A 115,545-nucleotide genomic window follows, 5' to 3' on the forward strand; every position below is an offset into this window, starting at 1 on the left:
GAGTGTCTGTGGATGTGTGCGCTGGGGCAGGGCTAAAGCTGGGCCATGAGTCCAGGCCCCAGCTGACAGATGAGTGACAGAGTATGTCTGGAGAGCCCCAGTAACTGAATTTCTGGGCTGCATGTATGTCCGTCTCCTTCTTGTCAACCCTGCACTTTTGCTCAAGCCTTACCTGCACCTCATAGCAGCATCTCTCTCTCTCGGGCTGAGGAGGAAAGGGTTTTACACCCCTGCTTTTGTCCAGGCACAGTGATGGTCAGGCCACGGCCAAGACATTCTAGGTCCAGGGCATAGAATGAGCACATGGTACAGTTGCTCTGCAATCCCTCTGCTGCTCTGCCTGGAGGAGCTGATTTGTAAATGGAGGCACCTTCTCCTCACAGACACCAAGAGGCAAGACTAAGGGAAGGCTCCAGCTGTCAGGAGAAACTGGAAACCTGAAGACACCTGGGTTGGGCCTCTATTTATGGACTACAGGTAGACTTGGGACATCTGATGCTGGGGGAGACTAAGGGATGGCCGGCAGGCTGCCCGAATCCTCTGGCCTGAATGAGAAGTGGGAGGGGTGAAAGGATGGGGGTCTCCTTGAGGCAGAGGTGAGGCTGTGATGCTTTTGCAAGCTGCCTTCCTGAGGCCCCAGTTGCACAAGGCTCCATCACATGGGCCTCGCTGCCACCACAAACAGCCTGTTCTGTCACTTCCCTGCTGGGGCTGGGCTGAGCCACCTCTGGCTCTCCCACCTGTCAGCTGCCTTCCCCCTCCCACCCCCCCCACCCCCCCCCCCCCCCGCACCGTGTGAGATGCCACTCCTCCCAACACCTTTCTACACCCAGGCCTCAGGGCCAGGGCCTCTCTGGGCCCAGCTAGGTAAACCTGTCCCCGCCCTGCTGCCTGGCAACCCCTTTGTTGGGTCCCAGAGCAGACTGGTTTTCTCTGTGAAAACAGAGAAAGAGCAGGTCTGACAGGGGTGCTGATGGGGACTGCAGGTCCAGCTGAGACACATCTGTCCCTGGGGCAAGGCACATGGCACAAAAGCACCAATACAGGGTCTAAAACCCCAGATCTACCACTTGAAACTGTGTGAGCGTGTGGTGGTCACACACCTCCCCCAGGCTCAGTTTCCTGAAGAGAGTTGGTTCTGCTCTTGTGTCCGCCCTGGAATCTGGCTCAGGGCCAGTAACTGGGTCCCAGTTGGCAGAGTCAGCTTTGCCCCTGTTTGGATCCTCAGAGACTGACCCCCTCTGGAGCCTCCAGCATCTCAGCCCCTAGAGAGGTGTGGCAGCTTGGAGAATCCCCACCACACTCCAAGGTTAGTTGACCAGGTCTGGGCTGGACATAGAGCAGGCACTCAATAAGTGTTTGTTGAGGGATTGAATGGCACAAAACTAGAGCTGGGAAACGCCCTTTGCCACAGGCACGCCCTCCCCTGTGTGTTCTGCTGAACCAACCACAGCTCCAGGACCAGTTTTGTTGCCTCCTGACTGAGTCCTGTCCTTCCAGGATATGCTGGGCATCAGCCCCCAGCCCACCTCACAGGCTGTACTGTCTCAGACCCTCCTTTTGGATGTTGCCTGGTGCCCATGCCTGTGGCTGCCTCTACCCCTTGCAGAGCCCTTGACCCCTGCCTACGGTGGGCCTGCCTTAACTCCCTGTCACTCTAAGGCGCAGTTCTAGCCCTGCAGGAGACCCACGCTGCCCCCTCTATCCAGCTGTGCCCACCACAGACTGCTTCCTCTCCACCATTCGAGTTCCTGGCCTTGACCAGCAGGCTTCTAAGAGAGCAGACATCTGGGTGGAGCTGGGCCAGACAGGTCACACTGAAATGAAGGCATCTAAAGTTCTCTCTGGCTGTTTGCTGAGGCCCTGGAGTGGTCAGTACTGTGGACTGGGCATTCCAGGAAGATGGAACTCCCCAGCAAGGCTTTAGATCCCCTTGGAATCCAGGCTCTTGGCTGGGGAGAGGGGGCTGGGCCTTGAAGGAGAGATGTCTTGGCCTCCAGGAGCTGAGCCGGAATGGAGCAGACTCTACCTAGAGACCTGAGGCCACTAGGCCAGGGAGGAGCGGGTCAGCAGCTGAGCTCTCTGGCTAGCCCCCAGGGCCTCACGGGAAGGTATCCTCAAATATGGGCTGCCTCATCAGCTCCACCGCACCTCCCCACTCAGGGCTACATCAATTCTGGGCACTCTCCTGGATTGTCCTCCAGGTTGACCTCACCCTTAGCCTGAGGTTGTTCTTGTCCCAATCCTTCCCTCTTATTCTAGGCTCAGGCCCAACAGCATTCCCAAGGGTGTCTGCTCCTGCTGGAGCCTGCCAGCCCTGCCTGCCCATTGAGGAAAGAGCACCGTGACTTCTCCTGACCTTGGACAGACCTGGCTGCATACAGAAGGCCTAGGCATCGTGCCCTGAGCCACTGGGTGTGGCCTCGAAGGCAACAGAAGCAGAATTCTTCACCTTCCTAAGCCCCCTCATGCCCTCCCTGCGTCCCTCTGGGTCATGTCCAAAGCGTAAGCTAAGATAATAATTCCTGTAACTGTGGTGTTGTTAATAGCAAATGTATTTTAATGCCTTGTGTGTGCCAAGTTCTCTGTGGGGTGCTGGACAGACACAAATAAATAAGACAGACACAGCCTCTGCCCTTATGGATGATGCCTGGACCCATCCCTGAGTACTCAATACGTACTTATGCAGAGAAGAAGAATGCATGAAATAAGCAGTCTGATTATTCCCAGCAGCACAGACACCTGATGGGTGTGCAGTAAATATGTGAAGGCCACTAGGGCAGGGGTGATGTGTGACCTGGCCACCACACATCCCCACCCTGAAGAGGGCTTCCAGACCCTGTGACTGCCTTATGACTTGGTATTCCAGCATGATAGGGTCTCAGCAATACAGCAATCTCCCAGGACCAAGGCCATTACAGGGGAAAAGGAAATCTGAGGGCTTCCTTAAAGAACTTTCGGGAGAGTTGGAGAAGCCATAGAATCTGCAGCTTGTCTGACCTGCTGCCTAGAACTCAGGGTACCTTATGAGTGGGTTTATAGCATGGCCCCTAAGAAGGGCCACCCCCAAACTCCAGGTACAGAACCTGACCTGGCATCTCCCCTGTGGGAAGGCACAGTCAGAAGTAAGCCTCTGATGTTCTCTTAAGTCAGGGATGTCAACATGAGCTCATGTGAGGGAATGACTGGCCTGGACCCGGATCCTGCATCATTCCAATCTGTCCAGATGCTGCCCAGTGAAATGGGGAAGTTTATGGACCAGATTCTAAAAAATTCATCCAGAGTCCCCACCCCACCTCCACCTCCAACCTTGTGATAGAAGCCTTTGGAGATGGATTACACTACCCAGAGACTCAGGGGCCAGGAAGGTCATATTCAGGAGGACCACTTCACATTCCCCTGGACAGAAGTAAACGGGTAATGAGGGAATTTCAGGATGGAGGCAAGGAGTGTAGGCAGTCTTTGGGATGTGAAATCGGGGGAAACAAGCAATGTATGAAGAGGAGTTTCAGGAATTCACTTTGGGATACATTGGGTGGAAGCTTCCACAGACCCTTGAGGATCCCTTCCCCCCAGAAAAGGTCTGCACTGTTTACATTCACTAGGACTCTTGGAGCCCAGCTGACAGGCCTCTGACCACAAGCCATGCTGTACACCAAACCCTCAGGACAGCCAGTGATAAGTGATGGCTGCCCCTTACTCTCTACCCCATTTAGTAGGGTCTAAGTCCTGGGGAGCTTCTGGCCTACAGACCTCAGAGAGACAATGCAGTGACCAGCCCTCCTGCTGGCCCTTCCACCTTTCTTCACTTGGGATCCAAGTCTGCATGGGGCTGAGCAGAAACCTCCTCCACCACAAAGTGATGGAGAACAGCCCAATGGCTGGTGCTCTAATGGATTCAGACACCGCACCCCCCCCCCCACACACACACCCCAAATACACGACCATATAAACACCACTACCACACACCACTTGTTTCTCTCCCAGCTGAACAGATAGCAGCATCTTGCCTCCCACAGAGGCACCCACATTCTACTCTGAAGGGCCCCTCGCTTCCTTGGACTGCCCTAGGTTTGCGCTTCTCAAGCAGTTCTCCTCTTTGCGGGTTGTCAGAGACCCAGTGGACACATTTCATCCCACCACCTGTGAGGAGCCCAAGAGCAGGGTCCTTATCACAGCTTGACTAAAAGGACACATAAGGTTAAGGATTTGGGCTAAATGAGAGACCTCCACAGAGTCTGGAGAAGTAAACGGTGTCTCCCTAATGTAGCCAGAGAGAAGTGCCGAGAGAACCAGAGGGAGGTCGGTGGTGCGATGGCATCTGCATTGGCTGTTCAAGTACATCCCCGGAGGATAATGGTTGGGAATGGAGAGAAGACCTTGGAGAGAGAAGGGCCCAAAGTGAAGCGCTGCATATATTTCTTTTTTTTTTTTTTTTTTTTTTTTTTTTTGAGACGGAGTCTCGCTCTGTCGCCTAGGCTGGAGTGCAGTGGTGCAATCTCGGCTCACTGCAAGCTCCGCCTCCCGGGTTCACGCCATTCTCCTGCCTCAGCCTCCCGAGTAGCTGGGACTACAGGCGCCCGCCACTGCGCCCGGCTAATTTTTTTTTTTGTATTTTTAGTAGAGATGGGGTTTCACCGTGGTCTCGATCTCCTGACCTCGTGATCCGCCCACCTCGGCCTCCCAAAGTGCTGGGATTACAGGCGTGAGCCACCGCGCCCGGCCACGCTGCATATATTTCTTCCCTTCACACTGCACAGCCACGACCCCAGCCGCTCCAGCTGCTACTTTCTCAGGAGACCTGGGGAAACAAAGCTCCTGGCAAAGGACGAGGGGAGGGGGCTGTGCAGGCAGAGAGGTGGCCTGCGAGGAGCCTGCAAGCAGCAAGAGAAGGCCTGAATGTTCTGGGGAAGCAGGGACACCTTGCTTCCAGATACAAGTCAGGGACCACCTCTTCCAGGAAGCCTTACTGGCCTCCACAAACTAGTCTGAGGACCTTTCTGTGTCCACTCCCATGCTCGGCGCTGCCTGCTGTCGTCTTGGGTCTGCGTCCCCGGCCCAGTGCTGCGCAAGCCCCTGGTTCGTAGGGTTCTTGGTTCAGAGGGCTCCTCACACAGCAGGATGGGCCGCAGGTGTGCCAGTCGGGCCCATGAGGAGGTATCTGAGCTGGGGCAGCCCCATCCCCCAAGTGGGCCCTCCATCCCTCCTCGGGCTGGAGCACCGCCCCTAAAAGCGACTTCAAAGGGCCGGTGTCGACAGCCGGGTTTGGGTCCGCGGCCTGCAGATCCAAGGCCCGAGCAGGATCCAGGCCGTCGGGGCCGTCCGAACGCGGGGATCTCTGAGAGCTGGGTGGGGGTGCCGGGTTGCCAGCAGCCGGGGCTGAGGGCGGGTCCTCAGAGCCCCCCGAAGTGGGAGGGTCGGGCCGGCCGCGGGGCCAATCCAGGCGCACAGGGAGCGGGGGCGGGGGCTGGGCCGAGTGGGGACAGGGGCGGGCGGGCCGGGGGCGGGGCGCGGCGTCCAGGCGGCGGCGGCGGCTGCGGCGGCGGCGGCTCCTCAGAGTCCGGCTCAGGCTCCGGCTGCGGCTCCAGCCCGCGATGCCCCATTCCGTGACCCTGCGCGGGCCTTCGCCCTGGGGCTTCCGCCTGGTGGGCGGCCGGGACTTCAGCGCGCCGCTCACCATCTCGCGGGTGAGTCTGGCGGCTGCGTGGCGGCAGGGCGGTCCCGGGTCTGAGACCCGGTTCTCGCGGTCCGCCCGGGACCCAGATCCCCTATGTATCCGAGGCTTGAAGGCGGAGGGTTGGTCTGGGCGCCCCCCATGCTGTAGAGGCGGCTTCCAGGCAGAGCAGGCAGCCCCAGCCGCCCTCCTCCCACGCTGGGCCTGTCTGCCCGATCCCGCGAAGAATCTCCCAAGAGTTCACGCACCCGCCTCCCCGCTGGCCTCATCTGGAGGAGCCACTGTGGACCCGGGAAGGACCCGCGGAGATGGGCCAGGGGTCTAGACAGCTCTACAGAGGCCCAGAAACTCTTCAGACTCACCCCCTGCCTGAAGATCTGGGGCAAAATGATTTAGAGCCCCCCTTCCCCTATCAGGGGTCCCTGCCGGCAAAGCTTGGTGACCCAGGGAGGTCTGGGGTCCTCGCTGAATCTGAGAAGACAAAGGTCCATCCACTTCCCACTTTGGGCGTGAGTCAGTCTCTCATTCATGACCTCAGTCACCCTAAGGGGAAGTGACCAGGAGGAATTTTGGCTTCCAGGGGAAAGGGAGACTTAACTGTGAGGTTGTGAGACCCCTCCCCACAAGACGACACAAAGCCAGGGGCCAGGACAGCCTCAGGCCCGTTCCTCAAGTTTCCCAGGGCCCTGCCTTGCCCACAGAGAAGGAAAAGGAGCCGGCACAGCCCTGGAGCGTGGCTAGTCTGAGGATAGAGGAGTGGAGGAGGTGACTCAGGCCCTGTTCGAGGGGGTGCCTGTCTAGGGGAGACAGGATCCTGGCCCAGCCTCGACGTCCTCGTGTCTGGAGGGCCAAAAGAGAGGACTCAGACCCTGCCCTTGGGGGTCCCCAGCCTAAGGGACAGAAGAGGAGAGAACCCAGGCCCTGCCCTTGGCGGCTCTCAGTCTGGAAGGAGCAGAGAAGATGACCTGAAACCATCTGACGGCCATCCCTTGCTCCCACACAGGCTGATCTTGTCTTTGGGGGCCTGTGTCAGAGGCACAGAGAAGCACCTTCCCCCACCCTACTACTGCCACCTCTTGCCATGGGGGCTGGGCCAAGCCGGCTGGGCTTTAAGAGACTTCTCTCCAGTTCTTGGGAGGGGGTGGGCACCAGGTGGAGCGTGGAATCATGGAATCCCGTTTCTGGGGGCCAGGGTGACAGGCAGGCCCAGCTGTCCTAGGAGGCTTCCCACATCTGCCCTGACTGCCAGGTCCCTGGGGCCGAGTGAGGTGGGCCTTCAACACATCCCGGAGCCTTTCATCTCCTCTTTCCTATAGGATTCCTGCTGTGTGTGTGTGTGTGTGTGTGTGTGTGTGTGTGTACGCAAGCCTGTGTCTGCTTGTGTGTGTCATGCTGTGTGTCCGCTGAGGGGGCTGGTGGGGACACTAAGCGGGCTGGCCAGGCACCCTGGGCGTGAGGCCGCTGACAGGCTCAGTGGCGGCGGCTGACGGCTGCAGGCGGCAGGGAGCTGAGACATCTGTTGCCCACGCGGCTGCCTGCCCTCCGAGGAAAGGCCTCCACACGTCACAGCTGCGGCTGCGGCAGCAGCAGCAGCAACAGCCTTGTTTGGAGCTGACTGGGGATGCAGGCCCCAGGCAGGCAGTCTGGGAGAAGGTTTGCCAGGAAGAGCCTCCTTTGTCCCCCAAAGTCACGTGGCAGCAGCTCAGGCCCAAGGAGCCAGGATGGCTGAGGTTGGGTTTGGGTGGGATCTGGGGAGATTTACAGCGCTGGGGAGGCACAGGCCACAGCTTGCCTAGCAGGTACCTCTGGGGCAGGTCTACAGGGACTGAAGATATGTGGGAGTGTCTTCACCAGTGGGGCTCAAGATCCAGCCCCTCCCTTGCTTCCAGGACCTCCCCTACACGGGACCTGGTAGGGAGGGACAGCCTCACACAGACCCGGAGGAGGCTATCGGCCCGGCAGGGCTGGGGGCTTGCAATCTCAGCCCATGAAGCCTCCAGGAGTCCCAAGAACATCATCCGGGGCTCCTTCCCCACAAGCTATAATGATGGCTGGCCTTGGCCAAGCATCCAGGGTGTGCCAGGCCCTACCCTAATGGGTGTTGGTAACAGCTCCCTCCAGTCCCTGGAGTGAGCACCACCTTATGCCCAGCCTCCTGTGGGGGCTTTACATGCCCTGTTTTTCTCAAGTGGTCCTTACAACAGCCTTTAGAAGTAAGGACTCCCTCTGGCCTTACATAGATGGAGACCCAGGCACAGAGAGGCTAATGTAATCAATCCAGAGAAGCAGAGTGGAGACAGGAGGAATCCAGGCAGTCTGCAGTTTGCTGTGACTGTAGGACAATGTGGCACCTGGTTCTGACTTGGACTCCCAGCCCACCACAACATCTAGGCTGGGTGGAGCAGGGGCTGGGAATGCAGCCACTACCGGTGAGGGGCTGATTCATGCCCTCACCGCCCACCTGACTTCACTGTTCCTGTCTCTGTTCCTTCTTTCTGTTTATCCTGTGCTTAGGAGCTAGACGGATCGGCCTGAATTCCACTCTGTCCTGTGACTTCCCTGCTTAGAGCCCTCCATGGTTCCCAGCTACCCAGGAGAAATGCCAGCTTCCCACCCAGGTTTACAAGACTCTGCAATATCTGGTCCCTGCCTCTTCTCTGACTTCATCTCTTCCACTCTCCCCTCACTCATGATGCTCCGGCCATACAACCTTCCTCCTTCTTTCTCTCCAGATATGCCATTATACATGCTGGTCCTTCTGCCTGGAACACTATCTCTCCCTCAGATACTCTCTTTTCCCTTACCCCTTTTGGAAGAAAAATACAGGTGTTAAGAGCATAGTTTTAAATTTGGAACCAGGTGGCCTGGATTGAAATCTTGATTCAGTCTTTTATCAATTAACTATCCTTCTGTACTTCTCTGGACCTCCGTTTCCTGATCTAGGAAATGGGCTTGCCTTCAGGATTAATGAGATAATGCATGTAAAGGTGACTGGGAGAGTCACAATTTCTTGGCCTCACGCCCTCTCTGACCAGAACTCCCCTAGCTCAATAGAGCTGGCAGCATCCCAGCCACCACTGCTTTCAAGAAACTTCCTCCGCCCACAGAAGCCTGAATGCACCCCTTGTGCTGGTTGAGTCATCCTGCCGCAGTTAGCCGCCCCCTGAAGAAAGACTCCTCTCCAGTGTGGGGACTGGGGCATGGCATCCCTCCCCCAAGCTTCTTTCTCTTCATCTGTAAAATAGGGATGAGAACAGCCTCTGCCTCACCAGGTGGTTGAGGGGTTGCTGTGAGCTAGTTATGGGTAAAGCATAGAGCCCAGGCCCTGGCACAAGGCAGGTATCCATGAAGGGGAGGAGGCAGAGGATGGCCTTGAGGGGAGGGTGGGATGGTGCCAAGTGGGTGTCTCCCCCAGGACGACAGGCTTGCACAGGTGCCTAGGCCCTACAAGTGAACATTAATGATGGTATGGTTGGCTGAGGGTGTCATGCTTCAGAAGAACGTTTCCTTGAGGCAGCCTACTTCAGGGCAGGTCAGCTTGGGCAGTGCCAACACCAGGCCTCCAGCCAAGGAGCTGCCAGCACCTCAGCTTTGTCCACTCACTACTGAGACCTGGCTGAACTGAGCCTAGCTGGGCTTCCAGGAGTTCCCACCAGTAGGAGCTCCCACCCAAAAGAATGGGGTCACTGGCAGCTTTTGAACCAGCTGGGCACTGGCTGGAGAGGCTGGGTAAGAAATCTATTTCTAAAGGCTATGTTGGGGTCAAGGCAGGGTGAGGGGTGCTCCATGGCCTGGATTCCCCTGAGCTGCTTACTTAGATATCTCTGTGAGTCTAACTCCACCCCCCATTCTAGCCTTCTTCAGTTGACCAGCATTGTAAGAGCTTCCGGGTGTGAACACTGCTTGACCCCGAGGGGTCAATAGTGGCACTGAGGTAGCCTGAGTTCCTGTCCTGCAGGGGAAGTAGAGGTAGAATTCTGACCCCCAAATGCAGGCTGTCAGCTGGAACTGGATGGCCCTGGACTTGCTCAGGGAGGTGATGTTCAGACCTTCCCATTTTAATTATAATGAAGTATTAACATGAACAGTGTAGGGGGAAAAGGTGGTCATGGGAGCACACTGGGTAGTGAGATCCCAGAGAGGCTCCCAGAGGAAGTGGCCTCTATGCTGAGATCTGAAGGATGAGGATGTGGGAGTCAAAGGAATGTTCCAGGTGGAGGGAGCAGCTTTTGCAGAAGTGTAGAGGTGAGTGATATATGGTGCCTGTGAGCACCCCATAGACATTCACATGGTCTGGACAGAGTGTGGGTGTGGAGGTGGGGATGAGAGTTGAAATCAAGCAAGTAGGAAGGCAAGGTCACTAAGGGTTTGAATATTAGCTCAAGGTGTGTAGTCTGTCTGGTTGGGGCCTGGTCTGTGTAGGGTATCTGTGATATATCCATGCTGTGTATGTATCTGTGAGCACCTATGTCTCCATGTGTCTCTGTGTCCCCTGCATGTCCTTGGGCACATACGCAGGCTGCAAGAACAACATCCATTTGTCCCAGCCCAGAGGAAGCCCTTCTCGTATATCCTCATGCCCTGCCAGGCCTCCAGGTGCTGGAGTTGGAGGTGTTTCCAGCAAGGCTGCAGCCAGACTACATGGGGACCTCAACCAGCCACTCGGCTTGCCCATCCACAGGCCATGCTGGTAGCAGGCCACACTGGCTAGGTTCTGAGGTTGGAGGAGGCCTAGGGCACAGCTTGCAGCAAGGCCACATCATGACTGTGCCCAGCCATCTGGCTTGTCTGCTCGCAGGTCCATGCTGGCAGCAAGGCTGCATTGGCTGCCCTGTGCCCAGGAGACCTGATCCAGGCCATCAATGGTGAGAGCACAGAGCTCATGACACACCTGGAGGCACAGAACCGCATCAAGGGCTGCCATGATCACCTCACACTGTCTGTGAGCAGGTATGCACAGGTGGGCTGGGCTGGGAGGATGGAAGGACGAGGTGGGCAGTTATGGGCAGCTGGCATTTTGGGTGAGCCCAGCTTCACACAGCCTCTCTGCCTCAGCTCCTGGGTGCCCCATCCAGGAACAGTCCCAAGGAGTAGCACTTTCATGGGGGCCTGGCAGATACTGTTTAGAGTTATAGCTTAAGAAGGGAAGAAATCCCCTTTTAACTTAGACTAGAAGTGTGTTGGGGCACTTATGGCAAGTGTTGCAGGCAACTGAAATAAGACCTTGAATAGCCTCTGGGGCATTTGTTTCAGTCCTTTCCCCTCCCCTGAGTGACCAGCTTGATGACCATTTCAAAGTAGTTTCTTGTGCAACACCTCATTTAACCCTCATTTACCAACTTAAAAAAGGGCTACTATAGTCCCCACTTCACAGTGAGACAAGTGAGGCTCAGAAAGGTTAGATGGTGCTTAAAGTCACACAGAGAGGGAGTGGGGTAGCAAAATTTGATTTTGGGCCTCTCTCCTAAGACTACAGACCCTTTACTTGGCTGCTGACTACTCCTACCAGCCCCTCAGCTGCCCTGCCACAGCTGTTGCCACTGTGGCCCACACCTCTGCCCTGGTTAAATCTGGATTTGGGAAAAGTTCCCACTAAGGACTGTGTAATGCTTTGCAGCCAATCAAGAAGGGGAGGACAGGGGGTTACCAAGCCCATCTGTGCCCCATAAATGATCCTGGGATAGAAGGTCCACTGGGGGTGGGGGTGGGGGGACCCAGCCTTGCTCAGGTCCTGGGTCTTTACTCAGCTCTGAGAAGCAGTTGGCCTAAGCCTGGCTGAGTGGGATCTCCCCACTCCCTTGCCCACCTCGATCCACAGAAGTCGGGCATAACTTATCAGCTCTGCCATGTTCACTGCTGAGGGGACTTCCATGACCCCCTGTGGAAGTACGTGGGCAGAGCCTCCCCAAACCACAACACAGCTAACCATGCCTCTGAGCTGGCAGGGTGGGAGGTAAGCCATTGGCTTGGAGCCATTAAACATAGTGGAAAGGTCTGTGAGGTCAGCCCTGCTTGTGCTTGGCCCTGGCACACGGTGAGGATGCTCCATCTTTGGAGTTCAGCAAAGCTGGTCCTCATCCAGCCTCTGGAGCCTTAGGTGCCCAGACGACCTCTATGAGCCCGGGTTTCCTTTCCCATTAATGGATCACATTCATCACCCTCCTCCAGACTGAGATACAGGCTGGATGGGGGAAATGTCAGCATTGCTCTGCCCATGAGTGACCTCTGAAGCCTCCGCACTTGGCTGGGATCCTGGCCCCTGACTCACCTCCAGCCTTGACTCTGTGTGGCTGAACAAGGGCAGCCCTAGTGGTAGTGGAGTAGTGGGGAGGAGTGCCTCAGAGGGGGCCTGAGTCAGGAGCTTCTCAGAGTGTATGATGTCAGCAGAGGGTGGTGGGGTGGAGGTCCCCCTCCTTCTTTCCTTCCTTCCTTCATTCCTTCCTTCCCCGGTCCTTTGTTCCAAACCAGGCATGGATGGAGCCAGAGGTCCACTGACCTGTTCCACTCTGAGCATTTCAGCCCCAAAATGTCACTGGCCATGGAGCAGATGAGAGCACATTCTCTACTATTACAGAGCTGGGTTGAGAATTATGCTCATAATTTTACCCATAAAAGAGAGAGAGGGAGACAACTATGCTGTGCTCCAGAAAGTGATTTAATCTCTTGAGCCCATAACTTCCTCAACCAAAAATATGGACCATCTTGCGCTCTGGACATTGAGTGATGATGTACCAGGCCTGCTCAGTCAGAGTGAAAACCTGAGTCCTGCCCTGCAGCCCCCATCTCCAGCCCTCACACATGCAGACTCTGGGGGATCAAGACATAAGGGCCACCTTGACCTTCTGAGCCAACATTTATTCTCCTGGACACTTGCCCACCTGCAAGCTTTCTGACTCTGCTCCCTATCTTGCCTGCTATGCCAGGACCTATGCCTGGCGCCCAATGACAGTCCTCCCCGCCCCCACAACACACACCCACACAGCAAGGGCTCTGCAGTAAATCAGCCTGTTGAGCTGGCTGGAGTGAGCTACCCTGTGCTCTCACTCCCGGGGTTCTACCCCAGACCAGCTTCCCTATCTGCCCTCTTGTGTACAGAGAGCTCTAATCCCCCCACCAACTCCCCCACAGAATGAAAAGTGTATCAAAGGCCCAGCTTCCCCACTGGGCTTCTTTTGCTTTGAGCCCAAAGCCAGGCATCCAACAATCCAAGCAAAATCACACTTCCTGGGCATGTTCTATAGGTCCAGGACCTTTCTGACATCAACTCCAACACTGAGACCACTGATAGACTCCCTGTTGTCCATCACATGTGGCCCAAGGTACCTTTGCACAGCCTACCCTTTGCCTGTCATTTTGTTTAAAGAGCCCAGCCTGGGATGGGGTTGACACATGATTAAGCCCTTCATTCTGATCTGATGCACTGGGCCACATTAATGGCTCTGGGTACTTTGTGCCCTTTGACCTTAGACGTCAGGCTTGTACTTCTCTTCTGGGCAGAACTTCAGGGAAGTTGAAGGCCAAATAGCCACACAAGATGTCCCAGCTTTATCCCAGAGGAGTTCTGAGTAGATAGAGGCCACAGTTAGAGCTGTGAGTTAGGGTACCCACTTGGGAGCCTGGTTGAGGGGGCTAGAGACAGGGACTATGGGGCTGGTGTTCCCCTGGGGCAGCAGAGCTCTAATACCAAAGGCCTGGAGTAGAGAGGTAGCCTCCAAGGGACTAAGGAATGGGCAGAGGCGAGGAAGTGCAGAGTGAGTATGGACCATAGGCATAGATAGATTATTAAAACCCTCAACTGAAGGGGGCAGAAGAGGCAAGGGCAAGCTGCTAGGTCAGTAGTGAGACCTTGAGAAGTCTCAGGAGGCTTCGTGGGGTGAGTTGGAGGACATTATTCTCCTTTGGTCTAACCAGCCTCACCTCATACCCCCCTGCCAGTCCAGGGTCCATGCCCCTTCCTGGCCTGCCTTCTCACACGGCTACTGAGTGACAGGGCTGGGCCTTAGGCACGTAGCCTCTCGGCCTGCCTGCCCTGCTTATGGCAGGTTTATGATGTTTTTCTCCCTCCTGAGTGGTGTTTGGCTTTTGGTTTCTATGGCGAAGCAGGAATTTCCTAATGGCCTGTTTCCCATCTGGGCTGGGCAGACTCAGTGATGACTCTGCCGGCAGCAGCAGCAGGAGGAAAGACACACCCCTCAGAGCCTCCATTCCACCTACCCCAGAGCCGACGGATGCCTGACCCCACACCCCACCAGAGGCTGTAGATGCCCAGAGGATGCGTGGATAGGCTCCTAGCTGGTCAATGTGTGAGGCCTGGCTTGCAGTGCTATAAGCTGGGCCTCTTTGAGCTGAGCTTCTGTAGGCCACGAAGAGGGTGGAAGATTAGGGAAGACACAGGGCTTCTCCTGCAGCCTCTCCAGGAACCAGACCAGAGAGGGATTGGGCAGCCGATGGGGACAGAAGCATATAGCCCTACCCCAGGAGGATGGCAGCTAGAGTTGTGGCTCATTGCCACAACAGTCACCATTGTGGTACAGGGGAAAGCACTAGAGTGGTGTTCTTCTACCTGCAGGGCACAGCCCAGAGCCCAGCCCCTCTTGATTCTGGCTCCCAGGCATGGTGGGCATGGTAGGAGACATATCTGACCATCACAATTTCTGCCACAGGCCTGAGGGCAGGAGCTGGCCCAGTGCCCCTGATGACAGCAAGGCTCAGGCACACAGGATCCACATCGACCCTGAGATCCAGGTATGTAAAGACACTGCCTGGCCTGGCCTGGCTCAGAGTGAGCCCAGGGCAGAGGGGCCAGCATGCAGGTTCACCTGCACTGAGTGTCCTCACTGGGGCTCTCAGATACCCAAGACAGAGACTGAAGCAGAAGTTTTCTCTGGACCACATCCATACCCCATCCCATGTTCCTCAGATGATGAGCACCTGGTGTGGGCTCTGTCTCTACTCCGGGCAATCCTGGATTCTGGACCAAGGTGCCTATGATGTCCAGGATCTGGGCTAGGCCTTGGTTTGCGGCTATCACACAGCCAGCTGGAGTTCACTCTGGTGCTCAGTGATGCCAGACCAGGAAGAAGTCACTGTGCTTGCAGCGGGGGAGATTGGTGGCAGTCTCAGGCTGTGGAGTGACCTCAGGCTATGGGACACTCCTCTGAGTGCCCTATCCAAGCCTGAAGTTCTCTCCTGGCCATCCTGTGGTGCTTCTAGCAGAACTTAGGGTGCAGGCCTGTCTGCCCAGTAACCTTTCTGTGTGTGATAGAAGTCATATCTCTGGTCCTGTCCTCAAGAAGAGTGAGGGGGTCAGGCTGTTCTAGGGCCTTGTTTTGCCATGGCATAAGGAGTAGCCAAGTGGGGATGACTGAGGTATCCAGAGCCATCTCTGGGCCACAGAGTTTGGGCAAGGAGACCGGGATGGTCTGTGATGGAGCCAGAACCATGGGACCCAGCATGTGGGACCATTGCCTCCTGGGCCTGCCTTTGTCCACCCTCTCAACATGAAAGAAAAGGGGCCAAGGCAGGGAGAGGTGTCACTGAACCAGAGGGAAGGATGTGCCCCAGCTTCTCCCTCACTATCTACCCCAATCCCATCTTGCTCTATTCCCTACCCTGCCTGGCTGGCATCCCTGGAGCCAGATGCTTACCACCTTCCAGGCAGTGCCCATTCTGGCAGGGGAAAGGCACTTAGAAGTTCTGGGCTAGGGGAAGCCAGGGGCCAAAGGAGCCCAGAGTAGTCACATGACTCAGACAAGGAGTCAAGGAGGGCTTCTTGGAGGAAGGGGTATTGAAGCCAAGACCTGAAGGGCTAGGAATGGTAAGGCAGGCAAAGGGGTATAGGGAGAGGAAGTGTGGCCCAGAGGTGAGGTCTTGCACCACAAGTTCAGAGAAAAGAAAGGTCCAGGGGAAGGGAGGACAAGATGGAAGGAGTGAGAGGACAGAGGTGAGAGATGAGGTGGTGGAGCAGGGCCACAGAAAGGCTCTTGGGCTTCTCTATCCTGGACCTCAGCTGTTCTTACAGGGATTCATGGCCACATCTGTGTCTCAGAAACTTGCTCTGATGGCCCCATGGACCCCAGACCTTAGGGGTAGGGGTACATGTTGCCATAGACAAATGAGCCAGGTTTGCCACAGGCCAGGCAGAGGGGAGCAGCAGGGTGTGGGCCCCAAGCTCATGCATGAGGCCCAGCCTCCCTCAGAGGTAGCAGTGCCAGGATGACATGGTGGGGAGGGGGTTCAGTCTTCCAGGAGAGGCTCAGGGCCGGTGGGCCTGGGAGGCTGGCGACTGTAGAGCAGCTCCCCCTGCCCCCACACTTGTTCTCATTGACTCCCTTGAAGACCAGGCTGCCAGTGGCTCAGACTGGAGAAGGAGGGAGTTTCCACAAGCACCAGGGCAGCCCCTCAGCTGCTGCCCCACTTTTGTACTTAAAAGGTCATGGGCTCCATGGGTGGTGACAAAAACACCCCCACCCCACCCCTGCAGGGCTGAGTCCTTGCTAACACAGACACAGGGCCCATTGTCCCCATGCTGCTCCCACCCTCTGCCTGAGTGGGGGTGTTGGGGAGGGGGTGGAGCTAGCTGGAGCCATCGAGGAGGAGGAAACCACAGTTGGCCCTAGGACCAGCACAAGGTGCCCTGGCACACATCCCCAAGTGGGATGGGACAGGGCCAGCTGGAACTTCAGGCCCACCTTCCCTGTGGGGCGATAGGAGAACCTCCTTCTCTCAGACCTCTTGTGGGAACACAGGAGGCACTTGGCCTAGCCCAGGGTGGAGGAAGGATAGTAATAAGGCAGGGTTTTCTGGAAGGAGTGGCAATTATGCTCAGAACCAGGTGATGGGGAGAAGCAAGTCAGGTGGAGCAGGCAGTCCTTGCACACTCAGCCTGTCCTCCCCAGACCAGCAGAGAACTAGAACTGAGCCTCTAGGAGATGGCACCTGCTCATCTGGACTCAGCGCCTGCCTCCATCCAAGTTGAGTGTCCCAAAGCAGGTAGTTACCCCCATCCTGCTGAAAAATCCACTGAGGCTTCAACAACCAAGTGGGCAGCAGGCTGGTTCTCAGAGCAGAGGAGCATATGGTACAAGGTGTACCACCCACAGAGGGGGAAAATACAGGACTGGGGGCCCAGGAATTCCCCTGACAGCCATTCATCCAACGAGTATGTGCTTTGTGCCAGGCACCATGCAATTGTCTTATTTCATCTCCACAAGGAACCTGATGTGGAAAGCATCACATTCCCCAGCTCATAGATAAAGAAACAGGTTCAGAGAGGTGAAGAGACTTGCCCAGTTAGGGGATAACCCTGGGACTCAAACTAAAACTGAGGTAGCGATGTGTGTCCTAGCCACAGAGTTCAGGCCTAGAGAGGCAGCTGCATGGGTGACCGTGGGAGGGGCAGTGGCAGTGGCTCTGATGGCCCTGCAGTGGACCCCTGCACCCTGCTGGGTAGGGGTGAGTGAGGGCCTCCTTCCTCCCAGTCCCAGTCCCTCCAACTCCTCCCTCCCACCGAAGCCTCTGCCCGGAGGCTGAGCCCCACCCCCACTGGCCACAGCCCATCTGGTCCCCATTAGAGGCCAGCCCTGCCTGCATGCCTGCCCGACAGACACACGTGTGTGAGCGCTCAGGTTTCTCAGGGGCTTTTGTTGGGCCTGATGTGGATAGGGGTTTTCCTGTTGCTGCTGCATTGATGGGGGCCACCTGGGCAGCAAGACCCTCCTGTTTGTCTGTTGGGGTGGGGGAAATGGAGGGGGGCCCACCCAACTGCTGGTTTGCCTGTTCCCCAGGTTCCCACCCTGCAAAAAGCAGGGGACACTCAGGGCAGAACCCCACAGGCTCAACTATGCCTCAGAGCTGCCTAAGTCCAAACCAGGGCTCTTCCCACTACGATAGGCATCCTTTCCTGTCCACACTGGGCTCTCTGTCCACACTGTAGAGCAGAGGAGGTTTACACATCACTCCCAGGCTGAGGCTAAGACCTACCCCATGGCCTGGCCTCAGGCATCATCCTAAAATCAGGCTGCTCTGGCTACTAGCCCAGTCTCAGCTATGGAGGCCACTATGGCCATTCCCAGGGTGACCAGTGCTGGCTCCAAGTCACTGTAACCATGCGCATGTAGTTAGTTGTATGTAGGGAGATTGGTAGGTGCATATGTGTTGTCCTTATGTGTGTGTGTGTGTGTCTTTAAAGCATAATTGCGAGAGTGTACATGCCCCTGTTTACATTGCTGTGGGGTGCTTGTGTGCACTTGCAAGCTGGGAACAGCACAGCTCTGGACTCTGCAGGGACAAAGATCCCCAGTCCCCACTCAGACCCACACACACAGAGATACTGCCCTCTCCTCATGGCTGAGGGGGCAGGTTCAGGACACTCCCACCCAAAATGTTTCAGCCATGGGCACCAGGCTGGCTGTGGGGTAGTGGGGCAGAGAGCCTCGAGCCCTAGCCTGGTCTCTGCCCCTCATCTGCTGTGCCTGCAGAAGGCTACTCATTGTGGCCTGGAAAGCAGGAAATGGGGGACAGGTGTAGGCCCAGAAGGGGCTGACCTCACAATGGCACTCTTGAGCCTCAGCCTGCCCAAAGGGCCTTGGACACATGACAGTCAAGGACCCTTTCTGGCTGTAGGACAGGAGTTACCTTTTTTGAGTTATCAGCCATGGGCCTACCCAGTACCCGCCACAGTTCAGGAAGGTGAGAAGGCTTGGCACCAGGGCCACCTCTGCCAGGAGGCCACATACTCTGCTGTAGCCACACTGACCTTAGGCTTCTTGGGATAGGCCTGCCCCAGTACTGTCCCTTCATGAGTGGTGGTGGGCAGAACCACTGCAGGGCTCACAAGCCCAGGCTGAGTCTCAGCTGCCCAGGTTTTTGTGTCTGCCTTTCCAAGGACGTTTCTCATTTCTGCAGGGGCATAACCAGTCCCCAGGCCCAGCCCTTCCCCAGAAATCCCTTCCCTGGCTGAGCACCACAGGCCAGAGATGCCGAAGCAGAAGAAGCCAACTGACATCCACCACCTGGCACAGCACAGCAGGGTGGGGGTGGGGTGAACAAGGAATGGCTGGAGGCCAGAGGGTCTCCCAGTGCCTTAGGCCTCTCTTTTATAGGACGGCAGCCCAACAACCAGCAGGCGGCCCTCAGGCACCGGGACTGGGCCAGAAGATGGCAAACCAAGCCTGGTATCTCCATATGGACAACCCCCTCGCTTTGCAGTCCCTCACAATGGCAGCAGCGAGGCCACCCTGCCAGCCCAGATGAGCACCCTGCATGTGTCTCCACCCCCCAGGTAGCACAGAGATGCCTTCGGTGCCATGCCCAGAAGCCATCTTAACCCTTGATCCCTCAAATCTCACCCAGTCCCATTCTGACCCCTGACACTTGATCCTTGGGTCTTAGCTGGTTGCATTCTGACTCATAAGCCTTACCAGACCCCGAGTCCACAGGGTGAAGGCTGGAACTGCATCCCTTCCTCCTCTATTTCTTTCTCCCTCCCAGCGCTGACCCAGCCAGAGGCCTCCCGCGGAGCCGGGACTGCAGAGTCGACCTGGGCTCCGAGGTGTACAGGATGCTGCGGGAGCCGGCCGAGCCCGTGGCCGCGGAGCCCAAGCAGTCAGGCTCCTTCCGCTACTTGCAGGGCATGCTAGAGGCCGGCGAGGGAGGTAAGACGCCTGCCACCTGTCCCCATCTGCCTTCCCACTCCCTGCAGTGCCCAGGTTGCCCCCTAGCGACCCCACGTCCCGCCTCGCAGTCACCTGCCCTCTTCGGTCTCTGCGGCCCGGTCCCACGCCCTTGCTACAACCTTGCTACGCCTTGGCTTCCTGATTCCCGCTCCACCCCCTGTCGCTGCCCCTCACCCCACGCCCGCCAAACCCGTTCCCCAGTCTCGGGTGCCGATGGCCCGTCTGGCGCCCAACCAAACACCCCGCAGAAATGGAGTTCTGACCTCCTCACCCCGTTCATACCACCTACGCTCTGGGTTTCAGGGGATTGGCCCGGGCCTGGCGGCCCCCGGAACCTCAAGCCCACGGCCAGCAAGCTGGGCGCTCCGCTGAGCGGCCTGCAGGGGCTGCCCGAGTGCACGCGCTGCGGCCACGGCATCGTGTGAGTACCCGCCCCCGCTGCCCCTCCCGGACCCCAGCCTTCCAGGGCCCTGGATGCGGGCGCAGTCGTGAACCCATCAGTCACTCGACGCTGTCCTGTCTCGTTTCCCCCATCAGGGGCACCATCGTCAAGGCACGGGACAAGCTCTACCATCCCGAGTGCTTCATGTGCAGCGACTGCGGCCTGAACCTCAAGCAGCGTGGTTACTTCTTTCTGGACGAGCGGCTCTACTGTGAGAGCCACGCCAAGGCGCGCGTGAAGCCGCCCGAGGGCTACGACGTGGTGGCGGTGTACCCCAATGCGAAGGTGGAACTCGTCTGAGCTGGGACCCTGCTCCCACCCCTGCTTCTTAAGGTCCCTGCTCGGCTAGTGTAAATATGTTTCACCCTGTCCCTCTAATAAAGCTCCTCTGCTCCACCTTGAACCTGTCACCTGGCCTGCCCCGCCCTGCGCAGGCCATGCATGGCTCCCGAGTACAGTAGCATCTGCTCAGGTGCCAGGCATGTCCTAGGCTCTGGGTGCAGTAGTGAGCAGGACGGGCACCATGCTGCCCTGAAGGGGGCCACAGCCTGGGTGGAAGGCAGACCTGAATCACAACGGGCCAGCTCTAGTAATACGAAGGTGAGGTCTGGGATGCTGTGTGCGGCGCGACGACAGGAGGTATGACCTGGGTGGGGTCAGGGAAGGTGTTAGCTGAGAACTAAGAGATGAGGGAGGCACAAACTCTGCACGGGGGAACTGTGTGTGCAAAGGTGAGCTGGGGGCGAGAAAGGCCTCTGTGGCCGTCATCGGCACTAGCGGGTTGGGGGTGGTGGCGGGGTGCTGGCAGCCTCAGGAGCGATCGCTCCCCTGGAGAGGGTGATTGAGTGTGGAGATCACCGGGGCCGCCGCGGGCCGTCTGCACTTCTGTTCCAGGTTTTTCTGGCATTTTCTGTTCCAGGTTTCTTCCACCCACGAGCACTTTATTCTCCTCCGAGACCCCCTTTTCTTCCTCTTCCTCTCTCCCCCACCAGGGGGCGCGCTTAGATTTCCAGACAGAGACCAGAAGGAAGGTTTAGAAAGAAAAGAACACTTGCCCAGGGCAGCTTTGCCCTCCAGGAGGCTCCCTCCTGTCTCTAAGTCAGTTCCACCCCTCCTCGAAGTCCGGGCTTCCACCCCTCTCCTCAGAGTCCCGGCTGCCACCCCTCTCCTCAGAGTCCCGGCGTTTACCTCGTGGTGAGTTTGCCTTGGGCCTTTCATGCCCCGGCTGCACACATCGTCTGTGAATTGTGGCTGTTCACTCCCGAGGATGTGTCCTAGACTCCGGGTCGCGTGGATCTACCCTCTAGTTTACTTGCTCGGGTCAAGAAACTGACTCGTTTTATTTAGTGCCTATTTAGCGAGCCCAGAGTAACGTACATTTGTGCTGTTTTCAATTTTGTGCTATCGCAAATCACAAAAAAACTGTTATCAATTCACATTCATCATCAGCACGAGACAGTACCCATTTCCTTGTGCTCCTGCCAGCTCAGGATATTATGTTTCTTTTTTCATTTTTGCCAGTCTGTTAAGTAAAATGTCATATGCGTTTGTTTTAATTTGCATTTCTCTGATTACCAGTGATGAACATTCAGTTTTTGAGCATTTATGGTGTGTTTGCTGGGTGCCTAGCACTAAGGGAACAGAGTGGTCCTCACTCTCGAAAGAGCAGTTCTTGTGTAAGTTACCCCAAACCCTTCATGATTTTTTTCCAAGGCTTATTTAACTTCTTCTTAATGATTGGTAGGAACTTTTCCTAATTTTGTACGAATCTTTGTTACTGGATTCTGGTCATCTGATCTATTTCCCTGTTAATGTATAATTACTACTGTATTGGAGTTTAATAGCCAATCTCTCCTCCTTGTTGGTCATTTACAAACCTGTCAAAGCTATTCCTCTACATTTCCAGTTGTCAGAAGTTAAGACTGCATGCTTCAGGCTCTGGAAAAGCAAACCTCTGAACTGTGACCAGGTTGCCCTGAATCTAGAGACTCACTTGGGAAGAACTGGCATTAGTCTTTTCCTCCAGAGAGGACTGTGATCTGCACTTACTGTGCATTTATTCAGATGTTGTGTCTGTCTTCGCTTAAGTTTTTATTTTCCTTTCTTCTCATAGATCTTCTGTTCATGGTTAAATTTGTGCTAGAGATTCCCTCTTAAGGCTCCTTTTGCCTCCTCCCTTCCCTGAAGGAGCACAGTTCAGGGCAATGGGCAGGTGCTGATAGAGCAGTGAGGCAAGGCAGCGTCCTGGTCCTGCTGGTGACCCCAGATCATGTCTGGCCCTTGTCTCCTTTTGCTTCCCAAGGGGTCAGACTGTGTGCGTTGAGGCCCTGAGGGCACCCCACCGTAGTGCTGCGCAGGTGTGCACGCACACACGCTCCCTGCAGCCACACCCAAATAGGGTGGGGTGGTGGAGGAGTCTGCCCTTGCCTCCCTACCCTGCCTCTGCTGACTTGGTCCCAGCCCCACCCAGTCATAGGTGGGAGAGGAGAGGATGACTGGCACCCAGGAAAGCAGGGAAGCATTATTAAGCACAGGAGTGGGTGGAAAAATACTGGGAGCCATGGGTCCTGGCCCCCACGTCTCGCTCCCACTCACCCACAGAAACTCGACTCTCCCACTGGCCACCACAGATCCACTAGCCGCTGGTACTCACCTTAATCCCATGACATGCAATAACCCCTTCCCCCAACAGGAACTACCACCCAAGAGGCTCCCTGCCACCATAGGCTACCCCGAGATCAACAGCTCCACCCCTGCAGGGTTGCAGCAACTACAGCAGCCCCTGCCTGGGCATCCTGGTTGGGGGTGGCTTGGAGGGCAGCTAAGGGGAGTGGCATTCAAAGCTGACAGCCTGATTTGTCCTTTCCCCAGCTTAAAGGCCCAGCCTCTACCCAGTCCCCCAGCCCACCTCGTCTGCCCAGGGGCCCTGAGTGTAGTAGACCATGAAAAGCTTGGGACAGGGTCCTCATAGGACAAGGTTTGTATAGCCCAGGGTCCCAGTACTGAGACAGGGGACATCAGAGTCTCCCTCCAGGAGGGGGAACCAGATCCAGGATCCCCAATTCACAGTGCTCCAGGCTCCAGCCTACCTGGCTAGAACCAACTTTCATTGTTGTCCCCAAACCTGCTACATCCCTCGAACCCCAGGGCCCAGTTCCTTACCTCAGGGGCTTTCAGACCAAAGACATGGATATCATCCTCTACACTCTCATGCCAGCCATAACATCCTACCCAGCACTGTGTCTAGGATTTTGCCTCCCAAGCATTTTTAGACCCATTTCAGGGCAGCTGAAGGAATCTCTCATTCCTTTGCTTCAACTCTTCCAGGGCCCTCAGGATGGAGTCCCTGGTCCTCCTCCTAACATTTAAAGTCTCCCTGACCTCAGGGCCCTCAGGATGGAGTTCCTGGTCCTCTGCCTAGCATTTTAAAGCCTCTCTGACCTCGGGGCCCTCAGGATGGAGTCCCTGGTCCTCCCACTAGCATTTAAAGCCTCTCTGACCTCGGGCTTCTGACTACTTTGTCTCACCTCCTCTGCTACAGCAGACAGTCCAGTCCAGCATCATCTGAGCTAGTCCACCTTTTCATAGCCCTCAGACCTCTGAAGCTCAAAATGCCTTTCTTCTTTTGTCATGGCTCAGCAAACTCCTACTCACTCTTCAAGGCCCAACTCTACTGCCCCCTCCCCTAGAGCAAAGCCTCAGCCCTCCCATCCCCAGGGAGAGTTAATAGTTTCCATCCACATGCCCTCCATCCCATCCCTTCCAGTTTTGCCTGGTGCCTCTGGCATAACCTGTTATCTCCTTGGTCAGACCCTGGCTCAGATTTACCTCTGTCCTGCCCAGACTCCACCCAGGCCAGGAACTGGGAGGTACAGGGGTCCTGGAGAAGCACCCACCCTCACTCAGGCACACAAGCACACACACCCACTCACACATACACTGGGCTTCCCTTCCTCCCACTACCTTTCACCTCACCTCCCACATCAGGTTTCTGCAAGCATCCTGCCTAAGTTCTCAGTGGGAGGTAAGTCTTGGAGCCGGGGTCTTCAATCCCCAGGCCATAGACCATGGCCTGCTAGAAATTGGGCTGCACAGCAGGAGGTGAGTGGCTTGCAAGCGAGTGAAGTTTCATCTGTATTTACAGCCGCTCACTATTGCTTGCATTACCGCCTGAGCTCCATCTCCTGTCAGATCAACAGTGGCATTAGATTCTCTAATTCTAGGATTCTAGGAGTAGGGATTCTAGGATTCTAGGATTCCAGGAGTATGAACCCTATTGTGAGCTGTGCAAGCAAGGGATCTAGGCTGTGCATTCCTTATGAGAATCTAACATCTGATGATCTGTCACTGTCTCCCATCACCCCCAGATGGGACCATCTAGTTGCAGGAAAACAAGCTCAGGGCTTCCTTCACCATACATTATGGTGAGTCGTGTAATTATTTCATTATATATTACAATGTAATAATAATAGGAATAAAGCGCACAGTAAGTGTAATGTGTTTGAATCATCCTGAAACCATCCCTGCCCTCCATCCATGGAAAAGTTGTCTTCCACAAAACCAGTCCCTGGTGCCAAAAAGGTTGAGGACTGCTGTCCTGGAGGGCACCTGCTCCCTCCTGCATCCTCAACCTCAACTCACTCAGTCAACTAAATATTTATTAAAAGGTCATGCACAGTGGCTCATGCCTGTAATCCCAGCACTTTGGGAGGCCAAGGTGGGGGGGATCACTTGAGGCCAGGAGTTCAAGACCAGTCTGGCCAACATGGCAAAACCCCGTCTCTGCTAAAAATACAAAAATTATCCCGGTGTGGTGGCAATCACCTGTAGTCCCAGCTGCTCAGGAGGCTGAGGCAGGAGACTTGCTTGAACCCAGGAGGTGGAGGTTGCAGTGAGCCAAGATCACGCCACTGCACTCCAGCGTGGGTGACAGAGCAAGACTCTGTCTCAAAAAACAAAAATACCTATTAAGAACCTTCTATATGCCAGGCATTGTGTCGCACACTAGGAAAACATTTTGAACAAACATGTAAAATAACTACAGGCTATAAGCAGTGCTATCAAGGAAATAAAGAAGGCATTACAGTAGAGCATAAGGGATTCTCTTCATATATGGAATCTGGAAAGGCCTCACAGATAAGGTAACATTTGGGCAGAGAACTGAGGTGGTAAGATATCATCTGTGCAGGTATCTGGGGGGATTACATTCTAGGCAGAGGGCACAGGAAATCCTAAGGCCCTAGGCAAGCAGTGACTGGAGTGGTATAAGTGAGGTGGCTGGAAGTAGTAGATGAGGTCATCAGAGAGATGTGAGGGAGAGAAGGCTGTGTTGGCCCTTGTGAGCCATTGTTCCATGGATAGCAGGACTATGCAAACCCAAAGGCTGAGGGAGCTGAGAAGCCAAAGAAAGAGGTTGACAAATCCATTTTCTCAGAGAGAAATATATAAGAGGGACTTACGAACAGAAGTGATGTCTCGAGTGGCTGCAGGACTGAATCCTCACACCAACCAGCCTTCCAGAAAGTATCCTTTATATAGCAAGCTCTTAGGGTAAAACATGTGCAGCTGGTCCCGTCTTCAGACTTTCTTGCCAAGACTCGTGACCACTGGAGAGGTTAAATAAGCATCTTTATGAAGAGTTTTCTATTCTACAGGCATTGTTTAAAGACCTTGCTGATGAATATCTTGGCATCTAGGGGTCAAACATTGGTCATTACGGTGGTTTTGGATCAAGTGGCCTGGAACAGTGGCCCACACCTGTAATCCCAGCACTTTGGGAGGCCAAGGCGGGAGGATCTTTCAAGGCCAGGAGTTTGAGACTAGCCTGGGCAACATAGCAAGACCCCCTCTCTACAAAAAATAAAAATGAAAAAAAAAATAGCCAGATGTGGTGGCATGCATCTATAGTCCAAACTACTCAGAAGGCTGAGGTGGGAGGACCCCTTGAGCCCAGGAGTTCGAGGCTGCAGTGAGCTATGATCTTGCCACTGCACTCGAGCCTAGGCAACAGAGTGAGACCCTGTTAAAAAAAAAAAAAAGCATCATTCTTGCCACGCAACAGGCTGTTCTCCTACAGCCATGGTAAGGACTTTGACTTTTACTCTGAGATGGGAAGCCAGAGGAGCAGCATGACCTGGAATTATGTTTTAACTAGGATCACATTGTCTGCTGTATGGAGAATAGGGCCTAAGGGGCAAAGGTAGACGCAGTAAAACCAGTTAGCAAGCATGACTGCGTTCATCCCTAACTAATTCCAAACTAGCCCACTCTCCCCAGTCCAGATGCCACTGTCTCATGCTGAACAGTGTGACGGCCTCTGCCTTGTCTCCCTGTCTCCTGCCTGGCCCCTCCCTCAATCCTTTCTCTACATAACAGCTAAAGGAGGTTTTTCAAGTGCAATTCCCTGTCAATCTTGTCTATTATAGTTTCCATGGCTCCTCACTGCTCTTAGGACAGAGTCTAAATTCCAAATCCCAGCTCACAGGGCCACATGAGGTACACAGCCCCTGCTGGCCTCTGTGGACAACTTGTGCCTCTGTAACTCTCATTGTGCTTATCTGTAAGTTCAGCCCCATCAAACTCTCCTCAAGACTCTTGCAGGCTTCCTTGACCCTCCAAGGAGGTTGAAACACAAATGGAGTCCTTTCTGGTTCTCTGAGTGACAAGCTTTGTTATTTGATACTTTCCTCCTAGAGAACCAAAGAAAGGGGTGAAGGTAGGCGGAGCCCAGATGCAGCTTCAAGCCAGCCCTCCCTTCATGGCCAAGGACTCAGCCCCTCTAGGGGGTGCGCTAGCTTGGCCCTGGGCTCACAGCCCTTGAACTGCTGAGTTGGATGGGTGGGGGCAGTGTTGTGACTTGCACTGCACCATGATGCCCAGAAGCCTGGGCTGTGGGCCCTGAGTCCCTCTGCCCTACCTGGGGAGTGCCCCACCTCCCCTCCACATCTGGGTGCCCCTGTCCAGCTATGTGCACTTCAGTGCTATCCTGGACAACTCATTCTTACCCAACTTCTTGTCTTGCACCCCAGGCCAACCCCTGACTTGCTTTTCATGTAACTTCCTGGTTTATCATTTTCTCACAGAATAATCTGTCTTTCTAACAACATTCCCACAGCACCTCTGAATGGAGGTGGAACCTCTAAAAAGGTTTAAGGGTAGTGAAGAGGTTTCTGTAATAAGCAAGCACTGTCCTCCTGTGTCTCCTCTACCACAAGTGGGAAACTATTTGGGTCCCTACAGAAACCAAACCTCAACTTTGCTAGTGTCTGACATAGATCCATTTGTGGCTGGAATGCAGAGACTAGAAATCCCAGGAGAGGCTGCTAGAGACCTCACTGGGTCCTGCAGGGTCTGGAGTCAGTCTCAGCCATGTGGGCTCAGAAACCCTATTAACCAGCCCTTAAGTGGGTCTGTCAGGCCCGGTGAGCCAAGCTCAGAGGCTGATGCACCACCCCCGACACGCAACGCACGCACACACACACACACACACACACACACACACACACCAGCTTCACTGACAATGGCTGCAGTGCAAGAACCCTCAGCTGCCATCCAGGGTGTTCTTGGTCTGTAATTGAATTTTCATGGGAAGCTGGAGCACACCCACAGTCTCAGAAGAAGGGAAGGGAGTTGGATAATAACTATTATGGGAGCTAATGTGTCCCAGGCCTTCATCTCCAAGCCCTTAGTGAACGATATGATTGTTTTTAATCCTCATACCAACCAGAAAGGAAGTATGGTTATTATCCCCATTTTATGGATGAGCTCAGAAAGGTTAAAAAACTTGCCAAGGTCACACACACCCTAGCAAATCTCCATGGCAAGGGCAACCAAAGCAACGGCACATACCAGTCTTCCATGGAGAGTGTTGCCTGCCTACCAATGGTTTAGTGACTCTGACCAAGCCATTTCTGGAGGGTGCTGATCTGTTTCCACTTGGCAAGGTCCCCAGAACAGCCCAGAGTGCAGGCTCAACCTTACCAACTTTTTGCATGGGGCATGGAATGGTGGAAGCTGGGCAAAGTAAAGGTGACCCCTGAAGCTTTGGATCTGAGTGTGGACAAGGCTGGTGCCACAGCACCTGATCACCAACTCTGATATGCATGAACCTACCACCATGCCTGCTTGACTCACTCCTCTGGTCATGATCCCGGCTAAATGGGTCATCCCCACCACTCGCTGACCCTCCATGGTTCCAGGAGCCTGCTGAGAGACAGCCTGGACTGGCCCCTTCCCAGCCCCCAGGGCTCTCTCTCCAATTGCTGGAGACTGTCTCACCACCCAGAAAGAGATTTCTGGGTGGAAGAAGTCTCTTACTCCTCGGTCCTGTCACCCTGTGCCTTCCCAGCCAGTGTTCCTGTCCACTCTCTTGCCTGCCCCTGAGGCACCACCCCTCAAGGCCCTGTCCTAGCTCCTCCATTCCTCCCCAGATGCTCATTGTCTAGGGTTGTTTGTGCTGTTTGCGCTGTCTAATAACCACATCCCTTCTAAACTGTCCCTACCCTCCTTTTGTGCTCTTACTCCAGCCACACTGGACTTGTTCTGGGAGGACAGTGATCAGAGGCCACCTGGCCCAGTCAAGGAGCCACTCCTCCCCTTCAGGCTCAGTCTGAAGCAGGCTGCCCTGTTAGGGCTCCACTCTGGTCTGTCTACTTCCCAGGCGGGTGCCATCTCCAACAGCTGAGTTCTGCTTATCTCAGCACGACATCAGCTTTCCCATCAATTCTGTGAGCATGCTTGCAACCAGGAACCCTGGCTGGCTCTGCTGTCACAACAAGGGCCTCAGGAACTCTGCAGTTATGACCACTCCCAAATAGGTATCTCCAGCCCAGACCTAAATATTCCCTACTTCCGAACCTTAAAGACGGACATTTCTGAGACCCATACCCAAATTTCTTACATCTGTAAACGACCTGCTGCTGCATTCTTCTTCCTCCTCCTCCTCCTCCTCCTCCTCCTCCTCCTCCTCCTCTTCTTCTTCTTCTTCTTCTTCTTCCTCTTCCTCTTCTTCTTCTTTGGCTTCTAAATATTGATTTTAGTTACTTAAAAACAACACAATTTCGTACCAAATGTTTAACAAGCATCTTTGCTAAAATGTGAAATCAGCATTATTTGCATCCAATCAGCTACACAAAACTCACAAATTTTTCATCTGACAAAAGGTAGTCAAAATCCCAAAGAATAAGGGAAAGACTACTCATTAAAGGTCATGTTCACTAATCTAGCACCGTAATTCCAGTCTTAGAACCTCCCAAACGGCTGAAAGGAAGATGTGGAAAGAGATAAGGATGTCGGAAATATAAGGGTAATGTAACAAGAAAAACCCAAAATTGTATTAAAAAAAAATACCTTCTCCCAAATTGAGAGGGAGCCAAGAGACCAAAGAGTGCCTCAGACAAGTCCAGCTTGGTAAACAAATGAGTTTATGAGGACTTACACACGAGGCATTCCTGGATGGCAGCGGGACAGCTTTAGAGATCTGTGCCACCTCCCATCCCTAAGCTGCTTTTAAGCTAATTTTCTGGCTCTTTGCTTCTTCTGTGTGTGTGATGGGACTCTTTCCCTTGGTAGGTTCTCAGCTATTCTCTGGGATGTTTGGGTCCTCAGGGTCATTCGCTCCTTGGCTGGGTACCATGGCCTTGGGTCATCACCTGATCTTCAGAGTTCAGGCAGCGGACATACACCCTTGAGTCACCTGGCCAGGGAACCTGTCATACTTCAATTTATCCCATTCCCCAGCTCTTATATTCTTTCCACCAACCTTGCTCGAGAGTCCCTGAGCAGGAAACGAGGGGAAGAGCTATAGAGGTCTATAATGTATAGCCACAGTTTGTGGATACAGGCCACTTCCATGGTATACATAAGAGCATAAAAAGCAGAAGCTATCTGTAATTATGATGCCTATTAGCAAAACATAATTCCAGCAAGTAGGTAAGCTGTGTACCTAATTTAAGAATGAGTCAAAGTAACCTAATTGAGCTATATCATGGATCTGAGTTGACAAATGATTTAAAGCATCTGTGACATGATTCTCTTTATCAGAGAAATAACAGGTAGTGCCTATGAGGACATATGTTGTTTGGTCTCTGTCACGTTGGCAATTTGGCCTCCAGGTGGAGGCAGTCCCCAGTGAGCCGGATTGCCTTATTGATGCTGTTGAACCAATCATTCCAGTTCTGTTGGGAGAAAGGCAGAATATTCCAAGGCATACCGTTATCATTTGACAGGGGGAGGTATCCCTATACCCAGTAACAGGGCTGGTTGTTGACTGTTGCTGCAGCTACAGCCCAGTCCAGGAAGACATTACTAGCTACCATGGGTAGCAGAAGCCATGGCCTTTGGGCATAAACACAGGCGTTTAGTAGAAACCCTCATAGGTGTATCTATTCCTTGTAACTTAATTATTGCTAACATAATCATTTTTCCCATTGGCCCTGTTAGGGCAGCTGCCCTGGGCCTCGAGCCTGGCTTACAGTACTATATAGGGTTTCCCTCCACAGGGGTGGGCATAAAGCCAATTGGTAAATTTCTGGCCTTGCCTGTGCTATCCACATTTAACGCATCTAGCAGGTGTTGGTGTTGCTGCATGTTGATAACGTCAGTATCTCGGATCTCCATCAAGGAGCATGGCTGGGACCATTTCCCCTCAGTCAGTCTTCATGGTGTCCTCCAGCGCTATAAAATTGATCTAGTATGGGGGCATTTTCCAGCTCAACTTTGGGTCCATGTAGCCATCACCACTTGGTAGATCCACTGATGTGCTCAGGGGCAAAGTCTGGCCATTTGTTTCAGGATCATGGATCTGAGTCTCAGAGGTAACCTCAAGAGTTTGTGGGGCCTGGTTTACAAACCTTGCCAACCATTCACAGGAAGTGATGCCATGCATGGTAGTGGGTGACATTTAAAATTTGTATTACAGGGAGATTCTTAGTCCAGTCCTAAGACAATGCATGTAAGGCCTGCCCCTGTTGGGTTATATGGTAAGTGGAACTTTCAGTCTATGTTTTGTTCTGATGCCCAGTGTTTGATATTATGGCCTGTGAATTGGGGCCTTGATCATTATCTATCCTTTTTGGTATGCCATACATGACGTTAAGAGCAGTGAGGGCCGGGCATGGTAGCTCACGCTTGTAATCCCAGCACTTTGGGAGGCTGAGGTGGGTGGATCACTTGAGGTCAGGAGTTCGAGACCAACCTGGCCAACATGGTGAAAACCCATCTCTACTAAAAATATAAAAATTAGCCAGGCATTTTTGTATTACAGGTGGGCGCCTGTGATCCCAGCTACTTGAGAGGCGGAGGTTGCAGTGAACCAAGATCGCACCACTGCACCCCAGCCTGGGGGACAGAGCAAGATTCTGTCTCACACACACACACACAAAAGAGCAGTGAGACATTTGATGATCTCCAGTTGAGTGGCACATTTTATTGGGAAGGCCTGTAGCAGCCCCGTTGTGTCCATACAAGTTAAGGCATACCTTTTCTTTCTATTCTGGGGCAGGGGACCAATACAATTGACTTGCCAGGCTCACATAGTTTGTATGGCTCGATGTATGTGACCTGGTGTGGAGGGAATCTTTCTAGGTCACAGTTGTGAGCAGATCTCATGGTTCTGAACAGCTGCCAAAACATTTGCTTATTGGATAGGGATGCCTGCTGCTTTTGCTATGGGCCACTCTGTGATTGCCCCTGGTGGCCGTTTTTATGATGTGCACATACGGCATTTCCTCGGATGGGCTTGGGCAAATTGCCTGCACGTGAATGAGTAAGGCCATTCGCCTTTTGATTTCCAGAAGGTGGTTTGGGCTATGTGCATCCATATGGTACATCACAAGATGGACATCCCTTTCCTGTAACCTGATGTGGATGTCTTGCCACATGGTCATTCCCCAGAGGATCCTGCCCCAAACTTGCCAATTGTCTGTGGCACACTGATTGATCCACATGGTAAGGTCTCTGTATGTAGTCCAATTATCTGTGCAAATGACTAATGGCCAGGGCTTTTGGGTGATGAGTATCCAAACTGCCTGTAGCATGGCCCATTGACTGCTTTGTCCTAATTCACATTCTAACCATATGTTGTCAGTGTCCATATTCACCATGATTGCCAACCATTGGTGTTGGGTGCCTTTGCTAGACCCATCAGTGTATTAGGCCCTAGTGGGTATCAATGGAATCCCTTCATATATGATGGTTGGCCTAGTAGGTAGATTCATTGCCATGTCGGCCCCTTCCACTTGTTCAAAGTGGATGGGTCTGAGCATTTTCTGTGGTGCCTGACTTACAGGACTCATGGACAAGACACCCTCTGTTGTAGATAGGCATGCCACTTCAGCAGTGTGTGATAGTATCATCCCAGAGGTGGGCTTGGCTAGAAGGCCCTCCATCTCCCCTTTTATAGGAGAGGCAGTTTTTATTGTGATGGTTTGCTTTCTGGTGATGGCCTCCATTTGTTGCAATGCCCTATATACAGCCAGAGTTGTTGCTCCAGGACTATATAGTGGGATTCTGCCCCCTTCCATAATTGAGACCAAATCTTACAAGTACCATTACTGTTGGTTGCTTTTGCCACAAACACCATTTCATCCCTGCGGTATCTCTAGTGACTTCTAATGCAAAAGGGTGCTGTGGCTGTGGGGCACCTAATGCTTGGGCTTGTTTTACCAACATTTTTGCTTTGTCAAATGCCTCTTGCTCTTTATGTGTCCAGTCCCATTTTGCATCCCTTTTTACTAGGGTGTGTAAAGGCCAGAGGGTTTGTGTCAAATGAGAGATGAATATTTTCCAGTAGCCTAATAAACCTAGGAAAACGTGAAGTTGCTTTATTGTCTGAGGAATAGGCTACTGTGCTATCTTATCAATAACAGCTCTGGGTATGTTTCGTGTCTTACCCATCCAGGTAATTCCTAGGAATTTGATGGCTACACTGGGACCTTGTATGTTTTGGGGGTTGACTTCCCATTCCCTGTCCTTTTTAGGCTGTCTAAGATGGTGTGCAGGGCAGTCTCCAGATTTGTAAGAGATTCTGAGGTTAACATTATATTATCAGTATGGTAAAACAGGAAGACTGAGGTAGGCAAGAATCTAGATAGGTCCTGTGCAATCATATCATGAAAGACGGTGGGGCTGCGCAGATATTCTTGTGGTAGCACCTGGAAAATCCATTGTTTGCCCTCCCAAATGAACGCAAACTGCTCCTGTGAATCGTCTGCTAAAGAAATACTTTAAAAGGCATTAGCCAAATTAATCACAGCATGGACATTTCCCAGCTTAAGGACCATTTGCTCTAGCAGCTGAGCAATACCGGGTACAGCTGCAGGTACGGGGGGCATCACTCTGTTTAGCTCACGGCAGTTTACTGTCATTTTCTAGGTATCATATGGCTTCTTCGCAGGCCACATAGGGCTGTTATAGGTGCTCTGGACTATTTGTGCCTTATGTAATTCCTGGATTGTTCAGGTGATTTCAAAGCATCCCCCTGGCAGGTGGTATTGTTTCGTGTTAATTGCCTGCCTATACCAGGGCAAGTGTACATTCAGTTGGCCCATCCCCTTTTTGTTCTTTGATTATTTCCTGGACTTCGTCCTCGTTTTCAAACAGAGTCTCACTCTGTCGCCAGGCTGGAGTGCAGTGGCATGATCTCGGCTCACTGCAACCTCTGCCTCCCAAGTTCAAGAGGTTTTCTTGCCTCAGCCTCCTGAGTAGCTGGGACTACAGGCGCGCGCCACCACATCCAGCTAATTTTTGTATTATTAGTAGAGACGGGGGTTCACCATGTTGGCCAGGATGGTCTGGATCTCCTGACCTCGTGATCCGCCTGCCTCGGCCTCCCAAAGTGCTGGGATTACAGGCGTGAGCCACCGCGCCCGGCCCGGTCCTTGTTTTTATCTAGCTCATTAAGGTCCACAAATACCTCACCCATATCATAACCATTTTTAAACTGGAAATGACCTAGACATTCAATGACTACCTAAAATAATTTTAAGATTTTAAACTATACAGAATTTTCACCTACACACATTTATCTCATTTACATGTACTCAGTTTATTCATTTTTAGCAGTTTATCTAGATTACTTGTGAGAACCAAGACAGTCAACAAAGCTAATCATCATTGCAAGTTATTTCCCTGTTAACCATTTTCATAGCTTGTGAATATCAGGTGTTCATCTAAGCAAGAGCCTTAAAGTTAAACACATGGGGATTCTTGCTGATAACTCAGAAAATTCAGTTGTTTTCATTAAACCAACAATATCGAATTAGTCTTGTTTATCAAAAAAATCATACAGACAAAGATCATTTTTTTTTTGGCTGGGTTTACAGTCTTCTAACTTTCATGTAAAACCCTGACCCCTTAAAGTATCTAGCAGAGGCAAATATAAAATGTATTTTATCAGAAGACTCAGACAAAAATGTATGCTGACACTTTTGAAGATATCTTTATTTTTATTTACTAATAATTTAAAAGCCAACTTATTTAGTAAAGATTATTGAATTCCTGTGAACTTGAAAAGCATTTGGACTTTATACCCATTTATTTATAATTTTATTTGGTAGCATGTTAGAACATATAATACATGCACATATATAATATATTTAAACATGTATATACATACATACACAAAGATCTGATAATTTTACTTCAGAACTCTAGCCATGAGACAATATAATAAATTTGTTATTTTTACAAAAGACAGTTGGACCCAAATTACTTTTGACAAAATTGGGACCTGTTATGGCTAAGCTCTATTTTCCCTGATAGGTAATCCAAGGAAAGCTGTGGACCAAAATTTGGGGGAAAGAAGTTTCCATGGCAGTTTGATTTTTAAAAACCTCTTTTTTCCTTTTTGGTTTCAAATGAGTTTTATTGTTTACATTTTAACTAGAACTAGCTTAATTGTATAAGAAAAACAAAATCTCCAAATAACCTTGAATTAGTGTTACCATAAACAGTGAGTTTTATCTCAACGCGGTGGCTTAATAACAGCAGATTCAAAGCATGTGGGAAAAGAAAGAGAGAAACAGAGAGCATATGAAGATACTATTTAACTCTATAGTTGCAGCTTAACCATTTGAGCTCTTTGTTGTTGTTGTTGTTGTTGTTGTTGTTATTTGCCCATCAGTTTTAGAACGTGCACAAGAATAGGCCATCATATGTAACCTGCTGGTGTCCTAGAAAACCTGGCATGCCTTTCACCTTCTGCAGGAGTTTTTATCCTTTCTCCCTTTCCTGCTCTCATGATTTCTCAGTAGCTACCCTTATTGCAACAACAGCACATTTATTATCTTTATCGTATTTTAATATCTTAACTTCTTACAATAGGTGATTCAGTTTCTGCCAGTGTTTTCCCAGAGTCCACGGTGGCCTGTGAAGATTGAGCAGTCGGGCAACTCCATGCCACATGCATGTTGCCAACCACCCTAGGATTCTCCCCGCAGATGCACCTTCCTGATTCATCCATTGGTTTCTCAGATCCTGCTCATGACAGCAACTGTAATGAGAAAAACCTGGAATTGTATTTAAAAAAAACCTTACCCCAAACTGGGAGGGAGCAAAGAGACCAAGCATGTCTGGGACAAGTTCAGCTTGGCTAGTAGATGAGTTTATTAGGACTTATGCATGAGGCACTCCTGAATGGCAGCGGGACAGCTTTAGAGATCTGTGCCACCTCCCATCTCTAAGCTAATTTTCTGTCTCTTTACCTACTATGTGTGTGTGATGGGACTGTTTCCCTTGGTAGGTTCTTAGCTATTCTCCAGGATGTTTGGGTTCCCAGGGACACCTATTCCTCAGCTATACACCATGGCCTTGGCTCATTGCCTGGCCTTCAGGGTTCAGGCAGTGGACATGTACCCTTAAATAACCTGGCAGGGGATCTGTCACACTACATAGGTAGTTCTTAACTTGTGGCCCTATTTTTGTCCTAAGGCAGCACCGGGTCTAGCCAAGACAAAAATCGCTGAGGTTGGAGATGAAAACAAAAGCCTTTGGTTGAGATGATAAAGGAGGCCCTCAAGAGTGGTGGAATCAGTGTATCCAGAAGGCAGTGCTGGAGTCGGCCTCATGAACTAGGGGTTTTTTTCTCGGCGTTGCCCTTTTTCATTTCATCAAGTGTTTTATCCAGGTTTGGCGTGGCATACTTCTGAGCCAGATACATTCCAATCACATTGCCAAAGTAAATTCAAGCAGGAACTGGAGCATGATGTCGGCAGGGAGGATGGGGAAGGCAGGGAGGGCGCAAAAGGCGGCTGCAGCTCTTCGGGCTGGTCTGAGACTCTGCACTTTTTTTTTTTTTTTTTTTTTTTTTGAGACGATGTCTCGCTCTGTTGCCCAGGCTGGAGTGCAGTGGCGCGATCTTGGCTCATTGCAACCTCTGCCTCCCGGGTTTAAGCAATTCTCTGCCTCAGCCTCCCAAGTAGCTGGGATTACAGGTGTGTGCCAGCACGCCTGGCTAATTTTTGTATTTTTAGTAGAGACGGGGTTTCACCATCTTGGCCAGGCTGGTCTTGAACTCCTCATTTCATGATCCACCCACCTCGGCCTCCCAGTGCTAGGATTACAGGTGTGAGCCACCACATCTGGCCTCTGCACTCTTATATTGGCTTCCCTTCTTTCCTGTTTTACTCTCCCCAGTCACTTATTCCTGTTCCTTTGGATCCATTCCCAAATAAATCACCTACACACAAACTCTTGACTCAGGCTTTGCTTTCAGGAGGAAACCTGGGCTAAGACAGTCGACATAAGAGTGGTCCTAGAAGGCAGACCTGCAAGGAAGGGATTCACAGCCGTGATGGCTCTACTTTCTACAATGGAGTCATGGCCCTGATAGGAAACATATGGAACCCTGGAACAAAGAATGGAAACATTTGAATAGATTAATGTGAGAATTTTGAATTCCTGGATTCTCCTAAACCTTCAAGGCCAGCAGAAGCAGCTATCTTTCTCCTGCTATAGGAGACAAGCCTCTCCTTGCCTGGAATCCTGCCAAGACTCCTCCTGAGGCAAGTGGCCCCAACGATGATGCTTATTCTCCTCCATATCCCCTACCTCCCTTCATTGCCTGCAGACCAATAACTAGGGTTAGGTCTCAGCACAGCCTAAGTGGAGAAATACAGTATCTGATTTATAAGCAAATAGCATACACATTGAAAAAATTACGGGACCTATGTTGTGGCAGGAACAGGGATAACAGGGGTGTGAGGAGAGGGTTGTAAGAATGTATCAATCTGGGGGCACTCTCATTATTCAGGGATTAACATCCAATCAAGGATACATAAAACCATTTTCACATGCTTCTGAGATGCTTCTTTGAAACTTGGACACAATTACGACCTTCGGAAATGAAGTAGAGATGCCAGAAACTTCCTTGGCAGAATACCTAAGGAGTCAGAAGGCTCAGAGGGATTAGCATGTTAGATTGTAGTTATTATGCAAGACCAGAGAACCTATTAGAAGACTACATTCCCATGGGAAGTCCAGAGGCCACTCTTTTCACCAAGGCAACACAACATGTAAAGGTGAGGAATTCTTAGTGTCAGTGGGGATGGTAGGACCCTGGAATTGCAGAGACCAGATGGGTAACAATCAACAGAGGCAGGGTAGATATAAAAATTATCACAAAATGGCCAGGCGCGGTGCGGTGGCTCACGCCTGTAATCCCAGCACTTTGGGAGGCCAAGGCGGTTGGATCACGAGGTCAGGAGATCGAGACCATCCTGGCTAACACGGTGAAACCCCATCTCTACTAAAAATACAAAAAATTAGCCGGACGTGGTCGCAGGTGCCTGTAGTCCCAGCTACTCAGGAGGCTGAGGCAGGAGAATGGCGTGAACCTGGGAGGCGGAGCTTGCAGTGAGCTGAGATCGCACCACTGCACTCCAACCTAGGCAACAGAGTGAGACTCCGTCTAAAAATAATAATAATAATAATTACCACGAAACCAAAGTGGCAGCTAAGTGCTTTGACCCATAGGGTCTATCTATGGCAATGGCTAATAGACCATAGTGTCCCTAGAGTTAACTAAATTGGCAGATGACTGGGTATTACTTGACTGTAACAACAGCAATCCCCAAAATCAAGGGCTCATGAGCAGAAGGCAGATGACAGCTGCCATAATGGAAAATAGTATTTCCTCATAAATTTCCTTGATCTAGGCCAGTTCTCAGGCTCAGAGCCTATTGATATAAGGAAAGGCCAAGCCTTTTTATAGAAGAGCCCTCCAATGCTGCCAAAGGTATACAAGATAATTATTTCCCCAATCTTTCCACATGAGAGATCTGTGGCCCTTTATCATAGTAACTCTGGTCAGGGGGAAGAAAAAGAACCAGACTTTCAAAGGCTATTGGGTACAGAGTATGAGCTGGCATCAATGCTGGGGGGAAACACTATCATGGTCCCCCCGTGACAGAGGCTCGTGAAAGCCAGGTAAATGGAGTACTCTTGCAAACAGATCCAGAAGTCTGAAGATCCACACTGTACTAATTTCCTTATCCCTAAGTAAATAACTAGGACAGATGTTCTAGCAACTGGCAGTACACTAACATTTACTCCCTATTTTATTAAGAGCCATTAAGGTAGGAAGGGCCAAATGAAAGCCCCTGACACTTACCCTCACCTTTCTTACTGATTTATTAAATGAGAAGTAAAACCACATCCTGGGTGGTATTGCAGAGATTAATTTCAACATCAAATATTTTCTTCTCAATATCCTTCAGTCAGGAGGATGAAAAACTGTTTGCTTTTATGTAGGAATAATAGCAGTACATATTCACTCTCTTGCCTCTGGGCTATGTTAGTTCTCCTCTCTGCACAACACAGTATCTAGCGACTTTGATTGTCTCAATATTCCATTGAACATCATGGTAGTCCACTGTATTGATGACCTAATGCTAATTTGACCTAGTGAGCAAGAAGAAGCAAGAACTCTAGATGTCCTAGTAAAGACACATGTATGCCAAAGGATAGCAGATAAAAATATGAAGATTCAGGACATTCATATTGTTCAACTTTTTTCTTACCTTTTTGTTCTAGAATAAGTTAAATGGATGTAAAAGTAGACAAACTAGTAAAACGAATCCCTTGAACCACTATTCACAGCCCATATTATTTCATCTATATCCCCACCAACTTCTTCTATCCCATATTATTTTGAAACAAATGGGTAAAGTTATCAGGGATCAGTAGTCATGCCAGGTTATCCCCTGTAAAGACAAGTTATTGAGCTCTGTATCCTCCAACACTAAGGCATAGTGCTTGGTGGAGTATTCCTCTGACCCATCTATTTGGTGCCCCTGAAGGCTTTCAGTTTCGGGTAAAACCCAGAGCAGGAGAGAGCTGTACAGTGTGTCCAACTAGAGTACAAGCTTCTCTACCATTTGGTTCATATTATCCAGCAGATACAATGGGGCTAGAGGCATACATGATGAATAAGGCTACAGGGCAGAGTCTCTGACATGCCCTAATAAAAGAGTTTCAGCACAGATCTCTAAAGTTCTGGAGCAAGGCCATGCAGCAGAGAGATATTCAACTTTTGAAAAGCAGCTGTTTGGCCCCAATAAAAACCAAGAGCCTAGCAATGGGACATCAAGGGTCTATGCAACCAGAGATACCCATTGTAAGCCAGGTATTGTCAGAGTCTACCAAGTCGTAAGATTAGGCAGGTTTAAGCCAGGCATGGTGGCTCACACCTGTAATCCTGGCACTTTGGGAGGAAGCTGAAGCCAGAGAATTACTTGAGCCCAGGAAGCAACATGGCAAAACCCCATCTCTAAAAAATAAAGAAAAAAAATTAGCTGGGTGTGGTGGTGTTTGCCTGTAGTCCCAGCAACCTGGGAGGCTGAAGTAGAAGGATTGCTTGAGCCTAGGGAGGTTGAGGCTGCAGTGAGCTGTGATTGTGCCACTGCACTCCAGCCTGGGTGACAGACTGAGAATCTCTCTCAAAAAAAAAAAAAAAGCAGACTTATCAGCAATCCATCATATAATAATAGAACAGAAATGGTAAATTCAGGATCAAGACTAAGCAGGTCAATAGGGTGCATGTAAGTCAACAAAAGGTGGCTCAGACTCCTATGACACCTACCTCGGCTATCGGCTATACCAACCCTTCTGTCTTAGCTCAGACCTACAGCCTTAGTAGGTAGTTCTCTGTAACCAACTGATGGAGGGGAAAATGGCCCTTACTCACAGATGGATTAGCTTTAGACATTGATACTAGTTAAAAAAGAAAAAAAAAAGATTGTTCCTGTAACATAGCTCCATTTAGGGGGTAGCCCTAAACAACTTTGAAGGGAAATTCCCCCAGTGGGCTAAGCTGTAAGCAGTATACTTGTTCATTCATTTTGTATGGAGGACAAAACAATTCCAGATAGAGGTTTACATACACTTGTGAGCAATGGCAAATAGTCGAGTGGTACCTGTTCAGCCCTCACTTATGTGCAATCTGGAAGTGCAAGCAGTTGACCAATGGAGACAGAACTAGGAAACAAATACCTCCTCATTCTATATGGCTCTTTAGAAGCCCCCAGTGGGATTAAACCTCAGTACCCCATAGCAATGGGGATTGAGACAAGGCTGAGGCAAGGAAAAAGAGCAAGGCACTTGTCTCTGGTGCAAATTTAAGGAGGCACCAAGAAATTCAGTAACCAAGATTAATTATATTTTAATGCAATATTTTTAAAAATAGAAATTAATGCAAATACCCATGATGAACGCAATATCAAAATTTTAAATAAAGACAGGCTCAGTATTGCTAATTTTCCCTTTATTCTTAGGCTCCACTAGGGCTCCACACAACACTGTTACTGATATTGGTCATCACCAATAACCATCTCAATTTCACAGTCTATGTTGGCTTTACCTCCCTCTCTGTTCACTCTCCTCCCTAGTCCCTCACTTCTGTTTTATGGTATCATTACTCAAAATAAACGACCTTATATACGTTCTTGTCTCCAACTTTGCTCTATTATATGGGGTGGAGTAGGGAGATGAAACCCAAGCTAAGTAAGATAATGACCATAATATATCATTCGAAGAAGGATACTTGTGAAAGTAAAGGGAGGCTCTATTAATAATTTCACTGGATTAATAGGCATAAATCAGAGTTGTCCTAGCACATCAGGATGTATAGTCTTATTACAGGTAGGAAACTGAGGTTCCAAGGGGGTGGGAAGTCCTCCTAAGAGGAGGGGTCAGACTGGAAGCTACACAAAAAGAGGCAGAAATGTCCCTCCGCCTCTTAATCGGAGCCTGGGGAAACAAACACACTCGTGCAAAATCTCCAAAGAGGTGAGCTCTTCACCCTGTCAATTTTATCTGCCTCGTGAACCCCAGGGCTCAGGCTCCAGGCCCGGGCTAGCTCACACAACAGCAGAGGGGCCTTAGGTCTGGGCACTGAGCCAAAAAAAGGGAGGCTGTGGTCCCTTCTTTGGTTACCCTGCCGGGTCTGAGCGCCAAATCGGATCTCCTACTTCTCTCTCCCTCCCTCCCTCTGTTCCTGGACTGGGGGCAGGCCCTTCTGCTAACAGAAAGCCTTCCAGTCGGAGAAAGCTCTGGCAGCCTGCCGCGATAAAGGGCCCTGGGGGCGTGAGGAGAGCAAGGGGCTCAAAATCAGAACCCAGCGTGACGACAGTGCCTCCATGACTATGCTCCCGCAATGCGCAGGCTCCATGTCCTGGCGCCCGCCCGCCCATGGACCCGGCGGGGGCTTCCAGGCTGGGCTCAGCCATTACGCCGGCGTGCGGGGGAGCAAACTCGCCTCCCGGGCACTCGGTTGTCTCCTGCCCCCGCCCCTCCCTCCTTTCCGGGCTCATCTCTGACGTAGTGTGATCTTGCTCATCCCTTCCAGGCTGTGGGCCTGTTTTCCCTGTGCACGATGAGGGTCCTGGCTGTCCTGAGGACGCTGTCCGGGCGCCGCCAGGGGTGACCGAATTTAGCTCTGCTAGGACTGGTGGGAAATGAGCTCCCTGTCGGCGTGTGCCAGCCGCCTGCGCGAGGCGCCACAGGAGAGGGCGCGCTTCTGTCGCTCTGCCGCCCCCAGAAGTTTCCCGGGAACCGACTCCACTGACTCGCCCCTCCGCGCCCCACGCGTGGCAGCCTAAGCTCAGCCTCCAGATTGGAGGAGACCGCGGAGGGAACCCTGCTGGGGTCTGGGCCCAGGGCGACGCGGCCCGAGCAGATCGAGGGCCGACCCCTCCAAGACCTTGCTCTCTGGCCTCGGCTCCTCCCTTGCGCCCGCCCTCCCACGTGGGGCCCAGGTCTGGGAATCAGCGCTCGGGGGTGGCTGGGGACAACCGAGAACGAGCTTCTTCCCCGGCACGCGGGCGGAATGGCTGAGCCCAGCCTGGAAGCCCCGGTCAGGTCCTTGGGGGCGGGCGGGCTCGCGAAGCACAGGGCGGAGACAGCCGGGAGCCCAGCCTCCCGGGCTGGGCCGCCCTCCCCTTCCCCGCGCCGGGCCGGGGATGGGGGTGTGGTCCCAAGTGCACAGTGGCATCAAGCTCAGCGCGAGCTCCCGGGAACGCTCCAACGCCTTCAGCCTGTTTCCCAGGACCGGTCCCCGGCTTCGCGCCCCAATTTCCAACAGCCTGCCTGTCCCCCGGGAACGTTCTAACATCCTTGGGGAGCGCCCCATCTACAAGACACTGTCCTGAGAACGCTGTCATCACCCGTAGTTGCAAGTTTCGGAGCGGCAGTGGGAAGCATGCGGGACTACGACGAGGTGATCGCCTTCCTGGGCGAGTGGGGGCCCTTCCAGCGCCTCATCTTCTTCCTGCTCAGCGCCAGCATCATCCCTAATGGCTTCAATGGTATGTCAGTCGTGTTCCTGGCGGGGACCCCGGAGCACCGCTGTCGAGTGCCGGACGCCGCGAACCTGAGCAGCGCCTGGCGCAACAGCAGTGTCCCGCTGCGGCTGCGGGACGGCCGCGAGGTGCCCCACAGCTGCCGCCGCTACCGGCTCGCCACCATCGCCAACTTCTCGGCGCTCGGGCTGGAGCCGGGGCGCGACGTGGACCTGGGGCAGCTGGAGCAGGAGAGCTGCCTGGATGGCTGGGAGTTCAGCCAGGACGTCTACCTGTCCACCGTCGTGACCGAGGTGGGTGCCAGGCCGAGACCGTTGACCCGGGAGTGCCTGACCCTCCCTCTGCGTCAGCCCCCCTTGAGACTCCCTGCGCAGTGCCCGGGTCAGCGCCCCCCTCCCCCTCAAACCTGCTGTTCATACTTCCAGCAGCGGGTGTGCACCCCAAGAAAGAATAGGACTCACGCGAGGCGCATTCCTGGGTCGTTTCTGTCCAATAAGGAGGTGATGGAGAAAGGAGTTTGTCACCAACTGTCTTTTCATTTCCGATTTTCACAACAAATGAAGTTTCCTAAGAACCTAGATGTTGCGTTGGGGGATGCGCAGCCCCAGGCTACCCAGACGCACTGCCTGAGTCACCTTCCTGCCAGGCATGGGAGGAGGGGTGTGAGGGACCTTGTTACTGGGCAGGGCGGGGCCAAATCTTGTCTGTTCCCTGGCCACAGACTTCTGGAGGCATCAGGAGGTGTACTGCTGTACCATATACTTGTGAGGTTTGGGGTCCTTTCCTGAGGCCCCAGTTTCTCTAAGACAGCAGATGGCCTCCTGAGGCTCATTGGGTGCAAGGAAGCACAGAAGGCGAAACCCCAGCTGGAAGCCCTGGCCCTCAGGGACCTCTCTGAGCACAGGGTGAGTTGGCAGGCAGGGGCTGTAGCCCCTCAGCACCCTGCGTGGTTAGTGGCAGGTTTTCTAAGTTCCAGGAATGAGGATGCACACACACTTCTCCCGCTTTTGCTGCTTCACATCTGGTAAGGACCTGGGTCAGGATACACCTTTCTTCTGGGGAGAGCATCCTCATGGAGCCGTTGCCTGCTATTGGTCAGGCAGGTAGGGTTTCCCTGCTGCTAGTCCCTCCTCTGCCTCATGCTCCTCCCAAGAAAAACCTGAGTGGCCTCTGCTAGTCCCTTATCCCTTTCCCTCAGCACCGTATAGCGGTCATCAGACATTGTGTCTGGCCTTGTGCTGAGCACTAAGGTGTGGACATCTGGGGTGTGGAGCCTACTCTCAGATGCCCATGGGGCACACTGGCTGTGTTACTGAGAAGGCTAACATTAACCCTGGTTAGCAATAGGGTTCTGGAACCCAAATTCAAGTCCTGCCTTGCTTGCTATGTGACCTGGGATAAATAAATCACCCTCTCTGTGGGACAATAGGTGGAGGAAATACTCCAAGAAGGGGTGATATGATTTTAGCTGATTCTGAAAATGTGAGCAAGACCTGTCTAGGCAAGAGTATGGGAAATTCAGGTAATGGAATTCTCATATATCGGAGTGGCTGGAACTCAAGGGATGACAGATATGACAAATGAGACTAGAAATGGCCACAAGGGCTAGTTCATAGTGGCCTTCTATGTATACTGAGGAGCTGACTTTATTCGGAGGACAGTGAGAAAATAGTAAGCATTCTAAGGCCAGGTTCGTGCTTTTGGAAAGAGCTCACTCTAGCTGCTATGATAAACAAGAAGACCAGTGAGGAAGTTTTGAAACTCTCCTCTGCAAGAGAATGGTGGCCAGCCAGGCGTGGTGGTTGTCGAATCTGTGGCACCCGTGGGAAGTGGGCTCAGCCCAGGGACTGCCTTTGGATCCCCCAGCATTGGCACCATACCTACCCTGGGCCCTAAGGTGGCCATGCTTCTCTGGCTTTGCTTCCCTAGCAGGGGCTCTAGTGCTTGCCCACTCCCTGCCCACAGCATAGCCTGGGAGCAGCTGAGACTGGGGGCCAGCTCATCCCGCGTCGATTCCTGGAAGTGTTATCAGTGCCTGTTATGGAGGCTGGACCCATGAGTGGCAGCCTTCCCTGGCAGCTGGGCTGACCTGTCTGCTTTTCCATTGCTCACTGGTTTTGTTCACTGTAGGGCGTGAGGGGTGAGTAGCTGCTGGCCTCCAAGTCCATAGCTACTCATGTTGTACGCTGTTCACAGGGACCTCTAAGGATGTACATCATCACACATTCACACACATGCACCAGGATTTGCTTTTTTTGGCAGCTTTTCCCTTCCTGGCTTCCTTTTTGAGTGGTGGAAGTAAAATAAAAAGCAACTAGGGGCTGGGCACAGTGGCTCACGCCTGTAATCCCAGTACTTTGAGAGGCTGAGGCGGGCAGATTACTTGAGGTCAGGAGTTTGAGACCAGCCTGGCCAACATGGTGAAACCCTGTCTCTACTAAAAATACAAAAATTAGCTGGGAGTGGTGGTGCACCCCTGTAGTCCCAGCTACTCGGGAGGCTAAGGCAGGAGAATCACTTCAACCTGGGAGGCGGAGGTTGCAGTGAGCTGAGATTGCACCACAGCATTCCAGCCTGGGTGACAGAGCCAGACTCTGTCTCAAAACAAACAAACAAACAACAACAACAAAAAACTGGGCTCTGGTGGTTGGGAGGAGGAGGGAAGGAAGCAAGTACCAGGGTGAGCAGGATGGATGGATGGCTCTCCCCAGAGGGGTGGCGGCACACAGAGTTCTGGAGTCAGACTCAGTAGAGGGCCAGTTTTGACTCCACTGCCAACCACCTGGCTGACTCCAGGCAGTTACATCACTGATGAAAGCCTCAGTTTCCTTGTCTATAAATCAGGGGTACAAGTGATGAAAAGAGGCTCAACATCACTAATCACTAGGGAAATGCAAATGAAAACCATAAGGAGGTACCACTTTGTACCCTTAAAAATAGCTACTACAAAAAAAAAAAAACACCCAGAAATCCACTTTGGGAGGCTGAGGCAGGAGGATTGCTAGGGGGCAGGAGTTCAAGACAGCACTGGGCAACATAGTAAGACCCCATCTCTACAAAAAAAATAAATAAAAAATTAGCCAGGCATGAGGGTATGTGACTGTAGTTCCAGCTTCTCAGGAGGCTGGGGCAGGAGGATCACTTGAGCCCACGAGTTTGAGGTTGCAGTGAGCTATGACCATATCTCTGCACTCCAGCCTGGGTGACAGGGCAAGACCCCACCTCTAAAAAAGTGTTGTTGTTGTTTTTAAACACAGAAAATAACAAGTGTTAGTGAGGATGTAGAGAAATTGAAACCCTTGTTCATTCCTAGTGGGAGCGTAAAATGGTGCAGCCACTATGGAAAATAATGTGGTGGTCCCTAAAAAAATTAAAAATAGAATCACCATATGATCCAGCAATACTAATTCTGGATATATGTCCAAAATAATTGAAACAGGGTTTCAAAGAGATATTTGTACACCATGTCTATGGTAGCATTATTCACAATAGTCAAAAGGTGAAAGCAACCCAAGTGTCCTTCCACAGACAAATGGATAAACATAATGTGGTATATGCGTACAATGGACGATTATTCAGCTTTAAAAAGGAAGGAAATTCTGACACATGCTACAATGTGGATGAACCTTGAGGAGACTACGCTTAGTGAAATAAGCCAGTCACAAGACAAATTATTGTCTGATTTCACTACAGGAGTAGTCACATTCACAGAAGCAGAAAGTAAATGGTGGTTGCCAGGGACTGGAAGAAGGAAGGAGTAGGGAGTCGTTGTTTCATGGGTATAGAGTTTCAGTTTTGTAAGATGAAAGTAGTGTTGGAGATTGATTGCACAACAGTGTGAATGCTTCTGAACTGTACACTTAAAAATGGCTAAGATGGTAAACTGTATATTATGTGTACTTTATCTCAGTTTTCAAAATGGGGATAATAAGAGAAGCCACCTTATCTGAGTTGTTGGGAGGACTCAGTGAGATAATGCCCCATGCCCCATCCGGTGGTGGCCAGCACAGAGTGTGGCACCAGCAAAGAGTGTGGCACCAGCAAATGGGCTTCCTAGGTGAGTGGTGAGGAGTGGTAAAGGCAGGACCTCAGCACCTTCTTTGCCTTCTCCACTGGCTGGGCACAGTGGGCATGGTGGGAGCTGTTCTAAAGTCCAGGTTGTGGCCTGTGTAATAGGTGATGGGACTTGCTGGAGGCTGAGCCCCTCTCCCCACAGTGGCAGTTCCAAGGCTCAGAGAATAGAACACAAGTCCAAACCCATACTGACTTGGCCAGTGCCAGTGGACAGGGCCAAGCCCAGGGCCCCTGAGAAGGTTCTCTGCATCCCAATTGGCACAACACAGGTAGTGGGACTGTCCTCAGATTGTGTCTTTGCCTTATACTGCCATGCCAGGATCTCCCAATGGGCATATCTTTGGGGACAGACAAGTCTGCCTGAACTGCCCCCCAACACCTCTTCACAGGAGGACAGGGTTAGCCAGGAACCAAGGATGACATGCTGTGCTATAGAAATGCCTTTCATAGTATGCCAGGAGGTAGCAATAAGGTGTCTGAGTTGGGGTTTGCATGAGTGCATTCGTCTGTGTGTGTACATGTGTATAAGGTAGTTTCCTTCTTCAGGGGTTGATTGTGAGGTCCAAGTTTTTCAACCTGTGCAGTTACTAAGAGTCAAATTATTTTTTGTTTTTTTTTTTTTTTGAGATGGAGTTTCTTTCTTCGTTCTTGTTGCCCAGGGTGGAGGAGTGCAATGGTGCCATCTCGGCTCACTGCAACCCCTGCCTCCCTGGTTCAAGCGATTCTCCTGCCTCAGCCTCCCAAGTAGCTGGGATTACAGGGGCCTGCTACCATGCCCGGCTAGTTTTTTGTTTGTTTGTTTGTTTGTTTTTTGTATTTTTAGTAGAGACAGGGTTTCACCATGTTGGCCAGGCTGGTCTCGAACTCCTGACCTAAGGTGATCCACCTGCCTCGGCCTCCCAAAGTGTTGGGATTACAGGCATGAGCCACCGCGCCTGGCCATTATTTTTTAACTTTATTTTGAAATAACTTTTGATTTAGAGAGAAGTTTGAAAATAGTACAGAGATTTCACATATACCCTTCATCTAGCTTTCTCTGATGTTAACAATTTAAATACACGTTATGCATTTATCCAAACCAGGAAATTAACATTGGTTACAATAGTAATAACTGAACTACAGACTTTGTTTGGATTTCACCAGTTTTTCTACTACTGCCCTTTTTCTATCGTAGGATCCCATCCAAAATCCCATGTTGTATTTAGTTGTCATGTCTCAGTCTCCAATCTGTGATTGTTCCTTAGTCTTTCCTTATCTTTCATGATCTTGACATTTTTATGAGTATTTTGATGAATGCTCCTCAGTTTGGCTTGGCATGATTTTTCTCACAATTAGATTGCGTTATGCACTTTTTGGTAATGATACCTTAGAAGTGATGCATTCTCTGGGCATCATACCAGTGGGTACATGATGCTGATGTGTCTTATTACTGGTGATGTTAACCTTGATCATTTGTCAAGTTGGTGTCTGTGGAATTTCTCTGCTGTAAAGGTACTATTTTTTCCTCTGTCACTAATAAATATCTTAAGGGAGGTTCTTCAAGATTATACAAAATCCTGTGTCTCCTCAAATTTTTATTCACTGATTTTAGCATTCATCGCTAGGTCTTGACTGAAACAATTATTACTGCAGTTTGCCTAGTGATGATTTTGCATTTTCTGATTCCTACAACATTTATTAATTGGAATTCTTCTGAGAAGAAGAGCTTCCCCTCCACATCTATTTATTAATGTATGCAATTGTTAACTTATATCAGTACAGGTTCATACATACTTATTTTATTTCATCAGTTATAAACTAATGCTATCCCTCTTTATTTTGTTGCTCCAGTTATTCTAGCTCAAACCAAGTTATTTTTCACTTTAAGGATAGAGAATGTAGATATCCAGGGTAAGGGCCTTTATCTGTCTCTGCAGTCAGGGCTAGAGGAGTCTGTGTTTACCCCTGCGGGAGGAGTGCCAGTCACAGCTCGTTGCTAAGTTTTCCATCAGGCAGCAGTTGAGCAGGAACGCAAGCAGGGACTGGTGGGACCTGGGTTGGGACTGAAGCTTCTGTTGGGGAAGGAAGTGCCCCAAGCAACCCAGAGTGTCTGATGCTGGGGTCCTCATCCTTGAGACCTACTGCAGGGGTCAGATCTCAGTCTCCATGGGCATGGCCCTTCATATATAGCCCTCAGGGCCAAGACCTCAGAGAGAAGAGGCCCTGTGTGTGAGGAAACCCAGCAGCCTCCTGCCCTGAGGCTAAAGGAGCAGGAAGGGCAACAAATGCCCTGCTCTGGAGAGGGCCTAAGTTCATCTGCAGGGCCACAGGGCAAGCAGCAGAGGCAATCCTGGCTCGTGGCCAGAGGCTAAGCATGGGCTGGCCTTTGCCTCAAGCATGTCCTCTTCTCCCATGGAGCATCATTAGGGTCTTGACCTTCCCATCAGTCCATGGGCTGGGAAAACTGAGGCAGTCACCTCTAAGCTAGATACCACTTCTGCCAGGTCTTGTGCTCCAGAGGCCCTGGAGGAACCTTGTGTGTTAAGGACCAGCCTTCTTTGCAGGCCACCAGTGATCTAAGACAGGGCTGCTGCCACACCGTAGATCCTCCTGTCCTCTTCTGCAGCTGGGCTGCCTCCTCTAGGAACCCTAGTGGAGCTGCTGGTAGCCCACTGGTAGTGGAGTTGATGGAGCCTCCAGCAAAGGGCCTGGACCTCTGGTGGCACTAGCCTTGTGCTTTCCTGGGAACTGGGGTCAGGGCCTGAACAGCAGTAGGACTTACTGATTCCCCACCCATAACCCAGAGGCGAGCCAGGTTATGTGGCGAAGGATAGGGCCTCTTCCCCTGCTAACAGGGAACTTCTGGGAGGCATTGAGAGCAGCAAGCAAGGGAATAATGAAACAGACTAACCCTCAAGTGCGGCTGCCACTATGTGGGACTTCACATAGCGGCTCTCAAGGATGCACCTCCCCTGGGGTCTGGGTAGGCCCCGACAAAAGGGGAAAACCTTCCGTGATAGGCAGGTTTGTGGAGTTTCTTTCTATCAGGCCTGCAGGCTGCCCTGGGACATTGCTCACGGGTGTGGAGACTGTCAAGATAGCCTGAATATTAACCAAGTTGATCATCCAAGTCCATACTCAGACCTGCCCTCTGGCAGATTCCAAAGGGGATAAGGTGTGGGGGCCTCTGGCTCCAGCCAGCCCGGCGAGACTTCTATTTCCAGTCAATGCTTCAGAAAGTAGATCTTGCCAGAGAGCACATAGAGGAGACTCAGGGGCTTCCCCTTGCTCTGGCCTGAATGTGCTTCCCTGTTTGTTTATCAGCTGCCTCACCCCAAACTGTTTGCCTCTCTGCTGTGTTCCTCTGACAACAGCCACCAGGATCTCAGAATATGCTTTTGTTCAGAGGCTGCTTCACCTGCACCTCCTGCCAAGTTTCTGGATAAACAGACTTTGTCCATCCCTCTTGGTGGGCAGCAGAACTCTCAGACAGAGTCCAAGGTGGCATTTTGACAAAAACAAGGCTTTGACAGGACTGGTCAGGGGGAGCTGCAGGTACCTTGGGCCTCTAGAAGGACTGTAATTCCTCCCCTATGGCAGGCTGCATTCAATTTAGGTGTAAGGCTAATACAGGTGTGCCTTGTTTTCTAAAGCTGTGTTGTGGTTTTATGCATGTCTCTGGAGTCCCAAAGAAAGGCAAGGATCCCCATTTGGAATGAAGAAGGTGTGGAGAGAATGGACATTCTGGGGAAAGGCTGGAATGACCCACATGCTCTAGCAAGAAGCACAGACAGTCCAAGGCTGGTGGCTCCTGCTCAGCATTTGCAAGACTGGAGGGCAGGTTCAGGTGGCAACTTCCAGAGCTTCCCCTCAGTGCTTGGTGACTGGCACAGACACGATGCCATTTGCTCATGTTCCCCTAATACAGACTGGTAGAGCTGTGGTGGATCCATTGTCAGGATGTAAGGGGCACAGCCAGGTCCCTGAGTGACCCTTCTCCTTCCCACAGCCCCTCCACTCCCATCCCTATCTTCCCACTCACACTCACTGGTTATTCTGCTTTGGTTTAGCCTCCAATGATCACAGAACTCGTCAGTGAGGCTTTTCCATCTGTGGTAGCTTTCCTAATATAAAGAAAGAAAGATACTGAGAACATTTTAAGGTTTAGCAGCCTTCTGGCTTAGTTGTTTGTAAATGAAAATATGAGTAGAAGAATTAAACAGCCAAAAAGATAACCCACAAAATGGGAGAAAATATTGACAAATCATATATCTGATAAAGGATTTGTATCTAGAATATAAAAATAACTCTTATAACTCAGCAATAAAAAGACAACCTGATTTAAAAATGGATAAAATCATTTGCCCCTTTTGGAGAATAGATGTTTTGCCAAAGAAATACAAATCAATTAGCACATGAAAAGATTCTGAGACTTCGAAGATAGCAGTGTGAGGAGCGGCAGCGCCATAGACCAGCTCCTCAGTGAAACAGCCATAACTGGTGAAAATACACACACACACACACACACACACACACACATTTAGAGTCTCTGGAAGTTGTCCTAAGGGCATATATTTATTCAAGAAAGTCGACTATATCTTGGCAAGAACAGTGGAAGTCTATGATATTTGAGTCATAACTCCTTCAGCCCTCCCTTTCCCCTTCCTCCCAGCACAAGAAAAATGGAAGTTCCACTCTAGGTGGGTATGGCCAAGAAAATACTGTTCTCTCCCATCAGCTTCCAAGGAAGGGCTACAGCAGCCCACCAAGAGGGACAACCAATGCCCATCCCCCACCCATCCCTGTATTCTCTTAGCTCCAAACCACAGAAGCTAAAATCCTCGTGAGTGCAACCAGGGGATCATAGGTTCCCATCCTCCACCCACCGCCTATTCATATAGTAGAGACTCTACTCCAGGTGCCACAAGTTGAGACTATTAGAGCCTTGATTGCCCTTATCCCAGCTCATTCATACGGCAGAGATTCCACACCAAGCTCCCACTTCCACTCAGTGTCTGACTCATAAAGTAGGGGTGTCATTCTGAGATAAATGGGCCACTTTCCCTGCCTACCTCTCTACAACAGGAGCTCAGATATTTTGCCCAGGGGGGAGAGATAATCCAAAAGAACAGAGTTCTAAAGCTGTCCCCACAGGAACGAACTTTATTTGAAATAGAGTGTGTGAAAGGACAGCCTAAGATTGCTCTCAAGAACAATGGAGAATTTAGTGGTAAGCAACTAAAAGGATTCTGGTAACTCCATTAGAGCAACAAATGAACCCATAATGCAGCTAGTTTACCAGGAAAAAACAGAAAACAAACAAACAAACAAAACAAGAAAGAGACAGCTAAGAGCAGCCCTTCTGGAGTCAAAACAAACCTTATAGATTTGCCTCAAAAACTACCACTGCAAAGAGGCTTTGACGTCAATTGGATTAGACTGTGGGACAATATATGCCCCCAGGGCATTATTGAAATGAATGAGGCAACTGGCTAGCAATTAGTGAGGCTAACAGCTGGGTGTGATACCAGCAGACACAGACAGCTTAATAGAAAGATCAGACTGACATGGTGGCTCATGCCTGTAATCCTAGCACTTTGGGAGGCCAAGGCGGGTGGATCACCTGAGGCCGGGAGTTTGAGACCAGCCTGGCTAATGTGGGGAAACCCCATCTCTACTAAAAATACAAAAATTAGCTGGGCATGGTGGCAGGTCCCTGTAATCCCAGCTACTCAGGAGGCCGAGGCAGGAGAATTGCTGGAACCCAGGAGGTGGAGGTTGCAGTGAGCCGAGATCATGCCACTGTACTCTAGCTTGGGCAACAGAGTGAGACTTCATCTCAGAAAAGAAGAAGAAGAAAGATCAGGGAAATGGGGGTGGAAGAATGTGACAGTACCTAATTTCTACAATATATTATCTAAAATGTCCAGTTTTTAACCAGAAATTACGAGATATGCAGAGAAACAGAAAAATATGACCTATACATGGGGGGAAAACGTGGGCAACAGTAACTGCCTGAGAGGGTCCACATGTCAGATTTTAACAGACTTTAAGGCATAAGGCAGCCGTTATAAATATGTTCAAAGAATGAAAGGAAGTCATGCTTTTAAAAGTATGATGACAATATTGCATCAAATAGAGAATAGCAATAAAGAGAGAAAAATTACATTTATATTTTTAAAAGCTGAGCCATACATGATGGCATGTGCCTATCGTCCCAGTTACTCAGGAGGCTGAGGTAGGAGGATTGCTTAAGCCCAGGAGTTCAACCCCAGCCTGGGCAACAGAAAGAGACCTTGTCTCTTAAACAAACAAAACAACTGAATAGAAATTCTGGAGTGAAAATATACAATAATTGAAATTTAAAAGTAACTCAAGGGCCTTAACAGAAGATTTGAACAGGCAAAAGAAAGAATCAGCAAACTTGAAGACAGAGGATTGGAAATTATGCAATCCAAAGAACAGAGAGGAAAAAGGGCATAAAGAAAATGTATAGAGTCTCAGAGAAATGGGGAACACCATTAAACATAGCCATATATGCATAATGGAAATACTAGGAGAGGAGAAAGAGAGAAAAGGGCAGAAAAAATGCTCAAAGAAATAATGACTGAAAACTTCCCAAATTTGGTGGAAAACATTAATCTACATATTTCAGGAGCTCAACAAACTCCAAATAGAATAATCACAAAGAGATCCACACCCTGATACATCATGGTAAAACTGCTTAAATAAAAAAAAGACAAAAACGAAGGGAAAATTTTGAAAGCAGCAAATATATGACTAGGTACATACAAGAGAACTCCAATAAGATCAACGTTTGACTTCTCATTAGAAACCATAAAGGACAGAAGGCGGTGGAGTGGCATATTCTAAGTGCTGAAGGAAAAAAGAAACTGTCAACCAAGAATCATGCATCCAACAAAACTGTCTTTCAAAACTGAGATAAAGAAATTCAAAAATACACAAAACTTGAGAGAATTGTTTCTAGCAGTGATGTCTTACAAGAAATATTAAAGGAGGCACTTCAGAAATAAATTTAACCAAAAATTTGCAAAATGTATACTTTAAAAACTATAAAATGTCATTGAAAGAAATTCCAGAAGCCCTTAAAAAGTAGAAAAGCTTCCCATGTTCTGTTCATGGAGCAGAAGACTTATTGTTAGTACGGCAGTGCTCTCCAAATTGATCAATAGATTCAATGCAAAAGATGTTCAACATTAGTTATTAGAGAAATGCAATCAAAACCACAATGAGATACCTCTTTACACCCACTACGATGACTAAAATTAAAGACACACAATAACAAGTACTGGTAGGAATGTGGAGAAATTGAAACCCTCATTCATTGCTGTTGGGATTGTAAAATGGTGTAGCCACTTTGGAAAGCAGATTAGGAGTTCTGCAAAAGGTTGAGTATATACTTACCATATGACCCAACAATTTCACTACTATGTATATACCCCAAAGAAATGAAAACATGTACACACAAAATGTTGTACATGAATGTTCACAGCAGCATTATTCATAGTAGCCAAAAAGTGGAAACAACCCAACTACTTACCAACTGATGAACAGATCATTGAAAATGTGGTAGACCCAAACCGTGAAATATATATATATATATAGTTGTTGTTGTTGTTGTTGAGATGGAGTCTCACTTTGTTGCCCAGGCTGGAGTGCAGTGGTGTGATCTCAGCTCACTGCAACCTCCACCTCCAGGCTCAAGCAACTCTCCTGCCTCAGTCTCCCAAGTAGCTGGGATTACAGGCATGTGCCACCGTGCCCAGCTAATTTTTGCATTTTTAGTAGAGACAGGGTTTCACCATGTTACCCAGGCTGGTCTTGAACTCCTGACCTCAGGTGACCCACCCGCCTCGGCCTCCCAAAGTGCTGGGATTACAGGTGTGACCCACCGCACCCAGCCCAAACCATGGAATATTATTAAACCATAAAAAGTAATGAAGTGCTGATACACTGCACAGTGACATGGATGGACTTAGAAAAGGAGCTAAGTATAAGAAGCCAGTCATAAAAGACTATTTATTGTATGATTCCATTTATATGAAATGTCCAGAATAGGCAAATTCACAGAGACAGAAAGTAGATTAGTGGTTTCCAGGGGCTAGAGGAAGTAGAGAATGAGGAGTGACTGCTAACAGGTATGGGTTTTCTTTCAAGGGTGATGAAAATTCTAAAATCAGATCATTGCTGATGGTTGCTGAAGTCTGTGAATATACTAAAAATGACTGATTTGTATACTTTAAAAGAGTAAATGTTATGGTGTATAAATCATATCTCAATAAAGTTGTTACAAAAAAGTAATTAACTAGCCATGTTTGTTTTTGTTTTTCTTTGTTTTGTTTTTTCATATGGTCAAGGAATTCCCAGCTTTAAGTCACAATCAAGTGACAAAGATAGAACTGGGGTGGATGTATAGTCCATTATTAACTACTACTTCTTACTTTTCTCTAGAATAAAGGATAACTATGAGAGGATACTATAGAAATGAATCTTTTATTCTTAAAAGGACCATTGCTAATTTTTCACTCACAGTCATCTCTGGGATTGAATTCCATTTATCAAATCCCTTTTATAAGAGCTTTTCTAGCTTTTAGTAATGGACTGGAATAATTTTTATTTCTTAGAATTTCTTTCTCTTAGTCAGATTTAAGTGTAACCTGCTTTGCTTATTCGTCCATGTGTTCCAAGTCATGACTTTGCTCAGGACAAATAAAATGCTCTACTAGTATTAGCCTGGTAGAAAGGGAACTACCATTTAATGAGGCCTGTAATGTGTCAGACGCTCCACTGATATTTCCCATACAATGCACACAACAAACCCAGGAGCAGGTATTATTGTCATCTTTTTGAAGGTGAAGAAGCAGGCTAATAGAGGTGAATGGATTGCCCAACATCACACAGTCCAAAGTTGCAGACCCCGGGAAAGCCTGTGTTCTTTGCTGAACACCAGGCTACCTTCCAGCGTTCTCAGTTCCGTGCAGGTCAGACGGGGTTCACTTATCTTTATGGTCCTTTATAGCTCTGGTAAAAACTAAAACTGCCAGACTTTGGCTACTTGGAGAGTTAGTTCAAGGCTGAGGGTGATTTTCCAAGTGCAATGCGTGATACTCCTCAGCCCAAGAACCACATTTTCCAGGCTGATTTTCTATGACTCCTAATTAATTGTTCAATATTCATTCAACAATTTGTTAAGCACCCACTGTGTGCCTAGCACTGTGCAAACACTAGTCATCTAAAATATGATTATACGGATTATTCAGGTTTTAGAACTCTGTCCTTCTGCTGGAGGATGGTGAGGAGGGGGTGCCTCTTTCCTCTCTAGCCAAAGAGCAAGGGTGAAGTGGCCCAGAACAGGGCCCACCCCACCCAGGGCTGCTGGCCTCATGCATGCACATGTGCACATCTGTCCTGTAAAGTATGCTTGACCTTGAGCTTTGTGAGGGCAGGGACCATGTCTTTCTTGTGCCCCACACAGAGCCTGGCCTGGAGCAGGTAGGTGCTCAATGTCAGTTGAATCATTGATTAAGCAATTTTTTTTTTTTTTTTTTTTTTTTTTTTACCAATTCACTAGGAGAACTTGGGCTGGTTGCTTTATTGCTCTGTGCCTTCATTTCCTCATTTGTAAAACAAGGATAAGAGTACCCATCTCACATGGCAACCCTGAGATCCCCTGAGATAATACACGGCACTCAGTGAGCACTCCACACACTGTTACTGTCTTTCCCATTACTCCCTTTACTATAGGAAGCCATGGGAGGCGGCACATCCTTCTATGCCAAGAGTGACCTCCTATCCCCTATTACCTTGTCACCTGGATTTTTGTTTCTTAAATTAGAGCTGAAGGCCATGTGGCCCAGCTAAATGGAGCTCACTCTGCTCTGTTGTGAGAACCTTGGTCTGGGACCCTGCTGATGGGACAGACATAGTAACCCCGGGAGGCCCCATCAGAGGGGCAGGGAGAGGGGAGGTAAGCTATGTTTCAGAAATGTTAGGGTTTGACTTGAAAGCACAGCCCCAAAGCAATGCCAGCCAGCTCCTCACCAGGACATCTGCCATTAGCCTCTGAGCTGGTCATGTGTATGTATGTGTGTGTGCATGTATGTACAAACATGTGCAGGGACCACAGGGACAGGTCTGTCCCATCAAGGAAAACACTGTCTCCCACTGGGCCCGCCATGTCACTGTTAACCACAGGGAGGTTTTGTGGCCCTGGCTAGCGGAGACCCAAGACATATCCCTCAAACCTGAAGGGCCCAGGGGCAGGCAGGGCCGGTTTCCTAAGAAAAGCCCTTTCTAAAGGACCCCTCTTAGGACTGGCAGCTGATTTACTGGACTCTAGCCCTTCGCTCCAGGTAGAACTTCATCTGCCAATCCTGTGTCCTAATACCAGGCCCCTCACAGCTTTCCAAAAAGACACTTTCGGCACCATAACTCCCCAAAGGAGAGCCCAGCCCTAGAGTCAACCATGGGCAGCCATGCAGTCTAGCTGCCTTCCCCTGCTGGTTGTAAGCAGAGTCTCCAAAGGCAGATGGCACCCCTCATGGGCTTGGGGCAAACGGCCACTGCGTGTGCATGGCTCTTCCTGTGCTGCATGATGCTGACAGGGCTTCTTGGGCCCCTCTTCAGGGAGGGAATGGGACCGAAAGCCATCGATGCAGAGCCTACAGGAAGGAGAATGATGGGAGATGGCCCTCACCTCACTCCCCTTCCCAGTGTCCCCATTCAGAACTCCTGCATCTGCTTCATTTCCTGGAGACCAGGTTTGATCCCCTACCAGGGCCAGCTTCATGGGCATGCAACTGTGCAGTCACACAGAGCGCCACACATGGTTTCAATGTTTTGCCATTGCTGTATTGAAATTCTTAATAATTTTTGACCAAGGAGTTCTGCATTTTCAGTTTGCCCTGGACCTTGCAAATTAAGTAGCCAGTTCCCAGTCCTACCCTTTGCTCATGCAATGCCTGGCTCCACATCTAACAGCCTTCCTTTCCTTTCTATCTCTAAATCCTATCTATCCTGCCCTAAGGCAAAGTCCAGACAGAAAAATATTTGACAGACTACAAAGGAGAGCACATTATATTTGAAAGAGCTTTTCTGCTCAACTGCAGATGGAATGATGATGGTTGGCATGTTAATGCCTCTACCAATCTTGAGTTCTTCTTGGCTCAGTCTGAGGCTAAAGGCTGTGATGGAGGCCTTCTACTCCTAGTCCCGGGTAATTGTCTCCTGGTATCACATTCCTTGAAGAAGTGTAGGGCATCATATTTAATAAGCTCATTTTGTCCTGCCTTAAGGAGTATAGGTCCAAAGCAGGACACTGGTACAAGATTGGGTTCTGAGGCCCAAGTAAGTATCTATCATGCTCATTTACTTGCTATGACTTCAGACAAATCCCATTCTCACAGTCTCAGTTTAATCTTCTGCAAAATGGGTCACACCACATCATGAGGCTTTGGGCCTCAATTGCTCATCTCTCTAAGTCAGAAGCAGATCCCAAGCTTTTATCTGAAGCTTTGGACAGTTATTTTTGGAGGGAGGTGGCCATGAATGCAGGCACACATCCTGTTTACCACTTCCGGTCTATGGACTGGCAGAACACATTAATCTGGCCATACAGTTTTAGAAGATTCATTTCCCTTTCTCCTAAAGCCCATGCAGGAGCCCCAGGTGAGGCAATCCTGCTCTGGGTACAGTCTGAGATTTATCCTTGGATTGTGCCTGAGCAGCAGAGCGCTAACTTCCTGGCCCGAGTTGTTTTTCTTCTGCAGAGCTGTGTTGGGCGTTGCCTGTGGCCAGCATTGTGAGCACTGTGACAGGCGGCCTCATGAATCTTGCTATTGTCTCTAGGACAGGGCTATTCTAGAGGACATTATCCTCAGCATCACAGAGTGGCTCCTTTGTGAAGGAGTACATAGGAGACACTTCTTTCAGATCTCAGTATTCAGAACAACTGTGCTTCTGCGAATAAGCGGACTACTTTGGATACTGTAACCCTTCAGAGAGCTGAGCTGCTGGGATACGCAGAGCCAGTTTTGGAGCCCCGTCTGGCAAGCAGGCAGGCCCGTGGACAGGATAGTCTAGGGTCAGTCTTACCCCAGGCTTGGTTTTTGCAACTTCCCTCCTCTTTATTTTCCATTTGCCCCAATTCCCTTAGCTTTTTGTTTTACATTTTTCTCTTGTGTGTGTCTTTATAAACACCTCTGTCTGCTGCAGAATGAGGTGTGATATAAATATGTGAGTTTGTGCTTAAATCCACCACACTTTCAAGGGAGTTGTGAGGATTCAGAAGGAATTGTTTGGCGAATGCAGTAAAAGCAGCCCCATCCAAGATGGAGCTAGGGCTGGGTGGGAGGCAGGGGTCTTTCCTCCAGACTGGATCATCTCGCCACAGACAGCAGCCCCCAAAACCCAAGCCCAAAGTGCTCATTGGCATCTGTTTGTTTATTTGTTTTTAATAAATGAAAGGTCACTAAACACACTTTGAAATTTTTGTCACCTCCCTTGAGATGTTGCTTAATTGACTTAAGTCAAACTGAAACTCTGGCTGAAACTCATTTTGTAGATGCACTGGCAGGGACTTGTTAGGGCAGCAGCATCCCACAGGCCCTAGGGAATGGGAGGGACCACACTTCTGGAAAGACTGGATGGGAAGGAGGGTGTAGGGATGTAGGAGGGGAGCTAGGGAGCCCTGGAGAGGAGTAAGTAGGCCCCAGAACGATGGGGCCCCGAATCAGGCCACAAGCTTGGCCTAGGCATGAGTGGACCAGGGACCACATGATTTCTCAGAGGGGCCTGCTCAGAAAATAAAGTCACAGAGCTCCTGGAACCACTTGCACTTTTCAACAAGGGAAAAGAAATTTTACGCCTGGACCAAGTGGCCATGCCCTCTGCCCTGCCCTTTGGGCTTTTCAAACACCTCCCCTCCACACTAGGCTGGCTTCTGAAGATGCAGTGCCACCTTTACTTTGGACTGCCTCACAGCTGAGGGGTCACCAGTCACAGCCATGGCCTTGGCTGGCTTCTTGCTATGTAATGCGAGCAGAGTACGAGCATCACCCTCCCTTTCCAAAGAGGATCCTGAGTTTCAGGGAGGGCAGTGACCTGCCCCAGGTTACTCTCCCCAGTCCCGGCACAGGCCAGTCAAACCCAGGGCTGCAAGGCCTATGCCCTTTGTACAAAGGCAATATCCTGGCACAGGGGAGGAGAGTCTGCCCGCCAGCCGTGCTAATATTCCCTCAGAGCTGGGCTGGGGTTGAGGTCTGCCTCAGGGTTGGGCTCACACTTCATGCTGTCTTCCTTGGCAGTGGAATCTGGTGTGTGAAGACAACTGGAAGGTGCCCCTCACCACCTCCCTGTTCTTCGTAGGCGTGCTCCTCGGCTCCTTCGTGTCCGGGCAGCTGTCAGACAGGTAAGCACATGGGAGGGGAGGAAGGTGGGATGGTGCCCCTTGTCAATCACTGCCTATCTTGGGGCTGGACTGAATTCAGGGTATTTCTACCCAGAGAAAGGGAGGACCCTCAGGCCACTGATTCAGTGATAGGAGGAGCCCCGATGTCTCCTATTCACCCTGCCCTCAGTCCCCTTCACCTGGACACACTTTTGTTCCATTCTCCCAGCCTCATGCTCCCAGGCCTTTGGCCAGTGGTGGGGAGGGGCCACTGACCCCACCGGAAAGTGGGGTCCTCATACCACAGACTCCTTGACAAAACATGACGCTGCCATCACCACTGCCCTCCCTGCTCCACCACCACCTCAGAGGTAGGGGTGGATGGCACAGGATCTGTCTGCAAACAGCCAGCACCCAGACAGTGAGCCCCAACTGTGCACACACTGCTGCTGTGGCTTGGACCCTGGGCTAGGCACTGGGGCCACAGAGCTGACGCTGGCTCTGAGCCTCATAGAGCTTACAGGCCTGAGGAGGCAGCATCACAGCACCGGGAGACAGTATTCCACAGGCCCCTGTTTGTGCTGGGTGACCAGTGCAGGAAGGTGGGGGTACTAAATGGCAGTGCTGGGGGAAGCCTCCCAGCCCAAGCCAACAGCCAGAGATGTGAGTTTGGAAAATGGGGGGGGAAAGGCTGTTCTGCTCACACCTGTGCTCCATTCTATCCACTGGTCACTACCAGAATGTGAAGGTAATACTTAAACCAACTTCAGTGTCACCAACAGACATTGCTGAAAGCTACACCTTCCCACAGAGCAGTGGTTTGCAATTTTGGTTGCACGCTACTCATCTGGGAAACTTTCCCAAATCCTAATACCCAAACTGTATCCCAAAATCTTGGGAGGTGGGGTGCTGGCATCAGTATTTTTTCCAAGCTCTCCAGGTGATTCCAAGTGCAGCCAAGGTTAAAAACCACTTGCAGAGTGACTCTTAGTTCTGGATTTACAGAATTTTCATGTTGCTGATTCAAGAAATATCTGCAATCTGTGCTGTACCCACTTTCCAGAAATGTGCTGGTAGCATCTATCTGTGGCTCCTTCTAAAGAGCATATTTCCACAAGGTCCTTGCGTACACTGCTCCATGCTTTTGAGACATGGTGTCTCCATAGGAAGCTGAGAATCTCAAAAGCTATCTCCTGAGCAGATGGATGCCTGAGACCTCACGAAGGAGGAAGATGGGAGGATGTCACAGGGAAAAAAGTCTGCCAGAGCCCTGAAAAAACACTAAGTCTGCATTGATGCCTGACTCAGGGCTTGCAACACACCTTGGCAACCTACACATCTCATGTTTTGTGTTATACTGCATTCTCTAGGTTTGGCAGGAAGAACGTTCTCTTCGCAACCATGGCTGTACAGACTGGCTTCAGCTTCCTGCAGATTTTCTCCGTCAGCTGGGAGATGTTCACTGTGTTATTTGTCATCGTGGGCATGGGCCAGATCTCCAACTATGTGGTAGCCTTCATACTAGGTAGGAATGGCTTCTGGGACATGGGGTGCTTCCCTCTAACCCTCTGAAAGGCCCAGAAAGAGGAAATCATCGGGCCATTGGGCTGTGCTTCCAAAGCCTTTGGATATATGTGTGTTGGGAGGGAGCCGTAGCCACAGCTCTTGGAGCAAGTCAGGGGCAGGGCAGGCACTCGCAGGGAGCCACCTCTGTGCTGAGCCCTGAAATATGGTGGAGAAGAAGAGCAGGAGCCATTAAGAACCAGCTGCACAACAGCTGAGACACATTCTTCGGAGCACAGGGCTTAAGAGAGGCACAGAGGAGGACAGTTTAGGGGAAGGGCAGCCTGAGGATGTCTTTGATCTGAGTTGTGTAGGCTTGAGACTTCTTCCTGGTTGCCTGTGAAGAGACTTAGGGTAGTCACTGTGGCCAGTACACAGGTGGGGAGGCTCATGTCAGACAGGGGGAGTTCAGTGCCAGCCCGCCATCACTGGGCCTATCTGGCCTCACCCTGAGTTAGAGCCCACCCCAGAGCCTATCAACTAAGCACAGGACAAGCCTCCCCACACTGATAGCCCCATCTCCTGTCAGGCTGCATGAGGAAGACTCATTAGCTACAAGGTCATGAAGAGGTCCCTGGGGCCCTCAGCAGCTTTTCCTGGGAGGGAGTTAGGTGAGCTCCAGGCAAGTTGATGAGGGTCATCCACAGGAGTGAGAGAGTGTGTTCTCTTGAGCCCAGCGAATGGGCAAATGAGAGAAGCAGAGGTGAGGGGTATCCCTGGGACAGTAGACAGCAGTTCCCATCATCTCTAGGGTGATAATATATTCTAGGTGGCTCAATACCATCCCAATTTGTCCCTGTTGTCACAGTGTCATTATTAATAATACTCCTTTAATAGAAGTCTAACGATTCTTCTTGCCTCAAAAGTCCGAATCTGGTTAGGTGACTCTGATTGCTTTTTAAGAGTCTGAAGGACTCGTTGGCTTTGGAGATGCTGCACTGTCTTAATTGATGGTGTGTACACCTTCTGTCAACTTGCCAGGATGGAAATATTCCAACTCTACTCCTTTAATTATTTGTGAAGAGCCCCGTGCCATGGGCTCAGCCTCAGTGTCTGCAGAGGGGAGAAGGGAGGAGACAAGGTGGGAAGAACATGCTGGAGCCACATGGTCCCAGCAGGTAGCACACTCTTCAGCAGGCCCCAGCGGGAGAAGGCTGCTCCCCTTCCTGCAGGGGGAAGGAGCGGGGCAAGATTTTCTTGAAGATCATTTGTGTAGAGGGCACAGGGAGCTTCAGGCCAGTGTTGTTGGAAACTGGAGGTAGGAGGAACTTAGGATAGAAATTGCAACCTCCTAGTCCCCAGTGGCTCCAAGAACACAAGGCAAAGCCTATTGTCTTCATGTTCAAAGTCCCCAGAATCCATCTTCCGTGTGACGATCCTCCCTAAGCCTGAAAAACCCAACATGTGGCTCTGCTTGGGCCAGACACATACCAAAAGCCAAACAGTCCTCCCCAAAATGGAGGACTCTGACCAGCAGGCCCATATCCCAGGAGGACCTGAAGGACCATATGGAACAGAAGGGCAGAGAGTCATGGTGAAGCCAGAGAAGCTCTCTCCGTGGGAATGGGAACAAGGTGGGACTTGTGCCAGGTGGTGGCATCCCTGGTTCTATAGAATGGGCAGCACTGAGATCTGCCTTTTCAGTGGCACAGGGTGATTCTGGGGCCTCCAAGCCTCCCTTATGTGAGTGGGTGAGGCAGGGAGAGCATACCCCAGGCTTCCTACAGGAAAGGGCTGCCCTCCCAGCCGGCTCTGACACTATCATCTACTCTCCTCCCAGCTCCCATGCAGCGTGTGGTCCCACATGCAGGGTGAAGAAGGGTAAGAGGGCCAAGGGGAAAGTAAGGCCATGGAAGATCAGTCAAGCCAGCAGTCAGTAGGTAAGACCCTGAGTGCAGCAGCCTCGCTATCAGCCGGGATCCAGGCCTCTCAGGGCTTGCTATCAGCCTGGAGCCAGGCCTGTTATAGGGTGCTCTGGGAGCCTCTTCGTGGTAGTTTTACTCCATTGTGCTCTGCAGGAAATTGCTGGCTTTTGTATCCTGGTATGAGACTCGTTGTGTTGGGTTCTCAGGTCTGAAAGTTTAAGTGTCCCTGAAAACCAGCCTGCTCTGGAATGGCTGGACGCCCCAGTCAGCACCTGGGGTTGGGCGACACAGTACAAAGGCAAGGTGGCTGCTAGCTTCCCTACAGTGCAGCAGCGCTCTCTGGTGTTTCTGGGATAAAATAGCCGAATTCCAGGTTGTATTTGACTAAAATAAACCAAAGGGTGTGGTCTGGGCTAAGGAGTTTGGTAGGCACCTTCGCTTCCACCCTCTGGCCCTAAGGAACGGTTGGCAAAGCTCTGCATGATAATTTCACATTAACTTGGGAAGCCAAATTACTCCCACTGTCAAAGCAGTGCAGAAATGAGTCCTTGTTTTGTGCTGCTTTTTAAAAATGATCAAGGCTGCCACAGTCATAGCAGACTAGAAAAGAGAAAGAAAGAACAGTGCTACCCTACACAGCATAAAGCAGACATGCCTGGAAGTGATGGTGTTGCCGGAATGATGCTGGTTTAGGAGGAAATGACCACTCGGGACCAAGGACACTAACCCTACCCACGCTCCAGCTCCCCTCACAATCTCCTACTGTTGCCCAGAAATAATGCCCTCCACCTGTCAATAGCCTTCTGGGTAGAATGCCATCGGTATCCTCTCTTATCCCCCATAACTAGCTGCTTAAACACAAAAAGTGTTTCTGTATTTAAAAACACAAAAAAACTCTTGACTGATTCATTAATTCAGTATTTTTCAGTACTTCTAACATCAACCTCCATGTGACATTTCTTTGGGCATGCTGAACCATTTAAAGCTTTGCTTCCTCTGATGTCTAGAGGTTCCTCCTTTTGATAGGTGTGTAAGTGATGGCATCTTCCTTTACAACTCTGGCTACCAGGCAGCTCAGGCAAATTTGAAATTTAACTACATCAATGATGCAGCTTTTACCAGCCATATATATATATATTTTTTACTGTTTTTAAATTGAACAGTTGAAATATAATTTTGTCTTCGCCTGTTTAGGATGCCGTAACAAAATCCTGTAGGCTGGGTGGTTTAAACAACCAAAATTTATTTTCCACAGTTGTGGAGGGTAGAAGTCCAAGATCAAAGTGCCAGCAGGGTTGGTGTCTGGTGAGGGTTCTCCCGTTGGGTTGCAGATGGCTGCCTTCTCCCTAAGTCCTCACATGGTCTTTCCTCTGCGCAAGTGCTCAGAAAGAGGGAAAGCAAGAAAGAGAGAGTGAGCCATAGAGAGCTCACTCTCTGGTGTCTCTTCTTGTAAGGACATTAATCCTATACCCTTTCAGGTCAGGGGATCAATGTATGAATAATAGAGGGACACAAACATTCAGTCCATGACAGATTTGCATACCATGATAGTCACACTTTTAAAGTGTATAATTCAGTGGTTTTTAGCATATTCACAAAGTTGTACAGCCATCAACACTATCTAACTCCTCATCACCCTGAAAAGAAACCCTATACGAATCAGCAGTCATTTCCCTCTTCCCCTCACCCCTGGCAACCACTAATTTACTTTCTGCCTTTAATGGATTTCCCTATTCCGCACATTTGATATAAACAGAATCATATATTATGTGGCCTTTGTGACTGACTCCACTTGTTTTCAAGGTTGATCCATGTTGTAACATGAATTAGTATTCCACTGGATGAAGACAACACATTTCGGTCATCCATTCATCAGTCATTGAACATCTGGGTGTTTCTACTTTGGGGCTGTTATGAATAATGCTATGAACATTGGAGAATAAGTATTTTTGTGGATATATGTTTTTAATTCTCTTGGGTATAAGGTAGGACCTCTGCTGGGTCCTATGGTGATTCTATATTTAACCTTTTGAGGAACTGCCAAACTGTTTTCAAAATAGTCAGCTGCATATTTTTGATCTTTTCACCAAGGCACAACTTTTTACTTTTCTTTATATCTTACTTTAATGTTACCATTATTTTATTGTATTTAAATTTGAAGTTGCCTCAAAATCTCCAAGGGATGAGGTGGCATATAAATACGTAAACATGATGCAGAAATTTGCTGGCATACCTTATTTGCATTGCACCGTAAGAGGGAAGAACTGGGGAGACCCAGGGAAGAGCAAGAACTTACTCCTGTCTATTCACAAGGAGCTCACTGCCTGGTTGTGCCTCTGCAGCCAATGCAGCTGTCACTGTGGACATGGGGACATGGGTCAAGGGAGTGGGGCACATATTGCTGGGTATACACAGAGATAGGAAATGTTACTTTTGACTGGAGTGATTGGTGCAGAGAGAGGGGAAGCCCTGAGCAGGGGAACATCTGTTAAGCCCTGAAGAGGAGTTCTGCTGTCTTCCACTAGGCCTTTTTGGATCAAAAGCATTGTACTTTCCATCATTCCCCTGACATGTAGCACATTTCAACTGCTTGATCAGGATAAAGAATAACTATTACTGAGCACCTGCCACATGCCAGACACCCTCCTAGGCACTTTACATACATGATCTCAGTCTTCATAATAATATCTCCATGAAGGATGGCTTATCACAGTCACTCTAGTAGCAACTCAGCATCAAGGAACCCAGGCTCTCCCCGTGCCAGATGGAGGACACTCCTAGCCCATGGTTCCTGGGTCTCACCTCATATCCTGGCAGCTGCACTACAGTCTCGTTTCTTGAGCTGGGGTCTACTGAGAGCCTATGTTGGTCATTTATGAAGGTGCATGTCCTGCCTCTGTGTGGAATGGGCCCAGCGGTTCCTGGGGCAGGTACTGCTCTACATGGAAGGCAGCCTGGCCCTCTCTGAGTCACTCCCTCTTGGAGAGAGTGCTCAGATTCAGATGGGTGTGACAGGTGGTGGGCAATACTCCTAGGGCTATGCTGGCCCTCATCCTAGCCAGGTCATGTCCCTTTGGCTTAGATGTCAAAGTTTCACTCCCAGGAGAAACTCAGAGGCCCAGCCAGACCAAGACCAACCAGGCTTTGCCCTAGAAGCAAAGCAGGCAGAAGAGGCAGATAGAGCATAGGGGGCCAGGAAAGGGATCCCCCGTCAGCACAGCAGGAGTCACTGCTGTGTCATCTGTTTCACTGCCACATGGAAAGCTCATGGCAGCCGCAGGCCATAAAAGATCTGTGTAACCAGGCTTCTCTCCTAGCATTACTCAGAGGGGGCTGGCTGGCTTCCAGTGACAAGCCAAGGAAGGGAAAATGCAAATCCACTTCTGAAAGGGGGATAAGTTGGGTGGATCACCTGAGGTCAGGAGTTCAAGACCAGCCTGGCCAACATGGCAAAACCCCGTCTCTACTAAAAATACAAAAATTAGCCGGGCATGATGGCAAGTGCCTGTAGTCCTAGCTACTTGGGAGGCTGAGGCAGGAAAATCACTTGAACCCAGGAGGCAGAGGTTACAGTAAGCTGAGATTGCCCCACTGCACTCTGGCCTAGGCAACAGAGCACAAGTCTGTCTCAAAAAAAAAAAGAAAAGAAAAGAAAAGAAAAACTGTAAAAATGACAGCAGGATATGGCCTTACCCATCTCCCCTCATGTCTCTACTGGAATCTCAGTTGAAGAACTGCTTTATAAGGCCAAGTCATGCCCCCAGTAATTTTTTTCTTGGAAGGTAGACCAGTATCCATAGAGCAAATAAGGCTTAAATCCTGGTGCACCACTTATTAGTGCATGAATTTAGGCAATTGGCTTTAACTCTGAAGTCTCAGCTAATTATGTGTAAAGTAGGAGGAATATTAGCTTTAGTTTTAGTTTTTGTTTTTGTTTGAGATGGAGTTTCGCTCTTGTTGCCCAGTCTGGAGTGCAGTGGCATGATCTCGGCTCACTGCAACCTCTGCCTCCTGGGTTCAAGCGATTATCCTGTCTCAGCCTCCCGAATAGCTGGGATTACAGGTGCATGCCACCATGACTGGCTAATTTTTGTATTCTTAGTAGAGACAGGTTTCATCATATTGGTCAGGCTGGTCTCAAACTCCTGACCTCAGGTGATCTGCCTGCCCTGGCCTCCCTAGTGCTGGGATTACAGGCATAAGCCACCGTGCCTGGCCTGGAATATTAGTTTTTATATAACTGGTGTGAAGGGTCAAAGAGATAATATATGTAAACACTTAGCCTGGAACCTGTCTCAAAGTACCTACTCAAAAAAATGCTAGCTGTGAAGATGGTGATCCTGTTTAAGGAAGGGTAACTGCCTAAAAGAGAGCAGAAAGTAGGACTAAAAAGGAATTATTTCAATTTGTACCATCCATGCTGTCCACAGGAAGGCAAAGAGAGAGACCTACAAAGTCTCTGTCCCCAACATGCACTCTGCAAAGTTATATAACTGTTCTGGTCTGAGACCCACGCTTAGAGAGGGAGATTATCCAGGAACCCAGTAGTGTAACTTCTCTTTTCTTAACAAGGTCATGAAGGTAGGAGAAAGCTCCTCTGGCCTCACAATTCTACAAGATTCTCACTTGATCCTGCGCCCTTTCTCTTTTCCAAAATCAAACCCTCTGCCACTGAATCTCTGCTTAAGAATAAAGCACCTTCTATTTATTTCCACATCACAATCACGGCCAAGGGGTTTAGAAACCAGTGCATAGCAGGAAGGTCATTAATGAGGTCAGAAAAGACCTGGAAATCATACTCATGATCCTCAAAGAAGTCAGGCCCTATCCTTGGAAATGGGTTTATAGGCTGAGCAATGCTCTGGGTGGTTAGGGCAATTGTCTCCAACATGGGATGCAGGAGGCACAAAGTACTGGCTGTTTCTATCAGTCTGGGCTTTTAAATGGCCTCTTGAGAGGGACCCACTGAGGCAGATCTCTCAGTTATGAACAGTGAAGGGGAATGAGTGGGGTGGGATGGGAACAGGTAGGTGGTAAAATGAGAAACCAGCCAACATAGTAATTTTGCTGCTTCTCTGGAATTAGCTCTTAATCCCTTAGCCTGTGCCTAGAGCATATAAACATGACTGAGAAAATCTCTCTTAAAAGGCAAGCATGAATGACCTTTGAATTATCTGTTTTGTATCTTCCGGGCCACTTCTCTATAGCATGGGCAGATCCCCAACAAAAGGCAGAGCCATTGCCATTGGTCACATCTCCGCCCCAGGTGTAGAGAACCAAGGGCAGACTCTGTGGAAAGGGCCCAGAGCTCCGTGACAAGAGAAGGAACTTTGTTCTTGGACTCCCATCATCTGGTGCCGAGTGATCCACTGTGGCACTGAGCAGAGCAGAGGCCAATAGTCGCCTGCATGTCCTTTCCCAAAAAGCAGTGCCCGCACCAAGCAGTCATGGGCCTTTCTGCTGTTCAGGGAAAGCACTGTGGAGTTCAATGGGTGTGTGGCCAGGTCTAGGGCTGCTGCCTGCAGGGGCAGCAGAACAGCGCCTGCTTTTCTTTCCTTGGTCCAAATGGACTGTGTCTGCCTGGGCTGATCTCTGGGCACAGCATGCTGCAGGGAATTCAGTCCTGGGTGCTGAAGGCCTGTCTGTGCACCTCCAGAGCCAGCTCACTCCAACTGATTTCTCAGGGCTCAGGCATGGGTAAGTGTGCCCTGAGGTCTTGGAAATGGTGAACTCTCCACTGCTTCCTGATGGGCCAATGTCTGTTTATTTACCGTTCAGAACTGTTGGAAAGGCTACACACACCTTGACCCCACATGGCCCCTCAGAAGAGCCACTGCTTGTCTCCTGAAATGCTCTCTCTGCTTCTCATGTTGGGGTTCTTATTTTGGAAATGTGGCATTCTCAGAAGGGATTAGCTCTTGGGGCTGGGCATGATATTTTTATGACATGGAATGGCCTTAAAATAAGTTGGCCAGGCGCGGTGGCTCATGCCTGTAATCCCAACATTTTGGGAGGCCAAGGCAGGTAGATCACTTGAGGTCAGGATTTCAAGACCAGCCTGGCCAACATGGCGAAACTCTGTCTCTACTAAAAATACAAAAATTAGCCAGGCGTGGTGGTGCACGCCTGTAGCCCAGCTGTTCGGAAGGCTGAAGTGGGAAGGTCACTTGAGCTCGGGAGGCGGAGGTTGCAGTGAGCTGAGATCACGCCACTGCACTGCAGCCCGGGCAACAGAGGGAGACTTTGTCTCAATAATAATAATAATAATAATAAATTAATTAAAAATAAATAAATAAATCTATGGCTCCATTAAAATCTCATAGAAATTCAACCTTCTATAAGTTGCCAAGTCTTGGATCACGTCCCACCTTCCTCTACCCTGACCATGCCTGCTCTGGGCCATGAGGCAAATGCCTTTCCCCTTTTCTAAGTGGTGATAGTTTGAACTCTAACTGCCACATAATGATATAAAAAGCAAATATTAAAGTGAGTTAATATGCTAATACTCCTCCCTTGTTTTGAACAGGAACAGAAATTCTTGGCAAGTCAGTTCGTATTATATTCTCTACATTAGGAGTGTGCACATTTTTTGCAGTTGGCTATATGCTGCTGCCACTGTTTGCTTACTTCATCAGAGACTGGCGGATGCTGCTGCTGGCGCTGACGGTGCCGGGAGTGCTGTGTGTCCCGCTGTGGTGGTGAGTGTGACTCGTCCCCAGACAGGCCCTCTGCTGCGGATCAGCACACCTGGAACACACCTGGAGCCTGGTGCTGACCTAGCCTGGGCTTGCATGACCTCCACGGAACTCGCGGAGGCCAGCTTCCAAGCCGGGAGAGTTTTTGCCTCATTGTGGGTGGGCCTGTGTGCTGGAGTTTGAGTCTCCATTGTCCTAAAAAGCACATTCTCAGGATTCCAATCTCTTCCTTGACACCAGCCACTCTTTTCTGTTGCTACTTGTTATTTGTGGAGCTGGTGGTGTTGGATTTTGTTGTTTTTAACTCTGCCCCCTGCTCTTTCATCACTTTTCTCTCTCTAGAAAAATCTCACTCTATCCAACTAATGTAATTCTTCAAGCTTCCCTATCATATAATGATTAGCATCTATGAAAGGGAAGCCTATTTATTAGCACTATGATAGTGTGCCTATTTATCTGCTATGTCTTGAAGAGTGAGAAAATTACTTTTTATTTAATAAATTGTTAGAGAAATGTTCTCTTCTCTCCTCCCACAACCTCCCAACTCAGTTTTAACACAACAGTTATAGGAATAACAAAGTTTGAAGATTCTGGCCTCAGTCTTGCCCACTATGACTATCTGGGGGATTTCAGGTGAAAGAATAAATTAAAAATCGTAGAACAAAGTGTCAGACATACCCTCTTTTTGGAGATTTCCTGTTCCTTTGCTTTTTCATATTTAAGCAAGAGAAAAGGAGATTCCTTCCATTGGTGGGTCTGGTTCTGTCTCTCTCTCATTCTCTTTCTCTCTCATTAATTCTTCTTGGTTTGATTTCATTATATCAAAGTCAAATCTTCCAGCACTGACTGGTTTCACCGAACTGCATAACTTCTACCTGCTTACACATAACACAAGCTTCTTTGACCATTTTTTGGAACTCACAATTTAGACCAGACCTCATGGTTGCCTTGTCCTTTGGACACCTCCTGACTGGGAAGCTGTCTAGGCCTTTATCTTACTGCAGCTGTTAGGCAGTCATAGAGGTTGACAGGCAGGCCACCTGTCTGATGAGATAGCGCAGGTCAGGTGGGCTCACTCTAAGCCCCTGTATTCTCATGACCTGTAAGAGTGCTGTGATTTACCAGTGTAAATTATTGGCATGAAGTGTGCAGGGGGAGTTGACAGTTTGTTAAAGGTTATGTATTATTCTGATTTGCAACATTCCTCTGGAACCCTGTCTGAGGACCGGGAAACCCGGCCTGAGGAGCAGTGAATAAGGGCTGGCCATTATCTACATAGCTGTGCCTCCAAGGAAAGCATCCCAGACTTACAAGAGCAGAGCAATTTTCTGAATGAGAGTAATTATCATCATCATCATCTGTCCTTCTCTCCACAACTCCCTTGCTAGCTGAATTTATTGGAAAAGATGTTAGTGACTAAGGTTCTCTCAAGACACAAGACAAGATTATTCAAAGGTTCTTTTCTGCCTCTTCAGCTGAATGATTTTAATAAACTATGTTCTCTGGCTCTAGTTGTCATTTTTGACCTAAGAGACCAGTACTTTCAAAATGTTATAATTAGCCAGGTATGGTGGTTCACACCTGTAATCCCAGCACTTTGGGAGGCCAAGGTGGGAGGATCACTTTAGCCCAGCAGTTCGAAACCAGCCTGGGCAACATGGCAAAACCCTGTCTGTACTAAAAGTAAAAAATTAGCTGGGTGCAGTGGTGAGCGCCTGTAGTCCCAGCTACTTAGGAGGCAGAGGTGGGAGGGTCCCTTGAGCCCGGGAGTTCAAGATTACAGTGAGCTATATGATCATGCCACTGCACTCCAGCCCGGATAGAATGAGATGCTGTCTCAAAAAAAAAAGTTATAATCAATCTGATTAAGGTATGATTCTATCAGAGAGAAAGAGAGAGAGAGAGAGAGAATAACAATATAAAGCCTCTGATGGGCTGTACAGAGATTAGTAGGGACGGGATCTTTGCCTCGGGACCATATGTCACAGCGAGGAATGAACAGCTCTGATCCATTAGCCCTCCAGAGTCAGCCTCCAGAGTTTCCAGCAGAGAAGGTCCATCCCACAGGGAGCCTGCTCACTCTGCCCTAAGGAGAGCTTTTTCTTCTATTCCCCAGGAGCCGGTCCATGAATGCTCCTGGCTGTGGGCATACTGTACCAGGGACAGGACTTGCCCCAGACAGAGGCCAGCCTGGGACCAGCACTGACAAGCTGAGTGCTCCCCCTGAACATTTACCAGTGGTCTTACCATTTTCCTATAAAAGAAAATAGCATTCTTCTGAACATCCCATCCTTGCAGGTGGGTCTTCCCAAAGGGATGCTCATCAGTCTAGTGGTTGGGGTATGGAGGGATGCTTAGAGCTGACATGGACCCTGCTGCCTGCTCAGTATGAGACAAGCTCTCCAGCAACACCTCACTGCTGTTTAGTCTGAATTCAATCTACAGAGAGATTATAGTGTGCTACCTCATTTGGCACTCCATTGACTTTTGAAATGATCAGCTAGATTTGAGATTATGTGCACCAAAAAAAAATCAAAGCAATTCAAAACTAGAGATACCAGTGGCCCTGAGTACAGTGGGCTAGAAATGGGAGGTAAACCTACATAGAGGCACTGCTGGTGGTTTGGGGGACTTTTTATGTCCCAAGTTTCCTTTAAAAGGCTTGGCAGTAAGTGGCCACAGGTGTGAATGGAGTATGTGTATAGGCAGTGGGGATGGGGTAGGGAAGCAGGCCATAGATGCAACGTGAGGAAAGCTATGCAATTTCTAGCTGATTAAACATTAAGAATCTGAGGCCAGTGGTCTGTAGAAAAAAAGGTAGGATATTTCTAAGCATAATCTGGTTGGAGAAAGATACTGGCCCAAAGTAGAAGCATCCATCCATGAGGTATATCGTGGCTGTGTAGTAAGATCTCTAATTCTGCACTAATATAGTAGCCACCAGCCACATGCAGCTATTTAAGTTAAAATTAATTAAAAGTAAATAAAATTGAATTTTCATTTCTTCAATCACACTAGCTCAATAGCTACATGTGGTTAGTGGGTGCTGTCTTAGTACAGATACAGAACATTTCAGAAGTTTCTATTGGACAGCACAGTTCTAATTACTGAGAGTCAGTGACCTAACATTATTGTAGTTCCTATAGGGACCCACTAAAGGCATATTCTGAAAAATGCAAACTAGGCTCATTTTTCAACTCATGTGCTATTAAGCTGGAGAGGGGACCTGCTGGTTGGTCATTTGTTTTGCTCTGAGCTAATTCCTAGTGTGGGTTTGGGGCCAATTAACTATACAGGACTCTGTGTCTGCTACTTATAATTTGTTTTCTAGGCTAAGTAAGTACAGATGCTCTTCGACTTATAATGGGGTTACATCCCAATAAGCCCATTGTAAATTGAGAATATTCTAGGTCAATACACCTAACCTACTGAGGTAGGAGGCCAGACACGACTCCAGAGGCAGGTCTTGGACACTGGACCAAATTGAGGACCAGCTAAAACAGAGCCAGAGCAGAAGACGCTTTCCATAAGACACGCCCACCCGCGTGCCATGTCAGTTTACTGTTGCCATGACAACACTCAGGCTTTATTGCCCCTTTCCATGGCAATGACCCAATGACCCAAAAATTGCTACCCTTTCCCTAGAAATTTCTGCATAAACTGACCTTTCATCTACATGTAATTAAAAGTAGTTATAAATATGAGTGCAAAACTGTCCTGAGCTGCTACTCTCTGCCTGTGGGGCAGCCCTGCTCTGCAGGAGCAGTCACGGAGCTGTAACATTGCCTCTTCAATAAAGCTGTTTTCTTCCACCTCCAGTTTGCCCTTGAATTCTTTCCTGGGCAAAGCCAAGAACCCTCATGGGCCAAACCCCACTCTGGAGCATCCCTACCAAATATCATAGCTCAGCCTGACCTACCTTAAACATGCTCAGAACACTTACATTAGCCTACAATTGGGCAAAATTTTCTAACACAAAACCTATTTTATAATTAAGTGTTGAATATTTCATGTAATTTATTAAATACTGTACTGAAAGTGAACAACAGAATGGCTGTATGTATGAGTACTCAAAGTAAGGTTTCTACTCAATGCATATCATTTTTCTCCTATAGTAGAAAAATCATAAGTCGAACCATCATAAGTTAGGGACCATCTGTACTGACAATAGGTAAGGAAAATGAGAGCTGACAGGAGAATGGCTAAAAGATTTTGAGAAATAAAAATTTAGAAAGAATAGAAGCCCTATTATTTGCAACTGTGCTTGAGCATCAGCTATAAATGGGAATAGACCATGTAATTTAAAACAATAAGCTTTTTTAGACATTAACAAAAAGACAACATTGGGGCTCATCTCCCAAAAGCTGGTTTGGGCACTCGCTGATCTGGGAATCTGTTGAAAGCCATGGGGGCCCCACACAGGCGGGTGTCAGTGCCCTCACTTTCTCTTTTGAAAAGATCAAGAACACAGGTGCCCTGGCCATCCTTTTCCCAATAAACTGTGAACATCACCAGCTGGGACACCAGCAATTCTCCTTAGGATGGACCCACTGCAAAGACAGTCTCTTCTCTAGGGGAACTTATAGTCTAATAGCTATGTTTCTTTTATGAGCCACACTACCTATAAGTTTTGGATGAACTTCTCCAGAGCCCTGGCTCAAACATGCCCATAGTTAATGTCACCCCTTATGGTCTGGTCCTGGTCTCAAGCACAACTGATGATCGGTCTTATAATTTGATCAGAAGTTTGAAACTTGAAGGTGCTTTTATTTATTCCTATGCTCCAATAGAAATCTTATGTGGACTCCCTTTAAAAAGACAAACTAGAATTTTACAAAATTAAAACTATTTGGGGGAAACTCAGATTTAATAGTATCCAGCCCTGCTGTTGTGAAAAATTATTAAATATTAAAAATAAATTATAGGTTCATTCCTGAATCTCCCCGATGGCTGATATCCCAGAGAAGATTTAGAGAGGCTGAAGATATCATCCAAAAAGCTGCAAAAATGAACAACATAGCTGTACCAGCAGTGATATTTGATTCTGTGGAGGTAAGCATTTGCAGATGTTTCCTCTTGAGATCAGCTATGCATTCTTGATTTTATGGAATTTAACTTAATTCAATATTTGTTAAGTGCCCACTATGTACCAGGCATTGCACTAGGCCTTAGGAACACAATCATGATTAAATTCTAAGATAAAATCCACCTTAAAGGGCTGTTTATAAGAATTAAATGCAATAATATATGTAAACTGCTTAGCAAATAGCAAGCGTTCATTAAATATTAGTTCGCTTTATTTTGCAAGTTTATCATCAACTTTCTATTGGCATTGCTCCAAACCACTGACACAGCTATGTATTGATGATTTTCAAATGTCCAGATTAAGTGGAAAAATATGTTTCAGGGCTAGTCCACCCTGGGTTCTCCACTGTACTCTGAATCTTACCACAGACTGCTGAGGAAGTTATGCATGTCTTTAGTCTCGCTCTGTGTCATGTCTAGAACCTTAAGGCCTGAAAGCACAGGCTTGAGGATTCACCCTTGAAAGCTGGTGGCCACAAGGAAAAGCTGATATTCTGTGGAAGCAGCCACACCTCCTGACAGTTCGTGAGGATATGCAGTGTGCCATGCCCTGTGCTGGCTCCTAGAGGAAATAAGAAAAGACACAGCCCCAATTCTAAAGGAACATAGAATGTAACTAAGATTGGCAAGAGGATTAGATAAAAAGATAAAGAATGGCATAAGGGAGGAAATGGTAAGTATCCAAGTAGAGACACTGTGTGCCAGCAATACAGAGAAAGACAGCAGGGTGGCCCATGGCTGGAGGCAGGTCCAAGCCAGGGAGGACAGCAGGACTCACTTAAATGAGTGGAGAGGATGGGGCAGGGCATTCCTGTCTAGGAGATAGGTAGGAGTCTGCTCAGGACACCTAAAAAAGACTGTGGTGGCTTCAGTAACATTATACATGCCCTGCACCAAAGCATGTAGTACGGAAAGCAGAACTCTGTAGAGGACGGTGGGCATGCCACTGCTCACCCCCACGGCTTCCCCGATCCCTGGCCTTCAGGACCTTTTCCAGAAGCAGATACTCTGGCTATGGCTAGAGGCTTAGAGTGGCCATGAACTCAAGCTCTCAGAGGGCTGCCAGGACAAAACATCCCTTAATCCTTTGCCCTTCAAATCAAGAAGTCCACTTCAAGTCTCAGTCAATTTAAATGGATAAAACAACAACAACAACAACATTGGGAGTGTCTAACACTTCTGCCCTTCAGGGCTGTGCTGGGGTGTTTATTGGTATTTATCAGCTAGGTGGCCTGATTCCTATCTGTGAAACTTATAGTCTAGTTGTAGGGATCTACCTATGTGGATGAAAGCAATCATAAAATAGATATGAGATATATAGTTATGGACAAATAAGAATACAGTTCAGTGTTAAAACACATGGTTCTAGCAGTGCCTTTATATATATATATATATATATATATATATATACACACACACACACGCATATATAAATGTGTATATATATATGTGTGTGTATGTATGTATATATATATATATATACACACACTTTAAAAAAAATTTGAGTCTCACTGTTTTGCTCAGGCTGGAGTGCAGTGGTACAATTACAGCTCAATGTAGCCTCGACCTTCTGGGCTCAAGCAATCCTCCCACCTCAACCTCCCAAGCTGGGACTACAGGCACTTGCCACCAAACCCAGCTAACATTTTGTATTTTTTTTGTAGAGACAGGGTTTCACTATGTTGCCCAGGCTGGTCTCAAACTCCTGGGCTCAAGCAATCCTCCTGCCTCAGCCTCCCATAATGCTAGGATTACAGATGTGAGCCATCATTCTCAGCCTGACAGTGCCTTCTTTCTTCCTGCCATGATGCACATCTAGCCTGAACTGGACAAACCCATTAAGGGAAAGCGGGCTTGCGCTTTCCTGAGGCCTGGTCATCTCCCCTGCTCACCTCCTGTAGGATCCTCTTTAGGAGGATCTGCAGAGCCCTGTGCCAGCAAATGCACCCTATTTAGAATGATATTGAAGAGCCTACCAAATGCCAGGCACTGTGTTCTGCTCATTGCTCATGCATTTTTTTTTTTTCAAAAAAAGAAACTAAGGCACAGCAAAGTTAAGTAACTTGCCCAGGATCACACAGATGTTAAACTGGGATTTGTGACCTAGTTCTCCCAGGCACCAAAGTACATATTCTTAACAACTGTGATTTTTCACTTCATGTTACAGGCAGTAGCATTAACTTGGATAGGAAAAGATATAGAGTAGAGTATTGTCTTAGAAAGCAATCTCAAGCATCCTTGGCTTCAGAAGAAGCACCTTCAACCTGCTCCTGGTACCTGATCCAAAGACATTTTGGTGGCTCCACCCAGGCCAGGGACAACCACTGGATACAAGCATATTCTTGTTCTGAGGTTTCCAATCCTGGCTGCTTATCACAATCACCCAAGTGCTTTAAGAATACAGATTCTCAGGCCTCTGTTTAAAAGAGTCGAAGTAGGCAAGCCCAGGGAGGAACCTGGCAACCTGCATTTGAGAAGGGCCCCATGGACCCACCAAGTGTTAGCACAGGACTGGTCCACAGGTCCTGTCTGTGTGCACCACCCCGGAACCCTCCAAGAGGATGTCTGGTTCCCACTAGTTTATGCAGTGGCTTTGCTTTGTTATAATACCAGGGTTATTCTGCTAGGGGCATGTTCTGGGGCTCTACAATCCAAATAGTGCAGGAGAGAAAAGGCAATGTGGCTGTGAGCTGTGTAAGTGTCTGATCATTCCTAGAAAGAAGGACACTCACATTTGGAGAGGACCTGCTGTGAAGGCAGGCCTGGCACTCCCACTTCTTCATAATAAAAACTCCTCCATCAGTCTCTTACTGCGCATGCACTGTAGGGCCACAAAGTCACAAAGTCCTGGTACTTCATCCCTGAGAGATTCCCCACCTCAGAGCCTAATAACTTTTATGTTAGTTTCAATTCTAATCAGCTTGGTTACCTTGATTCATAACTCATGGCAAGTTAATATCAGCAAATTAAAAGCAAAAGAATAGGCCGGGCGCGGTGGCTCACACCTGTAATCCCAGCACTTTGGGAAGCTGAGGTGGATGGATCACCTGAAGTCAGGAGTTTGAGACCAGCCTGGCCAACATGGCGAAACCCCATCTCTGCTAAAAATACAAAAATTAGCCAGGTGTGGTGGCAGGTGCCTGTAATCCCAGCTACTCAGGAGGCTGAGGCAGGGGAATTGCTTGAACCTGGGAGGCGGAGGTTGCAGTGAGCTGAGATCGCGCCACTGTACTCCAGCCTGGGCAACAAGAGTGAAACTCCTTCTCAAAAAACAAACAAGAAAATAAATATAAATAAAAGTAAAAGAGTATAAACCCATTGATAGCAGTAAGGATTTGTCACTGACCGCTGATGGCTAGCCTCTTTTCCTCAATGATACAGTAATAATAATAATAGTTTAAATTTATTGGACATTTACCATGGTTCAAGCACTGTGCTAAGCTATATATATATGATCTCATTTAATCTCTCAACTCCCAATTAATATACCCATTTTATATAGCAGTAAGCTGAAGTTCAGAGAGGATCGTTACTTGCCCAAGGCCCGCCAGTAAACTGAAGTCTGTTCTGATGCTAAAAGACTACAACAAGAGAAGTGTAAAAAGCAAGGCTGGGTAATCCCAGCACTTTGGGAGGCCAAAGTGGGCAGACTGCTTGAGGCCAGGAGTTTGAGACCAACCTGGCCAACATGGTGAAACCCAGTCTCTACAAAAAATGCAAAAATTAGCCAGATGCGGTGGTGCTCGCCTATAATCCCAGCTACTCAGGAGGCTGAGAGGCAGGAGAATCGCTTGAACCTGGGAGGTGGAGGTTGCAGTGAGCTGAGATCACACCACTGCACTCCAGCCTGGGCCACAGAGCAAGACTCCATCTAAAAAAAAAAACAAATAAACAAATAAACAGAGAAGTGTAAAAAGCAGACGTGGCCTCAAGGAAGGGACTACATGGCCCTACCCTTCAATAGGCAGTCCTGAGGATCACAGATCAGTGTGGTAAATGACATCCATTCTCTGACTGTCAGTCAGAGAAAGGCTATGTTAGCCAACAGGCTTTGTCTAACGAGACGGGGAAGGGGGTGTTATATATTTAAAAGGCTTCTGTGTAAAATGGGCTACAAACATTTTAAAGTGTCAGAGTAAGTGTCATATATGTAGATGCCCTATTGCCTCCAATCACCAGACTTCTAAGCATAGTCAAGGTGAAGTGAGAGTTGCATGCATAAGTTTTCCCCATGCATCATAGCCAAAGATACTTCCTTACTACCTCTTAATCTCATGGTTATTTGCATTATTTTGGTTACAGGAGCTAAATCCCCTGAAGCAGCAGAAAGCTTTCATTCTGGACCTGTTCAGGACTCAGAATATTGCCATAATGACCATTATGTCTTTGCTGCTATGGTAAGTAATAAGTGACCTGGAAATGCAGACATCCAGCACATAAGTATGCAACTGATTTTCTTTAACTCAGAGGAACGTTATGACAATGACTGGGTTTTCCTGAGGAAAAATTAAGATTATAAAATTCTAAATTATTTTGAAATGCCTCTATTCAGTTCATGGGACTAGATATTGAAAAATATCACTGGGCGCAGTGGCTTACGCCTGTAATCCCAGCACTTTGGGAGGCCAAGGTGGGCAGATCACCTGAGGTCAGGAGTTCGAGACGAATCTAGCCAACATGGTGAAACCCCGTCTCTACTAAAAATACAAAAATTACCTGGACATGGTGGCACATACCTGTAATCCCAGCTACTTGGGAGGCTGAGGCAGGAGAATCACTTGAACTCAGGAGGTGGAGGTTCCAGTGAGCCTTGATCGCACTACTGTACTCCAGCCTGGGCAGCAGAGCAAGACTCCATCTAAAAAAAAAAAAGTCACAGGGTACAGTATTTAAGTCTGCAGTACTGGGACCCAAAGGGAAAGCATTCCCTTCCCCCTCCTAAAGTTATGGGATTGAGATCATTGATGTCCCTGGGTAATGGTTCCCTCCCCACCAAAAATTATGAGATTAAGACTAATGATGTCCATGTTGCCTGAGGCAGAGATGCTAATTCAGCTCCTGCTTCCTGAAGCTGACCTGGCAATTGAACACTGAGGCTAGAATAACCTAGATCCCCATTGCCTGGATTGGAGCCTTGATCAGCTTTTTACACGTGCCAATAGCAAACTAACAAGTGGCTTTCAGGCACAGAAATACTGAATTGGCTTTATAGATTAGATTTAATAATTTATCTGCCAAGAAAAAAGGAAAAGGAAAAAAGAAAATTCCTACTCTATGATGGCAGCACACACACACACACACACACACACACACGATGATCGTCAGAACTGGTAGATTTAGGCTGCAGCTAATCTAAGTTTATTTTTAAGGGCCATCCTACTTGGCAATTAGAAGAGATCAATGACAGAGCTTATGCGTCTGAATTAAGCAAGTGTGTCCTAGGTACATGGCCTTCTTAGTTCTTACATTTCAGCATATATCCCTGATGCAAATGTTCTTGGGCAGTGGTGCTACTAAGCTAATAAAAAATTAGTCACTAGTTCTATCTAAGCTGCTCCTATTACTAAATGGGAAAATCACTAAGATCCCTTGAGCATAGTTATTTGTTTTGTTTATGAATTAGTCCTTGTATTATCTAATTTGGGTATAGTATGTGTAAAAAGATCCACTAGTGTTCCTGAAATCATTTTTCAGATATCCTCTGCTTCTCAGTCATGTTAATAATAAGCAAATTTCTACACAGGGGTGTCTGCATAGTGCAGTTGTAACAAAAACTCAGGTTCAGTCACTCACAGCTTGCAGCGTCCAATTAACAAGAGCAAAGTCTGATGTAAGGAAAGTGACTTTTTATTCCAAAGCTAGCTTAAGGAGAAAGGTATCGGCTTCCTGCCTGAAGGGTACCACTCCTCTTTTTGAAGCGGAAAGCAGGCACTTCTAAAAGGCAGGGGAGGACGCGAGCAGGTGAGGGATCAGAGGGCTAGCTTGCTGCCTTATCTACTGGGCAGTTGAGTTGGCACCTTCATGGGCAGAAACAGGTTGTATAGGTGGCCAAAAACTCTAGCAGGCATACTTTGGGTTGGAAATTGACTGATATCGCTTGAGGAAATCTGGGGGGTGAGAGTTCCACTCTGGAGCTTCTAAGCACATAGTTAGATGAATTTGCCCTGCAGGGAGTGTCCAGTGAAGAGGAGGTTAAAAGGCTATAATTGCACTTCTAAAGAGCTAAGTAGAAAGTGCAGAAAAGGAGGAAAGAGAAAAGAAGAGAGAGAGAAAATAAACTATCTCTTAGAAAAATGGGGGTACTCAGTTACATAGTTATTTTTCCACAGAGAAGCTTCTTTTTTTATTTTATTTATGTTTTTATTTTTTTGAGATAGAGTTTCGCTCTGTCACCCAGCCTGGAGTGCAATGGTGCGATCTCAGCTCACTGCAACCTTCGCCTCCCGGGTTCAAGCAATTCTCCTGTCTCAGCTTCCCAAGTAGCTGGGATTATAGGCACATGCCACCACCATGCCTGGCTAATTTTTGTCTTTTAAGTAGAGACGGGGTTTCACCATGTTGGCCAGGCTGGTCTCAAACTCCTGACCTCAGGTGATTTGCCTGCCTTGGTCTCCCAGAGTGCTGGGATTTCAGGCATGAGCCACCACGCATGGCCCACAGAGAAGCTTCTACATGGAAGTTAACTATAGTGACAGAATATACAGACTGCAGTCTGTGATACTTTGAAGCATTAGGGGACATTCACTCTTTTCCCTAAAGAGAATCAGAATTTATTCTAAGTGAATCCCACAGTATGACCCTTGTATCTCTTTTTTGTTAAAGAATGAAATCTGGATTTTATGTTCACTGATGTGACTAATATTTTTTCTTCAAATAATAGCTCTAAGAGATTGAGGAGGTACAAACTATTCAGGAAATAGGAAAACTTGAAATCAACTAGCTGAGAAAAGTTATTGTTGAATATTGGTATACCTAGACTAGCACTGTCCAATAGAACTTTCTGCAGTGACAGAAATGTTTCATATCTATGTTGTTCAAATAGTAGCCACTAGCTACACGTGGCTATTGAGCACTTGAAGTGTGGCTAGTATAACTAAGGAACTGAATTTGTAATCTTATTTAATTTTAATTTATTTAAATTTAAGTAGCCAATGAGGGTAGTGGCTACTTATAAGACAGCCAGATACAGAGAATTTCTTGACCATCATAAAATTTTAGAGCGATTCACACCATCCCTTTGTCATTTTTACCTCTTTCTTTCAGGATGCTGACCTCAGTGGGTTACTTTGCTCTGTCTCTGGATGCTCCTAATTTACATGGAGATGCCTACCTGAACTGTTTCCTCTCTGCCTTGATTGAAATTCCAGCTTACATTACAGCCTGGCTGCTATTGCGAACCCTGCCCAGGCGTTACATCATAGCTGCAGTACTGTTCTGGGGAGGAGGTGTGCTTCTCTTCATTCAACTGGTACCTGTGGGTAAGAAGTTAACCAAGATGAACAGCTTACCAGAAAAGACCCACATATTGACTAGGCTGTTTCTGAGTCACTGCTCCATGTTTATTCAGCCTTTACATCATAAGCCATTCATAAGTCAATTAGACAGGTGATTGCTCGCTACGTATGTTGTTTCCTGTGTTCAAAACAACTACCCCAAACAGAAGAGACAGTCTCAGAGAAGCAGAAAGCACCAAAGAGGAAGAGTAACTCTCCCAGTCATCCCCTTCACAGAAAGACTCACCTAACATCTCCCTTTAACTCATAGTCATGATTCCTAATTTCTGGCTACTCTCAAACCTTTTCCCTGGGTGTATATTCAAGTATTACAGTGAGTAGGACATGTCGGTTCCAGGATACATTCAGTGGTTTTCTGGTCTGAATCTTTAAGTAGTTAAATAGCACACAAAATGATATATGCTTCCCTTTTCCCCTTGTGTCTGACGTTCTCATAACATTAAAATGTCAATAAATTATTGATAGTAATAGAAATACATATTTCTTAATAATAAGAAAGAGGATAGAAAGGATTGGTCCTCCTCTTTGAAGATAAAACTTAACTATATTAACATGCTAATAGCTTACCCATGAAACTGTTGTAACAAACAAAAGACAAGTGGACAAAGGTCACTGAATGCATTAATGACCTAGAATAACAGTAGAACAAAGTACAAAGCCACCCCTCACGTGAGCTCCATCTTTGTCCATGCCCAAATATTAGGACATTTGAAGAGAAAATGCTATTTTGGGAATATATTTATGTTAATAAAAGTACTCCCACTGAAGCAAAAAGGACAATAAAAATAACTGATATAAGAAAGTATCACTTCTAAAAGCACCGTTGTTTATACTGGGTCTCTTTTCCAGATTATTACTTCTTATCCATTGGTCTGGTCATGCTGGGAAAATTTGGGATCACCTCTGCTTTCTCCATGCTGTATGTCTTCACTGCTGAGCTCTACCCAACCCTGGTCAGGAACATGGCGGTGGGGGTCACATCCACGGCCTCCAGAGTGGGCAGCATCATTGCCCCCTACTTTGTTTACCTCGGTGAGCTGCATCTTGTGCATTTGTTCTTCCTTTAAATTAGTTTTCAATATAAAAGTAAGATTTTCATTGTGAAAACGTCAAATAGCATAGAATGTACTGGAAAAAAGTACAAGTTCACCTCTCCTCTCCCAGGAGGAGCTCTAGAAAGCCAGTCACAAACTGGTGAGTAGCGCTACAGACATTTTGTTTTGCACAACATCATGTACACAGGTATGTATATAATTTTTTAAACACACAAGCAAGTCAGGCGTGGTGGCTCATGCATGTAATCCCAGCACTTTGGGAGGCCAAGGTAGGTGGATCACCTGAGGCCAGGAGTTCAAGACCAGCCTGGCCAGCATGGTGAAACCCTGTCTCTACTAAAAATACAAAAATTAGCCAGGTGTGCTGGCAGGTGCCTGTAATCCCGGCTACTCTGGAGGCTGAGGTAGGAGAATTGCTTGAACCCAGGAGGCAGAGGCTGCAGTGAGCCAAGATTGCACCATTGCACTCCAACCTGGGCAACAAGAGCAAAACTCTGTCTCAAAAATAAATAAAAATAATAAAAAATAAAAAGAATAAACACACAAATAACATTATATATGTTAAAACTTTTTAAACTTAACATTGTATCAGAATATCCTTCCAAATAGTTACATATTGCTCCTTTACCTTCTTTTTAAATAGGTACCTCCTTTTAAAAATGTATATAAGTACATTTTAAAATAAGTATACGTAAGTATAATCTACAGATAGATTCACAGAAGCAAAATTCCTGGAGCAAAGAGTGCCGTTAAAAAATTATATATATATGTGTGTGTGTGTACATAATGTTGTGCAAAACAAAATGTCTGCAGGGCTACTCACCAAACAGTTCGTGTTGGTTTTCTAGGGATCCTCCTGGGAGAGGAGAGGTGAACTTGTACTTTTTTCCAGTACATTCTATGCCATTTGAAGTTTTCACAATGAAAATCTTACTTTTATACTGAAACACATAATTTATTTAACCAGGCTCCAATGAATGGAGGACATGTAGGTCATTTCCAGGTTTTTGCTATTACAAATAACATTACAATGAACATTCTCCTATGCTCCTACACCCTTTGTGAATTTACCTACGTATATTTGGATTTATAGGTAGATTCATAGAAGTAAAATTCCTGGAGCAAAGAGTGCCATTAAAAAATTTCATAGATATTCCCAAATTGAACTCTATGTATTGTGCCAATTATAATCTAATTATTAATAGGTAAGAGTGGTTGTTTTCAGTAATCTCACCAACAATAAAGATTACCTAATTCTTTTTTTTTTTCTGAGACAGGGTCTCACTCTGGAGTGTAGTGGTGCGATCCTAGATTCCCAGCTCACTGCAGCCTCAATCTCCCAGGCTCAAGAGATCCTCCCACCTCAGACTCCCAACTAGCTGGAACTACAGGCATGCACACCGTCAAGCCCAGCTAATTTTTTTTTTTTTCTGGTAGAGAGGGGATTTTGCCAGTTTGCCCAGGCTGGTTTCGAACTCCTGGGCTCAAGTGATCCACCCGCCTCAACCTCCCAAAGTGCTGGGATTACAGGTTTGAGCCACAGCACCTGGCCTACCTAATTTTTTAATCATTGGTTATCTGTTATGTGAAAAATGGATATCATTGTTACTTTCATTCCTATTTATTAATTATGAATGAGGTTGAGCATGTTTTTGTGTATTTTTTGGCCATTTTATTTATTTTTCAGTGAACTGACTGCTCATGTTCTTTGCCCCCCTTTTTTTTTTTTTGGAGATGGAGTCTCACTCTGTCACCCAGGCTGGAGTGCAGTGGCGCAATCTCAGCTCACTGCAACCTCCGCCGCCTGGGTTCAATCAATTCTCCTGCCTCAACCTCCTGAGTAGCTGGGACTACAGGTGCATGCCACCACGTCCGGCTTTTTTTCTTTTTTTTTGTATTTTTAGTAGAGATGGGGTTTCATCATATTGGTCAGGCTGGTCTTGAACCCCTGACCTCAGGTGATCCACCCGCCTTGGCCTGCCAAAGTGCTGGGATAACAGACATGAGCCACTGTGCCTGGCTTTCTTTGCCCATTCTTTAATTGTGTATATTGGGCAAAATTCAGCCCCGATAATTCACATAAGTTCTTTTCTATTTTCCCTAAGTGCCAGCTGGTCTGAGAAATAAAGGGACAGAGTACAAAAGAGAGAAATTTTAAAGCTAGGTGTCCGGGGGAGACATCATATATCGGCAGGTTCCGTGATGCCCCCTGAGCCATAAAACCAGCAAGTTTTTATTAGTGATTTCAAAAGGGGAGGGAGTGTATGAATAGGGTGTAGGTCACAGAGATCACGTGCTTCACAAGGTAATAGAATATCACAAGGCAAATGGAGGCAGGGTGAGATCACAGGACCACAGGACCGGGGCAAAATTAAAATTGCTAATGAAGTTTTGGGCACGCATTGTCATTGATAACATCTTATCAGGAAACAGGGTTTGAGAGCAGACAACCGGTCTGACCAAAATTTATTAGGCGGGAATTTCCTCATCCTAACAAGCCTGGGAGTGCTATGGGAGACTGGGGCTTATTTCATCCCTACAGCTGCAACCGTAAAAGACAGCTGCCCCCAAAGTGGCCATTTTAGAGCCTACCCTCAGGGACGAATTGTCATTCTCAGGGATGTTCCTTGCTGAGAAAAAGAATTCAGCGATATTTCTCCCATTTGCTTTTGAAAGAAGAGAAATATGGCTCTGTTCTGCCCGACTCACCGGCGGTCAGAGTTTAAGGTTATCTCTCTTGTTCCCTGAACATTGCTGTTATCCTATTCTTTTTTCAAGGTGCCCAGATTTCGTATTGTTCAAACACACATGCTCTACAAACAATTTGTGCAGTTAACGCAATCATCACAGGGTCCTGAGGTGACATACATCCTCCTCAGCTTATGAAGATGACGGGATTAAGAGATTAAAGTAAAGACAGGCATAGGAAATCACAAGGGTGTTGATTGGGGAAGTGATAAGTGTCCATGAAATCTTCACAATTTATGTTCAGAGATTGCAGTAAAGACAGGCGTAAGAAATTATAAAAGTATTAATTTGGGGAACTAATAAATGTCCATGAAATCTTCACAATCCACATTTTTCTGCCATGGCTTCAGCCAGTCCCTCCTTTCGGGGTCCCTGACTTCCTGCAACAGGTGTATTCATCTTTTTCTTTTTGACTTGTGCAAACTCTTTGCAATGGAAGAAATTAGCCCCTTGTATATATGTTGTAAATATTTTTTCTAGTTTACCATTTGTATTTTCACTTTATGATATCTTTGTAATAAAGACAATTTTAGTTTTTATATACTCAAAGGTGTCAGTCTGAAATGACACTACAGAGGTGTTTCAGTGGCATGTTCAATCTGATGTAGGATCTGACACCCCATGCCTGGTCCTCATTAAGGACTCTACTGGTGAGAAATGCAGACACACCTCATCAATTGGGCAATTGGTTACCTACTGGTACACCGTACACGTACACACACACACACACACACACACCTGAAAACATGTATGAATTCTCAGGAAAGGTATAATCCAAACCCTTACAGAGAAAGAGAAACATTTTCCTAACAAACATATTCTGCACAGTTGCCCTGTGCCACACCTGAGATAGCAGATTATACAGAGTGGTGTTATTTTTCCCTTTGTCCTTCCCTGTACTTTCAAACTACTTCAAACTATGCTCAGATGGTCCAGTGGTCAGACACTGGTACATAAGACAGGGAGTCCAAGAGTCTCCTACTCCACACAGCTACTCCTGTTAGTGACACAGAGGCCTCAGAGAAGCTGCAATAACAATATTTTCCTTATGTTTTGGGTCAAATGAAATCCATGGGTGTGCTGTTCCTCTGTAAGCTCTGTATATATACAGGGGCAAAGTAAGATGAGGATCTGTTGTTCTCCTGTGTGAGTAAAGCTTCACAGAGAGATTACATATTAACCCAAGACATGTAAGTGCTGCAAAAAGAAGCCAAATCCAGGCACACAGTGCCTTTACAGAATGTGCCTGATACTTATAATTTACTGATTTAATCTGAAGTGAACATAATACTTAGTTGTTTTTTTTTTTTTTTTTTTTTGAGTCTCATAGCTCTGTGGACCTAACTTTCCACTGCAGCCTACTAGTTTGGGCAAAAGCAGAGTCATGCCAGACCTATCATGGCCAAAACCTATCCCTGAAACATCCTGGTTAACCTTCTCCTTGATGTTCTCCCATCCCCCATTTCCAATTACCTCCACCTTAAGAGGAGAACTCTGGTAGGCAAAGAACTCTACCAAAGGAACATCTGTCACACATGACTGAGTAGTAGCTTAGAGGATACCAGTTGACAGGAAAGAATGAAAAGCCTTGTGATAATGCAAAAGGATTATAGACATGCACAATGCCATCTGCCAAAAAGAAACTGATATTTTGCTTACTTGTTTTTCTCTGAAAATGTTCAGATTTAAATCCATTCTCTTATACTGTTCACCAATTTCACAAAATGATGCTTAAGAGTGCCCAGACAGTCCTCCTATCTGATTGATGTTCTTATGTCCCGGGCTTTACAGGTGATTACAACAGAATGCTGCCCTACATCGTCATGGGTAGTCTGACTGTCCTGATTGGAATCCTCACCCTTTTTTTCCCTGAAAGTTTGGGAATGACTCTTCCAGAAACCTTAGAGCAGATGCAGAAAGTGAAATGGTAAGTAGAACTTTTAACAAAATGATACCAAAATGCCTTAGGGAGAATAAGCATGGAAGAATAGCTAGGAAGGTTCTGAAACAGAAGAGTAATAAGTAGAGACTAGCTCTATCAGATAATAAAGCACATTGTTGGCTGGGCACAGTGGCTCACGCCTGTAATCCCAGCACTTTGGGAGGCTGAGGCAGGTGGATCACCTGAGGTCAGGAATTTGAGACCAGCCTGGCCAACATAGTGAAACCTCATCTTTACTAAAAATACAAAAAATTAGCCGGGGTTGGTGGCAGTCACATGTAATCCCAGCTACTCAGGAGGCTGAGGCAGGAGAACTGCTTGAACCCAGGAGGCAGAGGTTGCAGTGAGCTGAGATCACACCACTGCACTCCAGCCTGGGCAACAAGAGCAAAACTCCGTCTCAAAAAAAATAAATAAATAATAGGCCAGGCGCGGTGGCACATGCCTGTAATCCCAACACTTTGGGAGGCTGAGGCAGGCGGATCACGAGGTCAAGAGATCGAGACCATCCTGGCCAACATGGTGAAACCCTGTCTCTACTAAAAATACAAAAATTAGCTGGGCGTGGTGGCACACGCCTGTAGTCCCAGCTACTCAGGAGGCTGAGGTAGGAGAATTGCTTGAACCCGGGAGGTGGAGGTTGCAGTGAGCCAACATCATGCCACTGCACTCCAGACTGGGCAACAGAGCTAGACTCTGTCTCAAAAATAATAATAATAATAGTAATAAAGCATATTGTTGAGCAATAGTAATTAAAACAATGTGATAATGGTATAGGAATAGAAACCAATGGAATAGGATAGAGTTCAGGATAAAACCCAAGCAAATATAAAAATTCAGTATGTAATAAAAAGTAGCAAAGTCAAGGGGGAATAGTTATTCAGTAAAAGGTATTAGAACATTCAGCTAGACATTTTGAATAAATTAAAAAGTTGTCTCTTTAAAAAATGCATTGGCTGGGCATGGTGGCTCACACCTGTAATCCCAGCACTTAGGGAGATTGAGGCAGGCAGATTGCTTGAGGTCAGGAGTTCGAGAACAGCCTGTCCAACATGGTGAAACCCCATCTCTACTAAAAATACAAAAATTAGCCAGGCATGGTGGCGCACCCCTGTAATCCCAGCTCTCGGGAGGCTGAGGCAGGAGAATCGCTTGAACCAGGGTGGTGGATGTTGCAGTGAGCCGAGATCACGCCACTACACTCCAGTCTGGGTGACAGAGCGAGACTCCGTCTCCAAAAAAAAAAAAAACGCATGAAGATAAAATCCAGACAGTTAAAAAATTTAGGCCTAAAAATGTAAAATCATAAATGTACCAGGAGGAAACAAACATTTTTATAACCTTAGAGAAGATCTTACTGAGCATAACATAAAATCAAAGAACCATAAAGGAACAGATTGATATATCTGATTGTACATTTTTTAAATTATTGGCAAGGCAAAAAGAAAACACCCACAAAGACAAAAGTCAATAAGCCAGGAGAAAATATTTGCTACACAAAACCTAAACATAAGGCTAATATGCTTAATATACAAAAAGCTCATAGTAACCAGTGAGAAAAAGACAAACAATTCAGTAGGAAAACCAGCAAAGGACAAGAACAGACAGTTTACAGAAGAAGTCACTTCAGTGTCCAATATATACATGAAAAAAGTTATTTGTCCACATTAATAAGGAAATGCAAAAATAAAACAATTCAACATCTTTTTTTGGCTTATGAGATTGCGCAAGGGTTTTTCTTCTTGACGCAAACCAATTCTGACACCTATTGAGTGTCCTATAATGCAGTTCAATTTTGACAATACCTAAAGTTAGCATCAGACTCCACAGGTGTAAAGACTCAGTCCCACAATACTGCCTTGCTTCACTTGCCACTCACAAATGTCAGGTCCCCAGGTTACCCACATTTCTCTCTGACTTTGCTACCAAGTCTGGGGTTCCAACAAATTCCTTCCTTGGGTTTGATTATTTGCTAGAATGACTCACAGCACTCAGAACACTGGCCACTAGCGGTTTCTTACAAAGGATACAAATGAACAGCCAGATGAAGAGGTACATACGGAGAGGTCTGGAAAGGTCCTGAGTGCAGAGGTTCTGTCCCTACGGAGTTAAGGTGCACTGCCCTCCTGGCACATGGATGTGGTCACCAACTCGGAAGCTCTCCAAACCCCATCATTTAGAGGTTTTCATGGAGGTTTAGTCATGTTGGCATGATGGATTATTAAGTCTATCCCCAGCCTCTCTCCTCTCCCCAGAGGTTCCAGGCTTCTAATCCAGGCTTGGTCTTCTGGTGACCAGCCCCCACCCTGAAGCTATCTAAGGGCCCTGCCAAGGGTTGCCTCATTAGAACAAAAGAAGCTTTTATCACCCCCATCACTCCGGAAATTATAAGAGATTTAGGATCTCCATGTTAGGAGCCAGGGACAAAGACCAGTATCTTTTTATGACACCACAACAAACATTTAAAAGATTAGTGGTATTTAGTAGAAGTTTAGAGTTTCGAGTAACACTGCCTGGCTTTAAATCCCAAATCTACTGCAAAAATTTGGGCATATCACTTAATATTCACGAAGCTTCAGTATTCCCATCTGCTATATCGGATATTTCATACGGCTATTTTGAGGTTATAAAAGATAAAGTGATAAAGGTAACTCTGCATATGAATTAATTCTGATCCCTGACAGAACATTTACAGCAAAAAGTGCCCATTTTTGATAAGTTGTTTTCTTCTAATGATAGAACTACTTCAGTATCAACTTTAATTGCCAAGAATTTCATGCCTCCCTCTCTATCCTTTGCTTGGGAAAATTGTGAAAGAGTTTAAATTCTGGCTTCTATGCTTAATTAAGAAAGTGGCCTCAGATGTTTAAAAGCATAAAATATTAGATCTACACCATGAGGTTCTCATTAGAGTTCAAATAGTTACTTGTTCATTGATGGGAGAAATATTTTTCAATGTCAATTTGGAGCATTTTGAGGAGGAAAGTCTTGAATATTTAATTTTCCTTAGCATCTATTTTATTTTCAGGTTCAGATCTGGGAAAAAAACAAGAGACTCAATGGAGACAGAAGAAAATCCCAAGGTTCTAATAACTGCATTCTGAAAAAATATCTACCCCATTTGGTGAAGTGAAAAACAGAAAAATAAGACCCTGTGGAGAAATTCGTTGTTCCCACTGAAATGGACTGACTGTAACGATTGACACCAAAATGAACCTTGCTATCAAGAAATGCTCGTCATACAGTAAACTCTGGATGATTCTTCCAGATAATGTCCTTGCTTTACAAACCAACCATTTCTAGAGAGTCTCCTTACTCATTAATTCAATGAAATGGATTGGTAAGATGTCTTGAAAACATGTTAGTCAAGGACTGGTAAAATACATATAAAGATTAACACTCATTTCCAATCATACAAATACTATCCAAATAAAAATAACATCATTGTATTAACGCAAATATTAGGTGACAACAATGTGTGTGTGTGTGTGTGTGTGTGTTTGTACATGTGGAAGTGAACCAGCACATTCAAAATTATAGTAGTTTCTGAAGTGAACCAAATGATTATATGCAGTATTCCTATCCAGAAAACCTTCCACACTCCTTTGAGAGGGAGTGATCACTGTTAGAGGAAAAAACAAACCACTTTTTACCCTGTACTGTCACACTCAACCCACAATACTTCTGTGACCAGATGTGGTGGGGGGCTTCTCATACACCAAGTAATTCTCCAGCAGATACCAATGGGGTGTTCTCTAATAGAATTAAGCTCTGACCCTATCTGCGGGGAGATAGTGTCAGATCCCACAGGTTGTGTGCTCTGTCCCTCTTCAGATGCCATTCGAACATCCAAGCCACACGCACCTCTGACCTACCAACTACAAACCAGGTTTTCTACAGCCCCCTTCTTAGGTTCAATTAATTTTCTATAAAGGCTCACCAAATTCAGCTAAACCTTTACATTTGCCAATTTATTATAAAGGATACAGATGAACAGCCAGATGAAGCAGCATGTAGGGCTAAGTCTGGAAAGATTCCAAGTGCAAGAGCTTCTGTCCCAGTGAAACTGGGGTGCAGTGCCCTCCCAGGGTGGACGCATTTACTGGAAGCTCCTCAAATCTTGTTGTTGAAGAGTTTTTAGAGAGCTTGATCTCCAGCACCTTCCCCACCCAGAGATCAGTGGGTAGAGCTAAAAGTTCCAACCCTCTAATCCTCAAATGACCTGGTCTTTCCGGGAACTAGCCCCATCCTAAGAATATCTAGGGCCCCACATTAAGTAACCTCATTAGCATAAACTCAGGAGTTATCGAATCAAAGGGGCTCATTATGACTAATGAGATATTCCTACCGCTCAGGAAGTTCTAAAGGTTTGGGGAACTCTATGACAAGAACTGAGACAAAGACCAGGTATCCATATTTCATATTAAACCACAATGGTAGATATTAATTGTATTTTAGCCTGGCTCATCTGGCCAATCTGCCTGCAAGAAGGCAGCAAGGCAGCTCCTAGCTACAGTTTCAGCAGCTACACCTCACAGCCCTTACACCATTAAATGCTCCCCATTTGTTGTGCTTTTGTTGAGCACGTGACTAAACCTCCTGTTTCCTAAAAATGGCTTAAGATATATTTTGCCGGTAGATACAAAATCAGAAAAACTGCACAAACCAGTTAGATTGGTAGAGGTGGTTTATGTGCCCCATAGCCAAGAGAGGTGTGCACCAAGGAGGATATCATCAAATCTGACAATCTGGAAAGCCTTTGAAACTGTTCTTTTCCTAAGCACAGTATTCAGCTGTGTCCTCTTGAACCCATATCTATCAGGTCAACAGCTTTAGCCCATTCCACATGATATTGGCTGTGGGTTTTTCATATATAGCTCTTATTATTTTGAGAAACATTCTATCAATACCTAGTTTATTGAGAGTTTTTAGCATGAAGGGCTTTTGAATTGTGTCGATGGCCTTTTCTGCATCTATTGAGATAATCAAGCGGTTTTTGTCATTGGTTCTGTTTCTGTGATGGATTATGTTTATTGATTTGCATATGTTGAAACAGCCTTGCATCCCAGGGATGAAGCCCACTTGATCATGGTGGAGAAGCTTTTTGATGTGCTACTGGATTCGGTTTGCCAGTATTTTATTGAGGATTTTTGCATCGATGTTCATCAGGGATATTGGTATAAAATTCTCTTTTTTTTGTTGTGTCTCTGCCAGGCTTTGGTATCAGGATGATGCTGGCCTCATAAAATGAATTAGGGAGGATTCCCTCTTTTCTATTGCTAGGAATAGTTTCAGAAAGAATGGTACCAGCTCCTCTGTACCTCTGGTAGAATTTGGCTGTGAATCTGTCTGGTCCTGGACTTTTTTTGGTTGGTGGGCTATTAATTACTGCCTCAATTTCAGAGCCTGTTATTGGTCTAATCAGAGATTCAACTTCTTCCTGGTTTAGTCTTGGGAGGCTGTATGTGTCCAGGAATTTATCCATTTCTTCTAGATTTTCTAGTTTATTTGTGTAGAGGTGTTTATAGTATTCTCTGATGGTAGTTTGTATTTCTGTGGGATTGGTGGTGATATCCCCTTTATCATTTTTTATACCATCGATTTGATTCTTCTCTCTTTTCTTCTTTATTAGTCTTGCTAACAGTCTATCAATTTTGTTGATCTTTTCAAAAAACGAGCTCCTGGATTCATTGATTTTTTTGAAGAGTTTTTGTGTCTCTATCTCTTTCAGTTCTGCTCTGATCTTAGTTATTTCTTGCCTTCTGCTAGCTTTTGAATTTGTTTGCTCTTGCTTCTCTAGTTCTTTTCATTGTGATGTTAGGGTGTCGATTTTGATCTTTCCTGCTTTCTCTTGTGGGTATTTAGTGCTATAAATTTCCCTATATACAGTGCTTTAAGTGTGTTCCAGAGATTCTGGCACATTGTGTCTTTGCTCTCATTGTTTTCAAAGAACGTCTTTATTTCTGCCTTCATTTCGTTATTTACCCAGTAGTCATTCAGGAGCAGGTTGTTCAGTTTCCATGCAGTTGTGCAGTTTTGAGTGAGTTTCTTAATCCTGAGTTCTAATTTGATTGCACTGTGGTCTGAGACACAGTTTGTTGTGATTTCTGTTCTTTTACACGTGCTAAGGAGTGCTTTACTTCCAACTATGTGGTCAATTTTGGAATAAGTGTGATGTGGTGCTGAGAAGAATGTATACTCTGTTCATTTGGGGTGGAGAGGTCTGTAGATGTCTATTAAGTCTGCTTGGTGCAGATCTGAGTTCAAGTCCTGTATATCCTTGTTAATCTTCTGTCTCATTGATCTGTCTAATATTGACAGTGGGGTGTTAAAGTCTCCCATTATTATTGTGTGGGAGTCTAAGTTTCTTTGTAGGTCTCTAAGGACTTGTTTTATGAATCTGGGTGTTCCTGTATTGGGTGCATATATATTTAGGATAGTTAGCTCTTCTTGTTGAATTGATCCCTTTACCATTATGTAATGGCCTTCTTTGTCCCTTTTGATCTTTGTTGGTTTAAAGTCTGTTTAATCAGAGACTAGGATTGCAACCCCTGCTTTTTTCTGCTTTCCATTTGCTTGGTAGATCTTCCTCCATCCCTTTATTTTGAGCCTATGTGTGTCTCTGCACGTGAGATGGGTCTCCTGAATACAGCACACTGATGGGTCTTGACTCTTTATCCAATTTGCCAGTCTGTGTCTTTTAATTGGGGCATTTAGCCCATTTACATTTAAGGTTAATATTGTTATGTGTGAATTTGATCCTGTCATTATGATGTTAGCTGGTTATTTTGCTTGTTAGTTCATGCAGTTTCTTCATAGCATCGATGGTCTTTACAATTTGGCATATTTTTGCAGTGGCTGGTACCGGTTTTTCCTTTCCATGTTTAGTGCTTCCTTCAGGAGCTCTTGTAAGGGAGGCCTGGTGGTGACAAAATCTCTCAGCATTTGCTTGTCTGGAAAGGATTTTATTCTTTACTTATGAAGCTTAGTTTGGCTGGATATGAAATTCTGGGTTGAAAATTCTTTTCTTTAAGAATGTTTAATATTGGCCCCCACTCTCTTCTGGCTTGTAGGGTTTCTGCCGAGAGATCTGCTGTTAGTCTGATGGGCTTCCCTTTGTGTGTAACCCGACCTTTCTCTCTGGCTGCGCTTAACATTTTTTCCTTCATTTCAACCTTGGTGAATCTGCCAATTATGTGTCTTGGGGTTGCTCTTCTTGAGGAGTATCTTTGCGGCATTCTCTGTATATCCTGAATTTGAATGTTGGCCTGCTTTGCTAAGTTGGGGAAGTTCTCCTTGATAATATCCTGAAGAGTGTTTTCCAACTTGGTTCCATTCTCCCTGTCATTTTCAGGTACACCAATCAAATGTAGATTTGGTCTTTTCACATAGTCCCATATTTCTTGGAGGCTTTTTTCGTTCCCTTTTACTCTTTTTTCTCTAATCTTCTTGAGTTATTTCATTAATTTGATCTTCAATCACTGATACCCTTTCTTCCACTTGATTGAATCGGCTATTGAAGCTTGTGCATGCGTCACAAAGTTCTCGTGCCATGGTTTTCAGCTCCATCAGGTCATTTAAGGTCTTCTCTACACTGTTTATTCTAGTTAGCCATTCATCTAATCTTTTTTCAAGGTTTTTAGCTTCCTTGCGATGGGTTAGAACATCCTCCTTTAGCTGGGAGAAGTTTATTATTACTGACCTTCTGAAGTCTACTTCTGTCAGCTCATCAAAGTCATTCTCCACCCAGCTTTGTTCCATTGCTGGCAAGGAGTTGTGATCCTTTGGAGGAGAAGAGGTGCTCTGGTTTTTGGAATTTTCCACTTTTCTGCTCTGGTTTCTCCCCATCTTTGTGGTTTTATCTACCTTTGGTCTTTGATGTTGGTAACTTACAGATGGGGTTTTGGTGTGGATGTCCTTTTTGTTGATGTTGATGCTATTCCTTTCTGTTTGTTAGTTTTCCTTCTAACAGTGAGGTCCCTCAGCTGCAGGTCTGTTGGAGTTTGCTGGAGGTCTACTCCAGACCTGTTTGCCTGGGTATCACCATCAGAGGCTGCAGAACATCAAATACTGCAGAACAGCAAATATTGCTGAGTGATCCTTCCTCTGGAAGCTTCATCCCAGAGGGGCACCTGCCTGTATGAGGTGTCAGTCGGCTACTGGGAGGTGTCTCCCAGTTAGGCTACATGGGGGTCAGGGACCCACTTGAGGAGGCAGTCTGTCTGTTCTCCAAGCTAAAACACCATCCTGGGAGAACCACTGCTCTCTTCAGAGCTGTCAGACAGGGATGTTTAAGTCTGCAGAAGTTTCTGCTGCTTTTTGTTCAGCTATGCCCTTCCCCAGAGGTGGAGACTACAGAGGCAGTCAGCCTTGCTGAGCTGTGGTGGGCTCCACCCAGTTCAAGCTTCCACAGCCACTTTGTTTACCTACTCAAGCCTCAGCAATGGCAGATGCCCCTCCCCATGCCAGGTTGCTGCCTTGCAGGTCAATCTCAGACTGTTGCACTAGCAGTGAGCAAGGCTCCATGGGCATAGGATCTGTCGAGCCATGCACAGGATATAATCTCCTGGTATGCCATTTGCTAAGACTTTGGAAAAGTGCAGTATTTGGGCAGGAGTGTCCCGTTTTTCCAGGTACCATCTGTCACAGCTTCCCTTGGCTAGGAAAAGAAAATCCCCTGACTCCTTGCACTTCCCAGGTGAGGCGATGCCCTGCCCTGCTTCGGCTCACCCTCCGTGGGCTGCACCCACTGTCCAACCAGTCCTAGTAAGATGAACCAGGTACCTCAGTTGGAAATGGAGAAATCATCCATCTTCTGCGTCGATCACACTGGGAGCTGCAGACCAGAGCTGTTCCTATTTGGCCATCTTGGAACGGAATCCTCAATGAGATATTTTAAGAAGTTAAAAAATAATTGTAAAGAGCATCTGAAAAAACAAATATGTAATATGTTTAAGAAATTTTTGAAAAAGATCAGTGATAAGGGGAAATGTTCTCTTACATATATAAAAACACACAATGACTACTCTGGGTTTCCTGGAAAACACACACACACACACACACACACACACACACACACACACACGAAAGATAAATCAATCAAACGAAACAGAAGAGGTATCGCAGAAACAAACCCAAGTGTTGAAAAAATTGTAACATATGATAAAGATGAATTATAAATTATCAAGAAAATGATACATTGTTGAAGACTGGTGCTGGGACAATTGACAAGCTGAAAAACTGGTAAAAATAGAAAAACTGGGGGAATAAATAGTATCCCACCATAAACCACATACCAAATTAATTCCTGATCAACTAAAGAGCCAAATGTAATAAATGTAAATAAAATAGAGCCAAGAGTAAATAAATCAAAAGCTAGAAGAAAATATAGGTGACATTTAATTTTAAGATGAATAGGAAATTGAAGATAAATAGATTTTACTATAAACTTTTAAAGAATTCTGTACAACAGAAAATCTTAAAATTAACTCAAGTTGGAAAAGTATTAACAAAAACATACTGGACAAAATTACCATCCTTTGTACATATGCATCAATTTTTTTAATGCCTACTAATACTCCAGTTAAAGCAAATAGGGCTAAGTACATAGCCTTTGGAGACAAGTGTTCCAGGACCTGATGCTGGGTGTGTCACTTCTCTATCAGCTGTGTGACTTTGAGCAAGTTACAGTCTTCCCTAAAACTCAGCTTCTTCATCTGTAAAGAGGGATGATAACAATTCCATTTGGGTGGGGATTACATGAGACAATGCATACTGTGTTCGGCTCCATACCTGGCAAAGATGTCCACGTTTTTGCTATCTCTCATCTTACTCATGTCTTCACACCCCTTCTTGGCCAGCTTAAATTCCATGCTTAATCATCATAATCATCTTCCTTGCCCCCTTTCTTATCTGCCTTGCTTTTGGGGGAAACTATAAAGCTGGTTAAATCTAACCTCCCTCCTACTTCTTGCTAGCACCTGCATAGCCAAATGTAGATGGAAAATATATTCCATCTGACTGGTTTCACTTTAAACTGACCATCAGTGACTTCAAGAGGATCCTAATTGCCCTGGTTCATTCTCTATCCTGGAAGACCTTCTTTCTCTTCAGAACTCCATCACCTCCTCCCCCATGCTCACCCTCAGCTGTGCCTTGGCTTCCTATTTCACCTAGAAAATAGAAGCAACGGAGAGAACCTCTACAAGCAGCATAATCCACCAGCCTAACTCCATCTGTACCCACACCCTCTGTCTTTTCTCCCGTTTCTCCTGAATGGTCTCTCCTCCCCGCTGGAGTGCAGTGGCTCACTGCAACCTCTGCCTCCCAGGTTCAAACGATTCTCATGCCTCAGCCTCCCAAGTAGCTAGGATTACAGGCATGCACCACCATACCCAGCTAATTTTTGTATTTTTAGTAGAGACAGGGTTTTGCCATGTTGGCCAGGCTAGTATTGAACTCCTGGGCTCAAGTGATTGGCCTGCCTCAGCCTCCCAAAGTGCTGGGATTACAGGTGTGAGCCACTGTGCCCGGCCCCAGCTTTATATACTTCTTACCCCTCCCCCACCCCCTACCCCCTTACCGACAGCAGAAAAGTAACATGATGTAATTGAGATAGCCCTGACTACTATGCTGAGAGTAGATTGAAGGGGCGTAGGAGCAGCCTTAATGAAGAAGGATTGGCTGGGGGCTAACAGAATACAGGCAAGAAACTGGATTCTACATATGTTGAAATTATGGCAAAAGACTTTATTGACAGATTGGATGTGGAGTACGAGAGGAAGAGCAGCCAGGAAAATAAAGTTTCCAATTACTGAGTTGGGGAGGACTTCAGGAAGAGCAGATTTGGGATGAAATTAGGAGCACATGTTGCTCTAGCAATTCTCCTGACTCCCCCATCATAAATCTTTTCCCTCTCTACTGGATCTTTCCCATTCAGTATGCAAACAGGCTGTAAAAGCTCTCTCTTGACCCAGTTTCTGCTGTCAGCTCCTGCCCCATTTCTCCCTGTCCCTTAGCAGTGAAACTCCTTGGAAGATTGCTATATCTACTTGCTACTTTCAACTTTGTTCTTCCAATTTTCACTTGGCCCCACTACAGTTAAGCTTTAGCCCTCACCTTTCACCAGAGCACCTCTATCAAGGTCCGCAGTGACCTGCATGTTTCTGAATTCAATAGTCAATTCATAGTCATCATCTTACCTGACCTCTCAAGGCATTTGACAAACTCATTTCTCTTTCATCCTTGAACTGCTTTCTACAACATGACACTTGCGCCAGGCGTGGTGGCACACACCTCTAGTCCCAGCTACTTGGGAAGCCGAGGCAAGAAAAACACTTGGACCCAGAAGGCAGAGGTTATACTGAGCCGAGATTGTGTCATTGCACTCCAGCCTGAGTGACAGAGTGAGACTCTGTATCAAAAAAATCAACAAAAATGACACTTGCTTGGTTTTCCTCTTACCTTGTTGGCTGCTCCTTTACCATCTAGTGTGCTGGTTTTTCTTCATCTCCGCTACTGCCCAAAATTGGAGTGCCCAGAACTTAGTCTTCAGTCCTCTTCCTTTTTAAAAAATCCAGTCTCATGATTTAAATATCATCTCTGCATTGATGACCACCAACACATAGAGAGAAGTGAACTCCAGGCTCACATAATAACTGCCCACTTGATATCCTCACTTGGATATATAATAGGTGTCTCAAACATAACATGTCAAATTTAACATGTGCTCCTAATTTCATCCCAGATCTGCTCTTCCTGAAGTCCTCCCCAACTCAGTAAATGGAAACTTTATTTTCCTGGCTGCTCTTCCTCTCGTACTCCACATCCAATCTGTCAATAAAGTCTTTTGCCATAATTTCAACATATGCAGAATCCAGTTTCTTGCCTGCATTCTGTTAGCCCCCAGCCAATCCTTCTTCATTAAGGCTGCTCCTACGCCCCTTCAATCTACTCTCAGCATAGTAGTCAGGGATATCTCAATTACATCATGTTACTTTTCTGCTCAAAACCTTCCAATCGCTTCCCATCTCAGTCAGATTTTTTAAAAGCCCAAGTCCTTACAATGGTCTATAAGTAGAATGATTACACGTCAGAGTTTGTCCAGCACAGTCCTGGCTTCTCTCCATTGAACTAGTGTTAATTTTTTTTTTTTTTTTTTTTTTTTGAGACAGAGTCTCGCTCTGTTGCCAGGCTGGAGTGCAGTGACATGATCTCAGCTCACTGCACCCTCCGACTCCCTGGTTCAAGCAATTCTCCTGCCTCAGCCTTCTGAGTAGCTGGGATTACAGGCATGTGCCACCATGCCCAGCTAAATTTTTTTTTTTTTTTTTGCATTTTTTAGTAGAGCACAGGGTTTCACCATGTTGGCCAGGATGGTCTCAATCCCCTGACCTCGTGATCTGCCTGCCTTGGCCTCCCAAAGTACTGGGATTACAAGCGTGAGCCACCGCAACCAGCCCTAGTGTTAATGATTAATAACCTCCAACTTTCATTCTAGAAGTCTCCCAATTTGGATGACAAATTATATATGGCAATAACCTACAGGTCACATTTGACAGTTTACTTTAAAAGTAAATAGCTTCCAAATTAACCCATCTTGGGAAGGTCTTGTGATTCATGGCGATACCTTGTCCTGAGTAAGGAATCTTAGAAGTTCCTCAAATTGTTGATGTACTGATCAATGCACCACCTACTGACACTGAAAAGGACACTGATTTATTTCTGAGTCATAACATTTTACTGATTGTCTTGCATGTAGACATGTTAGTCTGCATGTTGCAATCTGTAGCCAATTATTGTAACCTTTGTATTGTACCCTCCAGTGAAAAAGGACAACTCCTGTATGAAGAGTCCCCCTCCTGTCTTCTAACTTTCCAACTTGTAACAGACTCCAGAACACTCTCAACTTTGTTGGTGTGTTTTCCTGGGTTCATCCTCACATTTGGCTTCCAATAAACTTTTATCAAATCATTTCTGCCTCAACAGCCTTAATTTCATTTGACAGTGGTCACCCAGTTTATAGGGCCCTACTCTAATCTTCATGCCCTCCTTTAGCTCGCTGACATCATCTCTTACTCTCTCCATTGCTTTCTTCATTAAGGCTACCAAGGCTTTGCTATTCTTTGAACATACTAGACATGCTTCTCTATTAGATACTTGTTCCCTCTTCCTAGGAATGCTCTTCCCAGCTATCTACATAGCTTGCTGTCTTACTTCCTTAGTGTCTTGGCCCAAATGCCACCTCCTTAATAAACCCTTATCTGACCACACTATTTAAAATTGTATCCTGTTCTCTCTCTGAACTAATTTTATGCATCCCTGCTTCATTTTTCTCCATGGGACTTATCACTCTCTGACATCCTGACTAATTTACTTCTTTGTTGCATTTATTGTCCTTCTTCCTCCACTAGACTGTAAGTTCCATGAGGAGCACTTCTGTATTCCCAGAAGTTAGAATAGTACTTGGCTGGTCAAATGGTTGTAACCAGAATGCTGATGGTGATATGGAAAGTGAAGGCGTGGCTGATGAGGTCTCAGATGGAAATGAGGAACCTAGAAATGGAGCAAAGGCCACCCTCATTATGGCCTAGCAAAGAACTTGGCTGCACTTTGTTCATGCTGTAGGGATCTGTGGAAGTTTGAACTTCAGAGTGACAACCTAGGGTATCTGGCAGAGGAAATTTCTAAGCAGCAAAGTGTTCAAGAAGTGACATGGCTGCATCTAACAGCTTAACTCAGATGTGAGAGCAAAAAAATGACTTAAAGTTAGAAGTTATATTTAAAGGGGAAGCAGAGTGTAAAACTTTAGAAAATTTGCAGCCTGGCCATGTGATAGAGAAAGCAGAAGCATTTTCAGTAGAGGAATTCAAGCAGGCTGTGGAGCAACCACTTGCTAGAGAAATTTGAATAACTAAAAGAGAGCCAGGTACTAATAGCTAAGACAATGGGAAAAAGGCCTTGAAGGCATTTCAGAGATCTAAGGGGCAGCCCTTGCCATCACAGGCACAGGCCCAGAGACCTAGGAGGAATCATTTCGTGGGCTAGGCCTAGGACCCCATGGCTCTGCACAGCCTCCTTGGGACAGTGCTCCCTACATCCAGGCTGTTCCAGCTCCAGCTGTGGCTCAAGGGGCCTCAGGTACAGCTCAGGCTGCTGCTCCAAAGGGCAAAAGCCATATGCTTTGGCAGCTTCCATGTGGTGTTAAGCATGCAGGCATGCAGACTGTAAGAGTGAAGGAGGCTTGGCAGCCTCTACCTAGATTTCAGAGGATGTACAAGAAAGCCAGGGTACCCAGGCAGAAGCCTGCTGTAGGGGTGGAACCCTCACAGAGAACCTCTACTAGGGCAGTTTGGAGGGGAAATGTGGGGTTGAAGGCCCCACACAGTCTCTACTGGGGAACTGCCTGGTGGAGCTGTGAGAAGGGGGTCACCACCCTCCAGACCTGAGGATGGTAGATCCACTGGCAGCTTGCACCCTGTGCTTGGAAAAGCCACGGCACTCAACTCTAGCCCATAAGAGCAGCTGTGGAGGCTGTACTATGCAAACTACAGGGGCAAAGCTTCCCAAGGCCTTGGGAGCCCACTTCTTGCACCAGTGAGCCCTGGATATGGGACACGGAGTCAAAGAAGATTACTTTGGAGCTTTACAATTTAATAATTGCCCTGCTGGGTTTTGAATTTGCATGGAGCTTGTAGCCCCTTTCTTTTGGCCAATTTCTCTTTTGGAATGGGCATGTTTACCCAATGCCTATACACCCATTGTAACTTGGAAGTACATAGCTTGTTTTTGATTTTATAGGCTCATAGGTGGAAGAGACTTGCCTTATCTCAGATGAGACTTTGAATTTTGGGCTTTTGAGTTAACATTGGAATGAGTTAAGACTTTGGGGAACTCTTGGGAAGGCATGATTGTATTTTGCAACTTGAGAAGGACATGAGATTTAGGAGGGCCAGGGGCAAAATGATATAGTCTGGATATTTATCCCTGTCCAAATTGCATGTGGAAATGTAATCTCTAATGTTGGAGGTGGGGCCTGCTGGGAGGTGTTTTGGTCATGGGGGCAGATCCCTCATGGCTTGGAGCTGTCCCCACCATAATAAGTGAGTTCTTGAGAAATCTGGTTGTTTAAGGGTGTGGCACCTCCCCCCACCTTGCTCCTGTCTTTACCATGTGACACACCTGCTCCCCCTTCACCTTCCACCGTGAGTAAAAGCTCCCTGAGGCCTCCCTAGAAGCTGAGCAGATGCCTAGTGCCACACTTCCTATACAGCCTGTGAAATCGTGAGTCAATTAAACCTCTTTTCTTAATAAATTACCCAGTCCTCAGGTATTTCTTTATAGTAATGCAAGAATGGCCTAACACACACTGGTTCTACAAAAAAAAAAAAGGAAGAAAAAAATTAATTTAAAAAAATTAGCAGGGTGTGGTAGCATGTGCCTGTAATCCTAACTTCTTGGGAGGCTGAGTTGGGAGGATCCCTTGAGCCCACGAGTTCGGGGTTTCAGAGTCATGATCATGCCACTGCACTCCAGCCTTGGGCACAGAGTGAGACCCCGTAGCTAAAAGTATAAAATAATAAAATAAAACCAGTATATGAGTGTTAATCAAAGAATGAGTGAATAAATGAATGAATAAAGTGAGTTTTTAAAGCGTGAAAAATAGCCAGGTGTGATGGCTTATGCCTGTAACAACAGCACTTTGGGAGGCCAACCCAGGAGGATCACCTGAAGCCAGGAGTTTGAGATCAGCCTACCAGCCTGGGCAACAGAGCAAGACTTCATCTCTTTAAAAAAAATAAACATATATACGTATGTAATGGCGGGGGGCTGGGGTGGTGGTGGGGAGGCATGAGAAAAAGACCAGAAGAAAGTAGGCTCAGCTGGGCACAGTGGTTCATGCCTGTAATCCCAACACTTTGGGAGGCAAACGTGGGTGGATCACCCAAAGTCAGGAGTTGGAGACCAACCTGGCCAATATGGTGAAACCCCCATCTCTACTAAAAATACAAAAAAATTAGCTGGGCATGGTGGCGTCTGTAGTCCCAGCTACTCAGAAGGCTGAGGCAAGAAAATCACTTGAACCTGGTTGCAGTGAGCCAAGATCACACCACTGCACTACAGCCTGGGCAAAAAGAGCAAAACTGTCTTAAAAAAAAAAGAAAAAGGCCAGGGGCATTGGCTCACACCTGTAATCCTAGCACTTTAGAAGGCTGAGGCGGGCAGATCACATGAGGTCAGGAGTTTGAGACCAGCCTGGCCAACATGGCGAAACCCCATCTCTACTAAAAATACAAAAATTAGCAGGGCATGGTGGTGGATGCCTGTAAGCCCAGCTACTTGGGAGGCTGAGGCAGGAGAACTGCTTGAACCTGGGAGGCAGAGGTTGCAGTGAGCCGAAATCATGCCATTGTACTCCAGCCTGGGCAACACAGCAAGACTCCGTCTCAAAAAAAGGAAAAAAAGAAAGAACGCAGACTAAGGTATTAACAGTAGGTATGTTTGGATGGTCAGATTATAGATGACTTCTGTTTTATTTTTTCCAGATTTCCATACTTTACAAATGCTTCATATATTACTTTTATAATCATAAAGCAGTTAAAAAATAAAAACTTACTGAGTGTTGACTAAGTGCCAGGTCTTCAGAAGCATAGATGAAGAGCATGAAGAATGCAAATTCATGCATCAGGCTGGGCATGGTGGCTCAAGCCAGTAATCCCAGCCCTTTGGGAGGCCAAGGCAGGTGGATCACTTGAGGTCAGGAGCTCAAGACCAGCCTGGCCAACACAGTGAAACCCTGTCTCTACTAAAAAAATACAAAATTTAGCCAGGCATGGTAGCGGGTGCCTGTAATCCCAGCTACTTGAGAGGCTGAGGCAGGAGAATCACTTGAACCAGGGAAGCGGAGGTTGCAGTGAGCCAAGATCACACCACTGCACTCTAGCCCAGGTGACAGAGTGAGACTCTGTCTCAAAAAAAAAAAAAAAACAATTCTTGCATCAGTGGGCTTAGTCTAGCCTGGTTATAAACTCCTGCTTGTGGCCTTAGCAACTTGCCCAGTGCTCCCCTGGGGCTAAGCCCTGTGGAGGCTGAAACCCAGGTCAAAGTCATGTTCTCCAATCCAGAGCTGGGTGTCTCTCTCACTTCCTTTGAGCAGCAATCACCTCTACCCTGATTTAGACCAAGCCAAGCTTGCTATGCTGAGGTAACTTAGCTTATCACCAAGGTTATATTTAACAGACTGCTGAAAGGATTATAAAAAATTATGGGGATTTGAACTATCACCCAATGCCTCCGTCTGTTGACACAGACAAGTTTAAAGCTTGATTTTGTGAACCTTGAGATGATCTTCCTCCAGCACTGCAAATGTAATCCTTCTCATCTAAAACTCCCATTCTAATGCCCTACTGTGCTCCTGCCCCTGCAGAGCCCTCCAGCTCACCCTCCTGCAGTTGTCCTCCCTGTGACTGAGTCCTCTGCAACACATATTCCATTGTAGACATGCAACTCTCCTCTTTCAAATACATCCCTGGTTGTTCTCTCCATCTCCTTTCCTTGATAGAGATCTGGCTTCCTTCTGAGCACTCCACTAGCCTCATGGCTCTGTCTCTCAAATGAAGGCTACTCATTTTGCACTATCCATGATCTTGGAAGCCAAGAGCTAAGCAGGCTCTCAGCATTCTCCTTGCTTCCCACTGCCATTTCTAAATCATAACTCCTTCACCTTCACATACATAAAAGACCTGCTCAGGTTTGTGCTGTGCCCTCCTGGTTGCTGTTACCAACATCTGCCTGGTTGGTTATCCACATTCTGTGAGCTCTCTGACACCCAGCCCAAGGTGCTCGTGACTTTTGTGCTCAGGAAGATGAGTAGTGCTACACCTCAGCCTCGCAGTACTTGACCTTCACCTATACTTTACACTCTTGCTGCTGAGGACACACCCTGGGCCTCTCATCAGTCACAACAGCTCCATCTCACTCTAGGACCTTTGTTTTCCTCCCAACTCTTCAGCTCTCACCTGATATCATTTCCTTTCCCTTTCAGTTTATACCTTGTGATCCCTCCAGCCCATTCACACTCTTGCCACTACCCCAGTCTTTTTGTTTACTAGTCTTGCAAAGTCTAAGCTCACAATAAGTCAAACCATTTTACTCTTCACTCTCAATCCAGGATGCTGACTTAAGATACAAGAAAGAAGGGGGGCTGTTGATGGGTGCAAGGAAACATGGGTTGAGAGAGTAACAAGTAGGCTGAGGGTCCAATTGTGATTGGAAATGTAAATGTGTCAAGACACCAACTCACATGGTTGTGTGATCTCCTCCAGTGACCCAGGGTAGGAGTACAGTGACCAAATGGTTGGATTTAGGGCCTTGAAGTAGAGGTGAATGGAATGATAAGACAACGAAGGAACTGAGATAGACTGAAGCAAAGAACCATAGTAGTATCTAAATTGAAGAGGAAAGGGAGTAAAAGCATAACTTCTGTTGGGCCTAGTATGTACACTGTATCCATCTACTTTCTTTTTCTTTATTTGGGGTATATGAGAACCTGGCACAGTGTTAATAAGACCCAAGTGTTCAGAAGAGAGTGCAAGCCAGGCTAATGAAGGTGGCAGGAATAGCACCATCTCTCCTGGACCATTCACCACAAACAAATGTGACTGCGGTTACATGGAGATCTAAAATGATCTAATGCAGCCAGTTGGTAAGGGCTCAGGGCTAGATTTCATCTTTCAGGGTAATGAGATGTAGCATCAGTAATTGAGAGTGCAGGCTTGAAGGCAGGGGGCTACAATCCAAGAACACCAGGGGATTCCTGAAACCTCAGATAGTACTGAACACTATATATACTAGGTTTTTTCCTATACATACATACATATGTACCTAAGATAAAATTTAATTTATAAATTATGCAGAATAAGAGAATAACAATAGCTAATAATAAAATAGAATGATTATAACAATATGCTGTAATAGAAGTCATGCAAATGTGCGTCTCTCTCTCAAAATATTTTATTGTACCGTACTCACCTATTTGGTTTACCCAGTTGGCCATAGATAACTGAAACTGCAGAAAAAAAAACTGTGGATAAAGGGGTATTAGAGTTTTCCAAAGAAACCCAACTAATAGGATTACACATATAGGTATAGATCAATAGGAGGAGATTTACTATATGAACTGGCTCATATGATTACAGAGGCTAAGAAGTCCCATGACATGCTATCTGCAAGCTGGAGAACCAGGAAAGGTGATGGTGTAATTCAGTCCAAGTCTGAAAGACTGAGGGGAAAAGGGTAAGGTGTAAGTCCCAGAGTCGGGAGATCCAAGAACAAGGAGCTCTGATTTCCTGAAGGCAGGAGAAAATGGATGTCCCAGCTCAAGAAGAGAGAGAATGAGAGAATTTGCCCTTCCTATGCCTTAAAAAAAAATTTTTTTTTTTTTGACATGGAGTCTTGATCTGTCGCCCAGGCTGGAGTGCAGTGGTGCGATCTCCACTCATTGCAACCTCCGCCTCCCAGGTTCACTCCATTCTCCTGCCTCAGCCTCCCGAGTAGCGGGTACTACAGGCGCCCGCCACAACGCCCGGCTAATTTTTTGTATTTTTGGTAGAGACGGGGTTTCACCATGTTAGCCAGGATGGTCTCAATCTCCTGACCTCATGATCTGCCTGCCTCGGCCTCCCAAAGTGCTGGGATCACAGGCATGAGCCACCGCACCCGGCCAGAAAAAATTTTTTTAAAGAGACAGGTCTTGCTATGTTGCCCTGGCTGGCCTCAAACTCCTGGGCCCAAGCATCTTCCTGCCGCAGCCTTCCAAGAAGCTGGAACTATAGGCACATCCTCTGCCTTTTTGTTCTGTGTGAGCAGGAGTCCTGAGTGAATTGGATGATGCCTGCCCACACTGGTGAGGGCAGACCTTATTTGCTCCATCTACTGATTCAAATGCTTGTGAACCTCTCCGAACACATCCTCACAGACACAGACACAAATAATGTTTTACTTGCTATCTCATAAAATTAACCATCACGCAGACAGACCAGACCTCTAATATGGACCTACCACATGCTAACTATAGCAACTGGGTAAATTACTTTACTTCTCTTTTGTTTCTTTGCCTGTAAAGTGAAGACAAGAATATCAATCGCGTAAAGCTATTGTGAGGATGAAATGAGGTCATGCACTATTGTTAGTATTATTCTTGTAATAATACAATAGCAGAGCAAATTGATACTTGCCCAGGACCTCCTAATTTCTGCCTTAACCTGGCATCTAGCTTAGAACACATTAACATAGTTAATAACTTATATTATCCAAATTTAACTCAGCCAAGACCTCCTGATCTCCTTCGATGGAATTTTACTCTAAGATGACTGTATTTCCTAGGGAAACCTATGTGTTCCTATGTGACTTCTCTCCTGGGTGATTCTGTCCAGACCCATGGCCTTAAATACCATCTATATGTGGATGATTCCCTAATTTATATCTCATTCTGATCTCTTTTATGACCTTCAGACTCATATATCCAGTTGTCTATTTGACATTTTGACTTGGATGTCTAATAGACATCCCAAAATTGCATTTAAAATAAAACTCTTGCACAGGCAACAAAAGAAAAAATAGAAAAATTGGGCTACATCAAAAATGTAAAACCTGTGCATAAAAGGATATAATCAATAGTGAAAAGGCATAGAATGGGAGAAAATATTTGCAAATCATGTATCTGATAAGTGGTTCATATCCCAAATATGTAAAGAACTCCTACAATTCAACAACAACAACAAAAAACCTGATTTTAAAATGGGCAAAAGAGTTGAGCAGACATTTCTCCAAAGAAAATATATAAATTGCCAATAAGCACATGAAAAGATGCTCAACATAATTAATCATTAGGGAAATGCAAATAAAACCACAATGAAATACCACTTTATACCCACTAGGATAGCTTCTGTAAAAAAACAAAAACAAACAAACAAAACAACAACAACAGCAAAACCACAGAAAATAACAAGTATTGGCAAGGACGTGGAGAAACTGGAACTCTTGTGCACTGTTGGTGGGAATGTAAAATGGTACAGCTACCGGGGAAAACAGTATGGCAATTCCTTAAAAAAATTAAACATAGAATTACCACATGATCCAGCAATTCCACTTCTGGGTATATACCCAAAGAATTAAAAGCAAGTACTCAAATAGATACTTGTACATACATGTTCACAGCGGCATTAGTCACAATAGGCAAAAGATGGAAGCAACCCAAGTGTCCATCAGTGGATGAATGGGTAAACAAAATGTAGTATACATATATAACGGCATATTATTCAGTCTTAAAAAGGAAGGAAATTCTGACATATGCTACAACATGGATGAACCTTGAAGACATTATGCTAAGTGACAATAAAAGTGAGTCAAAAAAGGACAAATACTATGTGATTCCACTTATATGAGAGTGGTCAAATTCATAGAGACTTCTGTATTATAGAATGGTTTTCGGGGCTAGGGTAAGGAGGGGAGTGGGGAGTTAGTGTTTAATAGGTACAGAGTTTCAATTTTGCAAGATGAAAACAGTTCTCTACAGATGGATGATGGTGATGGTTGCACAATGTGAATGTACTTAATGCCCTTAAGAGTGGTTAAAATGGTAAATTTTATGTTATGTGTATTTCACCACAATTTTTAAAAAGCAAAAAATAAAAATAAAAAACTCTTAATTTCCCAAACCCCCACCCCATCAAATCTCCCCATTTCAAAAACAAACATGAAAAGCTATAAAGTTGCTCAGGCTAAAAATCCAGGAGTCATCCTTAATTTCCTTCCCTCATGCCCACATCCAATAGTAAATCATGTCACCTTTTTCCTCCAAAAATATTCTGAATTCATCCATTTATCTCTTCCACAGTTACCACTCTAGTTCAGGCCATCATAAGCTCTTGCCTATAATGCTGCAATGCTTTCTAATCAGTCAACCTGCTTTCATTCTTGTCCTCTACAGTCCCTTCTCTATATAGCAGCCAGAACGTTCCTTTTATGCTAGAAGTAAGACCTTATGCTTTTCTCTGCCTGAAAATACTCTGATAGGCCAGGCACGGTGGCCCACGCCTATAATCCTAGCACTCTGGGAGGCCAAAGTGGGCAGCGTTCAAGACCAGCCTGGGCAACATGGCAAAATCCCATCTCTACAAAAAATACAAAAATTAGCCAGGTGTGGTGCGTGTAGTCCTAGCTTCTGGGGAGGATGAGGTGTGAGGATCACTTAAGCCCAGGAGGCAGAAGTTGCAGAGAGTCAAGATCATGCCACTGCACTCCAGCCTGGGTGACAGTGAGACCCTGTCTCAAAAAAGAAAAAATATTCTGGTAGTGTTGCATCTAGAATAAAATCCAAACTCCTTGCCACTATCTACAAGGCACTAGACAATTTGGCTTCCATAAAAACTGGCCTCCTTCCAATGTCTCTGACTTATGTTCCAACATTACTCACTTTGATCACTATGTTCTAGTCACGCTGGTCTTCTCTCTGTTACTTAGTCACCCCGAGCACTTCTCTTACCTCAGTCTTTGTACTTGCTGCTCTTCTGCTTAGTACACCTGCTTCCCGGATCTTCACATGACAGATTCCTTCTCGTCCTTTGCCTCTCAGCTCAGATATCACTTTCTCAGAAACATATTCACTTACCATTCATCTAAAGCAGCTACCCAATGACTGTCATTCTATACCATTACTCTCTTTTCTTTCACCTTGGCAATTACCACTACTTGAAGTTTGTACTTATTTGTACAAGTTTATTGTCAGCCTCTCCATCCTCCAAGTAAAATACGAGCTCCATGAAAACAGATAGCTTGTTTCTTTCCTCAGTTCCCAGAACTCGGAACAGTGTTTGGCACACATCAGTCTATTCATATGTTTGCCAAATGAACAAAGAAGTAAAAACCACTAGTGACCCAATTTTCCTGCCATGTCATATATATACATAAAAGTCTTTTGGGAAAACTCATATTTCTATATTGGCCCTCACTAATGTCTTTTCCATCTATTCTAGAATGCAATAACCAGTCTTTAAAATGCAAGCAGAATATTTCACATTTCATTTTTGCAGGTATCTCTGAAGGGAATGAATTTACATTTCTACTACCACAAATAGGATGGTCAAGTTTGTTGCAATGCAAAATTTTTTCTGTGGAATTCAAAAACTGTCCTGTACCTCTTGAAGCCAAATTGTGGGGTTTCACATTGGAAATTACACTCATCTAAAGAAACAGTCTGGACATTTAAGTCCTTAAACAGTTGTTCAAAGTATTTTATTACATACTTTTTCTAGTCTTCGGAATGTTTCAAGGTCCATTGTCTTCATGGCTAGTTACCTATCTGTCCAGGCCAAACAAACTGGAGTTGAAATGCAGAATCACATAACAGCAGAAATGTGATTTCTCATTCTATTGTGCAATCCAACAGAACTGTGCCAAGTCTTGCTAGGCTGATGCTGCTCTACTCTGCCCAAATGCCAATATGCATTGGGGTGATGACATCCCACTTGGGATGTTGTCTGATGACATAGACAGACTTCTCTGTTTCTCCACTCTTGGGTCATATAATTCAATGTTCTGGGGCTGAGGCAAATAATGTCTTACAGGGATTTTGGCAAGAAAAAAATAGCTATTTCAGATTTTGTTCAAGTTCCCCTAGTCATGTCAGACCCCACTGACTTCAGTAGGGATGGCACCATGTTCAAGAAGCTGAAGAAGAGACCTAGAACCAGAAACTGAGACATAAGGTTTATTGAGGGGACTTACAATACAGGGCAGTCCAGTGGCAGTGGGCTGGGCAGGAGAACCAAAACTCCTTGTAAAAAGCATGCAATTGGCCAGGCGTGGTGGCTCATACCTGTAATCCCAGCGCGTTGGGAGGCTGAGGCAGGTGGATCACCTGAAGTCAGGAGTTTGAGACCAGGCTGACCAACATGGGGAAACCCTGACTCTACTAAATACAAAAAATTAGCCGGGCCTGGTGGTGGGCACCTGTAATCCCAGCTACTTGGGAGGCTGAGACAGGAGAATCACTTGAACCCAGGAGGCGGAGGTTGCAGTGAGCCGAGATTGTACCATTGCACTCCAGCCTGGGCAACAAGAGCAAAAACTCTTGTCTCAAAAAAACAAAAACAAACAAAAAACACCATGCAGTTTATATAACATTTTTACTTAACACCTTTCCCCTAGCAACCTCCACCAGGCAACCTTCATTTAAACTAAAACAAAGGGCTTTGATCGCCTCGTAGGGCCTGCATTCTACAGGATGGGCTGGGGGTGGGAGCAGTTCAGAAGTTCGTCATAGATAAGAAATGAAATCTCTGGGTTGGCCACTCCCAGATTCCTTAGCTCGGAGCTCTGAACACACATTCTTCTTAGACCATAGGGTCATTCTTCAGGTATGCATAAGTTATTGTTGCCAAGTGCATCTGTCGGGTGCATCTGCCACACACTCCTTACCAGAAGCGTCCAAACACGGATTTGCGGGATCTACAGCAGACACTGGACAGACGCTCTGAATCATTCTCTACTCTGATGCTGAAGCTATAATATTGGACTAAGCTTGGGCCTTCTACTCTTTTCTTTCTTTCTTTCTTTCTTTTTTTTGAGACGGAGTCTTGCTCTGTTGCCCAGGCTGGAGTGCAGTGGCGCGATCTCGGCTCACTGCAACCTCCACCTCCCAGGCTCAGGCAATCCTCTCACCTCAGCCTCCTGAGTAGCTGGGACTACAGGCGCGTGCCACCACACTTGGCTAATTTTTGTACTTTTAGTAGAGACAGGGTTTCACCATGTTGCTTAGGCTGGTCTCAAACTCCTGACCTCAGGTGATCCGCCCTCCTCAGCCTCCCAAAATGCTGGGATTACAAGTATGAGCCACAGCACCCAGCCTATTCTTTTCTTAAAGCAGGAGGCCTTCCCTTCCTCAAGCAAGTAATTGCTGACTACTCCAGCCTACATAATGTCCAGACATATCCAAATCTGTGGAGAACACAAAGTTCTTAAGGTATTTATTTAGAGTCAATAATCAAAGTAAAACTAATAATTATAGCTAATATTTAGTTTGTAGTTAATATATGCTAGGAGCTTGAGCTAAGCACTACCATCCCAGGAAACTGAGGCTTAAAACACTTTTAAAATTTGCTCAAGCTCACAAGCTTGGAATTGAAGAAGAAAGCAATTGAATATTGGTCTTTCTTCTATCATACATCCAGAGGCTATGCACTTAATCAATACAACATACTGTCTCTCATTGCACAAGTAACTACAAGGTTCATCTGTAAAATTCTATTCTGTAGAATAGAAGGGAAAACAAATTAAGGAATTACAGATGTTTATTCTTCTGAGCTTTAATTTAATGTATTGTTTGATTCAAATAATTTATATATTAGTTATCTATTGCCACATAACGTAATACCTCAAAATTTACCATTTTAAAACAACCAACATTCATTATTTCTCAGAGTTTCTGAGGATCAGGAATCTGGGAGCCACTTAACTGAGTGGTTCTGGTCCAGAAGACTCTCATGAAGTTGCAGTCAAGCTGTCAGTAGTCATCTCGACACCCAACTGATGCTGAAGGAGCTACTTCCAAGCTCACTCAAGATTGTTGGTGGGCCTCAGCTCCTCATTAAATGTTGGCTAGAGACTTCATTCCTTGACATCACATGGACCCCTCAAAGGGCTGCTTATAACATGACAGCTTGCTTGTCTCTGAGCAAGAGAAAGAGAAAAGAACACTCATGATGGACATCTTTTATAATGTAATTACCCAAGTGATATAAGTATCATCACTAATGCTGTATGCTTTTGGTCACATAGACCAATCCTGGTACAGGGATCATTCATTGGGTGCCATCTTGGAGGCAAGCTACCACATCTGCCAGGGTATGAATGCATTTAATCTAAAGTTCTAGCCCTGAACTGTAGGGTTATCTACCATATAAATCAGTTTTACATTTTTTAATATGTAAAATAGGAACATCCCAATTCAGAATATTGCAGGATAAAGGGCCTCAGGTAACTGATTCAGATTCTAAGCTCTCTTTCTCTTTTAAAAGATGAAATTTAAGGCTGGGCATGGTAGCTCATACCTATAATCCCAGTATTTTGGGAGGCCAAGACGGGGGGATCACTTGAGGTCAGGAATTTGAGACCAGCTTGGCCAAAATGGCAAAACCCTGTCTCTACCAAAAACACAAAAAAATTAGCTGGGTGTAGCGGCGCGTGGCTGTAGTCCCAGGCACTTGGAAGGCTCAGGTGGGAGGATTGCTTGAGCCCAGGAGGTTGAGGCTGCAGTGAGCCAAGACCACCTCACTGCACTCCAGCCTGGGTGACAGAAGGAGACCCAGTCTCAAAAAAAAATGCAATTTAAATAGTAATGGCATTCAGATAGTAATCACAGTGCACCTGGAACTGGACGGCACCATCTTAGGTTGCTCTCTGCTTTGCGCATGTGGACAAGCCATCTATGACAAATAGTTTCTTTTCTTCCTAAGGATATGCAGCTTCTTTTGTAGTATACTGCATTGTTTTCAGTCCCTTTCAGGAATGTTATCTGATGCCCAACTGATATTTCTCAAATGTTAAAATAAGACTTCTTCATCTTGTTTGGTCTGGACACAGGTCAACATTTTTCTCATAAAAGCTTTCATTTCTTTTGAAGCATTAAAATAATATTTTAGCACACAAAAAAGGAGTTTATTTTCAAGAAGCTTTGCTTTCTTTTTCAGTTAGTTCTAGATAAGAACTATAACTTCACATAAGATGTTAGAAGGATTTAAGTACGTTGCTGAAGATATAACCATCCATCTTCAGGAAGAATAGTGAATAGTAAATATAAAGAAACAAACAAGTCCTGTGATAACATCTTTATCATAATTTTTTTAAGTCTATTATGCTTTATGCAAATGTTTAGATTTCCTTGTTAAAAATCTGCTGGCAAGGTTAGGTTCCCTTTCTGTAGCTTTATTTTCAACTCATAATATAGTGACTATTAAATATTCTTTACCCAACAC

The 115,545-nt window shown here is 47.1% G+C and overlaps 2 protein-coding genes and 1 long non-coding RNA gene across 4 annotated transcripts; 2 read left to right on the plus strand and 1 right to left on the minus strand.

The window, feature by feature from the left end:
• Nucleotides 1–5,500: 5,500 nt before the first annotated feature.
• PDLIM4 (PDZ and LIM domain 4) lies at nucleotides 5,501–20,195 on the plus strand. Of its 2 annotated transcripts, XM_004042467.5 has the most exons (7): nucleotides 5,501–5,687; nucleotides 10,473–10,624; nucleotides 14,338–14,419; nucleotides 18,778–18,956; nucleotides 19,166–19,329; nucleotides 19,654–19,771; nucleotides 19,888–20,195. In XM_004042467.5, the coding sequence occupies exons 1-7, from the start codon at nucleotides 5,595–5,597 to the stop codon at nucleotides 20,090–20,092; spliced, it is 993 nt and encodes a 330-aa protein (XP_004042515.1). In that variant the 5' UTR covers nucleotides 5,501–5,594; the 3' UTR covers nucleotides 20,093–20,195. The 2 variants fall into 2 exon arrangements, with proteins under 2 accessions (XP_004042515.1, XP_004042516.1); XM_004042468.5 differs by lacking the exon at nucleotides 19,654–19,771 and having other exon boundaries at nucleotides 5,517–5,687; nucleotides 19,888–19,958.
• Nucleotides 20,196–41,550: 21,355 nt separating this feature from the next.
• SLC22A4 (solute carrier family 22 member 4) lies at nucleotides 41,551–91,972 on the plus strand. The gene is made up of 10 exons (XM_004042466.5): nucleotides 41,551–42,878; nucleotides 59,964–60,067; nucleotides 61,417–61,571; nucleotides 70,001–70,172; nucleotides 75,095–75,221; nucleotides 79,557–79,651; nucleotides 82,518–82,732; nucleotides 83,618–83,800; nucleotides 88,363–88,498; nucleotides 91,542–91,972. Exons 1-10 carry the CDS (start codon nucleotides 42,486–42,488, stop codon nucleotides 91,615–91,617), a joined length of 1,656 nt encoding a protein of 551 aa, XP_004042514.2. The 5' UTR covers nucleotides 41,551–42,485; the 3' UTR covers nucleotides 91,618–91,972.
• Nucleotides 91,973–93,182: 1,210 nt separating this feature from the next.
• Nucleotides 93,183–107,994, minus strand: LOC101136000 (uncharacterized). The gene is made up of 2 exons (XR_008679695.2): nucleotides 107,543–107,994; nucleotides 93,183–97,440 (listed from the first exon to the last, which is right to left on the minus strand). It is a non-coding gene; the product is annotated as an uncharacterized lncRNA (long non-coding RNA).
• Between the last annotated feature and the right edge of the window lie 7,551 nt (nucleotides 107,995–115,545).

The sequence above is a fragment of the Gorilla gorilla genome, chromosome 4, assembly GCF_029281585.2.
Source record: "Gorilla gorilla gorilla isolate KB3781 chromosome 4, NHGRI_mGorGor1-v2.1_pri, whole genome shotgun sequence".
Lineage (NCBI taxonomy): Eukaryota > Metazoa > Chordata > Mammalia > Primates > Hominidae > Gorilla > Gorilla gorilla.

Bases quoted from the DNA above. Each gene is read 5' to 3' on its own strand.
- PDLIM4 (XM_004042467.5), top strand. From the start codon at position 5,595: ATGCCCCATTCCGTGACCCTGCGCGGGCCTTCGCCCTGGGGCTTCCGC. The intron at 10,625-14,337 runs GTATGCACAGGT...TTTCTGCCACAG, and splicing joins CTCACACTGTCTGTGAGCAG to GCCTGAGGGCAGGAGCTGGC. The intron at 19,772-19,887 runs GTGAGTACCCGC...TTCCCCCATCAG, and splicing joins CGCTGCGGCCACGGCATCGT to GGGCACCATCGTCAAGGCAC.
- SLC22A4 (XM_004042466.5), top strand. From the start codon at position 42,486: ATGCGGGACTACGACGAGGTGATCGCCTTCCTGGGCGAGTGGGGGCCC. The intron at 42,879-59,963 runs GTGGGTGCCAGG...CTTCCTTGGCAG, and splicing joins TGTCCACCGTCGTGACCGAG to TGGAATCTGGTGTGTGAAGA. The intron at 61,572-70,000 runs GTAGGAATGGCT...TGTTTTGAACAG, and splicing joins TGTGGTAGCCTTCATACTAG to GAACAGAAATTCTTGGCAAG.